The sequence below is a fragment of the Hippopotamus amphibius genome, chromosome 3 (assembly GCF_030028045.1).
Source record: "Hippopotamus amphibius kiboko isolate mHipAmp2 chromosome 3, mHipAmp2.hap2, whole genome shotgun sequence".
Classification (NCBI taxonomy): Eukaryota; Metazoa; Chordata; class Mammalia; order Artiodactyla; family Hippopotamidae; genus Hippopotamus; species Hippopotamus amphibius.
The window spans coordinates 141552010-141696188 of record NC_080188.1 but is presented as its reverse complement, the minus strand read 5'-3'; the positions used below and the strand labels follow the sequence as shown (position 1 = coordinate 141696188).

At 39.3% G+C, this 144179-nt stretch overlaps 1 protein-coding gene across 2 annotated transcripts; it reads right to left on the bottom strand.

Moving 5' to 3' along the window:
• Positions 1-55859: 55859 nt before the first annotated feature.
• PRRX1 (paired related homeobox 1) lies at positions 55860-129185 on the bottom strand. Of its 2 annotated transcripts, XM_057727957.1 has the most exons (5): positions 127786-129181; positions 73789-73964; positions 68992-69173; positions 65021-65092; positions 59062-59198 (listed from the first exon to the last, which is right to left on the bottom strand). In XM_057727957.1, the coding sequence occupies exons 1-4, from the start codon at positions 128024-128026 to the stop codon at positions 65038-65040; spliced, it is 654 nt and encodes a 217-aa protein (XP_057583940.1). In that variant the 5' UTR covers positions 128027-129181; the 3' UTR covers positions 59062-59198; positions 65021-65037. The 2 variants fall into 2 exon arrangements, with proteins under 2 accessions (XP_057583938.1, XP_057583940.1); XM_057727955.1 differs by lacking the exon at positions 65021-65092 and having other exon boundaries at positions 55860-59198; positions 127786-129185.
• Positions 129186-144179: the final 14994 nt, after the last annotated feature.

Genomic DNA, 144179 nt, shown 5'->3' with positions numbered 1-144179 from the left:
AAGCATATCAAAAATAAGGTGCTAACAAGAGACATCTAATATCCCCACGAAATTTAGAGATCCAGGGGCCAAATGGAAGTGGCCATTAAAATATCACCCCAAAGCGTAAGCGGCCAAAAGCCTTAGGCTCCAAAAAAGCTATTCCTCTTCTGGATTCCTTTTACATTCACACACATTCACTCCTAGCTTATGCCTCTCTTGGGGACCTTCCCATGATGAAGCAAAGAAGAACCTATTTCCTCTTTACAGATGTGACCTCCATCAGAGAGGATCTTGTACAGTTACCTTATTTCCTCCTAAACCCAATGACACCCAAGAGTTCAAGTGAATATCAGCCCAACAGTAAATTTGGGCTTCATAGTCATATGCCTGTCATTAGATCATGTGTTAGACACTACGCTCCTATCCTATTATAAAATGTGTTTCACTCAGCTGGTATTAGGCTTAACCTTCCCCATTTCCTCACTCTAGGAGCAGTTTATCTCCCAAATAAAACAAATAATAGTCAGAAAGTTTATCCTAATAATTAGCTTAATTTATTGCTCTGAAAGCACTAAATCTTTTCCCTTCATAGTCATTGGGAACGTTAAAACATTCATACATCGTTACCCACATCCGTCCTGAATTATGGTTTAACCAGGCAGAGATGAATCTCTCATTATTTCCTCACCCCTACTCCTAATCCTTCAGATCACTCCTATACATTTTTCGATACATTCTCCATCAGTCACCAGCATCTCTGTTGCACTGAGGGCCCCAGTGTTTAAACCTCTCAGATGCAGTGCTTTATTGGAAGGGTCTTATTTCTTTCCTAAAACTCGGTAATGCCCTTATTGATATATCATATGTTGACTTGATTTTCCATCTAATGTAGTCCTTGTATGGTTCTCATAACTCAAATTTCTTGCTGGTTAACAAAATAAAGGGAAATCTGCTATACTGTAATGCCTGGGAGAACAAAATTCTTTTGATATGGTCATTTATCTCTTTTTCAATTCTGCTTTGTTCATTTATTCAGTGAGTTTACATCTATTTGTGTCTGTAGCTTTGAAATATTTCTAGCACTCTTTCCTGAGCAATGCAATTAATGTACTTTGTTCACTTTTTTAATCCAACTGCAGGCTGGGTCAATTGTCTTCAAGACTAAGCCATACTGGGCTTCCTAGGTGGCACAGTGGTTAAGAATCCCCCTGCCAATGCAGGGGACACGGGTTCGATCCCTGTTCCAGGAAGATCCCACATGCCGTGGAGCAACTAAGTGCATGCGCCACAACTATTGAGCCTGCGCTTTAGTGCCCATGAGCCACAACTATTGAGCCCACGTGCTGCAACTACTGAAGCCCATGCACCTAGAGCCAATGCTCCACAACAAGAGAAGCCATGTCAATGAGAAGCCCACACACCACAACGGAGTGGCCCCCACTCACCTCAACTAAAAGAAAGCCTGCGCACAGCAAAAAAGACCCAACACAGCCAATAAAATAAATTAATTAATTAATTAAAAGAAAAGACTAAGCCATACTGATTGGGACAGACACTTGACAGTTTATCAATTCACCAATATTCTCTGCATTCTACCAACTGTGACTTTTTCCACTTAAAATGTATCCCTTATTGCTCAGCACTCATTCAATTGATTGGCAACACTCCCCACTGTGACATTATCCATTAGTTTTGCTTTGCTTGGCAGAAGCTCTCACATTATTTGACACTATATAGTCACTAATTTAAAAATTACAGTCAGAGATGACACACAAGAATATGAACTCTGTAGCAGCAACTATCGTCATTAGCTTAGATCTTTGTTTCTTTTGGAATTCATCTAGTTTTAAATATTCTGACCAAAGACTTAAAAGCAAAGAAAAAATATTCTCTGCGGTCTTCTTTGCTTACCAACAGATAAATGTTCATTTAGAAAGTATATGTTAAATAATAGCTACCAAGCCAACAGTGGAATGCAATCTAAACAATCAAGGAAAATAAAACCTGAGTATGATCAGCTTGTAACTTGAGACTATGAGAACCTAGATTGTGCCAAATGTAAGAGTCTTACTAACCCTTACCACATACATGACATCAGAATAAGTCACTCAGAAAGAGTCTAGCCAATACCATGACTTTCTCTAAACATTTCCTCTAAGCGTCCTTTAGTGGAAGTTTATATTTCACATCTTCAGGCTAAAATGAAATTCCTTAAATCTTTCCTTGCATGACATGTTTTGAAACACAATAAGCTCTCTCCTGATTGACCAAACTAATTATGCCTGTATGCAGTTTCCAAGATTTAAATTGGGAATAAATCTTGGCAGAATAAAATGTCTGGCACTGATCTTTTGGTATAAAGAAGTAGGGGTGGGAATGCACTCGTAGGAGATTTTAAAGGGAATTTAATGTTTTGGATACTGACTACCCCACCACCTCCTAATTACCTCTACCATCACTAACTTAAAGTCACTAAAGTTTGTGCAATGCCTGAGCATTCCTGACCCCAGCTAGCAGGGAAATTTCATTGTCTTTCTGATTTAAAAGCCTTTTTTTATTCCCAGATATTTCCCATATTTTCTTGTAAGTTTTTTTTCATGGTTCCTTTTTTTAAAAATAGCTTTTCAATGTATCTGGTTTTTGTTTTTTGCTGTATGATGTAAGGTGGGAATCTAATTTGTTTTTTTTTTCTAGTCAATTTCAACACCATTCTATCTCTGAGTAGTATTTTTACTTTATAGATACAGAGGTTAAAAAAATAAATAGTTCCTAAATGACCTACCTAACTTGTGTCAATCAAAACTTTTACTAATAAAATAATCTAAACAATCACCTATTGGCACAAGAATGTTTGAAGAAATAGTCATTTAAACCCCTTAAAAAGTGTTACATTACTGTGAAATAGTTTTAAAAATAGAAAAGCTCTATTCCTCCCCCCCATTAAATTAATATACTTCTCATCCCCTACTCTTATATCTACAACCCTAAGCTTTCCACCCTCTGCTTTGCATAGCCTAAAACTCTCCTCAGATCTCATTTTCAAGTCCCAAAGCTTTGTTTCCTGGCAAAATTCTCCAAGAAGGACATTTATTTCATGATGTTCTAACCCTTTTGTGATGAAAAGAAAAGAGATGGCTTTAAAGTTGGACAAACTTGGATTCAGACCTTGGCTTGATTACTCAGTCATTAGTGGCTTTGAATAAATTACATGGACACTCTGGATCTCATTTTCCATATCTGTCCATTGGGGATCTATGAGACATAAGATTAGCACTAATGTAAATGCACTGCTCTACAACCGAAGGCCACAATTATTTTTTGCTGTGTGATTTTGCTTGACCCATAGACTACAGAATCCTGAGATAGGCTGATAACAGAGTTAGAGAATAAACATGTTACTCAGAGATCCTGGACTTGGAGGTGAATGCAGTTTGGGGTTATTCATCTTTGGAAAGAAGATTGATGTATTTTTTTTCTTTTTTTAAATTTATTTATTTTTATTTATTTCATTGGCTGTGTTGGGTCTTTTTTGCTGTGCGCAAGCTTTTATTTATTTTTTAGTTGCGGTGAGTGGGGGCTACTCTTTGTTGTGGTGCACGGGCTCCTCATTGCTGTGGCTTCTCTTGTTGCGGAGCACAGGCTCTAGGCGTGTGGGCTTCAGTAGTTGCAGCACATGGACTCAATAGTTGTGGCTCACGGGCTCTAAAGCGCAGGCTCAACAGTTGTGGTACATGCGCTTAGTTGCTCCACGGCACGTGGGATCTTCCTGGAACAGGGATCCAACCCGTGTCCCCTGCATTGCCAGGTGGATTCTTAACCACTGCACCACCTAGGAAGCCCAGATCAATGTATTTTCATTGTGGAATATTTACATTATGTTATGTTCAATAATGCCAAAACATTATTGAAAATTTGTGTATAGAAATAAAACTATTTGGATAGCCAAACCGTGGAGTACATGTAAATTTGTTTTCTCCACGTAGCAACGATCTTTCATCCTTTTCCCAACAAAGCTCTTCTACAGTTTGATGGAACCATGGATAAAGATGCTCTGTACTCTTCTAGCTGGAAGATAAGCAAAGAATCTAAATTAGGCTATTTGAATCTAAACTTTCCAAAATTTGAATCTTGAGGACATTGGAAAAAGCTGAAAACTGAATATTATGCATCAAGGGACCAGGATGCTAGAACCATCCACCCTTTCCTGTTATGTGGATATTTAAAGCTACCCCAGTTTCTGCTGTTCCTAAGTCTGATGCTGTAGCTTTCTGTTTTATTCATGAGCTGTCCCAATTCTCACAATGAGTTCGAGTTAGCCAGAGTCAGTTTCTATACCTTGTAACAAAGAACCTAAATTAATAGAATCCTCACTAGATAGAAGTTGTAACTGAAGCTTCAGAAGCTAAGTAATTTGCACAATGTTTTTACAACTAGCATGTGGCAATGTCATGATATGAACCCAGACAGTTTAATTTTAGGATGTAGCCTCCTTCTGCCGCTGGATCTTGCCAGGCATGTCATTTTTGATCTCCTGAAATCACTGGGCTGTAAGAAAATCCTTTATCCTTCAAGAGTATACTGGTGCCAGGGTTAGAAAAACAACAAGAAGAAACAAGGAAGCAAATGACACTACTTAGAAAATTCTCTCATTGTGTCTGGTTATAGTACATGTTTTTCGTATCTATACACTGTTTCCCACGCCCTTTGAGTTTGAGAAGTTTATGTTTGGTTTTTAGCCACAGTGGGTTCTTTCCTCCTGCTTTAAGGTCCATTTCTGAAGCCTGAAGTAAAAAACCACAACCCAGGTAAACATATTAGTAGCTGTATCTGTTAACTCTATTTTCACATCTGTCAGTGAAAAAAAAAAAACTTCCTCTCTGAACCAATTTATGCACATCCCATCTAAGCTAATTCCTTCTCTTTTATTAGTTAATCCATTCATTCAATAATTATGGAACACCTGCTCTATGCTAGTCATCTTGTTTATTATCCAATTGCCATCTACTTTCTTAAGGATACTGCTTTTTTTCTGTATCTCCCTTTTTACTGAATGTTTTTCTAAAGTTCAAGGTTCTCCTATCTTTAAAACCAGAAACAACCCCCTCAACCTAATGTTCTTTCTTCTCCAGCTAGCGACTTTTCTTTCTTCCCCTTCACAAAAAAATTTTCAACATTTGAGTTCTTACTTTATTTGAAATTGATTCTTGTGTATGGTTTGACTTATGGCTACAATTTCATCATTCTCTTAAATTATATCTGTTTCAGCTCCATTTATTACATTGTCTCTCCTTTCTCATGTAATTTGTCATGCCACTTCTATCATATATTAGCATTCCATATTAGGGTATACAAATTCCATATTTATATACCGTAATTTGTTAATTGTCTAATTTGTTCAGTCAGTCCATCCCTACACCATATTTTAAAAATTTTTCTTTATTGAAGTATATTAAATTATAGTTGATTTATAATATTGTGTAAGATTCAGGTGTACAGCACAGTAATTCAGTTATATATATACACACACACACACACATATGTGTATGTATATATATTTAATATGTATATTTATATTCTTTTTCAGATTCTTTTCTCCTATAGGTTATTACATAATATTGAGTATAGTTCCCTTTGCAATACAGTAGGTCCTTGTTGGATATCTATTTTATATATAATCTTGTGTGTATGTTAATCTCAGCCTCCTAATTTACCCCTCTCCTACCCCCTTTCCCCTTTGGTAACTATAAATTTGTTTTCTGGGCCTGTGAGTCTCTTTCTCTTTTGGAAATAAGTTCATCTGTGTCTTTTTTTTTAAGATTCAACATATAAACAATATCATATGATATTTGTCTTTCACTATCTGGCTTACTTCACTTAGTATGATAATCTCCAGGTCCATCCATGTTGCTGCAAATGGTCTTATCTCATTCTTTTTTATGGCTGAATAATATCCCATTGTATACATATATACAGCATCTTCTGTGCCCATCCATCTGTCGATGGACACTTAGGTTGCTTCCATGTCTTGGCTATTGTAAATGGTGCTGCAATGAACATTGGGGTGCATGTATCTTTTCAAATTATAGTTTTCTCTGTATAGCTACCCAGAGCATGATTAGAGAATCATATGGTAGCAATCTACAGATTCAATGCAATCTCTATCAAATTACTGATGACATTTTTCACAGGACTAGAAGACAAAAATTTAAATTTGTATGGAAACACAAAAGACCCTGAGTAGCCAAAGCAATCTTGAGAAAGAAAACTGGAGCTGGAGGAATCAGGCTCCCTGACTTCAAACTATACTACAAAGCTACAGTCATCAAAACAGTATGGTAGTCACACAAAAACAGAAATATAGATCAATGGAACAGGATAGAAAGCCCAGAAATAAACCCATGCTCTTATGATCAATCTATGATGAAGGAGGCAAGAATATATAATGGAGAAAAGGCAGTCTCTTCAGCAAGTGGTCCTGGGAAAATTTGACAGCTACATGTAGAAGAATGAAATTGGAACATCTTCTAACACTGTATACAAAAATAAACTCAAAATGGATTAAAGACCTAAATATAAGACCAGATACTATAAAACTCCTACAGGAAAACATAGACAGAACACACTTGGACATAAATTGCAACAATATTTTTTTGGGCCTGTCTCCTAAGGCAAAGGATACAAAAGCAAAAATAAACAAATGGGACCTAATTAAGTTTGAAAGCTTTTGCACAACAAAGGAAGCCTTAGATAAAATGAAAAGACAACCTACAGAATAGGAGAAAATATTTGCAAATGATGAGACTGACAAGGGTTTAATTTCCAAAATATATGAACAGCTTATACAGCTCACTATAAAAAACAAACAACCCAATCAAAAAATGGGCAGAAGACCTAAATAGACATTTCTCCAAAGAAGACATACAAATGGCCAACAGGCATATGAAAAGATGCTCAATATCACTAATTATCAGAGAAATGCAAATCAAAAATACAATGAGGTATCATCTCACACTGGTCAGAGTGGCCATCATCAAAAAGTCTACAGATAATAAGTCCTGGAGAGGGTGTGGAGAAAAATGAATTCTCCTACACTGTTGGTGGGAATGTAAATTGGTGCAGCCACTATGGAGAACAGTATGGAGGTTCCTTAAAAAACTACATCATATCTTTTTAACTTTAAAATAGCTTTCTATTCTTTATATTTAGAACCACATGAGTTTTCTCCCCTTCTAGAAACAAATTGACTATTCTTTGCCTTTTGCTGCTCTACATAAATTTTAGTTAATCTGCCAAAAAATCCTGTTGAGGTTATTTTTTCTTTGAGAATACAGAGCTTATTTATCTAGATTTATAATTTTTATAAATTTACATTATTTCATCAAGAAAAATCTGATGAATTTTTTGTCACTATTCATCACTAATTCCTTAGGACATTTTTCTAGACAATAAACTGTTCAGTAGAATATGTTCTCTCCTTTACCAAATGTTATGTTATAAATAATTTTAAATGTACATAAGTTGAAAGAATGATGAAATACATTTCATGTATCAAAATACTAAATAGAACAGCTGTGAACACTTTGTCATTTCAAAGTAAGATGCAGATATGGTGACACTTAAAAATTGATATCCCTACATCTCTTAAAAATAATTTTCCTTTGTAATTATAATACTATTAATGCCCAGGATAAAATGAACCATAACTCTTCAATATAACATAAAACCACTCCATGCTTAAATGTTCGTCAAGTGCTCACAAATTATCTCAATTAGCTTTTTTTCTAATGAAGAGAAATCCAATTGAAATCTACCCATCTTATCTGGTTGTATATATTTTTAGTCTCTCTTAATTGAGAACAGTCCCAATGCCTTTTTTCCTTTTTAATAACATTGAATTTTGAAGAGAATGGGTCAGTTGTCTTGTAAAATTTCTACAATCTGAATTTGCCTGACTGATTACTTCCATCTGGATGTCAATTATCTTGCTTCTTTTATCTCCTATATGTCTATAAACTGGAAGTTTGGTTTAAAGGAATAATTGGCTTCAAGTTAAACATGTTCAATAAGAATGCTTTATAGAGAATGCTGTGTACTTTATTATATTACATCAGGTGAAACATAAAATCAAATTATTTTACTATTGGCAGTGCCAAATTTGAGCACTTGATTAAGATGGTAAGAGTCAAATCTTTCCATGGTAAAGTTGTGTATTTTTATCCTTACAGTTAGAAAGTTAAATGTAGGGAGATAGTTTGGCTCCATGTGAATATATCTTTTTTTCGGGTTTATTGAGGTTTAATTGACAAATAAAATTATAAAATATTTAAAGTGTATGGATGCAGATGTAGAGAAGAGACTTGAGGACACAGGGTGGTGGTGGGGGCGAAGGGTAAGCTGAGATGAAGTGAGAGAGTAGCATTGACATATATACACTACCAAATGTAAAATAGCTAGCTAGTGGGAAGCTGCTGCATATATAGGGAGATCAACTCAATGATGGGTGATGACTTAGAGGGCTGGGATAGGGAGGGTGGGAGGGAGGAGACATGGGGATATATGTATAAAATACAGCTGATTCACTTTGGTGTACAGCAAAAACTGGCACAACAGCGTAAAGCAATTACATTCCAATAAAAAGCTTAAAAAATAAAGTGTATGATGTGATGATTTGGTATAATCACATTGTGAAAGGATTCCCACCATCAAGACACTTAACATATCTACCACCTCATGTATTTTTACTTTTAGTGAAAACACAAGTTCTACTCTCTTAGCAAATTTGAATTAAACCCACAGTATTATCAACTATAGTTGCCACGTTATACACTAGATCCTCAGACCTTATTCATCTTATAACTGAAAACTTATGCTGTTTTGCCAGTTTCTTCCTATTTCCTCCACCTCCTAGTCCCTAGGAACAATCACTCTACTCTGTTTTCTATATGCTTGACTTTTTGTTTTTAGATTCCACATGTAAATGATACCATGCAGTATTTTTTCTTATCTGTTTGTTTATTTCGCTTAATATAATGCCCTTCAGTTCCATCCATCCACAAATATCAGGCTTTCTTTCTTTTTTAAGACTGAATAATATTTCATTGTATACATGTATTCCACATTTTCTTTATTTTTAGTAACTTTTATTTATTAATTCATCATTCAAATGCAATCCAACAAATTTTCAAAACATCACATTTTCTTTATTCACGCATCCATCAATGGACACTGGGTTGTTTCCATATTGTGGCTATTATGAATAATGTTAAAATAGACGTGGGAGTACAGATATCTCCTCCAGATTTTATTTTCTTTAGATATATACCCTGAAGTGGAATTGCTGATTCATATGGTAGTTCTATTTTTAGTTTCTTAAGGACTCTCCATACTGCTTTCCATGGTGGCTCTACCAATTTACATTCCCATTAATAGTCTACCAATGTTCCTTTTCCATGTCCTTTTCAGGGTTCTCTGTATCCTTTCCAGCATTTGTTTTCAATTATTCTTTGATAATAGACATCCTAACAAGTGTAAGGTGATATTTCACTATGGTTTTGATTTGAATTTCCCTGATTATTAGTGATGTTAAGAACTTTGTCATGTACTTGTTGGCTATTTGAATGTCTCCTTTGGAAAAATATTTATTTAGGCCTTTTACCTCTTTTTAAATTGAACTATTTGGTTCTTTTGCTATTAAATTATATGAGTATCATGTATTTTTTTTGGATATTAACCCCATATTAGTTATGTGGTTTGCAATTTTTTTTCTATTCTATAGGTTGTCATTTTTTTTGCTGATTGTTTCTTTTGGTGTGCAGAAATTCTTAAGTTTTATGTAGTCCTACTTGTTGATTTTGCTTTTATTGTCTTTGTTTTTGATGTCAAATCCAAAAAATTATTGTCAGTGTGAATATTAGAGAGATTACTCCCTATGTTTCCTTTTAGGAGTTTTATGGTTTTAAGCCTTATGTTCAAGTCTTTAATTCATTTTGAGTTGATTTTTGAGTATGGTGTAAGATAGGGGTCCAGTTTTATTTTTTGCATGTGGCTGTATAGTTTTACAATCACCATTTATTGAAGAGACTGACTTTCCCCTTGTGTATTCTTGGTTCCTTTGTCAAAAATTAATTGACCATGGGTTTATTTCTGTTCCACTGAGCTCTGTGTCTGTTTTTATGTTAATACCATACTGTTTTCTCTATCATTCTATTAATGTAGTATACCACCTTTATTGATTTGTGAATGTTGAACCATCCTTGTATTCCTGGAATAAATCCCACTTGATCATGGCATATGATCATTTCTATGTACTATTGAGTTCAGTTTTCTAATTTTGTTGAGAATTTTTACCACTATGTTCATCAGGAATATTAGCTTATAATTTTCTTATAGTATCATGTCTGGCTTCAGTATCAGGGTGGTGATAGCCTCCTAAAATGAGTTTGGAAGTTTTCCCTCTATTGTATTTTTGAGAAGAGTTTAAGAAGAATTGGTATTAAGTCTTCTTTAAATATTTGGTAGAATTCACCAGTGAAGCCATCTGGAATTTTATTTTCTGGGAGATTTTTGATTACTGACTTAATCTCCTTAATAGTAATTGGTCTGTTCTGATTTCCTATTTCTTCATGATTTAGTCTTGGTAGGCTATATGTTTCTAGGAATGTATCCAATTCTTCTAAGTTATCTAATTTGTTGGCATATAATTGTTCATAGTAGTCTCTTATGATCCTTGGTGTTTCTGTGGTATCACTTTGTAATATCTCCTCTTTCATTTCAAATTTGATTGATTTGTGACTTCCCTCTTTTTTCACTCTAGCTAATGGTTTATAAATTCTATTTATATTTCTGAAAAAACAACTCTTTTTAAATTGATCTTTTTAGTCACTATTTCATCTGTTTCCTCTGATATTTGTTATTTCCTTCTTGCTACTAACTTTTGACTTTGTCTTTCATTACATTTGGCTTTAAGTCTATTTTGTCTGACATAGTACATGCTTTTGTGTTGTTGTTTTTTGGTTTCCATTTACATGGAACATGTTTTTTTTGATCCTTTTACTTTCAGTTTACACATGTCCTTAAAGTTGAAATGAGTCTCGTGTAGGTAGTATGTAGTTCCGTTTAGTTTTTTTTTATCCATTCAGCCGCTCTGTCTTTTTTTTTTTTTCTTCCTTTTAAAATTGAAATATAGTTGATATACAATATTTTGTTAGTTTTGGGTGTACTACATAGTGATTTAACATTTCCATACATTGTGAAATAATCACCACAATAAGTTTATTGACCATCTGTCCCCATAAAAATTTATTACAATATTATTGACCATACTCTTTGTGCTATATATTACATCCCTGTGGCTTATCTACTTTATAACTATAGGTTTGTATCCATTAATCTCCTTCATCTATTTTGCCTCCACTCCCACTTGCCTCCTCAGGCAATCTCCAGTTGGGTCTCTATATCTGAGTCTGTTTTTGTTTTGTTTTGCTTATTTTTTTGTTTTATTTTTTAGATTCCACATATAAGTAAAATCATACAGTAGTTTCTTTCTCGGCCTGACATTTCATTTATCATAATAACCTCTATAACTATCCATGCTGTCACAAATGGCAAGATTTTTTGTTTTTTTAGTGGCTGAACAATATTCCATTGTACACATACACCATATGTTCTTTATGCAATCATCTATCTATGGACACTTAGATTGCTTCCATAAATTGGCTATTGTAAATAATGCTACAATGAACGTTGGTGTGCATACATCTTTTCAAATTTGTGTTTTTGTTTTCTTCAGGTAAATACCCAGAAGTGAATTTGCCAGATTATGTGGCAGTTCTAGCTTTAATTTTTTGAGATAGCTACCTAAGATCAATGTCAAGCACTGTATTGCCTATGTTTTCTTCTAGGAGTTTTTTGCTTTCAGATCTAACATTTAAGGTTTTAATCCATTTTGAGTTTGTTTTTTTATACAGTGTGAGAAAGTTTCCCCATTTGATTTTTTTGCATGTAGCTGTCAATTTTTCCAACACCATTTATTAAAGAGGTTGTCTTTTCCCTACTGTATATTTTTGTCACTTTTGTTATAGGTTAATTGATCATAAGCACAGGTTTATTTTCTGGCTGTTTATTCTATTCCATTGATCTATGTGTCTGCTTTTGTGCAAGTACCACACCATCTTGATTACTGTAATTTTGTAGTACTGTTTGAAGTCAGGGAGAATGATATCTACAGTTTTATGCTTCTTTCACAACTACTTTGGGTATTTGGGGGTCCTTTGTGTTTCCACACAAATTTTAGAATTATTTAATCCAATTCTGTGAAAAATGCCATTGGTATTTTGATAAGGATTGCACTGAATCAGTAGGCTGCCTTGGGTAGTATGGTTATTTTAACAATATTAATTCTTCCCATCTGTGAACATGGATATCTTTCCATATTTGTCATCTTTAATTTCTTTCATCAATTAAGTTTTCAGAGTAAAAGTCTTTTACCTCTTTGATTAGATTTATTCTTATGTATTTCATTCTTTTTGATACAATTGTAAATTAGGTTGTTTTCTTAATTTCTCTTTGTGATAGTTTATTATCAGTGTGTGGAAATGCAGTATATTTCTGTGTATTAATTTTGTATCCTGCCAATTTGCTGAATTTATTTATTAGTTTTAATGGCTTTTTAGTGGTGTCTTTAGGATTTTCTGTATAAAGTATCATACTCTGCACTGTTTGTTGTCTGCAAGCAGTGACAGTTTTACTTCTTTCTTTCTAATGTGGGTTTCTTTTATTTCTTTTCTTATCTGATTGCTGTAGCTGGGACTTTCAATACTATGTTGAGTAAAAGTGGCATAAGCACGCATCCTTGTCTTGTTCCTGATTTTAGAGGAAATGCTTTGTCTTTCACCATTAAGTATGATGTTAGCTGTAGGCTTGTCATATGGCCTTCATTACGTTGAGGTATGTTCTCTCAGTACTCTCTTTGTTGAGAGTTTTTGTCATAAATGGATGTTGAATTCTGTTTAAATATTTTTCTGCATCTATTGAGATAATCATATGTTTTTTATTCTTTAATTTGTTAATGTGGTGTATCCCATTGACTAATTTGAAGGTACCAAACCATCCTTGCATCTCTGGGACAAATCCCACTTGATTGTGGTGTACAAATCTTTTAATGTATCATTGAATTCCACTTGCTAGTATTCTGTTGAGGATATTTTCATCTATGTTCATCAATGATATTGGCTTGTAATTTCTTTTTTTGTGTATGATGTCTTTGTCTAATTTTGGTATCAGGGTGGTGCTGTTCTCAGAGAATGAGTTCAGAATTTTTCTTCCTCTGCAATTTTTTGGAATAGTTGAGAAAATAAGTGTTATCTCTTCTTTAAATGTTTGGTAGAATTCACCTGTGAAGCTGTCTTGTCCTAGTTTTTTTTTTGTTTTTGTTGGGAGTTTTTAAAATTACTGATTCAATTTCATTTCTGGTAAATGGTCTGTTTATATTTTATGTTTCTTCCTGATTCAGTCTTGGAAGATGGTATATGTCTAGGAATTTATCCATGTCTCCTAAATTGTCCATTTTATTGGCATGTAATTTTTATAGTAATCTCTTATGATTCTTTCTATTTCTGTCATGTCAGTTGTAACTTCTCTTTCACTTCTAATTTTATTTATTTGAACCCTCTTTCTTTCTTTCTTTCTTTCTTTCTTTCTTTCTTTCTTTCTTTCTTTCTTTCTTTCTTTCTTTCTTTCCTTCCTTCCTTCTTTCGAGTTTGGTTAAAGGTTTATCATTTTTTTTAATCTTTAACAAGAACCGATTCTTAGTTTCATTGATCTTATCTACTGTTTTCTTAATCTCTATTTCACTTATTTATCCTCTGATCTTTATAATTTTTTTCTCCTACTAACTTGGGTTTTATTTGTTCTTCTTTTCTAGTTCCTTTAGTGTCAGGTTAGATTGTTTGAGATTTTTCTTATTTCATGAGGTAGGCTTGTATCACTGTAAACTTTCTTCTTAGAATGGATTTTGGTGTGTCCTTAGTTTTTTGGATCAATGTGTCCCTATTTTCATTTGTCTCCAGGTATTTTTTAAATTTTCTCTTTGATTTCAGTGACCCATTAGTTGTTTAATAGCATGATGTTAACTCCACATGTTTGTGTTTTTTGCATTTGTTTCCATAGTTTGTTCCTGGTCTCATACTGTTGTGGTCAGAAGAGATTCTTAATATAATTTCAATCTTCTTATATTTATTCAGACTTGTTTTGTGGCCTGGAATGTGATTTATCCTGGAGAATGTTCCATGTGCATTCAAGAAGAATGTGTTTTCTTCTGATTTTGAATGGAATGTTATATATATGTAAATTTTATCTGAGCTAGTAGGTCATTTTGGACCAGTGTTTCTTATTGATTTTCTGTGTGGATGCTATGCTCTTTGATAGTGAGGTGTTAAAGTCTCCTATTATTATTGTCAATTTCTTCCTTTTTTAAATATTTGATTTAAATATTTATGTGTTCCCATGTGGGTGCATTTACATTTGTTACATCTTCTTGTTGTATTGACCTCTTTATCATTATGTAATGCCCTTCTTTGTCTCTTGTTATAGTCTTTGCTTTAAAGTATATTTTGTCTGATACAAGTATGCTATCTCAGTTTGCTTTTCACTTCCATTTGCATAAAATACTTTTTTTCATCCTCTTAATTTCAGTGTGGGTATTTGTCTTTAGATCTGAATTGAGTCCCTTGAAGGCAGAATATATATGGGTCTTGTTTTTTATCCATTCAGCTACTCTAATTTTTTTGATTGGAACATTTAGCACACCTTCTAATCTGAATGATAACCTTTCTGGGTACAGTATTCTTGGTTTTAGGGGTTTTTTTCTTTTATCACTTTGAATGTATTGTGCCAGCCTGTTCTGCCTGAAAATCTTCTGCTGAAAAGTTAGCTTATAGTCTTATGGGAGTTTCTTGTATGTAACTAGTTGCTTTTCTCTCGCTGCTTTTAAGATTTTCTCTTTATCTTGAAATTTTGCCTTTTAATTATAATGTGTCTTGGTGTGGACCTGTTTGGTTGATTTTATAAGGGACTTTCTGTGATTCCTAGACCTAGATATGAGTTTCCTCTCCCAGGTAAGAAACATTTTTAGCTATTTTTCTTTAAATAAGTTATCTGTCATTTTCTCTCTCTTCTCTTTATGGAACCCCTATAGTGCAAACATTAGTACACTTGACATTGTTCCAGAGGTCTCTTAAACTATCCAAATTTTTAAAAATTCTTCTTTCTCTTTTCTGTTCAGCTTGGGTGATTTTCACTATTCTGTCTTCTAGCTTGCTGACTCATTTCTCTATATCATCTAATCTACTGTTGATTCCTTCTAGTGTACTTTTTATTTTGGTAATTGTATTCTTCATCCCTGTGTGATTTGTCTTTATATTTTCTAACTTTTTGTTGAAATTCTCACCATGTTCATTCATTCTTCTCCCAGTTTGGTGAGCATCTTTATGGTCATTACTTTGAATGCTTTATCAGATAGATTGCTTATCTCCACTTCATTTAGCTCTATTCCCACTAGGCTGACTAGAAAATCTTATGATTAAGGGGCATTGAATATGGTATTTGTAAGGGACCAGTCTCAGTACTGACAGATGATTAGCCTTAGACTGAGCACTTCTCTAGTCCAATATAACAAATATGAAAAGCAATACCCCAAAAGATGAAAACATTTTTATGTAACTTAACTGCATGCCAGAATAAACATCAAGTCTACTTATAGGAATGCAAATTTTTCTGGCCCCCCACAAGTTAAATATCACAGTATCTGGAATCTAATAATAATAATAAAACTTTCAGGCATGTAGAGAAGCAAGAAATAAGTTTAAAGTGAAACTTAAGTCAAAACATATAACAGATACAGATATTTAAATTTCAAAAAAGGTCACTAAAACAGTTTTTATAGCTGCATTTCATATATCCAAAATGTTAAGTAGATATATGGAAGATGTAATAGAAACAGAAGTCAAACTTCTGGAAATGAAAACTATACTACCTGAGATGAAAAATACACTGAATGGGAATAATGGCAGATTAGACCTCACAGAAGAAAAATTATTAAGTTTGAGGACATAACAATAGAAACTCTCTAAAATGAAACACAGACACAAATTTTTTTTAAATAAAAGGATCATTAGTTCACTGTGGGACAAATTTTAAGTGGCCTTTTATATGTATAATTGGAGCCCTAAAAGGAGAAAGGGTCACAGAAAAAGTACATAAAGATATAATGGCCAAATATTCCCAAATTTGATAAATACTATAAATCCACACATCTTACAATCTCAAAAAAACTAGCACAAGAGTCTTGATTAAAATTATAGCAATGCACATCATAATCCAATTGCTCATAATCAGTGATCAAGAGAAAAACCTAAAAGCATCTGAAAAACAAAGACACATTACAAATACAGAAATAAAGGTAAGGATGGCTACAGATTTATTGTCAGAAACAGTGCAAGTGAGAAGGCTGTGGGACAACATCTTTAAACTACTGAGAGAAAAAAAAATTCCAACATAAAATTCTATACTTGGTTAAATCATCCTTCAAAAATAAAGGGCATTTCTTTAAAAAAGAAAGAGATGGAATACTACTCAGCCATAAAAAGAATGAAATAATGCCATTTTCAGCAACATGGATACAACTAGAGATTATCATACTAAGTGAAGTAAGTCAGAAAGAGAAAAACAAATACCATATGATATCACTTATATGTGGAATCTAAAATACGACACAGATGAACATATCTATGAAACAGAAACAGAATCAGGGACGTAGAGAACAGACTGGTGGTTGCTAAGTGGAAGGGTGTGGGAGAAAGATGGATTGGGAGTTTGCAATTAGCAGATGCAAATTGGTATATATAGAATGGATAAACAACAAGGTCCTACTCTATAGCACAGGTGACTATATTTAATATCCCGTGATAAGCCATGATGGAAAAGAATATGGAAAAGGATATGTACATGTATAACTGAATCACTTTGCTGTACAGCAGTAATTAACACAGCATAGTAAATCAACTACACTTTAATAAAAAATTTTAAAAAGAAAGATATTTTCAGATGTATTAAACCTGAGAGAATGCATCACCAGCAGACCCACACTACCAACCCATCAGGCAGAAGGGAAATAACACCAGATGGAAGTATGCATCTATACAAAGGAATGAAAAGCACATTTATTTGTGTATAAACCCATAAGAGTTTTTTTCTTATTGTTTAAATTTCTTTGAAAGATAATTTTAGCTTTAAACAAAATTAAAAATAAAATAATAACAGTATAGGATGAGGTTTATAAATCTGGAAAAGTAAAAGGTATTACAACAATAGCATAAAATCAGTAGAGGACAAAAAGAAGTATACTATTGTAAAGTTGTTATAATACATACGGAGTAGTATCACTTGAAGGTTGACTGTGATAAATTAAAGAGGTATACTATAAACCTTAAAACAATTACTATAACAACAGATATAGCTAATAAGCCAACAAAGAAGATGAAACGGAATCTTTAAAAAGTCCAAAAGAAGATAGAAAAAGAGAAAAAAAAATAGAACAAAGAACAGACGAATAGAATAGACAAATAGAAAATATAGTAAGATAATTCAGTAAAACACTTAGCTTTAAATTCTTTGTGTTTTACACCTGCCACCCCACTTCCAAAGGAATATCCAGCTCCCAGAATGTTTCCCTCCCTTCCAATTCCTGTGTCTGCACATTTTCCAAGTTTGTTCTTTTTGACTCCCAAGAATCCAACACTTTGACTCACAGGGTCTTCTGATCTGCTTTCAGTATTTTGCAGTCAAATTGGGTCCCGCTCCTTAAGTAGATCTTAGTTGGTGTTAACTATGTTCTATCATTGCAAGGACCCTACTATATTGTATTCTCTTCTGTTCAGTCCCTAACTGACTCTCAGCTCTATTGTGAGTTCTGAAACTAACTCTAGTAATCTTGAGTATCCATTTCTCCACTTACATGTTAATTGGACCTTGCATCTTCTCTGTTTCCTTATTATGTGGTTGGCATAGGACATGGGTGATTTTATTTTCTTTTAAATTTTCCATTGTTCTCAGTAGAATGTATGAATAGATTCCACTGTAGGCAGCCACCATTAATGACAGGAATTCTTCCTGTCTTCTTCCTCACTTTCCATTCATTCTTCAGTGATATATAAGGTGGCTTCAAAATCCACTGCATCTTTCTTTCCAAGACCAGCAGTGCCCTTGTTGTAGACATTAATGGATATATCTCAATCTTTACCTTACTTGATACTTTTGTAATTTTTAGCTACTCCCCACTTCTTAAAATACTTTCTTTCCTTACATTCTTTGATACAACACTCCCCTGGTTTTTCTTCTATCTTCTTGCCTGTTTCTTGGTGTTGTAAATTCTTTTTCTTCTATCTGCCTCTGTTTGACTCAGCGTTCTTTCGTAGATCCTAATCTCTTCTCACTTTAAACATGTTCCCTCCCTTTCATAGCTTCACTTTTCATCTTTATGCTAATGATTTTCAAATAATTGCCTAAGCCAAAATCTCTTACCCAAATCTCAAACTACATGCCTAACCACCTGTTGAACATTTCTATTTTATGTTTCAAGGATGCCTCAAACTCATCACATCCCAAATTAAGTGAATTACTATCTAGGCCATCACCCTTCCCAAACCTACTCATCCTCTTAAACACTGCTCTCAATGATTTATCACCAACCGTACAATTCCCCAAGCCCAAAACTTTGTGATCGCTTCTGCCTCTTCCCCTTTCTCTTCCTCAGTGTCCTAATGGTTCCATCTCTGTTATCTGTTAACTGTGTCCACATATTACAACTGCCATTACCATTACCTTAGTTCAATTCTTTATCATCTCTCACCTGGATTATATCACAGCCTTCTATCTACCTGCCAACAATAATTTCCGCTTCTAATCTATTACTCATACTATAGTTAGAGTAAATTTTCTAAACTGTAACTTAATCATGTCCCTCAACTGCTTAAAATTTTAATGACTCAACTCGCCCTCAGGATAAGGTCTAACTTAACAAGGCTTACAAAGTCAGTAGTTCAGCCCCTCTCTAATTCAGCCTCTTATCTCACTACTCTTCTGCCTTATACTCTACATTCTAATCATACTGAAACTTGTGTAATTTTTATGAACAATTCTAGGACTTTGTGTATGCTTCTCCTTTTTTGCATAGTTAAGTCCCTATGACATTTCAGGTCTCATCTTAGATTTTGTTTCCTATGTCAAGCCCTTCCTGACTCCCTACTGCCTCAAGAATGAATTACGGACACTTCTCTTTGATTCCATTATACTTGGTATTTATCCCTCTTGTAGATCTTTTCATACTCTAGTTGTAATTTTTTGATTGCAGGTGTGTATCTTCTATTAGATGATAAGTTGAGAGAAGTGACATTTTCATCAACTTATCAGTAGCATCTGATCCAGAACCTAGCATATAACAAATGCTCAGTGATTAACTGTTAAATACATACATACATATACAAGTGAATGACTCACACTTAAATGTTTATTCCCAATTATTAAGCTACCTATTGATACTTCCCTTTGTATGTTAAAAAAGAATGGACATTATTCTCAGGTGGGTATGACATAAATCTCACAATGTCAATAAAATTCAGTTATTTTTATTATTTTTCATTGAAAGTTTTTCTAATTCCTTGAAATAGCAGGTGTATATTATATCCAAGTGAAAGTGAAACTTGTCTAAGTTTGCTGTGTAGATAATAATAATAGGTAATACTTTTGAACACTCACTCTGTCAATCGCTGTTCTTAGCACTTTACATGTAATAAGTTATTAACACCTCACAATAACCCAATGAGATTGCAACTATCCAATTTCATAGATGATAATCTGAATTAGCAAGTTCCCCAAAGTTATACAGCTGGTAAGCAGAGCTGGGATTTGAACGCAGGCAGTCTAGCTAAAAATGCTTTTGGTTTGAGAGCTTTTGTATATGAATGTTCCTGCCATCCTTTGACTTATCTTCCAATCTTTGCTATGTTTACATATGTAAATATGGAATCTATTCCACTTAGACTCTACAAAACCAACCCAGAATTAACTTTATCTTTTGAAGCCAAACACATAAATGCTAATATCTCTTCTTATTTTAGAGTAGAGTAATGCCTCCACATATGTGCATTCTTTTTCATAAATGTGAGCAAGCATGCATATAGCATTGAATTTCCTTCTTAAGTCTCAGGACTCACTATGTATTTTGCAGGGACCAGTGCAAAATGAGAATGTAGGGCCCCTGTTAAAAAATTATTAAGAATTTCAAGGTGTCGACAGCAGAGCATTAAACCAAGCATGAGGCCCTTCTAAGCACAGGGCTCTTTGCAACTGCACAGGAAGAACACCCATGAAGCCAGCCTTGCTAATTCTCCTCCCTAAAAGGCAATAGAAAACCAATCCCTTGTCTACGGTTGACAATCGCTTAACAGCAAGGCTGCTTCACTTTTCTGTGTGTGAGACTTAAAATACTATTCTTAACCTTAAAGCAACACATTTAAGTTTGTTTATAATAGTAGTCCTCACTACCACTATCATGGCACAGGACTTGGGGATCTAGCACATATAAAGTATCTGTGTGCTTTACCCACCAAACCACCTACTTCACAACTCTGTGTGAGAGAAATGTGTCCCTATTTTGCAGATGAATAAACAGACCAAGAGAGATTAAGTAACTTCTTTAAGGTCACCTAGCTAGTAAATTCGAGGAGCTACTAGTTAAGCCCAGAGCCACCTGCCTCCAAAGCCCACAGTTTTTTCATAATACCATGCTACCTCTTTTGTGGCAATGAGATAAAAACATGATGAATCGTGGACTAAGAAATTGAACTGTGAGGTACTTAGTTTTTGCCCTAAGCAAATAAAACCTTACTCTTGTTTTCTCTGTGTGTCTCCACTGTTGATCCCAGATTCTTCAATCACGAGCATGTGTGCACAAGACAATATATGAATTTTTAAAAGAACAAGCCTCTTCTGAGGCTTGGTGAGGTCCCTACCGAGAGTGCTGTCATGGTCACTCTCAAACATCAGAGACAGATGCAGTTTATTAGAAATTACAAGGCCAGCTTTGTTTTATATCATTAGACTTTTGAAACCAACTGGGAAAAATCTACTTCTGCCAAGAAGCAAGTCTCCAGGCTCTGCAGCAAATATCAATTCCAATTTGGTTGAAATCGTGCAGTGTTATTTTTTTCTATGTTTCTCAAGGTTCCAGAAGTGATTCTCTGCACATTGGTTGGAGCTTAACCTGCAATATGTCATATTTTCCATCTAGATTGAAGAAGATGTGCATTTACTCATTCATGCCCTCTACAACAGAGGTGGGCTGCACATTTCCACCTACATTGAAGAAGATGTGCATTTATTCATGCCCTCTAAACCAGAACTGGGACATAAAACTTGGGACTTTGAGCTGAGAAGAGTGAATAACTTGAGACCCAGTCATCTTGCCTTAGATAATGGGAAAAAAAATTATAATTTGTTATTCTTATATTGTCTAGTAAAGTTGACTAGCAACCCAGAAATTCATAAGTGACTCTCCTTGGCAAAACTTGATTTTGAGTTTGACAGCAATCTGATGATTTCATAGCATTTTAGAATCATGAAGTATTAACATTGGAAAGGACCTTGGAGGTCACATAATCTAAATACTTCATTTTCAGATGAGGACATTGATGTTCAGAGATGTTTCAAGGTGGCTGAAGTCATAAAGCTAGCATATGAACTGGTATTGGAAATTAGAGCTTCTGATCCCAGTTTAGTTCTCTTTCCATTACTCCACAGCTGCCTTGACTTCCTTAGTTGACATGTCAGACTCCATTTGCTCTTACTCTGCCAGCAGTTTTCCAGTTCAGCAGGGAAGCTCTTTGAAATTGGAGCACTTGTATGAATCAAATTTTGTTGAGCATATACTTATTTTTCCTTTTTAAAACATTCAACACAGCATTCAGCATGGTCCTTTGTAAGTAGGGGGCCTTCATCATTCTTCCGTTCATTTATTCAGCTGACAAATATTTATTGAGCATGAAAAAACATAGAAGGTGTTTATGAGCGTGGAATTCATTGCTCATTTCTACTAAGATAAATAAGGTGTGATCCCTGCCCTAAAGGAGCTTACAGGCCAGTGGGACAGATACATAAGCAATTAATAATTGTTTGATTAATAATTACATGAATATATATATTCAATAATAAAGACACAAAAAAGAGAAAGATGAACTTTGGTAAAAGGCTCTATTGAGTAGGTGGCATATGGAATCAACTAGAATCAGATGTGAGGAAGAGCAGGAAGCGTGAAGAGTCATGTGGTATTCCAAGTTCCTGGAGCAGATTAGGCTGCACAGCAGACCAGCAGGCTATGGAGGCAGAAAGGCAACTTTACATCAGATCTTGGAGGCTATTGGCTACCAGGCAAAGGAATGTAGATGTTATCATGTAAACAATGAGAATATTAAGGTGATATTAAAAAACTGAGATGGTCCAATCTGTGTGCTTGGGAATAGTGTAAAATTTTTACAAGAAAAAGAATGAGAAGAGAGATAACTAGTAAATAATTACAAATTTATTTATTTGTTAATAAATAAATATTTATTTATTACTCTAGCCAGTGTAAATGAGATAATCCTACTGACTGTGTTTGACTATGTCACTTTCTGGCTTAGGATCCTAAAATAGCTCCCTATTACTAATCCTTTAAAATCTAAAATCTTCAGCCCTTCACCAAATTTCTGCCCCATCTATGCAGCTGTGAACAAAAACAAATGTAACAAAATCTTCATGCTTGTACATTGGTACATTATTTTATAGATGATGAAATAAAGGCTCAGAAAGATTAAGATCAATTTATGGAGGGCCTCTTAAGCATGTTATTCTACTCCTGAACCTCTCTAAGCTCATACATCTAGTAAATGACAATGACCTCTCAGGTCCTTGACTTCTCTTCCCAATAATTTTATCCTTCATGATTTCAGCCACACCCTCCCATGATCATTCCCTGGACTTTGTCACTACCAATGACTGCAACATCTCCAATTTTTTTCATTCTTATTCTATTTTCCCCACTCACTCCCTTTGTCAATAGAATCCCAATAATCAATCCTTCAACCTCACCACAATTAATAATCCTACCACCTTCCCACTGGATCTTACTCCTTTGGTGTTCTTTTCCCCTTTCCTTACACAGTTAAATTTCTAGCTAATCATTAGAATCACACCATTGTTTACACTCTCAATAACCTTGCCCTTTCTCACTTCATCAAAGCTACAGCCCATAAACCCAACTATCCCATCTATTCCATGCCTCTCTCTATTCCATGCCTGCACTCACACAGCTGAACATGGCTGGAAAAAAACCCTTAACTTTGTAACCACAAACCTCGCATTCACCTTAATGCTGGCAGCAAATCAAGGCATCCACACCTTTACTCTCCCACTGTCCTAGGTGAATATTTAACCCCTTTTCTTTTCTCTTCAAATGTTCAACATCTCCTCCCTCATCCCCACTTTCAGCTGATGACCTTGTTCCCTGCTTTACTGAGAAAACTGAAGCAAACAGAAGAGAATTTTTAGATTCCCATCATCACATCAACTTACCTGTCAGCATATGCAGGCATATACTCCACCTTACTGCCTATTATTAAACATATACTCTGTCTTGGCCTCCTACATAAGGGCAGGTTATCTACTTATACAGACAGCACCCCTATTCATTTGTTCAAGGACATTACTCCAGTTCTCCCCCCACTCATACAGAGTCAATTTCTTCCCTTTCTACTGGAAAATTCCAATAGGCATATAAATATCTTGTTATCTCTTCCGTCTTAAGACTAAAAACAAAAATATTTCTTCACCTATCAACACTAGCCCCATTCCTTTGCTTCCCTCTGCAGCAAAGAGTTGTCTATAGTTGGTGTTTCTGATTCCTCTCATTTCTTAAAGTCATTTTGGTCAAGCTATTACCTCCACCCTGATCAAACCAAATGTAAAATAGATAGCTAGTGGGAAGCTGCTGTGTAACACAGGGAGATCAACTTGATGACGAGTGATGACTTAGAGGTCTGGAATAGGGAAGGTGGGAAGGAGTCATGGGAGGGAGGGGGTATGGGAATATATGTATAAATACAGCTGATTCACTTTGTTGTACAGCAGAAACTGGCACAACAGTGTAAAGCAATTATACTCCAATAAAGAGCTTGATAAAAAAACAAACAAACAAAAACTACTCTTGACATGGTCGTTAATAGCTTTCCCATTGCTAAACCCAAATGGTCGCTTCTCAGACTTTACCTTACTTGAACCATTAGCAATATTTGAGACTTCTCCTTGGCATATCTTCTTGTTTTGGCTTCCATAACATCAACTTTCTTGTATTTTCATCTGTTATTGCTCTTTCTCAACTTCCTTTTGTTGGTCTCACCTGATCTCCTTACCTCTCAAAGTTGCAGTGTTACAGAGTTCCCTGTCTCAAACTAAACTCCTGATTTTCTTTGCTGTTCTTCCTAAACCCGTTTCTACCGGAGCATTACATATTTCCATTAATGGTAATTCCATCCTTCCATTTGTTCAGGCCAAGATTTTTGACCCATTCTCAAAGTGTGTTTTCTCTTTTTTGACTCTTCTCTTCTTCTCACATCTTACATTCAATCCACTAGTAATTCTATATGTCTTTACCTTCAAAATCTATCCAGAATCTAACCACTGCTTATCACGTCTTCTGCTACCATCCTGCTCTGAGCTACCATGATCTCTAGTCTGGATTATTATAGTAGCTCCCTGAAATATCTTCCTATTTCTATTCTTGCCCCTCAATAGTCTATCCAAGTGGCTTTCAACTGAGGACAATTTTGTGCCCCACCAAAGGACATTTGGTAATATCTGGAGACCATTTCTGCTTGTCAAACTGGGGAGATGGTGCCACTGGCATCTAGTGAGTAGAAATCAAAGATGCTTTAAATACTGTAAATGCACAGGGCAGCACCCACAACAAATAATCATCTGACTTGAAATGTCAGTAGTGCTGAGGTAGAAAAATCCTTATTTATCCACATCATAGCTGCTAGAGTGATCCTTTTTTAAAAACAAAGTTAAATCAGGGCACTCCTCTATTAAAAATGCTGCAGAGCTTCTCCAGGTAACCAAAGTTTCTACAGTGACCTATGGGCCTTGTACAATCTGGCTCCCCATTAGCTCTGATATCATCTTCCACCAGCCTCTATCATGCTTCTTCTGCTCTGAAGGCAGACGCAACATGAGCATTACAACCTGCTTCCTTCCCTGGCATTTCTGACTCTCCTCTGTTTTCTCTTTCCTATTTTCCATAGCAATTATTACCTTTTAACACACTATAAAATTTATTTCATTATGTACATTGTTTACCGTCTGTCTCTGGAACAAGCTCCATCAAGTTACCCAAGCATCTAGAAGCATGCTTGCATACAAGAAGCACTGAATAAATATTTTTTAACTGAAAGAAGAAGATTGTCTGAAGGCAAGAAGCTCAACAGGAAAAAGCTGAATGTGCTGGCATAAGTATACAGACCAAGTCATTCTCACAACAAATTTAAAAGGAAGATGTTCTTAATCCTATTCTCCAGGTGGGTAAGAAGTTTCAGTGACTTGCCCAAAGTCACTCAGTAAGTAGGACAGCCAGGATTCAAACCTGGGTCTATCAGCCTCCAAACCCTCTGCTCTTTAAACAGAGTTAAACTAAACCTCAATAATCAATATGAGATTAACATAGGCTAGAGGAGAGGAATCTTATATGACTTTATTCATCGATAAACTGAGTAAAATAAAGGTGGCAAAAAAACAGGTAAATAAACAAGGTTGGCAAAATTCTTATCTGAAAGAATAGGAGTACTGAGAGTAGAAGAGAGAAGAACAAGAAAAGTATAGTAATCTCAGAGAATCACAGATCTGGCAGGAACTTAAGAGGCTATACAGCCTTCATTTACATAGATGAAGATACTGAAGCCCAAGGGGCAGGACAATTTAATCTAGTTTAAAAATAGTTCTGCTATGACAGAGTCAGGATGGAAACTTGGACATCCTATTCTAATCTAGTGCTCCCCCCCCTTTTTTTTTTTTATCATATCTCTCTCATCTTTGTGTAAAAAATAAAGCTGCTCTTCAAAAATAAAACTAGCCACTGTGATAAGACATAGTAAAAATTTGAACAATTTGATTTAACTCAAGGGTGAAGGAAGTGACCACTCAAAATAATGAACTTTTTTAACAGATTGTTTTATAATTCAGATAATAAAAATTAAGCCTAAAAATTATTAAGTACTGATGTTTCATTGCTAAAGCACACTATTGTTAATGTGCATTATTGATACAAATACATAAATAACATGTTTTTAATATATAACTATTCTTTCTAAAGTAACTGAAAACTGTTTTCTCTCTTAATTTCTAATACATTTCTGCAGGCTATGATCCACCCCTCTAATCTAGCAGATAGGCATTTATTTATGTATGTATATGTATTATGTACGTGTAAGTATCCCTTGTCTCTGAGTATGGCTAGAATCTATAATTTCCCAGATTTTGGCACTGTCCTACCCACATATATTTATAGCTATCAGAGCTGTGTAGAGGATGGGCAGGTTCCCCAAGCCTCAGCATGAAACAGCTTTCCTAGAACACCAGATTCTCTAGCATTAGGGATTCCATTCTGGTTGAGTGACAGCCATGACAGCTACAAAACAGAAGTAAGGGGGTAGGAACTGGATTCCACAGGACCCTTCCCTGGAGTCAAGTCTGCCAGGTTAAACTATAACAATCTACTAAGAAATACTAGTCTTCCTTCAATTAATTTTTATATAGTAAATCAGAAAGTGTTTTCTTCTGCTTAAATTAAAATGCTAATGTACCATAAAAAGTCACACTTACGCTACAGCTGTAAGGAATGTTTCATTACTCCCAAAGTAATTCTACCAGAATATTTGCTTCCCTGGAACTGGACATCTGGCCTCTTATATAGCACATGAATGTCTTCAGGCTCACTTGGAATTATATAGTGATGTAGTTGTATCACAATTAAATAGTGATGTAACTTTCCTGTATTTTGCGCCTACTTGCTCATGGGAGACCTCTGGCTTCCAGTCTCTCCCTATTATGTCTAAGAATCTATAATCGGTGATCTTTAGGCTCACAAATCAGTCTCTCCACTAAAGCCACCATCACGCAGCTGCTGGGTTTTTCCTCCCTAAAAACCTCCTTTCTTTCCCCAGCCCCACCCCCAGCAGTGGATGTCTTCTCACAAAGCCATGGATGGCACAGTTCTTAGCTGCTACCCCTGCTAACCATGGTGCTGTCACCTGATGCTCCTCAATCTGCCAGTCTTCAGGGTTCCAGGGCTGGTGTGTTCTAAGTAACATGAGTGGAATACCTTTCTCCTCTATCTGAGTCTGCCTAGCATGTGAAAGTCTACTATCGTAATAGCTGGCACCAGATTTTCTCTTACAGAAAGAATTTGCTTTGTTTAAGAAAATATTCTAATAAGTAACCTAGAGTTCAAGGTAAGACCTTACAGGAATGGGGGTTGACTGGACAGAGGCCTGGGAACAAAGTGGCTAATTTCTTCTGCTTGAGACTGTTTTATTTTGGAGAAAAATAATATTGGCATGATTGATATTTGGGGCAGGATTATTCTTTGTTGTGTGGGAATGTCCTGTGCATTGTAAGATGTGTAGCAGCATCTGTGACATCTACCCTCTAGATGTCTGTGGCATTCCACCAACGGTGACAACCAACAATGTCTCCAGACTTTACCAAATGTCTCCTGGGGTAAAATCAGCCCTAGTTAAGAACAACTGTCAAAGCAGATGATTGAACTTGGTGTACCCCCCAAAAAAAATAATAAATAAATTAAAAAAAAAAGAACAACTGTCCTAGAGGAAGTTAAAAGAAAGATGAGTTATTATTAAAATATAACTTGGGGAAGGCTAAGGAAGTCCAACAAACAAGTGTCCTTATGCCATTCTAGAATTTTATTTGTAAGAAATGAGCACAATGCAATAATGGTATATGTTCTCTGAACTATGCTCTTGCCTAGTTTTCCAGAATCTTCACCTTCTACTGCACCACATATATCCTACAGGGCTATTTGCCTGGAATCACCTTCCCACCTTTGTTCTTATCCATCTTTAAGATTCTACTCAAAGATCTGTTCTCTGTATCAATATTATTCCTTCATCCACTCCAACAGTAATCAATTGCCCACTCCTTATCCACCCCAACCTAGTCACTCCATTCTAGGTTTTCCAAAAAAACTTTTATACTGGCTCTTTTGGCACTCATTTGTCTATTTCTAAATTATCTCGCATAGGTCTTCCTTCCTTCCTGCTCTGGGTCTTTCAGAGCAGGATCTGTTTCTAATTCATCTTGTGTCCCTGATAACAGTAATAAGAGCAATAATTCTTTTCTTTTTAATTTTATTGAAGTATAGTTGATTTACAATGTTGTGTCAATTTCTGCTGTGCAGCAAAGTGATTCAGTTCCATACACACATGTGTATGTGTGTGTTATATACATATATATATTCAGTTATATATATATATATTCAGCCATATATGTGTGTGTATATACACACATATGTATATATTCTTTTCCATTATGGTTTATCACAGGATATTGAATATAGCTTCCTGTACTATACATAAGAACTTGTTGTTTATCCATCCTATATACAATAGTTTGTCTCTGCTAATCCCAAACTCCCAATGCTTTCCTCCCCACCCTCCTTTTCCCCTTGGCAACCACGAGTCTGTTCTCTATGTCTGTGAGTCTATTTCTGTTTCATAGATATGTTCATTTTTGTCTATTTTAGATTCCACGTGTAAGTGAAATCTATGGTGTTTGTCTTTCTCTTTCTGACATTTTACTTAGTAGGATAATCTCTAGGTCCAATCATGTTGCTGCAAATGGCACTATTTTATTCTTTTTTATGGCTGAGTAATATTCCATTGTGTACACATCTTCTTTACCCATTCAGCAATAATTCTTAATATGAGTACAAGACTCCACAATTTTCAAAGAACTTTCATATGTCCTGTCTCACTTTATTCTCACAACTTGGTAAAGTATATATATTTAGAAGTTGAGGTCCAAAGGCCTTTAAGGAGACTCACTTGATAACATAAAACTAATAAACTGTGGCTCTGCATCTAGAGCATAGAATTTTTATTCTTAAAAAAGGAATTTATTTAAAAATTAAGTTATAATAAGATTCTAAAGTCCATAAAATTTAGTGATTAAAAAATCATTGGAGATGTTCAGGAATATATTTGCTTTCTGTAGAGTAGTGGGTAATAAATCAGTTTTGAAAGTTTGTAGTATGTCTTCACAGTGAAGCATTAGAAGGAGAAAGTTAATTTTGATAGAAAAATTGAGAAAGATAAGAGATTAGGTTGATGGAGTTGCAGGACAAGGGAGTATTTTCAAGTCATAAATCTATTAACATACTGATATGTGTAGTAAGAGGAGAGATTAAAGAGACAGTCTGAAAAAATTATGCAAGTACAATGCAAGGAGTGTCTTCCTGAAGAGGTGATATAAGATCAAAAGAAAGAATAGGAAGCATATACAAAGAGAAAGTTTTATTTTATTACTTCTTTTTAAATGACATTTTTAAAAAAATACTGAAGACATAGGTTTCAAAACGGAAAATACAATAGCAGATATTTTGCAGATGCATCTTAAATTCACTCAACAAATGTTGATTAAGTATCTACTGTATACTGGGCAGTGTTCACCCATGAACTTATCTTCTGGCGATGACTCTTTGAAAGTAGTTATTTTGATCTTTACTTTTTCAATCGGGAAACTAAGTGTGGTACACCAGTCTGCCTTTCAGATGATAGACACTGCCCCATTCTCAAGGGATTTACCACCTCCTGGGTGACAGGTAAAGTGGGCTATTACCACATACCCAGTGCTGTGAGGCTTCTACCCATCTGGGGACTATCAGAGAAGGTTTCATAAAATAGAATAGTTTAAAATACTTCTTTGAAATATTTAGGAAGCCATTTCTGATGTTCAGCAAACTTCCTATTTTTAATTGCACCTGTTTCATGGACTGCTCCCAATGCCTCGGAGAAAGAGGCTACTAGGCGGAAAACGGGTTTTAGACATTTTTTCTTCTCAGTGCAGTTCTTTCCAGAGCCACTATGTGGTATCGTTGTGCAATTAAAACAATTGCTGCTTTTAGCAATCTGGCCTTTCCCTGGACTAGTTCTAATCGAAAGAGTATCTTTCCTGAATCTTATCTGTCAATTCTATAATAAGCGCTTATATTCTCCCCCTGATGTAGGACTTTTTAAATATCTGTGTTCTCAAATTTCTCTAGAAGCTGAGGGAAATGGCTGGCCAAATGTGTTTGTTCAGAAAAACCTGCCAGGCACGTTTGCCCATGTCATTGCTTCAAGGGAGAGGGACAATTCTATATTTGTTGGCTGCCAGCTTTTATCACAGCACCACATGGAATAATAGCAGTGCTTGGCCCGTGGGCCCCCATCGTGAGAGACCCCATGTCCCGTCGCAGAGAGCAGCACCACTTGGACACACTGTCTGGAGCTGGTTCTTTGATGCTCTCCAGCTCTTCCATCATGAGAGCCACATAAAAGCACATGAAAAATTAGGTCTCCCTTGATAACTCCCTAAGGGAGAACTATTGCTGGGGGAGGACAGTGCAGTAGAAGGGGCACACTGAGCTTTGGAATTTGCATCAGAAGTCATGGAATCTCTTTGGAAACCTCTGGAAAATTCCAGGCCTTGAATTTCCCATCTGTGCTTAAAAGATTATCCTTCCAACCCATCACAATCACCATCATTACTGTTTATTATGCTTTATTTGACTTTTTTTGCTGTTATATCTAGACACCCTCGAGGACCATTGCTCACACAGCATCTAAGCTTGTTTTTGAAGAGGCAAAACCTCAAATCAGATAGAAAGGTGCACTTAAGTCAACTAATAATACCCTGAATACTTTTGTATTACTTAGGAATTTCCAAAGTGCTTTCTCATAGATTATTTCATTCACCCTCACAGCAACTCTGTGAGGCAGGTATTGCTAACTACAAATCAGGAAACTGAACTTCTGAGAGGTTTAGTGATTTTCCTCGAATCTCCAAGTGACAGAGGTAAGGTGGAAGTCGGGCTTCTGATTCTAAGTACGTTGCATTTCCACTGTACCTCAGCTACCCAAGCTAAGAGGCAGAATATAACAAACAAATGCATGCTCAATGATTAGAGTCTGGGATAAAAGATGAGGATGAGGGCATAACAAGGGGCAGGGGATTAGGGAAACAGAGGACTTCCATGAAATGAGTGCAATTTTAATAATCAAAATGTAGTATACTCTCTGAATCCTTTAGGTAGAATTCTTATCAAATAGCTTGGTAGGCAGCAGGAAAGTTGAATCTGTGGCTTAAGAAAAAAAAAAACTCTCATCAGCTAATGTTTGTCATGATGTCTTTCATTTGAAAATGTGCTTTGCACATGTGACTGCCTAATAAATGCTAGTTGCTAATGACAATGAGGACTGATGAACTGAAATCACCTTTGGCACCAAACTTGTCAGCTTTCATGTGAGTAGCGCATGATGAAGAACGCTGCATCCCATTAATAGCTTGCTGAGCCTTTGTGTCTGTAATAGTAACTTTTTGAATCCACTGTGGTGGGAGTACATCGGCTGATAACACAAGGTCCTATATACACAATGCCAATCATTCCGATGAAAACTGAAAAATTCCATCAATCATCTGGGGATTTATCCACATGACACCTAACATCTGGATGACCGAGTGTTTCCAGTTTTCACCAGGATCATGCCATGTAGATGCCTAAGTCTACTCTTAGAGCCTGGTAATGCTCCAAGATAAACAAACTTTTACATAGAATGGCACATTTGGGGCCACAAGAGTATATTTCATTCATTTGTTCTCTTAGTGCATATGTTTGTATGAGAGAGTGCTGTGTGTCACCTGTCCCTCTTTTGGTACAAGAGACCAGGCATGCACAAGGCACTCACAGTCCAGTGGAGGAAGATAGTGATTACAATGCAAGCTAATAAAGGCCATCCCAGAGGCACGGATAAAATGTTAAGGGACCACAAAGCAGAAAGGAACTATCTGTGCCTAACAGAGTCTGCAGAGCTTTAAAGATGAGGTGGCATATGAACACGTTCTTACGGTACGCAACAGAGTGGGTGTGGGTATTCTTGGTGAACAAGGAAGGCAGAGTGCTACATATAAAGACAAAGAGATACTTAAAAACACTTTTTAGGGAAAAGGGGAAATTAGGAAATGGGTAGCACATAGGGTATGTTGGCTGTACCTTCCTAAGGTTCTGTGTATTGCAGGACCAGGCTTCAGTCCTCCTCAACTACACACCTTCCATGAAACAAGTCCATGAGCAAGAAGATATGCCCACCCATAGCACAGGCCCACTCCTTATAACCCTCTTCCCCACCCCACTCTGGTTTCCTGGGATCCAGAATTCCTTGCCTGCTTGGAATGGCCCCAGGCAGCCCCAAACCTGCTTGAGGGCCTGCCCAGACCTTCTCCCAAATTCATCTTCCCAAGACAGATCATGCTGCAGACGGGAACTCACTTGCACTGAGGTGGAGATGATAGGCAGGTATTTGGGGGTGTGTGGATGAGTTTAGGTGAGTTCACATGGTATGTATGAGGCCCCACACACCATGAGCTGGAGTGGGATACAGGAGCAGAAGGGGAGCAGGCTGCAAGCCTGAGGCTGGCAGCCAGCTATTCCTACCTCACCGGGCTCAAGAGTACAGCTCCCAGGAGTCCAGGAAATCTAAATTAGAGCCTAGCCTTCCAGATTGTTACAAAGATAGGATAATCAGTGTAGGATACTATGACAGGTATTATTTAAAGCAAGTTTAGGGCTTCCCTGGTGGCACAGTTGTTAAGAATCCGCCTGCCAATGCAGGGGACATGGGTTCGAGCCCTGGTCCGGGAAGATCGCACATGCTGCGGAGCAACTAAACCCGTGCACCACAACTACTGAGCCTGCGCTCTAGAGCCCATGAGCCATAACTACTGAGCCCACATGCCACGACTATGAAGCCCACATGCCTAGAGCCCGTGTTCGGCAACAAGAGAAGCCACCACAATGAGACACTGGTGCACCTCAATGAAGAGTAGCCCCTGCTCTAGAGAAAGCCCGTGTGCAGCAACAAAAGCAACAGCCAATAGTAAAATAAATACATACATACATACATACATTTAAAAAGAATTACACACACACGTCTTAAAAAAATAAAATAAAATAAAAGCAAGTTTACTACGTAGATTTATAACTTTTAAACATCTAAATACATAGTATGTGAGCCTCCATTGATACTTTTGACCTGCATTTTTTAAGTTTTAGGGACAGATCTGTATCTGGAGAAACTGGTTAGAGAAGCAGCTGGAAAGAAATGTTGGGACTAGACTGTCGAGAATTTTATAGGACAGTTTAGCATAGACATTTCTAAAAATAGATATTGAGATGATAAGAGGCTCAAATCTTTCCCTTTCACATCTTCTCCAACTGTTCCTACTTTGAGATGCCTTTCTTTTCTAAACTACTATTACAATTATTATCCACAATATACAACTTACTCTTAAGTATGGAGTAGCTAATTGATTAATGAATACCACCTTAACTCCCCAACCTCACTACAAGCTCTACTAGAAGGTAACAGATATCTTGCTTTTTTTTAAAATCTTCCGTGGATGTCTTGCATAATTTTAGGATGATATTTTCTAATAAATACTTAATGATTCGTTGCAAAAAGTTTATGAAAAACAAATTTCAGTGTCACATTTGAGCTATGTTCTAATGCCAATCCTTATATTCCTCTATCCCTTTGGGACTGACTATATAATTTGCAGCACCTGGTGCAAAATTAAAATGTGTTTAAAAATTATTAAGAAGTTTAGAAAGATGACAAGCAGAGTATTAAACCAGGCATGAGCATGGAGTCCCGTGTGACTTCACAGGTCTGCTTCCATTTACTCACTTAAGACAAAATGCCTTTCCTTGGGCTTTGTTAGTAAACTCAGTGAAAATGGTCTTTAGAACTCTTTCTCAAAGTGTGGTCCAGTGGTAGACAGTATGATCTGAAATGGTACACAGATGGACATTTGTTTACTGTAATAGTTATGTACCAATGTGTTATGATATATGTAATAGTTATGCAAATGTGTTTCAGGGAAATAAAATTTGCATATCAATCAATAATTTCATGTTTATTATTCTTTGGGACAAGAATAAGTTAAAAATGGACAAAATTAAAGAAAAATATTAAAGAAATGAGTATGGATGGTATGCAGATGTTGTAGAAAGTATAACACAGTACTTAAAAGATTGAAGTTGGAAACTGGAAAGACTGGTTGATTTAGGTGTCCTAATGACCTTAAATATTTGGGTAGCATTCTTGGGTCACATTATTTTTCTTTATTTTTAACCATTATTACAGAATATTGAGCAGAGTTCCCTGTGCTATACCATACATCCTTGTTGGTTATCTATTTTGAATGTAGCAGTGTGTACATGTCAGTCTCTTGGGTCACATTTGATCTTTGACTTTTTGTTCTAGCTGATTCCTTTTACATGTTTTCCATTAGGCTAGTAAAAGATTTTCTAATACTGAAAAAGAAAGACCACTAAATCTGGAGCCTTACTGGAGGCAGTCAGCAGAAATCTTCAGGATCTCGAAGTCCATCAGCCATTTACAGCACCCATTCCTGATCCTATTTTGCAGATGGAGAAGACTCTTTATTAGAGGTAGAATACTTGGAACTAGCTACAAAGCTCTTTCTACCAATTTCCCAGTCAGTCTCCCACCACAGTTTTGGCTCTTCCCAATTTTATAGTGGGCACGCAAAATTTGGCAAAATTATTTGAGATAATTGCCTGAATGTATATAAAGTGCCTAAAAGGGTACGAAGTGAAATTCTTAATCGTATTTAAGCTCATCAACAACCCAGTAAAGTATTAGTATTTCCATATTGCCAGTGGCTTGTCCAAGGCTTCTAGAGGGCAAGTCTCTGAAAGAAGGGTTTTAATCTAGTTCTTCCAATTCCCAAGTTTAAAACATTTTCATCACTCTTTGCTTAGTCACTGAATACTGGAAACCCGGTGTTCTATTGTACAAATGATGTTTCCTCCTAAGTTCACCAAGGACTAGTGCTTCAAATTCCCAACAACTATAAATTTTAGGATTTGGGAACAAGAAATTAGAATTCCTGGGAATTCCTGAGAATTCCCAAAGTCCTAAGTTATTCTTTTAAAACTCTGTACTCTCTTTACTTCCTATTATGGATATCTAAAACACGTTTGTTTATAAGTACATTTATTATTAATTATTACTTTATTAATGTTCATTATTCACAAATCATAGGTAGTAAGTTTAATAGTACTAAAAAACCTATAATCTACAGCAAATATGCAGACACTGGAAAACACTGGAAAACATTCTTGGATGGGATTTAAATAATGTAACATTTAGATCTCCTAACAAGGTTAATGGCAGTATACAAAATCATGTCAACATTATCAATTTAAGGACTTATTTTGTTTCAAAAACCTGTTATTTCTAGAAACACTACTCATAGCCGTTGTATAAAATATTCCATGTGATGAAACTTACTATGTTTATTTTACTTACAAGAAAGACTCACTCCTAGCACACAGGGCCATGAGCACACATTTATGCCATGGTAAGATCTACAAGGAAGACTAATCAGACTGTGATCCCTCCTATGTGTTTCTGTCCTGGTACCAAAAATGCCAAATTTAAACTTCCACTCCACATGTCACCATCTCCTGAGAGTCCTTTTGTTCGACAACTTCTCTGTGTTGTTTACTCAGTGTAATTCTCTCAGGAAATAAATTTTCCTTCGCATTTCCCAGACTGTGTTTGGGATTCAGAATTTAGAAAAGAATATAAAGGTAAAAGAGAGGCTGGTAAGAAATATCCACATGGAAACCCTACATAGGACAGGCAGCGATCTGGGGTCATGAGCATTTGGGTGGAACAGTTAGGTCAAATTATTTGCCTTCCAAGAGAGAGAAGGGCAACAAGTAAGTAAGATTTTTAACAGCACTTCCTTCTTTTTGAAATAAAGAGCCTTTTAAACCTTATATTAGGTACTGAGTGTTCTACATGGATTTAAAATCCACTATCTTCCCAGGAAGAACTATTATTTAGGAGTTAATTGCTAGTTGCTTGTTTAGTCTTTCTGTGGCTGTCAGATTATTGCTGAGTGGGGGCCTCGTAAACAAGAAGCTCCTAGCATGTCCTCTCCAGACCAAACGGACATGTGTTTCCTATTTAAACATTTCTTTGCCCCAACTAAAAACAAATCAGCTGTGTCTTTGGGATGTTAAGGGGAGAAGATTGGGATTTATTCCTGGACAAGGCTGAGGAAAACATTACCCTAATGGATGAAATATGTTTGTACTAAAGACTTCTTAAAAGTGTTGAATTTGTCTTTCCCAGCTTGATCTCCTCTTCCCTGAGAAGAGAGAAAAGTCCATCAGTATTATCCTAGCTTTGTCATTAAATGAGGAGTAATGGATAAACTTTACTTTGGTTTAGATAAGCATCAAAAGGAATAGTCATTGCCTCTAGAGATTATTCACACACCTTTGACAATGTGGTCTAGAAGTCCTTCTCTCTTGGCCTTATACAGTAATAGAAACCCACTTCCTGTTTTCTAAAGCCAAATTCCTTCTGCAATTCAATTTTTCCCAAGAAGGCGCTCACTGATTTCTCCCTGCTCAGTGTGGTCAGCAAGAAAATTGGTTCTGGAAAAAATATTTGACTTTCTGCATTGAAAATAATGGTCTCCTTAAGACTGCAAGCCCACTGTGGAGGAATTTTGGCTTGTTCTCTGTTTTGTACCCTGATGGAGCACAGGAAATAGGAAAATAGATTATTTTCCTTGGCAAGCCTGGGGCGTGTTTGGTTTAGCAATTGAACAATTTTTTGGAGTTCAAGCTGGGCAGTGCAACATGAACCAACTCTCGAAACTGTGTGTCAGGTCCTCAAGCATAATTAGGAAAATTCAACAACACTAATGATTTTATTCTGAAATCTATGTGATAGGACTGCCCAGCAAGCAAAATAGGTGAGGGTTGTTTTTTTCTCCTTTTTGAGTTCAACTTTGCCACAAAAGGTTTGGAAATTCAAACAAACTTGAGAGCTGGCATACTTCACAGTGTACCCAGAGAACAGCTAGCTAACCAGAAGCTGGCATCTTGCTGGCATCTTACTCATGTTTGTGCCATGCCACTCAAGCATTGAAAATACATCATAATACTATAAAAAGTGTATTTTAATATTATCCTCCTATAGATACCTAGTTCAAAATTAGAATGAAATGTAGAAGTCACTTTTCCATCACTCAAATTGGTGAGCTTCCATCTGGAAGGAGTACAATATATAACTCTTCTTGATTTAGGCTTGTTCCTACAACCAACCCAACTTCGTCTCAGCAGAGAAAATTTTAGCCTTAAGGATCAGTCTGTGGCTTTACCTAAATTACCATCGGGCTTTCATATTCATAGTTTGATGTTCATCTTCGAATTTCAATTTTTTAAAGTAACATCCCAGGTTTTCCTCATTGTCCTTCTGTGATTTACAACATGATTCACCCTATCTCATATTGGAAAATCATGTTCAGTTTGTATTTGGTACCAATATTACTATCTTCCAATAATAGATTGTGTTTAAATTTCAGGAAACTTTCATGTGAACGTAAAGATATATTATTCACCAAGGAAAGTACAAATATAATCAAAAATAATAATTAAGATCATGATAATGGTTGTCATTTCTTGTTTGCAGACCCTAGTCCTTTAGGCTTTCAGAGCAATTCTGAATATATAATATTCTCTGAAGTCACAATGGGAATTTTTTTTTTTGGCTATGGATAGCCAATTAATTGAATTAACCAACACATACCAAACTTTGTTCATTGCTTTGCAGCTCAAGCCATTGGTTAACAACTGTTCTTAGATTCCCCCTTACTACAACCTAAACCTTTTGTCACAGGGTCATTCAAGGAGCTTCTGTTTCTACTACTACATGATTTATTGGTATCGCCAACATTTTCTCAGAGTTCTACAATCATACTATCTTCTAATCTTTATTGAAGCATAATTTACATAGAAATACATAGTTTATGACTATGGTTTGATGAGTTTTAACAAATGTGTGCCGTCAAGGAGCCATCACCCTGGTCAGGGTGGAGGACTGTTGCATCCCTCAGGAAGATCCCTTGTAACCTTTGCAATTAGTCCTTCCAACCCCAGCCCTAGGAAACCCATTGAACTTCTATTCCTGTAGATTAGATTTGTCTTTTCTAGAATGTCATGTAATGGAATCAAACATATATACTTTGTCTCTATCTTCGTGCAATCAACATAACTTTGATATTCATCCATGTTGTTGCATGAATCAATAGTTTGTTTCTTCTCATCACTGAGAAGTATTTAGTTGTGTAAATATACTACACATATGTTTGTTCTTTTTTTTTTTGTGAGCATTTAAGTTATTTCCATTTGGGGTGATTATGAACAAAAGAGTTATAAACATTTGTATGTAGGTCTTTATGTAGACAACTATTTCTCTTCTGAATAAATATCTAGGAGTGGAATTTTTAGTCTTCTGATAATTATATTTTCATCTTGACAAGAAACTGACAATCTGTTCTCTAAAGTGATTATATCATTTTTCAGTTCCACCAGAAATGTGTAAGATTTCCGGTTGCTCCACATCCTCACCAGCAGTTGATACTGACAATCTCTTTAACTTTAGCCATTTTAGAGGGTGTATAATAGAAATTAAAGAAAGATGTTGCTTTCGGTAGGGTTTTTTCCTTGAAATTAAGAACCCACTAATCCATTATCTAATATTGAAATGAATTCATCTTGAAATTAATCCTGTGACTCAAGTGTATTAGCAATTCTTTCAAGGCTTAGATCCTTTGAAATTTTGATAAGCATAACGTTTTTCTTACCTTTGTAGTACTAGTAATTGGTTAATATATTGAGCAAAGGTGGACCCCCAACAAATTCCTGAAGTGTGCTAATGAAAAAACACAATCTTTGGATACAATTATTCAAAAATTAAACCTAACTGTACTATATCATTATCTAGCTCATATTTTTCTGTTGAAAAATGAGAAACTTACTCAAAAATTCTCCGGGACATTTTCAACTTTCTAGCTCCCAGTCTGAGGATAAAGTCATCAGGTAAAAAGTATAGAAGCCCTGCCATAGTAAGTTTCCTAATTTTTAAAAGACTTCCGGAAATGAAGATGGACAAGTACTTTGGAATATCCCAAACTACCAGTCTACAAATCCTGCCAATTTAAAGAAGTATAAAGCACATGACTACATCTTATCCTCTTGTGCCATACAATCTATCTCTCTCTCTCTTTTTTTTTTTTCTTTTTCTCAAAAAGCATTGACTCAATAGTTTTCTGGAAAGCAAAGTCAAGCAGGACTTAATACATTTCAATAGGGGGCTTAAACTGATGAAAGACCAAACCCAGACATTGCTTTAGGAAATCAAGCTATATTCATTTTTCTAAAGGAATCTTGAGGAAGTTAGTTATGTGAGGATTTACAGCACATTTTCCAGGACAGATGTAAGGGCAAATTTCCACACCCTGAGATCCTGCAGTTACGGATTATAATGTCCAAGTGAATGAGGGGAATATCACTTTTCAGGAAACCCAGCATTCTCAGTCTTTTACAGGCCAGAGGAGGCCTGAGCATAGGCTAATCAGAACATATGCCTGAGATCATCAACCTTATTGCTATGTGATATATTATTACTGAGAGCAGTTCAATACAGTACATTCAGGCATCTCCATCAACCCTTATAGGCCAACATGAGTTTAGTCCAGATATGTTCCTGAATTCAGTTCAGTGGGATAAGGACAATTGCTCTGATGTCTCCAGGAGCCAGATTAACAGGGCCTTTGACTGGTTGTAGGGCTTATCCCTATACCCATATACATATAATACCTATCTCCCTTCCTTAAAATATTAAAATATCTTCCTGAATCTACTCTTTTGGAATACACTGTCTGCTGTCTATGAATTTCAAACAAGGCCTGTAATGTTTTCCCCATCATATTTCTTCTGCTAATAATATTGCATTTAATTAATTTACAATAAAAAGTTTATATGAGTTCTTTGATATTTAAAATGTATTGTATATTACCTATATGTATAAAGATGAAGGTTGTGAATTGTCTTGTACAGTTCTTCTATAAGCTTCCTAATTTTTAGTGTTTATCATTTACTGAGAGAAGTATATTAAAATTTTCAATTGGTGTTGTAAATTTCTAAATTTCTTTTTGAAATTCTGTCAATGTATGGATTATAAATTTTAAGGTTGTGTCATTAAATTTTAAATTGTTATCGTTTCATGTTGTTCTTTTTACCATCGTGTGATGATTCTCCCTAACCCTAATTGTGCTCTTGGCCTTGAAGTTTGTATTATCTGTCATTAATATCAATAGACCAGGTTTCTTTGGCCTAGTATTCAACTGATTTAGATTTTCTTCAAAATCCCAACCTTGTGTTTTGTGCATCTTTTGTCAGCAGCATAATTTGCAGTATACATATATTTTTATAAATTTACTTATTTATTTTTGGCTGTGTTGGCTCTTTGTTGCTGTGTAAGGGTTTTCTCTAGTTGTGGTGAGCAGGGGCTGCTCATCCTTGTGGTGCACAGGCTTCTCATTGCGGTGCCTTCTCTTGTTGCAGAGCACAGGCTCTAGGCACGCGGGCTTCAGTAGTTGTGGCACGCGGGCTCAGTAGTTGTGGTGCACAGGCTTAGTTGCTCCATGGCATGTGGAATCTTCCCAGACCAGGGCTCAAACTCGTGTCCCCTGCATTGACAGATGGATTCTTAAGCACTGCGCCACCAGGAAGTCCTGCAGTATATTTTTAATTCCACCTAACCATCAACAATTTATTTGGTGTTGGGGTGAGATGGGGAAGGAGGTTCATTCTTTCCCTGGGAGGGCTGGGGCAGAGTTAGGTACCTAGCAATAGAGACAGCAGAGCAGGTGGGAAACAGCCCCCGACTTCATTTTTTTGAAGCTTGGAGAAGGACAATTTTGTAATCATTCTCAGGCATCCATGGTGACTGCTATTTTCCTCACTGACACGAAAACAGTTAACTTCAAGAAAACTGTTTGAAAACTCATCCAGAGACAAGAATGGAAAGTTTGGGGGTCAGGAGGAATATGGAGTGCTGTCCAGGATGAGGCAATTTCTCCACAGCTAATTGGCATCAAACACTCCATCCCTGACAAGAAGGGGCATTTCACAGACAAAAAACAATAGGGAAAGGGGATTGAAGTAAAATACTTTGAGGACTTTGTCTTCACTCAAAAATTAGCTCTGTGCCCTACTACTTTGGGGCTGGGCTATTTTGTGTTACAAAAGAGAAAAAAGAAATTCACCAGAACTCTCCTCACTCACTGTTCTGTACAATTTTCAAAGGGGTGGGGAAAAGAGTCTTCTAAATGCTACAAAAGTTCCATTTTTGTACCCAAAGGAGGTGGGGGAAGCCAACTTCAATTTTAAGAGTAGCTAGGCAACAGGAGAAACATCTTGCATACACTTCTGGGGAATGTAGGGCAGTCACACACATTCTATACCCTCCCTCTTTTCCTTTCCACGTTTTCCCTTCTCCTCTCATTGGTTGCCACACTTCTCTCAACTTTGAATTCCTTCTGCTGTGTTGCCATGCAGAGAGTCCGAACCTCCTAACCTGCAGCTCCATTGTACCTGAGCTGTCCTTTGGAAGTATGGAAAGAAAAGGAAATCTGCAATGTGATTCAAGTAGTATGTTAATCCTTCATGTAAGTTGCCTTGTTTTATCCCTCCACCAACTTATGGGGTAGGTATCACTTTGCAAAAGAAGAAAAAAGGCTCATAGGGAATTACAAGATTACACTGCAAATAAGTTAGCAGAGACTGGAAACAAGGTCCATGCTTTTCTCATTACATCATGTTATCCCCTAAAATTCCCCTCTGTAGAATTCCCATCAATGTTTGCTATTCTGCAACAGGACTCCCATACCCCACACACATACTTCTCCTCTGCCCTGATTACATGCATCAAAGCTATGCCGTATGCCTTCAAAACCATGTAGGAGTGATAATGGCTAATAGTAACTTCAATGCATGGGTTTCTTTATACAGCCCAGATCATGGGATGCTCCTGAAAACCCAAACTGTGAAGGCAGAAATTTAGGTTTACAGTAGTAAACCAAGGAAAATATTTTTGATATAAATCTTTAAGGGGCATTGCCTCTCCCATGCCTAGAAGCTAGATTGGGTGAATTAAGTCATATGTAGGATTTTTTTTTTAAGTCTTCTTAAAAATGTATTCTCACATCTTTCCTCCTTTCTTGGCTAGAGCAAAGTGTAGGATTACACAAACAAACCCACCACAATCTTGCATGTCCCCCTGCTGAGGCTATAAGATATACATACCCAGGAGGAAAAAAGATGGCGGCGAAGTAGAGAGACGTGGAGTGCATCCCTCTCCACAGATGCATTGGGAATGCATGGAAGGACGCAGTCATCCCAACAGAGAACCAGCTGAACACCAGCAGACGGCCTCGGACACCAGAAAGGGCTGCGGGGAGCCCGACATAGCCGGTAGGGAGGCATCTACGAGGGCTCAAAGAGGGTGAAGCGGCGGAGCTGTGGCAGATGGGAGGGAGTGAGAAACATACGGAGGGTCCGCAGCGCAGCTCAGCGTTCCCGGACCGAGACATCGATCCGCGGCTGAACGGAGGGTCCAGGAGCGGGAGCGTGGGAACCGGAGAGCTGGTTCAGGGTGAGAAACATTGTTGCCGGTAGGGTGACGGACCGAGAGGACAGGAGGGAGGAGGTCCGCGGAGAGGAGTGCCGGTCCCTGAGAGCTGCCCGGCCATGATGGCGGCTGGAGGCTGCAGGCTCCCGGCGGGGGGGGGGGGGGGGGGGGGGGGCGGGGAGGAGTCGTGCGCATAGCCTCTCCCTCTCTTTCGGTGCCTCTGCAACAGGCAGTGGAGAGATGCCCTGCGGGCCACCTAAGGCGCTCAGGGATAACAAGCACCCTCAGGCGCTCGGGCGGGGCTAGATTAAAACTCCTTGCAACGCCAGCAGCAGGGAGGCTGCCGAGAGAAAAAAAAAAACCAGCATCAAAAAGAAAAAACCCCGAGATAGGCCCAACTCTAAGACTTTCTGTGTACGCCTGAGCCACCAGCGCCCTCTGCAACAGGCACCTCCAAGCCTGACTGAAACAACAGTGCGCCACTGCTCACTCACTCCCAGGAGAAGGAGCCACTATTGTACCCTCTCCCTCCCCACACACTGAGGCTTACAGACAAACAATAAAGGAACCTCTGCTGGTCACAGAATAACGCAAAAAAAAAAAAAAACCCAAGGCAAGGAGAAGGACACTTACAGCTGAGATGCTAAGGAAACAGAAATAGTAGTATAAATACCTATTGAACTGGTCCATTCTGGGATCAGTTCTGGATTTTCTTTTTGGATTTATTAAATACAATCTTAGCCCTAAGGGATCTACAAGTTTTATAACAATTTTTTAATGATATTTTTTATTCTTTTTTTTTTTGATTTATTAAATACGATCTTAGCCCTAAGGGATCTGCAAGTTTTATAACATAATTTTTTAATGATATTTTTTATTCTTTTTTTTTTTTTTTGCCTTTTTATATACTTCTATATCTAGCTAAGTTTTTGGTAGTACGGACAAAATATCTCTCATACTTTCCTTTCATCCCATTCTTTTATACACTTCTATTCCTTTCTTTTTCTTTGCATATTTCCAACCACATTACGCTCTTCTGTTCCCCTTTCTTCCAGCCTTTTTAAGTGTATTTTATCTTAACATACTTATAAGCAACACTATCCGTCTGCTCAGACTCCTTGCTCTATTCTCCAGATGATGCACTGCCTTGGTATTAATATTAGGCTGTTGTCTTTATCTTAGTTCTTAGTACAGTTGTCTAATTACATTCTGAGAATCTCCATTCTCTCTGGTGGTACTCCAGCTCATTTCTATATTTGATCCTAGCTTACAAAATCTCCCTGGATTGATGTTTGTATGTGTAGCGTGTTATTTGTTGTTTGTTTGCTTTTGCTTTTGTCTCTGATTTGTTCTGTTTCAGTTGTCAATTTCTGCTGGGTTTCTCTTTGAATATCTGATAGCACACTGGGGTTCTGTCAGGTCTTTCTAGAGCCTTATGTCCTAACGGATTCAATAATTGTGTGTCTTATACATGTATGTGTTTCCTAGACTGAATATTCGTTTAATCCAATACTAGGACATTAGTCTGAGGCTTGGACAGTCTTCTATAAACACCTCTATCACCAGGACAAGCAACCCCAAAAGCTTGGACAACCATGAGGAAACAAAGAAACCCCATGCAGGCAAAGGAGCAGGAAAAAAACCCACAAGACCAAATAAATGAGGAGGAAATAGGAAAAATGCCTGAAAAAGAATTTAGAGTAATGATAGTAAAAATGATACAAAATCTCGATAACAAAATAGAGAAAGTACAAGAAACAGTTCATAAGAACTCAGAAAAACAAACAGCAATGGATAACAAAATAACTGAAATTAAAAATACTCTAGATGCTATAACCAGCAGAATGACTGAGGCAGAAGAACGAATAAGTGAGTTGGAAGATAGAATGGGGGAAATAAACGCCACAGAGCAGGAAAAAGAAAAAAAAATAAAAAGACTAGAAGACAGCCTCAGAGACCTCAGTGATAACCTTAAACGTACCAACATTCGAATTATAGGCATCCCAGAAGAAGAAGAAAACAAGAAAGGGTCTGAGAAAATATTTGAAGAGGTTCTAGTGGAAAACTTCCCCAACATGGGAAAGGAAATAATTCACCAAGTCCAAGAAGCACAGAGAGTCCCATACAGAATAAACCCAAGGAGAAATACACCAAGACACATATTAATCAAACTAATGACAATTAAACACAAAGAAAAAATATTAAAAGCAGCAAGAGAAAAGCAACAAACAACATATAAGGGAAAACCCATCAGGATAACAGCTGACCTTTCTACAGAAACTCTGCAGGCCAGAAGGGAATGGCAGGATATACTGAAAGTCCTGAAAGAGAGAAACCTACAGCCAAGAATACTCTACCCAGCAAGAATCTCATTCAGATTTGAGGGAGAAATCAAAAGCTTTCCAGACAAGCAAAAGTTAAGAGAATTCAGCACCACCAAACCAGCCTTACAACAAGTGCTAAAGGAACTTCTCTAAGTAGGAAACACAAGAAAAGGAAAACACCTACAAATACAAACCCAAAACAATTAAGAAAATGGTCATTGGAACACACATGTCAATAATCACTTTAAATGTCAATGGATTAAATGCTCCAACCAAAAGACACAGACTGGCTGAATGGATACAAAAACAATACCCTTCCATACACTGCCTACAGGAAACCCACTTCAGACCAAGGGATACATATAGACTGAAAGTGAAGGGATGGAAAAAGATATTCCATGCAAATGGAAGTCAAAAGAAAGCTGGATTAGCAATACTCATATCAGACAAATTAGACTTGAAAGTAAAGACTATTAAAAGAGACAAGGAAGGGCACTACATAATGATCAAGGGATCCATTCAAGAAGAACATATCACAATGGTAAATATCTATGCCCCCAATATAGGAGCACCTCAATACATAAGGCAAATGCTAACAGCTATAAAAGGGGACATCGACAGTAACACAATAATAGTGGGAGACTTGAACACCCCACTTACATCAATGGACAGATCATCCAAACAGAAAATAAATAAAGACACACAAGCTTTAAATGACACATTAGACCATCTCAACTTCATTGATATTTATAGGACATTCCATCCAAAAACGACAGAATATACTTTCTTCTCAAGTGCACATGGAACATTTTCCAGGATAGATCACATCTTGGGTCACAAATCAAACCTCAGCAAATTCAAGAAAATTGAAATCATATCAAGCATCTTCTCAGACCACAACGCCATGAGACTAGATATCAATTACAGGAAAAAAACTGCAAAAAATACAAACACATGGAGGCTAAACAATTCACTCTTAAACAACCAAGGAATCACTAAAGAAATCAAAGAGGAAATCAAAAAATATCTAGAAACAAATGACAATGAAAACACAACAACCCAAAACCTATGGGACGCAGCAAAAGCAGTTCTAAGAGGGAAGTTTATAGCAATACAGTCCTACCTAAGAAACAAGAAAATGATCGAATAAACAACTTAACCTTACACCTAAAACAACTAGAGAAAGAAGAACAAAGAAACCCCAAAGGGAGCAGAAGGAAAGAAATCATAAAGATCAGAGCAGAAATAAATGAAAAAGAAAGGAAAGAAACCATAAGAAAAATAAATGAAACTAAAAGCTGGTTCTTTGAGAAGATTAACAAAATTGATAAACCATTAGCCAGACTCATCAAGAAAAAAAGGGAGAAGATGCAAATCAACAGAATTAGAAATGAAAAAGGAGAAGTCACAACAGACACCTCAGAAATACAAAACATCATGAGAGACTACTACAAGCAACTATATGCCAATCAATTGGATAACCTGGAAGAAATGGATACATTCTTAGAAAAATACAATCTTCCAAGACTGAACCAGGAAGAAATAGAAACCATGAACAGAGCAATCACAAGTACAGAAATTGAGTCAGTGATTAAAAATCTCCCAACACACAAAAGCCCAGGACCAGATGGATTCACAGGCGAATTCTATCAAACATTTCAAGAAGAGTTAACACCTATCCTTCTCAAACTCTTCCAAAATATTGCAGAAGGCGGAGCACTCCCAAACTCATTCTACGAGGCTACCATCACCCTGATACCAAAACCAGGCAAAGATGTCACAAAAAAAGAAAACTACAGACCAATATCACTGATGAATATAGATGCAAAAATCCTCAACAAAATACTAGCTAACAGACTGCAACAGCACATTAAAAAAACCATACACCACGATCAAGTGGGGTTTATCCCTGGGATGCAAGGATTCTTCAATATACACAAATCAATCAACGTGATACATCATATCAACAAATTGAAGGATAAAAACCATATGATCATCTCAATAGATGCAGAAAAAGCTTTTGACAAAGTTCAACATCCATTTATGATAAAAGCTCTCCAGAAAATGGGCATAGAAGGAAATTACCTCAACATAATAAAAGCCATATATGAAAAACCAAAAGCCAACATTGTCCTCAATGGAGAAAAACTGGAAGAATTCCCTCTAAGAACAGGAACAAGACAAGGGTGTCCACTCTCACCACTATTATTCAACATAGTTTTGGAAGTGTTAGCCACAGCAATCAGAGAAGAAAAAGAAATTAAAGGAATCCAAATTGGAAAAGAAGAAGTCAAATTGTCACTCTTTGCAGATGACATGATATTATATATAGAAAACCCTAAAGACTCTACCAGAAAACTGCTAGCACTAATTGATGAGTTTAGTAAAGTAGCAGGATACAAAATTAATGCACAGAAATCTCTTGCATTCCTATACACTAACAACGGAAGAGCAGAAAGAGAAATTAAGGAAACTCTCCCATTCACCATTGCAACAAAAAGAATAAAATACCTAGGAATAAACCTGCCTAAGGAGGCAAAAGATCTGTATGCAGAAAACTTTAAGACATTGATGAAAGAAATCAAAGATGACACAAACAGATGGAGGGACATACCATGTTCCTGGATTGGAAGAATCAACATCGTGAAAATGACTGTACTACCCAAAGCAATTTACAGATTCAATGCAATCCCGATCAAATTAGCAATGGCATTTTTCACAGAACTAGAGCAAGAAATCTTACGATTTGTATGGAAACGCAAAAGACCCCGAATAGCCAAAGCAATCTTGAGAAGGAAAAATGGAGTTGGTGGAATCAGGCTTCCTGACTTCAAACTATACTACAAGGCCATAGTGATCAAGACAGTATGGTACTGGCACAAAAATGGAAAGGAAGATCAATGGAATAGAATAGAGAACTCAGAAGTAAGCCCAAACACATATGGGCACCTTATCTTTGACAAAGGAGGCACAAACATACAATGGAAAAAAGACAGCCTCTTCAATAAGTGGTGCTGGGAAAATTGGACAGCAACATGTAAAAGAATGAAATTAGAACAATTCCTAACACCATACACAAAAATAAACTCCAAATGGATTAAAGACCTACATGTAAGGCCAGACACTATCAAACTCCTAGAGGAAAACATAGGCAGAACACTCTATGACATCCATCAAAGCAAGATCCTTTTTGACCCACCTCCTAGAATCATGGAAATAAAATCAAGAATCAACGAATGGGACCTCATGAAACTTAAAAGCTTTTGCACAGCAAAAGAAACCATAAACAAGACTAAAAGGCAACCCTTAGAATGGGAAAAAATAATTGCCTATGAAACAACAGACAAAGGATTAACCTCCAAAATATACAAGCAGCTCATGCAGCTTCATACCAAAAAAGCAAATAGCCCAATCCACAAATGGGCAGAAGACCTAAATAGGCATTTCTCCAAAGAAGACATACAGATGGCCAACACACACATGAAAAGATGCTCAACATCACTCATCATCAGAGAAATGCAAGTCAAAGCCACAATGAGGTATCACCTCACACCAATCAGAATGGCCATCACAAAGTCTGGAAACAACAAATGTTGGAGAGGGTGTGGAGAAAAGGGAACTCTCCTACACTGTTGGTGGGACTGTAAGTTGGTACAGCCACTATGGAGAACAATTTGGAGGTTCCTTAAAAAACTACAAATAGAACTACCATATGATCCAGTAATCCCACTCCTGGGCATATACCCAAAGAAAACCATAATCCCAAAAGAAACTTGTACCATAATGTTTATTGCAGCACTATTCACAATAGCCAGGACATGGAAGCAACCTAAATGCCCATCAACAAATGAATGGATACAGAAGATGTGGCATATATATACAATGGAATATTACTCAGCTATAAAAAGGGATGAGATGGAGCTATATGTAATGAGGTGGATAGAACTACAATCTGTCATACATAGTGAAGTAAGTCAGAAAGAGAAGGACAAATATTGTATACTAACTCACATATACGGAATCTAAAAATGGCACTGATGAACTCAGTGACAAGAACAAGGAAGCAGATACAGAGAATGGACTGGAGAACTGGAGGTATGGGAGGGGGTGGGGGGTGAAGGGGAAACTGAGACGAAGCGAGAGAGTAGCACAGACATATATATACTACCAACTGTAAAATAGTCAGTGGGAAGTTGTTGTATAACAAAGGGAGTCCAACTCGAGGATGGAAGATGCCTTAGAGGACTGGGGCAGGGAGGGTGGGGGGGACTCGAGGGGGGGGCGTCAAGGAAGGGAGGGAATACGGGGATATGTGTATAAAAACAGTTGATCGAACCTGGTGTACCCCCCAAAAAAAAAAAAAAAAAAAAAAAGATATACATACCCATTCTTTTTTCCCACATTTAACAAATTTTGAAATATAATAAGCACAGAAAAGTGCAGAGATCATATCTTGAACATAACATGCTTGCCACCCAGCTTTTGTCAAACTTTAATATTTGTCATATTTGCATCTCATATTTTTTTAAGAAATGAAATAGTTCAGATTTATTTGAAGCACCCAGTGTGCCTCTTCCAATCCTATCCCCTACCTCCTCACTCAGAAATTGCTTTTCCCTAAATTAGTATTCTGAAATTGTTTTTCATTTCATCTTTTTATTTATTTATATGTATGTGTATTTTTACCACATGCATGTGTGTTTATAAACAATATGATTTTAGTGTGCATTTTTAAACTTTATATAAATAGTGTCATATAGCCTTCTGCAACTTTATTTTTTTCTTCTCAAAGTTATGTTTCTGAGAGATCCTGAAGTAGATATGCACAGCCATTTCTCATTTATTCATTTTTTATTTCTGAATAGTATTCCATTGTATGAATAGATCACAGTTTGTTTATTCTCTCTTTGGTGGATATTTTATTTGTTTCCAGAATTTCATTATTGCAAACCATGCTATAATGAACACTTCTGTTCACATATTCCTGTGCACATGTGTGAGTTTCTCTAGCTGCCCAGGATTGCTAGCCTTATTTTACCTCTGAGTAATTGAGTGACACTAAGCAAATAAATATGCGACTCTAAGAAATAGTTTTCAGATGTCTTCAATTTATAGATAACCTGGCCATCTTACTTTCAGGAATGCTGCCTTTTTGTAACTAGAATAATATTTTGAGATATTTTCCAGGAACTCCAGAGTGTCAGGCACTAATTTATTGAAAGTGTTGTTTAGTGTATTCATTTACTACAACATTCAATTAATTAGGTATTATCCAAAGGCACAAGATGCTACAAAACTATATTTTATAATATTCAAATGTCCAGTATGGGAGAATAAGAATGTGTGCTCATGGAGATCAGTGAATCAATGAGTTAGAAGGATCTTGAAATGCATGTGATATTGAAGGAAGGAAGGATGGAAAGGAAGGAGAAAGGGGAAGGAGGTATTAGGTTGGGCTGAGTTGCAGTTAACAAATAGACCTTGTCATGTAATGGACTGACAGAAGAGAATTTTATTTCCCTGCCGTATAACACTCCAGAATGTTTCCAGGTCAGCGAGAGTTACTGCTTTGCTTCCTGAAGTCACTTTTCCAGGTCCTAGGTTGACTGTTACTTTACCATCCCTAACGTGTGGCTCCCAAAGCTGATCAGTGGCTGTCTTATCAGTCAGCCAGAGGCAAGAAAGAGCGAGGGAGAATACAGGTGGGAGCTATAAGCCAGGATTGAAATTGTCAAATACCACTTCTGCTCAGGTTCCATTGTCTGGAAGTTAGTCACAAGACCACACCTAACTGCAAAGGATGCTGGGGAAGGAAACCTACCCATGTGCCCAGAAAGAAGAGTAAATGGACTTTGCTGAAATGCTAGCTGTGTCTTCTACACGAATGAGGAAGGGAATTGGTACAGTTTTGGTTTTTTTGTTTTTTTTGTTTTTTTTAGAAAAACACACTTCAGCACTTTTCTGTATTTAAATTGTGCTATTTGGCATGTTGATTTCTAAGAGGAAGTGAGATATTTTTTAATTAATTAATTTATTTTATTTATTTATTGGCTGTGTTGGGTCTTCATTGCTGCACACGGGCTTTCACTAGTTGCTGCCAGCGGGGGCTACTCTTCATTGTGGTGCACAGGCTCCTCATTGTAGTGGCTTCTCTTGTTGTGGAGCATGGGCCCTAGGTGCATGGGCTTCAATAGTTGCAGCACATGGGCTCAGTAGTTGTGGCTCACGGGCTTAGTTGCTTCGTGGCATGTGGAATCTTCCCAGGGCAGGGCTCGAACCTGTGTCCCCTGCATTGTCAGGCAGATTCTTTACCACTGCGCCACCTAGGAAGTCCGGTACAGTTTTAATTGAAGCATTTGCAGCAAACATTTGCCCACATTAGTGAGAAGAAAGAGTTAATACCAACTGAGATGGAAAACAATTTCCAGTCAAAAGTGTTTCTCTCTCCTTCCTTGCTGTGGAGAACCTGTGTTATTTTTATCTGCCTACATTTCATTTCATTCTCTTTCTTCTGGTAACAACAGGTCCCCAATACTCAATCCACATAGTTTTGGTGAGGAAACCCCTAGCAGAAGAGAATAGAGCTTCATGTTAGAACCCTCCCCCCACCCTCCCCCCAAAAGAGCACAGATGGAGCTAATGGCTTTATGTGGAGGATGATCTCAGGGAGCAGGATTGAGGGGCTTAGGGAATAAAAAGGAGAAACCAACACAAGGATCCATTACCAAGTGGCCACCACCGCTATGGGGACTGATGCCCAATGATTGTATGCCTGAAAATGAAAGTGGGGAGCATTTATACATTGGTTTAATTGATGTTCTGTCTGCAAGACTCTGGAAATATGCTGGGGACTGTTTCAGTAGTGACTAGAGGTAGAGGTGAGGACAAGAAGAGTAGCACCAGTGCTCAAGTGGTGGCTGAAAAAGGCAGACACCCCTGGTCGGGATGCTCAGTACACCTCCACCGCCAGGGCATAGTGATTGGGTCATGATGTGTATAAACCAAGCCAGCACATTAAAGTCCTCTCCCAAGATATTTATAACAGGAGTTGGTTTCTCAGATCTTTCTTCTAAAGCTGAAGGGATGTAAGTCTGCCTCCGCCAGCAGCCACTTTCCTTACTCCACAGAGAAAATTTGCCTGCAGAGATGAGAGACAGACAGAGAGCTCTGGGAATGTCAAGTCTCAGTTCCGGTAGCTGAGCTTCTCAGAGCTACCCTGATTCCCACAGCTCCTCTTTTCTTCCTCTGACCTACCTTCCACCCAGCTAATAAGTACCCTAATTAAACCACCTCAACCTGATTTTGGTTGGGTTTCTGCCTCTTGCAGCTGAAATGTTATCTGACAATGTAGAAATAGGTAGGTGAAAGAGAAGTATCATTTATTACAGGCCTTCAAATCTAGAACTACATGACCTGAGATATTCTGTGCAACAGGGAGGATCTCCACCCAATGCCAGATCGCCAAGGCTCCCAAGGGTCAGACCATAGCAAACTCCGTGAACTGTAACAGAAATTCCCCCTTTTTAAGCAAAGTCAGGAAATTTGAAACACAATGGAAAGTACTGGGGCTTATGAGGAGCTAAAGCAATAACTGAAATCTCCCTTCTTGGCCCCTTCTCAAACCTCTCTGCTGTTCTCTCTCCCCATAGGCCTGATGTAAGGTATCAAACCCCCAACCCATGTAAATCACAACAAATTGGGGTGCTGGCAGATAGGGAGCAGAGGAGCTCTTTTTAAAACTCTCCTGTCACCCTGTCCCAAGGGAGAAGATTTGAAAGAGGCCTTCAAGCTGAGGTCCTACAGAAGCACAGAGGTCTGAGTCCTATTTCTAAGAGAAAAACAAAATGGGACCAGAATGGGTTCAGATTCAAGATTTATGACTCAGAAAGCTTTCTGGCACTGATTTCTAGGTAATGGACTCTCCAGAAATTAAATCAAAAGGCAGCCAAGCCAGGTTGCTCAACCATGGGGCTGCTAGAGCCATACCCAGGCAAGACTCCAAATGAAGGTCCATATATTCACATCCACACACTTATGTTCTAAATCGAGCTAACAAGCTGTTAAACAGATTGTGTTCCACCCTCCTCCATTAATGAATCCCTCCATAATGACCGGAAAAGCCAGGTTCACATTCAGAATTCTCAGACTGTTTGCTTTGTAGTTCCTTTCCAGAACATGGCAGTGTAGGAGGACCAGGCCCTAGCCCCAGCCTGGGGCCCACTCACTTCCTTTCTCACCTCAGCCCCATCCTGAACCAAAAGCAGACGTGAATATACAGGTGGCAGCTGCAGCACGCTTATCCTAGGACCATCTACATACCCCGACCCCCACAAAGAGTAGCCCCAGGTAAAGAGGCTTATGGAGACCCTGAAAGTGGGTTTCAGATCATTCAAAAAGGAAATTCCAAATCCCAAGTGCCTGAAGGATGGTCTACAATGAGTGGTGCAGATTACAGGTGGGCATATCCATCTGGCCCCATGGACTCTTTGCACAGTCAGTGGAGTGCTGATAAGACCCAGGGCAGGATGTATGGACTTTGCCACACCTAAGGGTATGGGCCTCACCCCAGTGTCTAAGATCCCAAGAGCTACTCAGGCTCCAGCAGCATTTTCCTGGGTTCAGTGGGCAACCCGTGTCCTTTAAGTAAAACTCTTTGTAATTTGAACTAGTTAATAGGTTTCTGCCACCTGCTACTGAAAGGATCCTTATTAATACACTTTCAATGCCAAAATTCTCAAGCAAGTGGTCTATAGCCACTGCTTCCATTTTTTCAAAGCATTTATTCTTACCATAACTTGCCAAAATATACCTTCTTCTTCTAGCATTCTAGTACACTGCACTCTAGAAAATCACTAATCCAATGGCCTTTTCTCCATCCCCAATCAGCTGGTCTGCTCTACAGCATTTGAGTATATTAAACATTCCCTTCTTTTTGAAAACTTCTCTTTTCTTAACTCTGGGGTAGCATACAAGCTGACCTCTCGCCTATTTCTCAAAAAGCTCCTTGTAAACTGCTTTCAGTAGCCCTCTCCCTAATTGGGGATGTTCTTCAAAGTCCTGTCTTTCTCCTTGGGCTAAACTACTTCCAAAAGCCACTAACTGAAATAATTATTTGAGTCACAATGACACTCCATCTTTTTGAAGAACTTATTCACTCTTGTGCCTCAAGGTGTCACCTCCATAAAGATGACTCCCAAACTTCTATCTCCATCTGTGATCTTGGTTCCAAGCCCTACTTCTTCACTTACTGGACACTTACATTTCAGGCTTTTTTTTTTATTTTCATTTTTTTTTTTTTTTTTTTTGGCCATGGCACGCAGCATGCGGGATCTTAGTTCTCTGACTAGGGATCAAACCTGTGGCCCCCTGCAGTGAAAGCTTGGAGTCTTAACCACTGGACTGCCAGGGAAGTCCCTACATTTCAGTTTTCAAATGGTATAATACACCTAAAACTGCAATTATCTTCTCCTATAATTGAGTCTCTCCCATTTTTGTTGATTTTTGTCCGTTTTGTCAGTGATTCATCCCCCTACTCCCCAAGTTTCAAATCAGTGTTATCTTTGCCTCCATTCTTTTCTCCCATCATAAAGTCCTATTGATTCTTTCCTTGCAAGATGTTTCCTACTCATCCTTTGTTTTTTGTTCCCCTTCTATCTGTTCTGCTTCCAATTTCTGTTCTACTCTAGTTTATCTTCACTCTTTTACCACAACAATCCTGCTAAAGTAGTATTTTTTTGCATGGTACTTTTTCTTCCTGTTTGATAACTTTCAATGAATCTCTATGGCCTGAGGAAAAGTCCGCACTCCTTTGTCTGACACATAATACCTTGAAAGATGAAGACTCAGCTTCAATCTTCAGTGATTTCTTCTACTCCACTTGAAAATAAACTCTCCATGCCATCTAGGCCCATCTTGCCGTGGTCCTGGAACACGAATTCCTCATTCTTGTATCCCTACCTTCATCCTCTTTTCTGCATACCACTCCCCCCACCTGAAAGCCGTCACTTCCCCTTCTCCTGCCCAGATCCTTGCTGACGAAACTCAAGTCCCAGTTCCTCCACGAAACCCTCTCCCATTCCAGCTCACAGTCTTTTCTTGCTTCCTCTTCTGAGCTCCCATCTGCTCTGTTTCTTTGACACATTAATTTATTGTCTTGAACTAGCATAAATTTGTTCATACTGCAGTTGCCTTCTAAATCAGATTTTAATTTGTATGAAAAAGAACTCGATTCCCTATTTAGTTTTTCTACCACCCCTCCCCCAATTATACACACCCAATGCTATAATAGGTGCTTAAGGAATTTTACTTTGTTACTTCTTTTTTCTAAAAGAAAAGGCTGTGCTTTATATAAGATCTGTTTTGTCTAATGATATCTGTTATTGTGGATACTAAAGATGTGGGTGAAAAAATAGCAAAACTCTCCTAAAAGATCCGCTCTACACTTACCCATTATACTAAAAAAGTCCCCTCCTTCTCCCACCATTGTCTTCATTTGTCTCTTGTTCATAAATCCCTCTCACCTTCACTCTTTTTTGAATACAATCTTAGATCTTAGCAGATCTGTTTTTGAAGCTCAAAGAGAAAAGAACCAGCAGACTCAGCAAACTTAGTAGTATCCTTCTTTCTTTTTATTGAAAAGGAATCATTTCTATTCTAGCGCAATGTATATTTTACATCATAAAGCAAGATATAATTTACATATTACATTTCTTATGAGATCTTTATACCCTAAATGTCATTCCCTTTTTTATCCTGTCACCTCTTCTGGCTTGATTTAACCTGCCAAGTACCCTACAAATCGGTGTCTCATTTGGGGAGGTAATGGGGACACTGACAGATAGTTTGTATGTATTCATCTGTTATCTGGGTATCAGTGATAATGAACAGGGATACGCCTTTGAACTTTGTGGACCTGAGGCCCCCTGTTGACACTGGTTTAGGAGCCAGAAGGCTACTCCTCCAAATCACAAATCAAACTTCTATTTTTTAAATCAATAACGAATGAACAAAATTGAGTGCTTGTACACTGTGTACATTTCTCCATCAGATGGTTACATAATAGATGTCTGTGGTATTGATTCACTATAATAAAGCCTCCTAAGGCTGACAGCATTGGTTACTTACTCTATGATATTCCTGGACAGCACTTGCCCAGGCACTGGGTAAAATTGCCTACTTTCATCCAGCACTGGGATTATGGGTTCAGGCTTTTCTCTTCACCACTGAAAATAAATGTCAGGATGAAAGTTTCAAATGACTTTGTTTTACATGATCTTCTTTCTCTTTACTCCCTCTTCTAAGATTTCCCCCCTTTTGAGCAAAATCTTTTCATGTATGATAGCTCTTCCCTGCACTATATAACCCAAATCCTCTTTTAGCTGTTCTCCCCAAACTCCAAAAGTTCATCAATTTCCTTGACTGCACTCATGTCACAAAAAATGATTTAATCTGTTAGGATACACTGTTTCTTTGAAACTTGATAGTCTGCAGTAGCTAATGGGACAAAAGAATTAGTTGAGGAATACTTTAGGAAGCAGTAATGTGTGTTGTTCAGCCAGCCTATATAAACCATTCAGTAAGAAATGTTTTAATAGTACGTTGAAAGAAGAGGGAATCAGTTGATGAAAGCAAAATGCATAAGATGGGCTTCCTGCTTATTAAAAGAAGTTCAGAATCAACATTGGAAATACATTTTCAGATCGGTGGCTGTTTGACTGGAAAAATACCACCGTTAACTCAATCTGATATGCCAGGGAAAATATCAAATGTGTACTGAAAGTGCATCTTAAATCCCAAATCCTTGCCTGTCAGTCAGAGTTGGCATATTTGGCCAGAATCAATCTAAACCTTTTCAATTACTGCTAAAGATTATTAGAAATCCAAATTGGTCAGGATGAAAATACAATTCAAAGATATGTCTCTTCTGTGTGTCTTAAATTATTCTTTGGTCAAATGACATGATTTTTGAGAGGTCTGCAAATAAAAACCTATTTCTCATTTCCAAATACAAGTTTATAAGTATTTACAGCAAGGTAGTACTTCCTTGCTAGAAAACAAGGCTTCTGGGTACCATAGCCTTTTACTAACACTGTATACTTTTATAGTCCCTTTCCTCCCATGGCTGCAAAGTGCTGGACATACAGGGAATACAGGAAAGAAGGAAGGAGCAAATGATTAGAGCCTCACAACACCCCTGTGAGGTAGGTAAGTATTGTTCAACCCATTTTACAGAAACAGGTAAACCAAGGCACAGCATGGTAACGTGGTTTGGTCAAGCCTACCTGACAAGTTACAAAAGCACAGGTGTAAACAGAGAAAGAAACAAAGAAAAGGTCAATCTTGGCTCCTAGCCCTAGATACTAAACTTTATTTCAATATATTAGAAGATAAAAATAGCCCACAATTGCCATTTACATTTTTGAATTTAGTGAAACCTTTAAGTATTCCACTGAAACATGTATCTTTCAAATTCTTATTGAGTGGGGAAAGGACAGGTGACTAAACAGCTTTCCCTCTTCTAAGTGTAATTCCCAATATAGATCAGGAGGTATCAGCATTCCACCAGAATTTAGGTGCCAAATTCAAGGACATTGCCATAACCTCAAATAGTTTCTAATTTATTTAAAACCCTAATGTGAAAGTTAGACCTGTTCTCAAACAGCTGCCCTATCAATTGCTCTGCGGCCGTAATGAGAAATTTGTGTAGAGAAAGAAAGGAAATGAGATCCCTAATAAGAAGTCTTATCACTGTAGAAATAAGGACACTGGTAATGGTGTGAAGTTTGCTCTTTGTAGTGTTTGAGAAACTGCAAACTCAAGCTTGCAAGAATATTTTTTATATATATATAATATATAAATATATACAGTATATATATAAGTGTGCATCTGACTACCCTTAAGGCACCAAAGAGATGTAGGCCATGCCTTTCACAACTTAGTCTCTGTTTTCCAGGAGAAATGTCTCTCTCTCAAGTGAAAAATATGTCTTCTATCAAATAGCCTATGACAGTAAATCATTCAGGAAACAACAAATATCTTTAACTTAAGATGGCTGATTGCTTGGATAGGGGTGAGGGGTGGTAGTGATGGTGATATTATCCTCTATAGCTTAGAGCTTAAATCTAGAGCGTAGACCTAGAGCTTAGAGCTTAGAATTAGCCAGACATAGCCAATCACACTGGATCAGACAGGCCAGTGACCGGATGTTATATACAATTGCTTTTTTTTTTTTTTCCAGTAGCTGATGCAACAACTTTATCATGACCAACAGAGATGGAGGCAATGAGAAAGGGAATTATGTCTGGCACAGGCTTTTCAGAAAGACTTTGGCTTTTCAGAAGTTCCTAGAGCTTCTGTACATAGAACTGGGAAGAAGGATAGAGTAAGGCACTGAGGTTCAAACAGATGCATGAGGAGACTATAGGCAGTTATTCTGAATATATATACATATATGGTTTCTTTGGCTGCTGTAGATTCTTTTAAAAACCATACAATCATGGGGGTGGGTGGGCCGAACTTAACTGAAGAAGCTCAGAGTATATGAAGCAAAGCATATGAATAGAAGGAAAAACAAAATGAACACACGCAGAAACGAGTGGTGGTGGTATCCCAGAGGGAGGAGGAACATTTGTTAACTAATTTTCATTTTGCTCCTCTCCTGCTTTTCTCTGCCATGGTCCCAATAGTTTAGTTCTGTTTTTTGTTTGTTTGTTTGTTTGTTTGTATTTTTTTCCAGCAGATGTAGAAATGACAGAGCAGGATAGGTGTCTTATGGTTTTTGATTTCTTCTTAGGCCTGTTTAATTATTTTTTTTCCTCAGTTGACTGTTGGCACCTGGTTCCTCTGTAAACTATATTCCTTGGCCTTCAGTCTCAGGTTGGCAATGCTGTTGGCCATGTTGATGCCCTGTGCAGGGCTATTGTTGGCACATGTGGCAGAATAAGTAGCCATGGCGCTGTAGGGACAAAGGAGAGAGCGGGGAGAATAACAGGCATTAGTTTCATAAAGCTGTAAGTCTGTGCCCCAGATGGGTGCAACTCTCAGGATGGGGGCAGGCAGGGGCAGGCGGGTTGGACTACATGACCTCTGAGGTCCCTTACAGCCCCAGATTTCCATTAGTCTAAGGCCCTTGGAAAAGGGTGGCAGTGTTTTGAAGGGCAGGGCAAAGCAGTGGAGAGTGGAACAAGGCGAGGGGAGAAGTATTTTCTGTGTTGGACACAGTGAGTAATGATTTATTTCTGGGGTGAGAGAAGAAAGCTGCCTATGGTGGATAGCAGGTGTTTCATCAGCTGACCAATTAAAACAGTATTTAATCTCGTCCTGCCTACCTCACCAGCTTGTGGGAGCGAGGAGGAAGAGAAGGAGGCATCTGCAAAGAAACTAAAGGGCATTTTGCCTTCCTCACTCTAGGCAGCTGACTTTAATTCTAACACATTTTAGATAATCACTGAATACCATATTAAACAGCGTACTTGGAGAACCAGTTAAACAACCTAAGATGACTTCTTTGCCTTTCTTGATCCTTGGTTGATAGTACCAAGCATTGTCGAATCAAGAGATTTCCATCCTGACTGGCCTTGATTTTATAACTTTAACTCAAAAGTACTTGAGCAGCTTACAATGCCTTTTGGGTCAATTATTTTGGAAATGTTTAAATCTCCTTGATAAACTAGCAAATTATCCAATTTCAGTATTCCTGACCTCAGAGGTAACTGTTTCTGACTGTTCTTTTTGCTGAGAAAAACTCAAAGTTGTTTTTCATCGTCAGAGACTGAAATTAAGCCCTAGGAATACCACTGGGCAGAAATTTGCAGTTGGTGGTTTTCTGTTAATTGCATCCATGGATTTATTTCTCTTAAAGGAAAAGTAAAGGTTTCTTAGACTTGGATGCAAATTATCCATTACCTGATACAAAACAGCTATAAGGGGACTCATTTTAATCAAATGAAAATGTTTCTAGTTGCTTCTAAGATTAGCAAAATACCTTTCAACTGAGGGCTGGAATGAGATAGACTTATAAATGGAACGACATGTGCTCTTCTGGTGCCTGCATTCTTGTGCAATTTTGTCAGCCACACAGGAGTTTGTGGTTCTGGGGATCAAGTGACAGACCAGAAAGAGAAAAAACTAAAGCTACTCTACAAATAGAGAGGCTGTATCATTAATACTTATTTGGGACACCACATAGTCAAGACTTCCAGTCAAGACTTACAATAGCCTACTTCAGCTCAGTTACTAGCAATAAACCCAGGAAAATTGGGTTTAAAAGTATAATTATGTCTTTCCAGAAAAATGCATCCTTACTTTAAGATCCTTACAACACTGGTATGTGTGTGAGTGTGTGTATGTGTGTCCTATGGCAGGAGGAAGACTTAGAAGGGTTCCAAAATAATCCTACACTCTTCTATTTCATTTTTGTGTGTTTCACTCTTAACTCATTTCTGAGTACATGATCTTAACCATATACACAAAGTTAGGTAGCACCCTGTACTTTTCCTTTTAGCACTTATTTTAATTCCTCAACTGTAAGTTCCATAGATGAAATACCACATCTGCCCTGTTTACCACTGTGTCCAGCACATATTTAGCATTCAAGAAAATATTTAATGAATAGATAAGTCACTGAGAAATACCTTGGTATTGTATGATTAAACTGATTCCTGTTCAATATCAGTGATCTCGGCCACCCTGCTGTGAGCAATGAGTTCTAAAAATATTTTACCAACAGGCTTTTATTTTAAGGAAGCCATCCTTCCCATGAATTTTGCTATCTTAATAGAATGAGCAAAATCAGAAGGGACATGACAAAAGCAGGAACCGATGATTGCATATTCTTAATCCACCACAAATAGTGTTTAACAGAAAAAAATGAAAAAATATTGGTGCAGATTAGACTTATGGAACAGACTATTACTTCTACCACTCTCTACCAAAAGACAAAGGCAGAAAAAGAATCCCAGTTCAGGTAGGTTTTAATCAGGAGTGAGAAAAATCATCAGAACAACCTGTGAAAATGGGACAAGCTTTTTTTTTTTTTTTTTTTACTATATGCCAAGACATCTCACTTATTTTCAAAATCCATATACATATTATCATTTAAGTTCTATATGAATTACATGCTTCCATTCAAGACCCTACCAGAAATAAAGGCAAATCCGTAAATCCCATACTCAAGAAATTTCTAGGGTATACTGAAATCTAAGATTTTAAAGAAATCAAAGATCTAAGTATCTAAGAAAAGAGACGATTGGACTTGGGAAATGTACCTAAGTTATAGATTATGAAATCAACCAAATCAGCCTTTCTCAGCCAGATTTCTACGAGAGACTTAAGTGCTAAAGATGGTACCATTTTAAATGCATAGGAGAGAAACTGGGATTTTGAATTATCTGTATTACTTGTTAAATATTGAGAATAAAATTGAATGGCTTCTAAAAACAGGAGGCTAAAACTTCATGAGAGAGTGAAAGGAAAAAAAATTTCTCTAATGGCAAACTGTAGATTGTCATGGAATATTGCGCTTTTGAGTATTTGGCCCAATTTCTTGAGGGATATGTCTTCCATCCTTTGAGATTCTGGACAAGCAAAGTCCCATCTAATAGAGATTCTCTGTCTTTTTTTTTTTTTTTTTTGATAATCAAAGGTGTGGTCCATTTTCCTTAGCAGACACAGGGAATTAGAACCATGGGGGATTATTATAGTTTACTGAAGATGCTGTTAATGTTTTCTAGAAATGTCTACTGTACTGGTGATTTCAATTTTATCTATTATATAACCATTTTGCTGTAGTTACTTCATAATTCACTAGTATCATCTGGGTTTCCAGTCTGAAGACTTAATATGGTAAAACATTTCTTAGAAATACTGAGATTCTCTCTCTAATGCAAGCCAAATATTAATATCCCAAATGAGATGAATGTCAATCCACTTCCCATCTCAAACCCAAATTAATGAAATTGGAGTTCTACTTTGCACAGGAGATTGGATTTTCACTGAAACATTTTTCTTAAACAGCAGCCTGCATTTGCAGAGTTGAGAATAGCACCCTTGTCTAATTGTACTGTGGTGCTGTTATTAAGGACACCACTGTGTTAGTGAGACCATGACAATGCATTATAGGTAGCTCTCAAGTTAGAGGGTGTGAGAATAAAAAAGCAGTTGATATTAATGATTGAGTTTTGCAATATCCTAGATGCTTGATAAGTAATAAGGTTTTCACTCGATAACTGTTTAGGAAAGTTACAAACTTTCAAAAATTGGTCTAACATTTCAGTATCGTGTAGCCATAGGGAATAGGATAAAAAAACAGAGACCATCTTAATTCACAGCCTCTAAAACGTTTAGAATACATAACTCTGCAGGTAGAGACCTCAGTGATATTTTGTGTACATACTAAAGAAAATGAGTCTGTTTTCCCTCCAGTAGTTTGACATGAGTCTAGTTTCTCAACTTAAACTAAAAGTGCCATTTAGGCAAATAGGGACCAGTCTTTTGACATACCAGTGACAAGCAGATGTGTTACAGGTCAGAAAAGACAGAATTAATCTAAGAGCAGCTTAGTCATGCTTTAAAAAGGCATTAGAAATATGATGGAGAGGACACACTTCCAAAAGTGACAAAAGATGCAAGAGAGCCTTGAGTGGCTGCCAATCTGAAAGATTGTTCATGACCACCTGTTTTCCACATCATCAAAACTTCTAAAACTCTGTGTTAGGAAAAGAAAGAGAACCCTGAAATGTTTTCTCACAATACAGAAACCAATGAGGTTAAAAAGCTGTTTTCAACCAAATTTAGAGGGCCATTCAAACCATGTAAAATGGCCAGGCCTTCCTAAACAGGATTAAGCTTCCTGGGATAAAAAGGTGAGGTTGAAACTAAGTAATTTATTAAGCACATGATAACACAGAGAGCCTGTTCACCATGACCGAGAGATTCTGCCCTTTCATCTAGCCTTCTGTCTATTCCTCTAACAGGATGTAGACATGAAATGAGTACTAAGACTGGGCTTATAGGGTTTGGCCAAAGTAACATTTCTATTCCTTCAAATTCTACACTTTGTACACTTTAAATATATGCAGTTTATTGTATGTCAATTGTATCTCAATAAAAGTTCTTAAAGAAAAAAAATAAAATAAAAATAAAATAAAATATATGGTAGTTGCACAAGGAAAAAAAAAAGTAAAGTTCTTTGTGTCTGTGACCAAGAAATGACATTGCTGAAGAAAGGATGTTGAGGAATTAGAGATGAAAAAGAAATACTTGTATCCCATCTGTTGATTGAGCAAATCTGCTCTGGGACTTGCACAGAGCTGACACATTTAAGTAAGCTTGAAATTTTTCCATCTCCTTATTTGGAAATTCCCAACAGATGGAGCTCAGCCGTAAACAGCAGAACGCTAACCACTGGCAGGGTTAGAGTTCTATTTTCATTTGGGACAAATCAGTTTTGATCATCTCAACCTACCTTGAGAGGTTGTTGTGAGGAATAATGTGTTAAAATGACTGCCAAACACCAAGGAAGTGTGGAAAACACTACACGTGGTATGGTTTTAAAGCCAGGAAACTTATGAATATCTCCCGCTCTGCTTTCTAATCACCCAGAGTACAAATCCCACAAATCACAAAACAGTTGAGAGCTGAGGGGAAGATAATATCTGACTCAGTTTTCAACTCTAACTTCATTTTCTATTTGGCCCTTTTGGACAAATGACTGCAAGCTATGGAAAATTTCACCCCAAAGACACATCTGTCAGCCCAAGAAGTCTATGTGTCTTCCTGAGATCCTAGAGCTTCCCAGCTTGGGATTTTTCCAAAGGCTGTAGAGCTTGAGGTTTTCATGACTCTGTGATGTGTAGAGGTTGGAGACCATCTCTTTGGTTTGTTCTTTTGTTAGTGCAAGAACAACAGAGGTATACTTGCTTCATCTAAGAAAATTCAATATGAGTTTTCCAAGGGAAAATTCACTTTTAAGGACAGACCCGATAAATCCTTTGGAAGTGATTTTTGTGATTTAAATAATCATTTCCAACTTCTGTTTTTAAAACTCAGAAGTTGATTTTTTTTAATGTACATTTAACTCTTAAAGTGGACACATTTGGGCCCTATTTCATTACTGAGCCTTCAGTGTGCACTGCATGTTCAGTGATCCATCTGCCATTTTAAACTTTTCTTTCTAGAAACGTTTTATATATGAAGACTTGCATCTTTCTGTTGTCTCAGTGATTTTTGTTTCTCTTTTTGAAATGCGTGTTGCTTAACCATAGGTTCCAAACGCCCCTGTGTGATGTAAAATAGGGAAACTATTACTAGCTCAATCTTAGATACATGGCTGCATGAGAGATTCATGACCCAACTGGCCTGAAGAGCAACAAGAGCCAGGACAAGAACATAGTTCTTCTGACCTCCATTCCATATCCTCTAAAGCCTCACTATTCAAAGTATGTGCCAAGTGTCAACAGCATGGAAATCACATGGGAGCGTGTTAGAGGGACGATTCCCAGATCCTGCCCCAGACTTACTGATTGTGAGTCTGCATCGTAACAAGATCCCAGGTGATCCACATGCCCGATAATCTTTGAAGGGCCCCGCTCTAGGCTCTCAGACTGCCCTTAACTCCATGGATGTATTTTCTTGCAGCTCGGTTTCCAATAGTGTTCCCCACCTGAGGACCTCACTGCTTTCATTTCTAGGACTGTAAGCTCCACTTTCTTGAACACACTTAATTCCCACTTAAACCCTACCCCCAGCAGCCACCCTCTTCCCCCTCTGACAAGTTACCTTTTCAGTGTCTTCCGTTAGAATCCGTTATGAAGCCCCTCGTGTAAACAACATCTTGGGAGGGACGAGGATCTATTTTTGAAAGTGTGAAAGGGAGAAATGAGCCAAATGCGTTCAGCAGATGTCAGGCAGCACCGTGACCACGATCAATGAGGGGAGGAGGAGGAGGAGGAGGAGAAGGTTGGGGGGAGGGAAATTGTGGATAAGGATCACTGCCTCTCTTTCACTTGTCATTAGTTTTCTTTGAAGCCCAGCCCCCCTCTGGAAATGGCAGTCCAGACCAATACTGCAGAGCCAGGCCATTCGTTATCTATCTTTCAGAGGAAGGGGTGTCTCTGCAGAAAGGGTTCTTGGCTACTTCATCTAAAACAACAGTCAAAATTCCAGGACTTGGTAAATTGCTGCTACCCAAAAGGCCAAAGCAGTACAAGGTAAAGAGTCTTAATAACTCTGGTGCTTGTGTGTGTTTTCACTTGCCTAAGGAAACAGTTCTGAGCTTAGCAGTGAGTGTGTGTGCCAAAGACAAGCTTCTTTCAACTGGCTACGAGTAGATAAAGAAGACACCTGCCAGGACAGTCGTGTCCTGTCAGGGAATGCTTTGCTCCTTCTGGTGACTCAGTTGCCTGCCTGACATCACCACCTCTAACACCCTCGAGGGAATGAAGGAGGTCAGGACATGCTATAAATAGAGTGAACCATACGTCTCAGTTTGCCAGGAACAATCCCAGTGTGTGCCTGTTGTCCTCATGTCATTATTAATAGCACTCCCCTTTTACTCTCAAAAGTGTCCCAGTTTGGAAGATAAATTATACAGCCACCACTCTGGATACAAAAGACACCCAGAAAAAAATGTGCTGGCTGTTTCCCATCCCATAATTCTGACCACATGCACACTATTTGCTTTGAGTCTTGGTTTCCTCCTCTCTTCTTCCAGGGGAGAGCTGTGGAAGTCAGAAAAACTGTCCTCTCTGGCAAAATTGTATGCTCATTGTCCCTGGGTTGCATGAACAAGCTGCCTCACTCATCCCAGGGGACACCCGCACACCCCAGAACGTGGACCTCAGGTGCAGGCCTGCTTCAGGAACCTGAGACAAACCCTGAATCAAACAAGCATGTTTACATAGTTTCCCAGTCTTATACTTTTTACTGTTTTCAATATCATGTAAGATTTCCTTTTTAGAAACAGGGATCATGAGCCCTGGCTCTAATTCTGCTTGCTGAAGGCTTAAACTTGGGCAAGTGTTCAGTCTCTTCTTTGGAACCAGATCAAGGACAGAGCTGCCACACAGGAGCATCCAAGGATTAACCAAGAGAAATGCCTTTTAATGAATGTCACATGTGAGATAACTAATTTGACATAATAGTACCAACAGAAATAGCGAGTTACTTTTTCATAACACAAAAGGTCTATCATTTCCTTTGCTTTTCATTACTTGGTTTTCTTTTATATTTCCTTAACAAGACTTATATTTCCTACCAAGCTTCAAAATATGAAATCATAACGTATTTTGGTTCTAAACATTTCAGAAAAATCTCCAAGGAACAAAACAGCTTTTTGCCACTTTTAGGAATTAATCAGAGTATAAACGCTTCAGTCAACATTGGGTCAAAAACATTATTATTGATTAAATTACTGCTTAAACCATCACTTTCTACTTAAATCTGGAGATTAATTTATTCTTCATATAGAATATGAACAATCAGGTTCTATGAAATTTTTAATTATTTTTTACAAACTCTGTGTCTAAGAGAGAAATTATATTAAAATATAGCATGAATTGAGTAAGAATTACTAGGTTATATGATTTTAAGTGAAAGGAGCAGATTACAAAATAGTATTTACACTAAGTCTATACTATATATAATACTGAACTCTAATTGCAAAAATAAACACTAATTATCTCAAGATGGTAGTATTATGTGTGTTTTTTAAAGTGTATCTAGCATTTCTACATAATCTTTCAAATAAAAAGAGAACACTGGGCTTCCTAGGTGGCGCAGTGGTTAAGAATCCGCCTGCCAATGCAGAGGACATGGGTTCGATCACTGCTCCAGGAAGATCCCACATGCCACGGAGCAACTAAGCCTGTGTGCCGCCCCCCCAAAAAAAAAAAAAAAAAGAGAGAACACATCCCCAAAAAGCATGCATAAATTGCATGTTAATAATTTCAGTTAGATGCCCATATACAAAGTATGTATAATGCAGGCACAGGATTTGAACTTCTGCTGAGGTCCGGGTAACCTAACCCAATATTAACTCTGAGAGGATTTCATCCCCACTTATGTAGTGTACTGCCTTCCGCCTCTCACTGGTAAGGACCACATGACAGTCCTCTGGGTTATTACAGCTGGTGTGAAAAGTACCTCACTAGGATCCAGGAAGAAAAAGGAGCTAAACTTCCTGGTTGTGACCAAATTCAAACCAGAGACTTTGAAACATCAAACTCTGATCCACATCCATTTCCCAAGCCATTTAATGAGTCTATGAACTATTAATATCTATCAGAAAAACAAAGCAGTCTTCCACTTATTTAAATATTGAAGAATATGTGATTTCACAATGATCTCCAAAATATGTTTTTAGTAAATCCTATGGGAGAGGAGTCTAAATTTTAAATAGGACACACATATATGACTAACCTTTTGAAATCAGCAAAGCATCCTATGTCTGAGAGCAATGGAAATTTCCAGTTTCCTATGCATAGAATCTCCATGTACTAAGTCCAAAGCCATTCAGGCTAATTTCATAATGGGGAATTTAAAAGAAGTTTTCAAATGCATTTACAGTGTTTCTTTCAAGGAACTTATTTGGAACAGAAAGAATATTTAGGTGAGGTTTTTTGCTTTGATTAGCGCAATCAACTTTTGAAAGTATTTGCATTTCATTAATGTTGCATTTCACACCAGGAGCTCAGCATCAACTGGGAGATAATCTCTTACAATTAGTTTAAAACCTCTCTTTAAACTCTTAATTAACCTTAACAATAAAAAGGTAAACAGAAGCATAATAAATGAATTTGTAAATACGTCTTCCTCCACTGCAATTGGCCAGAGAACACATAACCTTGATCTGGTTTCTAAGAGTACTCAGGTTTAGGTCCAAATAAAGACACTTTAGACTGATGACAATGCATTAGGCACATGTGTCTCAGCTTCCCTCTGACATTAATCTGTATTTTCTGAACAGCATAATAAATGAAAGTTAAAAGCCTTTCCAAGCGATTGAAATAATATTCTGTTATTTGCTTTCTTAATATTTTTCACCTTTTAAATATAAAAATTTAGTGTAAATTATACATTGCTTTTATATTTTTTTTAAAAACCCACACAAATAAACTAACCCCCGAAGAACTTCAGATAAGTAGACAAGAATTAGCAATAGATTAGGAAGGCATCTTGGATCATAAGATATCCCCACCTACTAACAAAAACTATGGCCATGAAAGTGATCTGAATGATCTTGGATTTTTTTTTCCCTTCTCTCTCTCTCTCCTTCTTTTTTCCCTTCCTTACATCTTTTCTTTTCATTCAAAATCAGTTTTATCATGAACTTTGCCTTTGGTCCTACACTTAAGAGTCTGACATGTTAAATTCCTACTCGAGCAGTCAAACCAATCTATCAGATTTAGAAATGGAGTAAAGTTTTGTTCCAGAATGATTGCAAGAGGGACTCTGGGCAGAGCTTAAGGATCTTTTCTTTTAGATTCTTCCCCATCTTTGAAAACTTTGCAAGAGTTCCTGAGTCCAAGAGGAGATGGCTGATGGCCTGCCCCTCTCTCTTCTGCCCCAAACCCTGCTCCTGGGGCAACTAGTAATCTCCTGTGAAAATCTGGGGATGTCAGCAAGTTGAATGTCTCTGAAGAGGTTAACCCAGTAAGAAATGTCAGCCAGCTGCACAAGCAGCTTTGACCAGGACCGACCGCTGAGAAACGTGTGGAAGTGGAGCAAGGGAGAGTGGGCCAGGCATTCACCTGTACGGAGAGGCCGTCCCCCAGGAGAGATAGTCAGTGGGTCTTGGAGCAGGACGAGGTACGATGGGCTGCTCGACAGCAGTCACGTCTCCTGAGTAGGATTTGAGGAGGGAAGCGTTTTTATTGGCCAGCATGGCTCTCTCATTCCTGCGGAATTTGGCTCTTCGGTTCTGAAACCACACCTGGAAGATTGTCAGGAGGAGAGAAGGACATGAGGAAGGAGAGGAAAAACAAAGGAATAGGTGCCATGAACAAAGTCCTGGTTGATTTTTACCATGGAATACCTTCCCAAGGAAGATATAGGCTAAGTATGCAATTCTTCTTAGAACCACAGAAAACACGCCATCATCCTCCCCCATGGGCCATGTTCCACAGCTATTCTGGACAAAGGCGGTTAGAACACGACCAGGAGGTGCTCCCAGTAATCAAGCCACCAGAGATGGGATCCATGAGTAACCCACATGACAGCAAAATATGGATTAAAATCCCTGTTGTAATTGTAACAAAAAGAGGAAAATCTCATTAGACTTTTGCCATAGACACAATAACATTTTTAAGGTATTTTTCAAAATTCTTCAAAAGGCAAAAACTTCATCTGCTTTCAGAATACTTATTGGATATTTAAAGAAAATTCTCCATCATCCCCAAAAGTAGACCCTGTGACAAGGATTGAAGAAGCAAATAGTTAATCTGGGAGGTGCAAGAAACACCAGTAGGAGAGGGAGGAAGGAACACAAGAAAAGCAGACTCTAACTTGTGTGCTACTGAACCAGCTCCCTCCGTAAGGAACTCTACAGAAGGAGGAACGCAGGGCACACACCTCCCACCCAGAGGGGTGAGAGAGCTGCGGATTTGCACATTGGCTCCTGTCGGTCATTGGTTATTAATGTTCCAACACTACTGGCATGTCTCCAGAAGTTCTCGAAAGAAACTCGGGAAACAGAAATGCAGATAGTGAAAGTTGGAAGTTTGCTGGAGTATATTTAATTGTAAAGTTCCAAGGAAATGGGCAGCACTGATATCATCGACTACAGCTAATAATAAACGTACCATTTATTAAGTGCTGCTAGGGCTAGGAACTTATAGAAGCACATTTCCTACATTATTGCTAGTTATCATGACAATTCCACAATTGGGTGTTATTATTTTATTTCAGAGTTGAGGAAACTGTTTCAATAAGAATCAGTAATCTGTTGACATTCTCACAAGTAATAAATGGCTGAGTTTTGAGCTCAAGGACATCTGACTCATGATCATACAACTCTTGTGGACTGCCGTGGAATTTTATTCATTCATTTACTCAGTTGAACAAGCCTTTATGGAGATTGTGTTCTAGACCCTGGCCTAAATACTGGGAACAGAGAGCTGAGACTTATTCTCTGCTCGTAAGCAGATCACAATCTATTGAAAGAAGATAGACATGTAAATTTGAAAAATGGCAATACAAGAACTTTAGGTGCAGTTATGGAAATGCATGACAAGGTGTGGGAGAAAACTCCTACGGCACGGAGTAGGACGATTTCACCGCTCTAGTTGGCAATATTCACATAAAATACTACGTGATTGGAAGGCCAGGGTGCAAATCAGTAAAGGCAGAATCTCTTCTGGCTTCAGCTCTTTTGTTTCCAGTGTGTCCTTCACAGTGCTATTAGAGTTATCAATTTAAATGCAAATATAATTGTATTAGTGCTTTGCTTTAGCTTTATAGTGTCCACTGACCCTCTGTCACCCACAGAATAAAATCAAAATGTCTTACCACAGAACAAAGACTGTGCAGGAATTAGCTCATTGTCCACCAGGTCAGCTACATCCTGTATCACTTGGACTTCATGCACTGACCCTTCATCATTTCAAATCCTACCCTGAGCTTAAGACTCCCAAATGTATTTGGTTATTTTCCCACCTACATGTATTCCCACCAAATGCTCTGCGATATTCTCCCCCTTTGTCCAGGTGCCAAAGACATGTTTTTTAAGATTTAACTTTAATATCACTTTCTTTGTAAAATGTTGTAGTGGAAAGAACATGACTTTAAAATCTAACAGAGTTGGATAAAAATATTGGCTCCATGACTTTAAAGATTTGTCCTTGGATAGTTATTTAATTTCTCTGATCCTTTGTCTCCCAATCAAATGAAGAGAATAATACCTGCTCACAGATTATTGTGAGACTTGGCACAGAATTGTTGCTTAATGTCCATGTATTCTCTTTCTCCCCAGGCAGATTTAATCATTCCCTCCTCTGGTCTATCACTAATTCTTGAACATTCCTTTAGTGTAGGAATCATCGCACTCTATGATAACAGTATGATATGCACATCTGTCTTTCCTGCCACCAGTCTGTAACATCTTTAAGGAGAGAACCAGTGTATTATTTATCCCCAGCAAATCAAAACCAGTTCCAAGAGAATAACAGATGCTCGATAAATACTTGAGGGGAAAAAAGGGAGAGGGGAAAAAATGAATTTTGCAAAGATGATAAGATATGGCTTCCATCCAAGAGACCTTCACAGTCTAGTTGGGGAAGTTGGCCCACATACAACTCAATATAATACATGTCATGCTGTGATAAAGGCCATAAATATAAAGAAGGCCAGAGTCAGAGGGAGTGGTTCAGACTGACAAAGGGCAAGACTTCATGGAGGAGGAATAAAGTCACGGAGGGAGGATTCCGTCCTGCTCAAGTAGGAAATGTTCACAACCCTAAAAGACATTAGAACATAATAGGATGGGAAAGGTGGAAGGTAAAATAGTTTCAACACACAAGAAAGTCATTTACTCATTGTCGTGATGGGGTCAAAACAACTCCCAATCCAAACTTGCTCTTTCACTTTTTTTTTTTTAAATTTCCAGCACTGCCCTGTCCAAGTTTCCTTATTTAAAATTCAGACTGCCATAGCAGAAGTAGTACTTTCAGGCATTGTAGGTTATTGGCCTAAAATTATTTATTATGCCACTGTGGGCCAAGCCTGGAGCATAAAAAATATGGGGTTTTGAAGGAGAGAGGAAGGGATTTAAGAGTAGAAACAGAAAGCGTGTTTGGAAAGCTGTGGTGAGCAGCATGGGGGAGGAGGATGTGGGAAGGCAGACCTCAGAGTTCTGCTTCGGATGGCAGGATGGAGAGAGCAGAACTGAATTTGTGCCTGTGGACCACTCTCATCTGAGCCCTGAGAGGCTGCCGTGCAGTAACAGCCACCTCCTCACGTATGCCTTCTCCTAACCTACCCTCGGGGGTACCACAATGCCCAGGCAACTTTCCCCTTTTGTCAATGACATTTTTTTTGTCCTGGGGAGCACTTCTAAGTGAAGTCCCCATTTCCCATGGGGAAAACTCTTGCACACTCTCTTCAGGCAGAAGGGACCCTCTCTAGGACCCTCCCCCTCAACCCAACAAACATGTCTCACAGTATAGGGTACTAGATACAGTTCCTACCCTCCATACCCTAGCTCAAGTCCCAATCAAGAGGGTTATGATTTGCCAAAAGAAATCCTTCAAGCCCAGACTGAATACAGATATACAAACAACAATTTATTTGGGAAGACAAGACAGATTTGGCCCAACCCCCATTATCAAAAGAACAGTCTACCACTGGCAATATGGAAAATGATAATATCTTGACTCTCAGCAGAGATAGCAAAGCACTGTTTGAAAAAGCATTTAGCCAGAAGACTCTTATTTATTTAAAATTTACTGTCGTGCTTAAAAGCATGAACTCTATGTCTGCATCTCTGTCTTCAAATCCTAGGTCAGCCACTTCCTAGCTGTGTGACCTGGGGAAAATAACCTCTGAGTCTCCGTTTCCTCATCTACAAGATGAATAATATTACCCACCTCAGTGAATTGGTGAGAGGATTAGACAGGCTAGTTTATGTAACTAAGAACACTAGTTGGCATGCAAGGGCTCAACAAGTGTTAATTATTATTATCTTCATTATTATTCCTAATCTCAGGTTGTATTATTTCTAGATGTCTGGCTTCATATTAGAAAGAATTGCTATCCTCTCTTTACCCTGTCTTACATGTCCTTACCCTTCTTTACTTCACAGAAACACAAAATCACCTATTTGAATGTGCTCTTAACACAGTTTCCCAGCGCAAGGTCTTTGATATGCTCATTTCCCACTCCCATCCATGCCCATAATTGTGTGTATTTATAATACTTTTCCTGAAGATTTGGGTATTCCCAAAGTCTGGGAAGGAAAACTGAGATAGGGGACAGGAGTTCATCTCTCTGGCCATCCTATAGCTCAAGTTGCAAGCTGGGGCAGGGAGAGGGGCGGGCGCAGAGTCAAATGCTCTGATGGACAATGTTTATAACATGAATCTAGGAGGATGGGAAACAATGCGAGGAGTGAGACCTCTTGCAAGGCATATTCTGCCCTACTGAGAGGCTTTTTTGACATATATACACTACCAAATATAAAATAGATGGCTAGCGGGAAGCTGCTGCATAACACAGGGAGATCAACTAGATGACTGGTGATGACTTAGAGGGGTGGGATAGGGACGGTGGGAAGGAGTCATGGGAGGCAGGGGATATGGGGATATATGTATAAATACAGCTGATTCACTTTGATGTACAGCAGAAACTGACACAACAGCGTAAAGCAATCATACTCCAATAAACAGCTAAAAAAAAATACTCTGCTGACAAAAGAAACACAATTAGAAACGGATTCTGTTCTCATGCTGCCCATTATAATCCCTTTTAGTATCAGCTCTGAACTGAAACCTACAAGTTGTGTTTTTCAGCAGTCTTCAGAGATGTGCCTCTAAGGAGGGGAATACTCTGGTTACCTGCACTCTGGCCTCGGTGAGGTTCACCCGGCGGGCAAGGTCTTCTCGCACAAAAGCATCCGGGTAGTGTGTCCGCTCAAAGACACGCTCCAAAGCCTGCAGCTGGCTGCTATTGAAGGTTGTCCTGTTCCTCCGCTGCTTTCTCTTCTTCTTTTCCTCTGAGTTCAGTTGATCATCTGGAATAGAAGAAATTGACGATAAGGAGCTAAAGTCACGTTGGAGGTCCCGGTTTACACTTCTTTACTGTGTACCTACAGTGAGATTGTTTCTTTGGCTCACATGCTTATCAAAGTGCTATGGCCAAATGCCACTTGCAGTGTGCAAACATGGGCATTGGTGCTATCAAGTTCATATGCCAAGAACTCGAAGCAGTTCTGATGTTTGGTGGTTGCTTCTAAATCTGGCACCAAACCTGAACTGTCAGAGGGATATTTTTTATATGCTCCTTGAAGCCTGTTTTGTCAAAGAGGGCTAAAGGAAAAGTTTACTCCTCTCCATGTTCTCTGGACCTCTCTAGAGATGGTGGAAGGAGAGTAGATTGCTTTGGACCTCATTTGTCTTAGACAATATTATATTGTTTCATATAGTTTCATAACCAAGGAGACCAACTATTCCCTGGTTGCTTTGCCTTAACATATCCACATAAACACAAATGCAGTTATAGAGAAAAATCATGTTCAAACTGATTAGAATAATTTCTGTTTTACCACGCATTTTCCTGGAAACAGCAAGTAACACCTAACTGTACTTGCTCAAGGCTCCAAGCTGTTGCTGAGGCAGGCTTCAAGGGCCTCAGCCTAGATTCAGGGCTCGTGTTACAATACCATCAACCCAAGCTGACGCTGACCTGGGACTCACCCTCTAAGAACTCAAGAACAGTCTCAAGAAAGATCTCTGAAACAGTTTCACCCCAAATATGAGTTCTAGAGCTTTGAGATCTTAGGAATCTTTGGAGAATCATGTCCCCAAGTTTTTTCCTGTCAAGATTCCTCCTTACTGGTCATATACCCAGAGAAAACCATAATTCAAAAAGACACATGCACCCCAATGTTCACTGCAGCACTATTTACAACAGCCAGGTCATGGAAGCAACTTAAATGTCCCTCATCAGATGAATGGATAAAGAAGAGGTACATATATACAATGGAATATTACTCAGCCATAAAAAGGAATGAAATTGGGACATTTGTAGAGACATGGATGAACACTCTAGAGACTGTCATACAGAGTGAAGTAAGTCAGAAAGAGAAAAACAAATATCATACAGTAATCTAGAAAAATGGTACAGATCAACCGGTTTGCAAGGCAGAAACGGAGACACAGATGTAAAGAACAAACATATGGACACCAAGTGGGGAAAGTAGGTGGGGTTGGGGTGGGGTGAATTGGGATATTGGGATTGCCATATATATATTACTAATAAGAAAAACAATATCAAATTGTACACTTTAAATACATGCAGTTTATTGCATGTCAAAAAATAGATTCCTCCTTGGTTTTTTCTGGGTTCCCCCAAAGGCACCTTAGCAAGCTGATGAGCCAGCCTGCCCACGGCAGTCAGAGAGTAGTATGCTGCTGTCCCACTGCTCCCCCTCAGCCCAGGCAGGAATGATGGATGCGCGAAGCTGAGCGGAATACCAGCTGTGCTAACACCACCTTCAAGCCCTCATCCTGACACCCAAGCCACCACAGAGCCTGTGCAGCACTCAGAGATTTACAGCTCGAGCTGCTCAGCCCAAGTCACATGCTCATCCTGATGAACTGGACTCACACTTCCAATCGCTTTCCCCACTCAGCTCAAAGAAAAATACAAGGAGAGTGAGGATGGAGAGAAAGAAGAGCGTGGCCACTCATCCACATTCAACAGAAAGTAGCTCTCAGCCGTTTTTTTCAACATGGAAACTCTCCTGATCCTCTCTGACTATAAACACACAAAGCACTCAAGAAAACTACTAGCATGGATCCTAATGTCCCAAGGAGAGTGACCCACATTTGAGCTGGAGTATTATTGTTACAAATTGAAGCCATGTTCCAGATGTGGTGGGGATTCAAAGTGTAGCTTAAATCTAGGAGCTCCTAGCCCATATCTCTCAGTGCCTAACTGAGGCCTCCGAGACTTTTTGATGAGAGACTCCTTCTTCACGAGTGCTGCGTCACCAGTGATGCCCTTAGAGCTCAGCATAGAGACTGCTCATTCCCTCCTGATAGTTAAAGCACCTAGATATAGTAAGTGCTTGCTCAATTTGTGTCCAGGGAAAATGTGAAACTTTGCCTGTCTTTAGAAAACTGTTTCTATAGAAAGAAAGAAAGAAAAAAAGCCATAAAATCTCAACCACATTCCCCCTGCTAAGAAGTTGCTGATACCCATTCCCTCAGCTTTACGGCTGCATTCAGAGTTGACCGCCACTCTAGTTTTTTCCACTGTGGTACCTCAACCAGGAGCCCCGCTTTGAAGGCACTTTTGTGACGCTCTCAATAAGAAGCTCAGATCAGTGGCATCTTGAGAATGGAGTCAATTTAATTATCATGATTTCTGGGATCTGTCAATGCCTGGAATATTCCAACCAACATCCTGATTTTACCACTATTTAGCTATTAGCAAAATTAGTTTACAATAATGTCAACACTAGAGTTCAAACACCGAGGATCATACACCTTTCGGCTGTTGCCTTGCACTTGTATTCTCCTTCCTATTTGACTATTTGGAGGCATTCCTGTTGCTCCCACTCTCTTTCCAAATCTTTTTATGGTTCTATATGTCTTGCACTTCACGTCCCTCTTGGTCATTCAGGCCTGCACAACAGCACCACACCTGTGTTTCAAGCGCCTGCTAAACAGAAGTCTGCAGAAAATCTTTAGCTTCCATACCAACCCCAGACTGAGACCAATTAGACAGACCCTAGGCTATTTTAATCATATAAAGGAAATCTCTTATTAAGCCAATCCCATGATTTGCTTTCTTTCCTCAAAGAAAATGCTTTCTCAGGTATAACCACAAATTCTAAATCTTTTATGCTGTTTGCTAAGCCCATTTCTTCCTGTACTGCCAAACTGTGATGGAGAACAAGAATGTTTTATGTTTTGTTCTTAGTACTACAACCTGTTACATAGTCTCTCGGTAGTTCTCTGAAATCTTCCACTGTTCGCTCAAATTCCACTGACTGTCCACCATAAACCACCAAGTCCCCCGACGTGGGAGTAAGGGAAATGGAGAATTACAGTTTATGACAGAGAATAAATAGCTATGATGGCCTGAAATGATTCCAGCAAAAGTTTCCCAGTGAATGTTCTTGTTGTTTTTAACAAATGAAAACACCAGTCCAGATCATGTTGAAGGTGAGAAAAGACACACAAATAACAGGGGTCCAAGGAGTGTGGATCTGGCAAATGTCCTTCAGCGCACAAGTGTAATGGGAAGAGACAGTGAGCAGGCAACAGAGGCAGCGTGAGCGGCAGCCCTTCGGCTCGTCTGTCTCTGCTCACTGATCACGAGCTGTGAGCTCCCTGTTTTCCCCCAAGAACACAGAGCAGGATCCAGTACAGTCTCATCCGCAGCATGAGAGGAAATGTGAACATTGCGGAGGTTTACAAATGTGGGGCATCTGAAACACCTGGGAGAAGGACTTCTATCAGATTCTGAACTTTGGTTGAACAGAGGGTAGAGGAAGTAGTGTACTTTTACCATTGCTAGAATATCATCTTACTTGCAAAAACGGCTACTGGAAAGGTTGATTTTGAAAGATGCTGTCTGAGGATGCTGACAGCCAATGGGATGTCAGGAAATAGTTAATTCTTTGGAATTCTGAAATGGGAAGGATTCACCAAACTGCAGAATGACCACAGAGTATGTGGATACATTTTTATCAAAATCATGTCTCAAATCCAAGGTGTTTCCAGATTTCATGGACAGTTATGTATGTTATGAATGATTGAGTAAATTGCAAGTATGCAGTTATCGCTACGCTTTCTAATAGAAATAAGCAACGTGATCTTATTAACAGGTTAATTTTCATTTGGATGCATGAGTCATAAAATATTGGCACCGCATGAAACCAGAGAAATTATCTAATTCAACCCTTTTATTTTACAGATGAGGTAAATGAGGCCTAGAAGAATGAAGTGATTTGCCTCAAATCACAAGTTGTGACTGAGCCAGAGCTAGAAGCCAGGACTTCTTTTTTTTTAATTTAAGTATAGTTGATTTACAATGTTGTGTTAGTTTCAGGTGTACAGCAAAGTGATTCAGATATATATAATATATATATAAAAGACTATATATACATATTTTCAGGTTCTTTTGCCTTATACAAAATATTGAGCATAGTTCCCTGTGCTATACAGTAGGTCTTTATTGGTCATCTATTTTATATATAGTAGTGTGGAAGCCAGGACTTCTAATTCCACTCTACTTTTAAGTACCAATGATAATATACACCCTGTGCAGGAGGGGGACAATGACATATCAGAGATGTAAATAAAAAAACCACTACCCCAGGAAAATTTTTTATGGGAAAGACAGGTTTATCCAAACTAGCTGTATAAAGAGGGTCCCAGGAAGAGGGTCCATGCGTATCACATGTTGTTACTCCTGTCAGAAGAGCCATTAAAAAAATGCAACCATTCTCACCTAGGACAGCTACTTTGATCCAGATGTTCTTGGAGTTCCCTTTTCAAAGGCCTCTGTAAGTCCTTGCTTCATCAGTTAAGTATGAGCAGGGTTGCTTTAGCACAGGAGTAAACCCTCACCTTCCGTCTTCTCCCCACATTCATATTAGTACTTCCCTTTCTTTCATCTGAGAACACAGTTCAAAATCTCTGTTTCCTATGACACATCTTAATCCTACTTTCTCCATAAAACTTTGCTGATGATGCCAGTCTGTCTTGACTTCTCCATATCTAAGTTCCTATACATATTTCAGTACATAGTCAAATACTTGTTAAAAACTATGGTTCATTTCTTTTTATGTAAATGATTTGTCACCTCCCTGCACTCAAGTATTCCTATATAAAAGACATAAGGTCTTTTGATAGATTAAATGACAGTAAAATTTGAAATAGTTACAGTAGTATTGTGGTATAGAAGTAGTCCCAGAAAATTAGAACCTTGGTGATTTACCTAAAGTTTTAGAGGGCTGAAGAAGTTCTGAATTCCAATTATTCATTTTAAGAGTGCATAGCAAATAATTAGGTTAACATTATCTTTTGTCCCTGGATAATTTTACCTGTAGAGAAAAAAAATCTTTTTACCATGTTTCTTTTTCAAATAGGTTCACCATCAGACTTAGAGATGGGAGAAAGCTGGGCGGTTCTGACTCTTCTGTATATGAAGGGACAAATCCTTCATTTTTATTCCCTACAAGAAAAGCAGATCTAAGATAAATGAATGATTTAAACAAACAGGAACACACAGCAGGAAGAGCTGCTAAACGGAGTGGTGTTTCCAGTGGAACAGGCTGTTAGAATACTTATCAAGCACCTCTTTAGGAAAGAAAGCCTTAAGTTCTAGGGAGGAGACCCCTCATGCTTTCAAGTAGAAGTTAAAGAGAACAATAGCTCTGTCCTTGGCTCTAGCTTGAAATTCACTCTGAAGTTCACTTGTGGCTGCTCAAGTTGCACTCAAGGGAGGGTGGAGAAGACAGGGAGGAGTGAGGAGGAGGCAGTACCCTGGATCCCTACTCACTAAGGCTTTGCACTCACCATGCAGGCTCCAGTTAACTCCCAAAGACCCTGACCCTCTCCCGCTCTGTGTCTTATGGGAGACTTCAGATTCCAAAATCGGTCAGCCAAATGTAATTTAAAGGTACATCAAAAACATATTTTAGGAATAAAATCTGAAGAAAAAAATGTGTTTCATATGCCTGAGTCACATCAATTTGAGAAGAAATCTGATGCAAGAAGATAAAACGTCAGCTTCAGTAGCAGAAACCAACCACCACATCAAAGCCTGTCATCTGCCTTTTGGTTGAAAACATGGCAGGCAAGCGGATCTAAAGAGCAGCCTGCTGATCATTTTATGGGCATGGAAGAATGTTTTCAAAGGAACTTATATTGCACAACAACTACTTACTTTAATGGGATTTGTGTGGTTCAGGCCCTGTAACCTTTGGAAAATTGAAGGGAAGTATAATTGTAAAAGCCACTAAAAACTGTTTAGCTTTTATTGCAAGGCTTATGAAAAGCAGTGAGATACAGCTGTGGCATTCATTTGCGTTTCTTTGGTTACATTAAGCTCCAGTTGTAATTAGGACAGCATCCTTTTAGTAAGTGTTCCAATAAGTGGCACATAGGTTCTCACTGGGTTGAGTGTAGACTGAGTTTAGCACATCCCAGTGACCAAAGCCAAATTCAGCCGCACATTCACATCTTCTCAGCAGCATTCCTGGTATCCTCCACCGCTGAATCCCACCAGCTGTTGCGAGTGACCAGGTTTCAGCCAATCAAATGCCCAACTACACAGCTATTATTCGCCTTAGGGTGCATTATCATGTCATGGCTGCCAGAACCTGACCTTTGCATGATGGCCTTTGATGAGTACATTTTTTCCTTTACAGTCAACTTGGCATAGACATGGTTTACTTTTAGTCTAGTATGAGTCCTAATCCTTAGAAAATAACATTAAATCACCTTAAACATCTGCGGGATATATGTTCTTTGGAGAATAAAATGCTCTAAAAAGTGTGAAATAACATTATTTTGAAGGGCTTTTGCCTAAAAGATGGATCAGTGGCTCTGTGTAAAGCTTCAATGGCTTCATGCAGATACAGCTCAAAGTGGAGCTCTCTGAGTACTATAGCCAACTCTCATTTGAAATAGAAAACATTGGAGAATATGAGGTTTCATAATACAATTTGTACTGTTTTTCAGTCCTTCATCTCACATGTTTGCTTTCACCTCTGTAGGGCCAATTATTTCCATAGAGTCAAAAATATCAACACAATTCATATCGCCTTATCTACTTTAACTCTCTTAAGACACTTCTTCTGAAAGGATTCCTGACCAGAACCTTGAGGATATCCAATACAAAGCAAGCCCCATATTGGAACCCTAGCTTTCTTCTGGGACTATGTTGATAATTTTCCCCATGCTGTCGTTTTTCCATGGGACTCTGGTCTATTTTAGACTATAACCTCAGAGTACAACATTTACATGTGTATTTAATTGAAGCTATCAATGCTCAGTGGAATACAAACTAATATTGAAATTATTATCATAGGAGTTCAGTTTCTGCACAAAATAGTTTCTCTCTGATAAAGACATAAAATTCCATCTTCAGATACGTAAACTACTCCCAATTTTTTTACAGATGAATCACTTATATACTCACACTTTTCAATTCATTTCTGGATGTTGAAAAAAAGTGGAAGATGAGAATGTTTTAATCAGGGCCAACTACACTAAAATCAGGAGGGAGTGCAGAGGAGTACAGAGGAAAGTTCACTGGCTTGGCAATCAGAATGACCTGTGTTCTCCTATAGGCCCTGCTACTCTACTAGCTGTGTGGCCTTGAGTAAGACACTTCACTTCTCTGAGCCTCAATTTTCAAAACAATAAAATGGAAGTAAGACGACTGCTTCCCAGGGGCATTTGAAAATTTAATGAACACAGAGCAGGCAGATAGCCTGGCACATATTAGTGGTGGATTTTACAGCGACCACTGCTGCTGCAATTTCTCCTTAGAGATGAACTAGTCAAAACCACTGCTGTTCTTCCTTTTTTCTCTTGTTCACTGTTCACTGGTATCTAACTATTCACTAAGATCTCCATCACAGCATAACTGGGGAGATAGAAAAACATTCAAATATGTTGATATGACTTGGTTAGGACTGATGATAGTTGAGATCTAGGGAGCATGAAAAATGAGTAAAAACTTCATAAATTAAAAGAACTGAAATATGACAATAGACCCAAAATTGCACATGGAAATCATGCATTGAAGTTTGTCCCAAAAGCCCCATTTGGGTCACTTTTCTTTTCTTTTTTTTTTTTTTTTTTTAAATAATAATCATGATAAATTTTTTTTGACATACAATAAAGTGCATATATTTAAAGTGTACAATGGATTTTTTTTCTTATTAGTAATGTATATATGGCAATCCCAATCTCCCAATTCATCCCACCCCAACCTCCCCGATGGGTCACTTTTCTACTGCTAGTCAATTCCTGGCTTTCTAACAAGGCAATTTTCCTTTATCAATTCAAATTTTGAAAAGAAACATTCAGAAAGCAGGTAGATTCTAACACTCAAAGACAGGTAAGCAACCTGTTCCTTTAACAAGTAATCTCACTAGAAACGAGTTTAAGAAAAAAAAAAAAGACAGGAAAAAGGAAGACAGCCAAGGGCTAAACCCAGGCTATGAAAATGCAATGATTTCGCAGCCTGTTTGCCTTGGGTTGACTAATTTGGTTGCCACATGTCTAAAAACACAAAAGTTGGGTCGTGTTACTCAATATTTATTCAGTGACTTTTTTTTTTTCTAAATGTCTGAGCGCTTTGGTGAATTCCAAAGGGATAAAAAGAAACCAAGGAAAGCAAAGTTCTGGGAAAAGGGTGAGTACTGACTGCGATTTTAAAACCTTTCGAAACTTGACATATTCCAGGTGTGTGGTCCCCTTGGAAGCGCCGGGTATTTGAGTAGGATTACAAACAAAGCTCTAGAGGAGTCATAATCTCCTGCCTTCTTTGGGTAGCATTTTTCCTTTGTAGTAAGACTTGTTGTCATTTTGTAAAAGACACAACATCTGTCTTGACATTAGCAGTAGAAATCGGTGTCTTCATGGGAGGCAACTGCCATAAGTCATTATTTTTAATGATCCACTTTTTGGGTAATAAATTTTAATGTCCTCAAGAAAAATATGGTAAAAAATAGGTTTTTGCTTTAAAAAAAAAAATAGCTGGAAGCAGATAGTAATGAAGGAGATGTGCATAATTAACGTCAGCTCAGCTCTTGAAAGGACAGTAGTAGTGGAACAAGACTCTTTTACTTGCATAAAAAGACAATTATGAGGCATTTGAACACTTAAGAATAGAAGCATACTTATATTACCTCATGCGTTTTCATCTCAAGTTAAAAGGACAGATGCCTATAGCAGAGAAAGCCACAGAGAACAGAGAATTAGCTTTTCATCACAATTAAGATGGAGCCAAGGATAACTCTGTAACACTGTATAGAGTAAATGAGGAAGGCTAAAGAGGAAATTAAAGCGCTTCTCAGGTGTTACGCTGGCCTCTGATATCAAACTAATATAAAGACTAAAATATGCCAAAATGGTCAACATAAGAAGCCTGGTATTTTTAAACAATTTTTAAGTGAAAGGAAGTGAAAATTCTCTTTCAAGAATTACAAAAACCAAAGTGTAAACAGTGGCTTAAAGCTTGACATTTTCTGAGAAATGTATCACACTGTAACATCTCTGGGTTTCAACTTTCTTGCGTATAAAATGGGTTGCTTTAAGATATAAACAATTCATGCTTTTTAAAATTAAAACAACTAGGTATATACATTTCCTTCTATTTTGCTTTAAGTTCTGTTATGGAGCAATTGTGGAAATTGGCAATTAGGGCTTTCAGTTGTCAGTCAGGAGGCTCAGATCCTAATTCAGCAGGATTACTGACTAAATCTGTGATGTCAGGCTTCAGTGTCCTTACTGGAAAAACTATAGGATAAACTAGGAAACTAAGATCTTTTTCAGATTCAGCACTGTGGGATTTTAGGATTGTTTTTATATTTTCATTATGTAGCCTAATTGAAAACTTTTAATAATTGTTTGTTTCAGGCAATGACCAAATCTTGTCCTTTTGCTTTTGTGATGATTTTGGTTCTGCTTTGTTTCGTTCTTGTCTTTGTTTTGGAAAACCTTTCCCTAGATGACATACTGGATGAAGACTGTTGTGTAATTGCTTATGTCTTGAGGAAGCTGAGGGGATTGTCCTGTTCCTCCTTGCCCAGAATACTCTGCAGAGATGTCTCTGCATTGAAATTAATGTGAATTTTTATTTTAAAAGAAATCAGTTCACCTATTAGCATGGTCTAGAGAAAGAGGAAACGTGAGAGGTTTCTAGGAAACAGTTATTCTAACGTTTAAATTTACTAAAAAGAAATGAGAATAACTGCTATTTCTATTATTACTTCCGCTCGCTTTGACCACCTAATCATGGGTTGGGTGACAGTAGACGTGCTGAGGGCACTGTCTCTGTTACCCACTTTAGACTAATACCCAAATTAGTGCCACTAACAACGATCACACTTACTCTTGACCTTCACTTTGTATAATTCATTTGAACAAATATTACGTGAGCATCTACTACACACCAGGCAAGTAGGTGCTCTGAGAAATAGACAAATACTACACTTGTAATATTTGTAGTCCAACTTTAAGGAATTTTATAACTTATTTGGGAAATAAAGCACTTGTAACAACAGAGAAATGATATTCCAGTAGATGTGGTGGCCATCAGAGCTGGTAATGGGTGAGGGAGGAGGACAGGGCCACCAAAGTGGGTGATGAGAAGACAGTCAGTATGAGCCTCCTTCTGTCACATGTGAAGTTCCACATCCCTTTCTCAGCTGCATTATGACTTGTCACTCCATTCACCCCACTCCAGTTGTGCAGCTAATGATGGTGACAAATTATGCCTTTCTCATTTTTCATTCTTATTCTTCTTTGACTTTGTCTGTCTTTGCCTAACCATACATCCTCGGCCTTTCCACTATCCACTGACTTTACACTGATGGCGCCTTCTCCTCCTCCAAATCTCAGTTAACCTGTCAGCTCTTCATAAGGACCTTCTCAAACAGAAGTAGTCTTCCTGTAACTATTCCCCTTCCAGCATTTAAAGAACCATCTGCTTTGTAACTTATGACAATCTAATTATTGAGGTTGATCGGTTCACACACTAAAATACAAGCTTCATAGGAGCAGGAGCCTTTTCTGACTTGTAAATGTAGTATCCCAGCCTCTAGCATTCGTGCCTGGCATACTTTAGGCTCTTTCTTTGAATGACTGACTATGTTAACTGTGCTTGGTGAAAATGCCTCTTCTGTACCCCTGGCTGATTTACACTCAGACACCAAATCTGACAGTCCTTTCAGGGATGAGTTTCTATAAAGTCTTGGCACACAAACTTTCCTGTTATGAAGGGTTACTGCATTCTCTGCAAGGCACATAAATTCCAGGAGCACGTGTTATCCAGGTATTTCATGCACTTTCTTTGTACCTGACTTTGCATCAGTAATTATCTCCCCAGTTAGAAGAAAGCCTTGAGGCAGGTAAATAAGTGTATAGAACGAAGCCGTATACATCTCAGTAGCATTCATTAAATGTTTGACTTTGGTAATGATGACCGACTATGGAATTTTCGAACATTTTAGTTGTGACCTGATACAGTTATTTCTGTTCCAAAAATATATATGTTTAGCTTTAGGTTGTATTCTCTTCTAGTTAGTCATTTCTAGTCACTGTATTTTCTGTTCCTTTTCACTGGTAAAGGAGCTTGGGCAAAAGCGTGACTAATTCATTCTCCAACATACAAGAACATTATTGTCTGTCAATCGCACCTAAACCTTAATTATATAGTGATTTCCTCTCCAGGGATATGTGACTTTCAACTAGTAAGGAAGCTGATGCACTAAAGTCAAATGAGAAAAAAAAAAAAAGGTTTGGGCAAAGCACTCAAAAATCCATGTGGAATAATCCTATTCCACTGAATCACGTCCCCTGCCGTGGAACAGCCCTAAAGAACTTCTTGTTAATAGGTGACTCTGTCTGCCTGGAGTGGAAACCTATGAGTAATCTGTGTGTCACCGTGACTCATGTCATGGCCGCCACTTCCAACTCCCCATCATCTGAAAGTTGGCAAAAAGACTTTATACTACTCAACTCATAACAGGAAGAAGCCAGGATAGAGGAAAGATCTCATAACAAGTTTTATTGATTAAAAAGAAGATAACTAGAAAAGGAGGGTAACCAAGGGTAAGAACAATGGCTTTGTAGTCACCACCTAAATCATTTTCTTCCTTTACATCTGTTTTCAATAAGCATCCAATGCCAATACAGCCATTCTTCCTACCACATCCTTGGGTCTTTTTTACAGATTTTCCCTACCTTTAGATTTTTTTCCAATCTTTAAGTTACTTTCAAGAAAGGACTTTGAGAGCAACATGCTGAACAAAGAGGAAGGACAAACTAGTGTTTAATTCCACTACAAAACCATTCTTCAACCACTGACAGAACTTTCATTTACTGGCTTTCTTATTTCTTCTCTATTCCTCTGCACTTCCGATCAAAATTGTATAGGGTTTGACAATGTGGTTAGCTTACTGGGAAGGCAGCACATTTAAAATAAAGTATCTTAGGAATAAACTGCAAGATTTTATGAACTCAGGTGACTCACAAAAAAACATACTATGCATTAGGTGTGTAGGTGGGAAAAGAGATTTTAGAAAATAAAATTTTATAAACATAATGTTTGCCATAAATTGGTTGAAGGAAGGATGGCAAGTGAGACCATCCTAAGCTGCAATTGTACCTTTTTTTATCTAGCCCCCGAGGGAGTTACCTACAGGAGAATCAACCCCCTTCTTGCTTTTCAGTTGTGTTTTGCAGACCCCTGCTGGGCTCCTTCACTTTGTTCTGTTTGGTTGTTTTCATAGTAGGATTTTCCAGTAGTGGTCACACCTCTACTGGAATTAAAACTTCTTTCTTTAATACAGAACTGTCAGTTTGGGAGTAAGGCTCCTTGGCTAGAGGATTATCATGATTTTTTTTTCCTGGAGACTTACAGTTTTAGCACCAGTCTCAGCTCTTCCCAAAAGCCAAAAGGGCACTAACTTTGTTTGCCACTAAGCCTAGGTGGTCACCGAGTAACATCAGTATAGTTAACTTCTTGACTTGAGAAAGTCTAGTTTTATATCAAAGTTTATCTGTAATTAGTCATAGCCCCAGATCAGATTTTCACAGCAGTGATTTTATACCTTTTCCTAGCAATCCAATATTTATGTCTTTTCACAGAATTTTATTATAAAGACAATTTTATATAATTGGTGGGGGCAGGGGTAGGGGAGGTACCCCAGTGGATTAAAAGTCAGATAACCTGGGTTCTTGACCTGTCTGGTACTAAAAAGTCATGTAGTTTTACTTCTCAGTTGTGTGATCTTAAGCGTGTAACTTTGCCAAGCTGGGTTTCCATTTCTATTGTTATCAAATAGGGCATGTTATTAGAGTTTTTAATATCTTTTCCTGATTTTAAATTATAAATTCTTCTTCAAATACTTGACCAATGAATAAATCTGTGCCCTCAAAGAGGTATATAGTAAAGAATAACATGTTTATTTACTAATTATTTCCAATTTTGGAATCTATGATTAACTAGATATTATATAACTTCATGGATATACATTTTTGTAGTCAAATCTGCTGTGTTCTTGATGTTTTAAATAACATTACTGATGAACTTTGAGGATATCAGAGTTATTTCAACATTGCATAGATGCTTATTTTCTTTTAGATAAATGTTAAAGAAAATATTCAGATTTAGCAGGTATTCAAACAACTGAGACAAGAATAAAGATGAAAAAGCATTTTATAAAGTTCTGGAATTTTAAAATAATCTAACATTTAGAGGTGAGGGACATAGTTTTTACAAAAAGTCTGTGTGTGTGTGTGTGTGTGTGTGTGCGCGCGCGCGCGTGCATGGGTGTGTGTGTCTGTATGAGTGTGTGTGTGACTCAGCTCAGAGAATCCTGAGTTGAACTGCAACAGTGCTATAAACATGAGAACCAGGAGCAGATCCAATTGCTCACAGTGGAAAGGACCAACCTTTGGCATTGTGAAAGATTTTACTTGTTTGGGCTCTCTGTGTAGCCCACTAAAACTGCTAAGACCTATCATCATTACCTAGTCTCCTGCCAGCTATATCTGGTAACTCACTTTGACGTATTAGTTTCTAGGTAGGAACTCCCAGACAACAGCTCATGTGATACCAGTGCCAGCTGGACTCAGCTGTAAACAACAACAACAAAAATCTTAAGTAGATATTTCAGACATTTAAAATTTAAATAAACCAAGGCAGAGTGTGTAAGGTTCCAAGTAAGTCAGTTGCCAAGTTGTGCTGGTTGGTGCAACCAAGTGCTATATCAATGGGGTCTTAAATTGCTGCATAATGCAGACATAGAGGAGGGAAAGTAGCATAAAAGGAGTAGGAGTGCATTAAAGAGGAATCACTAAGGATGCTCTTCCATTAAACTGTGAGTGTTTATACATTAACACCATCCCACTAGGACCCAAGCAATATGCAAGCCTCCGGAACCATTTGCAGTATATGTTTCAAAATCCAGACCAAAACCACTATGTAGGTTTTATGGGCCCCTCTACAAAAGCAGTTTCTTCTCAGGGCTGGAAAAATAATGTTACAAAGGATCCAGTAACAACAGAATTTAGACCTGTTAGTTAGATTCCAAGTTGATGCCTCTTCCAAAAGGAAAGCACCCAGAAAAACAATTTATCCCCCAGGCTAAGAGACCAACTCCGACATTTAGGATTAAGAAAAGTTTGGTGTATAGTCTATTATACACAGGGTGCAGATCTACTGGGGGCAAATCTGTCTACCACTTTTTTCATTTCAACAAAGACTATCATGATAGTGAGTTTCTCCAAGATCATCTCTTGTGGGAGTTCAGGACAGGAGACAGGAAGGTGTATGTCACTGGCTTTCCCAAGTCTAGCTTCTCAAGGTTCCTTTAAGAATATAGTACAGCTGAGAAGGCAAGTTTGCATACAGTCCTATACAATGACTGCAGTGACCAATGGCCAATAAATCAATTACATCTTTGTACCCTACTTAACCTTTGGATATGATGAATATTTGCAGTGTGTTTTTTGTGGTCTCAAGCCAAAAGTTAACCACAGCCTAGAGATTTTTAAACCTCAGGAAAAGAACTAGAAATCTATGTTCCCCACTTTATTCTCAGTGCAGTTGGAGAGAACAGAATTCCATTAGAGAGAGACAATGTAATTGTACTCCTAACTTCTGAGGGTTGAGAGGTTACATTTATATGATGCCTTTCTTCCAAAGACCATAAAACACCTCACATATGCTATTTCATTTATATTCCAAATGTCTTTACAGTATAAGAAAAAAGCACTTCATACAATTTTAAGTAAAAAATATGTTAATAATTTAATACAGTTTAGCAAAACTAAGTAATGTTTATTTAATTTAATGTACAAGAGAAACCAATGTTTAGTAACATTCAGAATTAAAATGGTTAGTGGGTGAGTTCATTATTTTATCTTTAATTAAAAATTTCATTTTACTTTTCCCAACTTCTCAAGATCTATTAATTGTTCTCTTTTCTTAACTCTAATTGCACTGAGTGCTTGATTCACACAATTTAGCACATTGTTATACACTATTACATTGTCTTCTTTGTTTTCTATGTATTTTCCTCTCAATAGCTACTCAAAGGGAGAGACTGGTGTTTATTGAAAATGACAGTAACTAGAAGACAGAGACTTGAGTGCCAGTCCTGTATTTGCCACTCACTATCATTCGGCAAATTCACAGCCTTACTGTGCTCCAGGTTCTTTACCAACAAATGAAAAAAAAAATCTTAAAGGATTGCTGTGAAATTCAAATAAGATTTTTTTTTCTAAAAAACACTATGCATACAAATAAGACATTATTATCGTAAACTCTGTGAAGGCAAAGACCATGTTTTGTAACTTTCTCACCTACTTTCCAGGATGTAATATGATGTTGTGTTAGTATGATTTCCCAAGTAAGTACTTAATAACAAACAATTACTGACTACTATCTTCCAAGAGTCAGTGTTAAGTACTTTACATGGAATATTTTATATTTCACTACCTTAAGAGGTCATGTTATTATTATCCTTATGTTGCAGAGGAAGAAACCAAGGCTGACAGGGATTTGAGCAGCCTGACCAGGGGCACATAGTTGACACTTGACTCTTGGTAGTTTGGCTACAGAGCCCAACTTCTGAAACTCTTCACTAGGCTTGTCTTTCATAGAACCAGCATTCTTTCCTGAAAGAATGCAGAGGTTATAAAATGGCCTTCCTAAAACTATTAAAAAATGAAAGAACTTTTACAAAGCGCATAGGAATTTGTGAGTGTGTGCTGGGTAGAATTTTAACTCAGAATTTGAAATAGATAAATACACCAACTTCTTGATATATATGATTGGGTTGCAATCATATGATTTGTATAAGAGGTGTTTCATTCAGAGAAACACGTCTGTGTATTTGATTTGGCAAAATATTAAACACTGAAGTTACAGCCTACAAGATATTTCTGTGCTTCTCCTGATCAACTAGTTACAAATTCTTCCCAGAATCATAGGAGCATAAATCCGATTATGCACAAGGCCGATGGGAACAAGATAATTGCATAGATCTAGTACCCACCCATTACATTCAGCAGCATCAATCACTGAACTGCCACAACCTCAGCATTCTGGAATCCCCACGTTGCTTGAAATACTCTAATATTACCATTTATGGAAGAACCTTATTATACTGTCTTTCTCTTAAGTGCTATCAAAATAAAATTAAAAGTTTAAGTGTTTATACTTCAGAGGGTGCTCATGTGATAGAACAATGGAAAAGGTGACAAAAAAAAATCAAACTTCAATATCATCTGACATGAACATAGATAAGCATGTCAATTTAAGGCTCTGGTTAGCCCCACCTAGAAATTAAGTTGGGTAATTCTCTTTTTAGTTCTTTGTGATAGAAATTACACTTGTTAGCAGACATGTGCTTCTGCTTTTCCCTCACATGCACCTCAACACATGCCAGCTCCACAGGGGAGTCTGACCAATGTGCAATTCTTAAACAAAGCAAGCAAAGCAGTTGGCCTGAGTAGAGATGGAATGATCAGTAGCCAACAAATTAAACTGAGTTCATATCCAAGGTTTATATGAGTCTTTAAACCATGGAATTGAAGTAAAGTTGCAATGATGAATCAATTCAGGTTTCCTATCTTGTGTTTTCTTTCTATTCAATATAACATATGCATATTGAACACCTGCTGGCTGGGGGGTGTGAAAGGTCAACAGCCTCCACTCCCACAAGGAGCTCACAGTTTAGGGAGAAAAACAGATACATAAATAAGTAACTTCAGGGACTTCCCTGGTGGTGCAGTAGTTAAGAATCCGCCTGCCAATGCAGGAGACATGGGTTCGATCCCTGGGCCAGGAAGATCCCACATGCTTCGGAGCAACTAAGCCCATGTACCACAACTACTGAGCCTGTGCTTTAGAGCCCGCGAGCCACAGCTACTGAGCCCGCGTGCTGCAACTATTGAAGCCTGCACACCTAGAGCTATTGCTGTGCAACAAGAGAAGCCACTGCAATGAGAAGCCTGTGCACCACAACAAAGGGTAGCCCCCACTCACCACAACGAGAGAAAGCCCGTACACAGCAATGAAGACCCAACGCAGCCAATAAATAAATAAATAATAAAATAAATCTTTAAAAAAAGTTAAAAAAAAAGTAACTTCAGAAAAATGAGCTAAGTAAAATAATGGAGGCATATATAAAGTTGTGGAACAAAGGAGGGATCAGTTGTATCTTAATAGATGAAAAAAAGAGTCACAGGAAAGGAGAAACTGATTGCACTGGATTTTGAAGGAAAAAGTACACGTTTTGACCAGCGGGGATGACGGCTTGTGATGGATGGAGCAGAGTAATAGAGAGCAGTATTACTGATTCCTAGTAGAGGATTTTCACTTCATTTATTCTTCGCTCTAGCCCCATGAAGGATCACATCATCATCCTAATTTTAGAGGTTCAGAAAAGTAGACATCTCAAGAACGCAGGGCTGGTAAGTGATATGATCTTGACTTTCCTGTGCTGCTGATGCTGAGCATTGGGAGCTCTGAGAAGAAGAGAAAGATGAAGCTCTAGGGAAAGCAGGGCCAGATGGTGGAAACCCTCTTACAACATGCATATATGGACTTCATCCATTAGTGCCGAGGAGTCAGTAATGAATTTTTCAGCAAGGGAGTGGGTGACAGGAGCAGTTTTGCCTTTAGAGATAGATAGATCTAATCTAATTGCATAGAGCAGGGTTTTGGCTGGGCAGGAGGCAAACATCGACACTTTGTGTATTCCAAAGGTGGGCCCATCCTGCTACTTTTAATGCTCGGGATGCTTTAGGCATCTCTGATTCTTAAATTTCCACCATAATATCTCTGTCCATCATCTCTCACTATCTCTCCTGAATAGACCTGTTTTAACTCCCCTGCTCATCTTTCTTTCAATTTATGAAGTATATATGTATCTGAGTTACAAAAGATGTAAAGTACAAATTCAGGACATGAAGAAGAGCAATTTTTTAATGTATGGCAGAGCTTTGAAGGACTTTCCAAATGGTCCAAATATATATCCAAAAACTCCATGTACCCCTCCATTAGGAACCTGCAGTAACACAACCCATCAAAGGCTCTATATTGCCTGGAATTGCCTCCATCCTCCAACATTCCACCTGAGACCTACTGAACTTCCCAGGCTCCTGAGGAGTCTCAAGTTAAGCGACTTGTATTAAAAAAAAAAAAAAAAAAAAAAAAAAGGAAAAGAAAGAAAGAAAGAAAAAGAAATAAGAAAGAGAAAAATATTTCCAAAAACATAATGCCAGATGTGACAAAAAACTGACCACAGGATATTTTAAAATTGCTAACTCTCTTGGTACATTTAAAATATAATTATATATAAAATTATATATATATATATATATATATATATATATATATATATGAAAACCTCAGAAATGCATGCATTTGTACTTTGAGGCAAACTGGTATTTCTCATTGTATTTTTGTGTTGCTTTGTCTAATTCAAATCCAAGCAAGCCTGTCTCCTTCTGAGGTCCTAAGAACACTTATTTCTCTTCTCTTTGCCATTCTCCAGCCCTTTTTACTATAACTTTCCCTTCAGTCTTGAAATGGGCAGATCCCTCAAGATCCTCATCCCCAATCCCACTGCGAATAATTCAGTTTTCTGTGAATTGAGAAAGTTGCCTTCTTGCCATTTATCTGGAGGAGCTATGTGCAAAGCACAGCTCCAGAATAGACCTGAAAAAGAAGTGAGACACATTCAGAAACCCAAAGGATCCCTCTCTTTTCAAGGAACCAAACATTTACCCCTCTGAGTTTAATACAAGAATAAAAATTAAAAGTAAAAAAATAAATAAATAAATAAACAAGCCTTATTAATGTTTGCTAGAGAAACAGAAAAGCTTTTTCCACAAGAAAAGTCTCTTCTGTACTGAAATTGGCAGCCAGACGGCCTGAGCATTTATCTCCTGCATAGAAAGTGCTCTGTCAGGCAAGCTGTGATTAACAATAAGCTGAAAAACACACCCCAGACTTCCACTGTATTTTATTTGGCAGAGAGGAATTATTCCTCAGCACACAGTATTTGCAACTGGCATCAGTTAAACAAGAAATTACAGCCTTTAAAAGCCCTATTTATCATTAGCTGCAAAAGTGCAGACTTCACCGTCAATTACTCTGACAAAGGATTACAGACCATCAACACCGCACACAGGATAACACCAGCCTCGGGCGGCCAGCGAGCCACTCTGAAGGGAGGATTAGAACATTAACCACTCAGAGACCCCCCTCGACCCTTCCTCGCCCACCCTCTTCCCCTTTAAAAGCTGACTCTCCCTTCTCTCACACTCCCTCTCCCTTCTCCAGCAAGCTTTCAGCAGAAAGATGTGATGGTTGTGAAAGGCCTTGCTTAAGAATCTTTGGCCAAATCAAGTCAGCAGCAACTTTGCTCCAGTTCTGCTCTGAATGAGTTCTGTTGATAAAAATGGAAATGACAAGATCGGTTTCTGAAAACTAAAGAAATAATATGGTCTTATTTCTCTCAGCTGCTTCATTTAGAGGCTAACTGGTCAGAAAAATAGTGAATTTTAACAAGCAAAAGGCCTCTACTGTGATTTTAAAACACCCTCCCCAACCCTGAATGGTGCTTATGTATTCTTGGAAGAAGCCGTTTTGCATTTCACTGAGGCATTAAACCATCTTTAAATGATTTCATTCCTTAGGAACAGAAAAACAAAGAGATGCTCTGTTTTCCAGGCTTTAAATTTTTTTTAAAAAATTATTCTCTAGTGCGTATATAAGTGGTACAACATCTTTCTCAAGAAACATATGTGTATATCTTTATTTAGATTTAACTTTCCAAAGAAGTATGAGGTCATCATCAGTCACCTTGTTGCCAGGTAATTTAACTTAAATGGTCCTAGAGTTTCTCTCAGAGGCCTACAGATTAATGTTATTATTCCCTTCAATATTTTGCTTTTATTGACTATATTTGAATCAGTATACAAACACAAGTATTTTATGAGAATGAAGTAAAATAACAGAATATACGTAAACCACTTATTTTTTGTTTGGTATGTAGTAATGGAGAAATGATGATATTGATGCTGTGGGCAATAATGTTGATAAAGATGAGGAGGAGGGGGAATATGCAGTATGAAAATCTGTGTTTACAAAGGCTTTTTTAACATTGTGAAAGAACCCTTGTGAACATATATATCCATATGTATAAATGCGAGTTATACAAGGGTGAGTCAAAAACTATCCGCACTCTGACTGTAGTTTTAATATAATCGGCGTGTGGATAATTCTGACTCACCCTTGTACATAAGGTATATTCTTAACTATGTGAAACAACGTGCAGCAAAATAAGACTTGAAGGAGATAAAATGTTAAGAGTATTTACCTCTGAGTGATGCAATAATAGATATTTTTCTCGTATTGCCTTTTCTATACTCTTCTCTAATTTTCTATGATGAGCTTGCCTTACATTTATTATGAGAAAAAGAAACAGAAAAGGTACAGGCAAGGAAACAATCAAAACTAAAATGTTAGACTTGTAAGGTGATTGTGAATGTATGTACTTTTCACATCCAATATGATAACACTTGAAGCATTCCCATGTTTATAATAAAGTAACTGAGATTTAAAGAGATTGAGTTGCCCAATGGAAACCATCTACTCAGTTTAGGTACCACAGCCAAAACTGAGACACAGCTTATTCTACTTCTAGGCCTATATGTGCTTTTCCTTGCTCCTTACTGCCTCCTGCACTGATGTGTGTGTGTGTGTGTGTGTGTGTGTGTGTGTGTGTGTACACACTCAGGCACACTTGCACATTCACATTACATATCTTTTCCAGTTAATGTGGGTTTAAGAAGTGGGTCTATTCACATATGAGGCTCCTAATCTCTCCAGGTTAGAGCATCTTCCTTCACACTTGGTCTGCTATGTTCATAAAAACTAACACAGGGTTATCACTTTTGGGTGACCTCCTCCAAAAATTACTAAATTTATTTAGTTCTATTAGGTTCAAAGAATGTGCCAGGCAGATTCTCAGTCCAAAAATAATCTCCTTTTATTAGTGCTCTAAATTAGCTCATGGAGGAGTGAGCCGAGCTAAATTAAAGCTTTCATACAGCGAGGCCCCAGGATTTTTACTGAGTGGTGAACGTTTTCTCTTTCTGTGAGAACTTTACTATTTCCTTCCCCTAAGAGAAGCTGTGCTTAGGTGCAAAGAAAGTAGCTCAAAGCAGATCTTGGGGAATTCATTTTATTTGACAAAGACTCTTAGTTTGAGTCCCCAGTGTGGAATATTTAAGATTTTATAGGTTTTCCTAGCTTTTAAAGTAATTTGCGTGTAAATAAAGAGATACTAATCTCTAGCACAAATGGCAAAATGTATTCTTTGCCCTTTTTTAACTGGAAAATTGAATCATAGGAGCCACTGAGTGAGGTATTTTTACTTATAAAGAACTTCAAGTGGCTTAACAAAGCTTAGCCACATGCCTTCTGGACTGCCAGCTGTACTTAGGTCATCGTTTCCTAACTGTTAGAATACTAAGGCACATTCCTCTCTGAGAACTGCACACCAGGGAATAGGCAACGTAAGACCAAAAATATGGTATTGAGACTCAAAGTTGCCTCTTTTTCTCTAATACAGACATGTCACCGCCGGTCGTGACTAATAATTTAGCACCCTTCCTGCAGTGTGCGAGTAATACCCACTGAGCTCCCAAATAGCTCTAGAAAAGCATGCCAGGCTCCTCTAACTGTCATGTGGCCCTAGGACTTTTCATGTGTCACTCTCTCCTTTGCTGCTGCCTACCTGACCAGTGCATGAGTGCCCAGTGCAGATGTGAGGTGTGGATCCTCTCTGTCTCCCTTTTGTGCTGGATTTTGGACACACACACACCACTATATGGAGAGGAAACTGAAAGCACAAACCTTTTACGTTGAAGTCTAGAGGGAAGCATGCCTATATTTTATTTCTCCACACTGAACATCTGGAAGGTCCCAGAAAAATCATCCTAAATTACTCTAAGCCTGTGCTACATTACATCAATTGGGGTTCCAGAAAAGGTCCCAGAGAATAGAGCAAAAAAGAGTACATCCAGGAAAAGAAGTGAAAAGAGAAGACATGGTTAGGATAATTGGGGGAAAAGATGTGATTTCATACCTCTTATAGATTTCTTGTTGACTGGAGACGTGACTTTCTAACAGGAAATATGAAGTGATTTTTTTTTTTACTTTAAATATATACACATTTTATTTTTAAAACAATAAAAGATCAAATAAATAAAATAAATTGTTTCAGGACCTCAAATACATCATTTTATATTTTCTTTTTATTATTTATCACTATTAGGCTTATAATATCTAATGCCAATATGAGGTATAAGTTCACGTATAATATAAAGACTTTAAAAATGATTACTCACTGAACAGAGCAAAAAAGCACACCCGTAATTATTAGTCACTATTAATTATTAATCAAATCATTGATTATGTGTTGCAGATTTAATATTTTAAAATAATGAACCAGCACTACTTCAGCTGCTCTCTTATTTTAGCACAATCCAAATATAAAAGATTTGCAGCAAAATTTCTTTGATGTTTGACTCTCTTGCCAGGATACCAATTCAAAAATGTTAGTGGCGATAGTCTCTACTTTCCTTTTTGAGTTTTTTATTTTTATTTTTATTTATTTTTAAATTGAAGTATAGTCGGTTTACAATATTATGACAGGAAGTGATTTGAAGTAACAGGAAATATAATTGACCAGGAGTTGATATGTCCAGGTGAAAAGAATTCAAGCACAGCTGGCAGTGTATAGGCTCCTGATCCTGACTCCTCTAACTGTGGCTGAGATTCCCATGTGTGTACATATTCCCAGCATGGAAGAATAACCTTTCTGCCTGAAGACATGTACCCCTTCACCAAGCACATGTGAACAGACACATGACGCTAGCATCGAATATATTTCAGAAAGGTTTTGCTCGGGGAGGGGGGGAACAATTGATTGAATGTGTAGGTATGTAGTATTTATATCGCATTTTATGTCGAGTGGTTACAACCAGAAGGCAGCTTTGGAAAAGCCATTGGTAGAACATAATGGGCATTAAACAGGCGCTCCAGTCGCAGGCACAGTTCTGCCACCTGATCTTGTGTAAATCACCTCAGATTCCTCATTCTGCAAATAAGAGGTTTGGAAGGACACCCTCTCCAGCCCCTTCTAGCTCTAACAGTCCATGTGTATAGAGTTACTGCATTTAGCCATTCTAATATCAGATATCTTGTAAATCAGGCCTCCAAAGACACTTCAGTGGGTGAACTAGACTCTTTCATTCCAAGTTCTTGCAACTACATGCAAGGTCAGAGAGCCTCGGCCTCTCTCCCAATGCATTGGATTGTTAGACTCTGCCAGTTCCTGATTTAATTCGTGAAGAGGCTGAATGACAAATTAGAAGAACTGATGCCTTTAGCCACCTCTTAGTTCCTGCATCTATTGTTATCCTAACAACAACAACAAATCTTTAGATGTTATCGTACTTCAAATTTTTTATCTTTAGAAACACTTCAAGCACAGCTGTTACTCTTTAGACTCCAGTGGCTGAAAGCATTTGGTTACTACAGGAGAAGGACAAAAGAAAATCAATAACGTTTTATTTACAGTCTGCTTTCATTGTGAAATAGTGGAAGTTCCTGAGTCAATAAAAAGATGTGCTTGGTACTAAAAGCCTAAATATGCTTTCTTAAAAGAGTGGTAAATACTGTGGGCACATTTCCCAGATTTTAAGCACTATTCCAATTCTCTTATTTTCCACATAAGTATGCTCACACTTTTTAGCCCATGTGACTAGCCTTTGAATAAGAAAATGAAGTTCCATAGGGAATATGCCTCTTCTAAATGGGCGTATATATTATACATGCACACAAGCATACACATGTACGAAATTTTCATACAAATTTTAAATTTCCACCCTACAAAGAAAACAGCTGTTCTGTGAGATAGTATACGCCTTAGCTGTGAAAACCTTTAAGCAAGCCCAGGAAGAATCCCGTCTGCCGGGAATACCAGAGAAGGAATTCCAGATCCCAGAATAGGTTTGATTCAGTCACTTATAAGCTCTCTTTCAGAGGTTCCATAAGTTACGGTTTTCTCCTAAATTCGTTTTAAAAATTGATCCAACCTTTCTACTGTGTTTCATGTGTTGGCAGGGACTATACCAAACACAAGTGAGAAACTAAAACCTTGTGGTGCTGAAATCTGGGTACATTTGCACCTGGGATTTTGGACATACTTGCACCTAGAAACCAAACTATGTGGTCATAAAATCCTTTGTGGCAGCAACCTTCCTCCAAAAAAACTGCAAAGTGCTGTAGAAAACTGAAACTCTATGATATCTATGTGTGGTGAACAATACTATTCCCACTTCTCACAGGCAGAAAACATGGAAATTAGGAATCAAATGTTTGAAATAAAATGGAATCATTGCGCCCAACCATTATATTCTGTAGGCAAACACTCGCCTACAATTCATGTTATGTAGACTTGTCACTTTTCTACTGATACATCTCACTTTCCTCCAATCAGATCAGATTTCTGAGAGAATAGATTTTTCTTGATCCCTCGTCTCATCTCAAAATTTAGTCCGATTCAAGATCTGATCTTCTCATCTTTTTAATTCAATTTCCGAGAAATTTCAAGTAATAAATGGCCCCATCAACCTCATTACGCACCCTCCATCATACCAACCATACTACTAAACATCTCATTCCTAAATGTTCTCCTTTTAAGAGTCTGGCTGGGCAAGTTTGACCTGGCAATGCCAATTTTCAAATTATTTACTATGGTGATTGTTGAGTTTAGTGGGGGTAGGAGGTAGGAGAAGAGGGGAATCACAGCCCAGCCAGAAAGTCCAGTGTTGCTCTTTCCTGGTCCCCTTCATAATAAGTAAGGCAGTGCTGCTGTATCAAATATTCTGTTTCCTGAAAACATGACTCTGAGATTGGTATGTGCAGGAAATCACATCATAGCAGAATTCAGTCACGTTGACCCTAAGTGCACCCATATTCCAGCTTTTGCCCTCTGACCTCACCTCCTTAATCACATTTGCATGCTGTCTCCACTCCTTATAGTAATATTTAGAACCTTTCTATAGCATATTTTATTTTGCAAGTCATTTATCAATGCTAATTCATCTTTTCTCACTCTCGTTCCTTTGAGGTAGAGCCCTGTGATTAATAATAATAACAAAACCATGCTATTTGGTTTTATGCAGCTTCTGTCTCCTGAGAACTCTACAAATATTAACAGCATGCACAGCGTTCTCCCAGAATGGCTTAGGTCACAGAAGGAGCAGGGAAGAATGCTATGACTAACCTAAGTGGAATAAATTGAAGGTTGGGTTGGAAATGAATCAAGATGCTGGTGTTAATATGCCCAACTATTTAGGAAAAGTTCCAGGATCACTTAATGATGAAAAGCAATAAGGCTGTCAAAATTCTCCTGGAATATATATAGGATTAGGCAAGCTCCTAAAGTTTCCCAAGGTACCTCAAGGTCAAGGGCTTTCTGCAGAAGGTAAGCCTTTTTGATGATATACAAATTCCAAAAGCCCCAGATGCAGAAAAGTGTAAGAGAGGTAGGGGGGTGGGCGTGTGTGTGTGTGTGGGGGGGGGGGATTAATTAGTTAAAGATCTCTTTAACTTATTTCCATGAAGGTTCTCTACTAGACCCATTTAAATCCTCAATACTTGTCATAGACTATCATTTTTTATCTTGAAAGACAACAATTCCACAACTAAGACAAATCTAGTTCTTTTTTTTTAATTTTTATTTTTTAAGCTCTTTATTAGAGTATAATTGCTTTACACTGCTATGCCAGCTTCCTAATAAGAGAATACTAGCGACCTGAAACAAAAACAGCTTTGATTTTTCATCATATACATGTAATGTGGAACTTAATAATATAACATTAATTATATTAATAATAATAATGTTATAATGCTCATTATAATGTAGGGTTATAATAATAATGTAAGGTTATCTTTTAACTACATTCTAAAAAGTTAGCTACATTCTAATATATAATTCAACAGTGAATCAAGGAAGAATATTCCAACAGTCTTACTAACCCCATATATTGGGATTTCTAAGGCTCTTCGCTTGAGTTAAACCTTTCAAATTAAGAATTTAATCAAAAATGTTGAAGCTATGGGAAAATAATTAGATTTTTAACCATTAAGGATTGTCAGCTATTAGGAAGAACTTCCTGATGCTGGACAGCTGTCAATATAAATGCATATTCTTTCCCAGAAGTATAAATCCTACTCCAATTTTGGACCTCCAAGATAATAACTCCTGTATCAAATAATTTGTTCATCTCTTGTAACATCACTGTCCATTTAATATTATATTTATTTTGTGTTTATCTAATCTAGAGTCTAGATTCTAGACCCATCCATCAACTCAAGTTTCTTGAGGGACAAAGAACTTTGCTTAACACACTACTGTGTACACATGGTGGTGCATTAAACATCTCTTGAATTAATGTTGCAGTAAGGTAGGTTTACATGTTGTAATAGGGCATTGCTCCCCTCATCTCAACAGAAAGTCAAGTAGTCCCCTGAAACCTGCTGCTAGAACTCTGTCAGCCACCAGAGCACAGGAGTTAAAATATTCCCACTTTACATTAAACCTTTGGAACTGTGCTCCTACAGTTTATTTTCAATTCTATATTTGTCACTCACACAAGAATAGGGGAGGAAAAAGAGGGAGAGGAAAGAGAAAGGGGAAGGAGGAAGGGGAGGAGGAGAAAAGGAAGAGTGGGGGAGAAAATGCAAAAGATGGGGGGAGAAAAAGAAGAAAAGGGAGGGAAAAAGTAGGAGAGGAGGAAGAAAAGATGCAAACTGGGGAAAACAACATAATTCAATGTATCTGAAATAATAGCAAAAACATGAGAAAGAAAAAAAAGAAGGAAGGAAGGGAAGGAGGGAGGGGAAAAGGGAAGGAGGCAAGAAGAAAGAAGGAAAAAATGAATGTAATTTCTTCTCAAAGTCAGAATTCATTTGAGTGGCAACTCTATAAAAACAAATTGGTTCTCACTACCTGGGTGAAGTTTGACCTGATTAAATCCATCAGCAGCGTCTAAGACATTGCTTTATATTTCACCCCTAGGTTGGCTAATAAACACTTTTTAACCCCATCTGAGTTTGCTTGCTGGCACCCAACCCATCTGTTTTATTTCATTCATTCAACAAACACTTTTTGAGAAACAATTTCCAGGTCTGGGATTGGCACTGGAAAAATAGTGGCGAACAAAACATGTCTCTCACTTGAAAGGATTACCCTACTCTCTCCACAGCCATCTGAAACCCAAACGAGTGCTATTATCCATCCCCAAATTTTGTCAGGCAAGCATCTTTTTTTTTTTAATCACATTATCCTCTCTCAATTCTTTTTGTCTGCTCAGACAAAACCATTAGTACCTCCTCCCTGCAATCAAGCCTTTTCTAGTAGACTATCTCCAATCAGTCCCTGCAGTCTCTGGTTCTGACCCCAACGGCAGTGCTTGCTTCAAGCCAACTTACTCTTCTCTCTCCAGGATCTTACATCTTCTGAAATCTCTCTGAATAGTTTCTAACTTTTTTTTTATTCAAACTCTTCCCAGAATCATATTTCCAGACCTTTCTGACACAAAATCCAGGTGGCCCATGTCTAATCCATCCTGACCCTATAAAAACATTTGAATGTTTAAAGCCCAATTTATATTACAATTACTCCTGTCACACAAATTCTCATAGATAGGAGGAGGTGGGGAGTTTTGCCAAATGTGTATTCTCTCACATTTTCAATTTAAAAAACTAGGCTACTAATGGTAAGTACCAATTTAGCTTTTGGGTATGACTATGACTAAATGCTAAGACCCAACTAACTTTTCTCGTAAACACCACACATACTTGAACTGTTCATGGTGGCAAAATGGCCTATTATGTATCACAATGTCTTTCCCCCAATCTGTTCTAAGTGATTAACATCTATTCATCTTTCATTATTCAGCCCAAAGTTGGCATTTTCCATGTAGTTCTTCCTTAGCCATTCAGCTGACAGCTTCATCCTTTGTGACTCTTCTTTATCCTCCCCTGATCCTGACTGCATCCTAGAATCCATGACATGTTGCTGACGTAGGGTTCATATGTCTGCCTCTCCTAAACTATGAGGTCCTAGGGGGCAGGGACCAGACCTCATACAACACAATATTTCCAGTGCTTATAACAGTTCCTGCAACATTGTAGGTACTCTGTAAATGTTGAATGAATGAGAGAGATGGGAGGAGGGCGGGTCTTGTATATTATGAAATACTAATCAAAAATGGCTAGCAGGAGCTACAGACCTTCTGGAATCTCCTGAATTTTCCAAGTGAAATATTGTCTGAAATCTGGTGAGAAAAGTGTTTCATACAGGTGATGAATGCCAACCTAATCTTTTTCAGCCAAAATACAGCCAAATCGTTAAGACGTCTTCCCTTTTTTAATTTATCTGTCTTCCAAACACACACACAGTATTAAATCTGATCAGTTTGCTCTCCAGATCTCTACCTGCTTCCTCTTTCACTGTGACATAATCCAACCTCAGGGCCCCAAGCTCCCCACATCTCACCTCATATCGCCACCTGGTGTCCAAAAGCAAGAAAAATACCTAAGGAATGAAAAGGATTTTTTTTTTTTTCATAAATATCAGGACCCTAGAATCATATACTAAAAATTTTAAAAACTGCATGCTTCTTGGCATCGACTTCTGGTCACAAACATAAAGATTAAGTGCAGAAAACTCCCTCAAAGCACAGCCTTGTTTCCACTCACATCTTCATACAAAAACAGAACGCTGTCAATCTTTTCAGTTCCGTGGACTACCTGCCCCCCCACCATAGATTCCATTTTAAACATATTGTCAGAAAACAAACCACAATTTGTTATTTGCATTAAGTAAACTCAAAATTGTTAGTCTATGATGTCGTTTAGCCTGTGATAGCCAGGAATATCATCATTCATTATACATTCAAAAAGCTCTTTAATGAGTCCCTACTGTATTCTAAGAGCTATACAAGGCTCTACAGAGTAACAGTAAATTAATATCAATCCAATCAAGAAATCTTAAGGTTTTTCTTTGTCTGTAGAGAGCAAACATATATTTTAATTAGGTGTTTTGAAATAACTGAAAATTAGTAAAGCTTTCCTATCACTGCCCCTAAGAAGTTGGAGAATCTGAACTTGGGTACCAGTGGATAAGGAAAAAAGTATATTCTGATGGGTTCGGTACAACTTCAAATCAATAACTCCTGAAGAAAAAGTCTCAGATGTCTACTTTTAACTCAGATTATCATTCATCTGGTTTTAAATATGTAATTGGTTGTTAATGCTTATTGATGATAATTTTATTGTCACAGAACGAGGAACTGAAAATGCATAGCTAAAGAATAATATGAACTTTACTTGAACTTGGGTCACCGCAAAATCATCAAATGAGTTTCAATAACAAAATCAGCAATTATATAGTGAAGATAATAGGGGGCAAAAAAAATACCTAGATCAGAGATTCCCAGTCAACAGTCCTCAGAACAAAGACAAAGCTTGAAAGGTTGCAATACAGGGAGAAGAAATCAGTACAAAGCAGTGAGTTTCTTCATAAGTTCAATGAAGAGATTATATTCTGAGATTATGAATATGAAACAATACAGTCAGAAAAGAGTAGGAGGTTTATAAATAAACCTTATTTGGCTAAATAAGTAAGACTGCCCAGGATTTAAAATAAAATTTTACAAGTAAATAAATTTCCAAAGTCTAGATTATCCTAAGCATGAATCTGAAATCAATTTTCAAGGGCTAAAAGTTGGAAACCCTCAAAACATACCTGACTTTGTATTATCTTTAACAGCAAAATTTTAAAATCCAATTACTTTTTCAAACGGATCAGTTAGAAAAGTGGCAATGTCGAAGAAAAATAGAAAAAATCAAATACCTCCATTTTTGCAAGCATAGTCCAATTCCACAGATATCTCAACACTATGTAACATTACATGTTTCTGATCCACATTGTACTCTGAGTTCTAATGTTTCCCTTCAGTGATTTTACACTGCTTAGGAGGTCCGAATTCAGCAGGCACTTCTAGGCTTTATCCCCCAAGATCTCTAGGTTAACAGATTTAATAATAATAATAACAATAATAAATTTTAGAGAGGTACTGCACTGGTTTAGAGGTCACTCAGCAAATAAATAAATATATAGCCTAGATGCTTTGACTTTTAAACCATAGAGTAAGCAACATGTTGCTTCTGAAACAAAATATACTTGATGCTTAGCTTTAAGCAAAATCTATTTCTCTCCCACCCATTCTCTCTCTCCTTCTTTTTCCCTCTCTCTCACCGCAAAGCTTTCTGGATTGTGTAGAAGTATTTGGTCACTTGCTCTCTGACCCCAGAGTCTCCAGAGACTATATATTCATTTTAAGAATGAGTCCCTTTAGTTACCTAAAATGTCCTTGGACTAAATTGTTTCCAGATGTTTACAAATATTTCAAGGAAATATTCACACAGTTTTTATGGCTGAGTGATAAAGGACTCCAGAGTGTCTGCTCAATTGTAAAATGACGATCAAACGCTTATTATAAAATAACATCCATTCTACAAGTATTTGCTACATGTCAGGCACAGCACTAATCACTCTCAACACATTATCCCACTGGATGTTCACAATAGCGCTATATGGGAGATTTTGTGCTCCTCGATTCAGAGAAAAGGAAGGTGAGGTTCGGAGAGTAACCACAGAACGTGAAGTGAGCAAATGGGCTGCTATGTTAAGTCCACATTCTTAGCCAGCAGGCCCTGCCTCTCTCTCAGAGCAAAGCGCTCCTCCTGTTGACTTAGCACAGGATAGAGAAGAAAGAATTCACAAAAGTTGTAGAGCATCCCTGAATATCCAAATAAATTTCCTTTAAGAGGCAAGAGAGGAAGGTTTGTGACCAAGAGTCCTTGTTTAATCTCCATGAGTACCGCCCACAGACTTGTTCACCAAATATAACATCAACAGACTGTAAATGTATGATGCCAACATTTTCTTATTACTTATAAAACAGCTTTCACATATGGGGTTTGAAATTTCCCTGTTTAGTGTTTATATTGTTCTTCACTCATAATATTCTGACCTGTAAAAAAAAAAAATTCCTAAGTGGTCAAGGTGACCCTTTTTAAAAAAAAAAAAAAAGCTCTTAGTATCATAGAAACTATGCTTTTTGTTTAACTCTGTGTTACTCTGGAAAAAGCCTAGTATTAATTTTAAAAAAACCAAAACTTAAATGACTTGCATTTGGGGTGGTGATGAAAAAGTGTCCAATCAATTTTTTTTGTCCAATCACTTCTTGATTGTTCTAACTAATGGAGAGAAGCGAGGCATGACCATTTACAAGGTACTCAATGAATGTTAGTTCCACTCCCCAAGACAAAGGTAGTCCTGAAGCTTTCTGTATTTACACTTGAAAAACATTACATAGTTTCTTTGTTTTCATTGACATAGGAGGTATACATTTCTAAGGAGTTTTGCCTAGGTTTCATTTGCAGATGAGTTTGGGTTCTCAACTTGCAGTCTCTGGGATAATGAAATGAAGTACCTCTGGAGTGTGCAAGTTAGAGACAGCAACCATCGACTTTAAAAGAATCCACTGAGTGGGAAATCCATATGCAGGCAATTAAGGGGTGACTCTGTTTGTTCGGGAAATGTCTCTCCTGGAATTGAGTGCACAAGCTGCTTCAGCCGCCTGTCTCCTCCCGATGTTAAATGTCATCTATTCATGCCACCTCTTCCTCTGTTCTCATCAAGCAACTACCCCCCAAGGCTAGAATTTGAATGAGTGTCAGAAATTGCTGACCTTGCCAAGTCACATTTTCCTTAGTCCCACTCCCCAAGGCACCACAGAACTCTCAGACTTTTGACCTTGCTGAAAACCATGGGATTATTTGAACGAGAAATTCTCTTCCCCGCTTCTCTCCTTCCCCTCTGCTTCCCTCCTTTCTGGGGTCGCCAATAGCTCTTTTTAAAGAAAAGTTGGGTTATAAAACACAGAGCTGCCCGCTTTTGCCCTCTTAGGTTTCCTGGTCCTCTAAGCCAGCGTTTTTTCCAAGCTGCCATTCTCCACTCACCAGACCATATTTTTTAAAAAATACATGGACCACAAACAGCAACTTGTTTTTTGTACCCTTGACTAAAAATCTACCAGACTTTTTCTTTTTTAATGTAATGTTGTTTCAAATCATTTTTAAGTGAGTTTAATGCTGGTGAAAGGTGCCTAGATTGACAGCCTGGAAGCGGAGGGTCTATATTTTTAACTACAACAGAGTGAAGCAATGTCAGCTACTGCCAAGCAAAATTCACAGGCCTCACCCTACTGCTTGGACGCGTCCTTGTGGGATTGAACAGGTACATGTCCATTTGAAATTTACTTGCTTAGTGTTTATATTGTTCTTAACTCACAATATTCTCACTTGTAAAAAAATTCTACTATACCCAAGTCCCATTCAAATGTTGCCTCTTCCAGGAAGCCTTTCTCTGCTAGTTCGAAAAACCCAGCCTCTGATTCCCTAGCTGTTGGTTACCTTTCTGTTATACTAGAGTTTTATAGTAGTGTTGATCAGACATCAAACCATGTACATCTTTCTTGCATGTTGTGCCCCCTTCAAGAATCCATGATTAAAAAAAAAAAAAAAAGACAAACTGAGCAGGTATTATCATTCCATTTTACAGATGGGTAATAGAGGCCAAGCATGGCACACACAGGCAGAACTGAAATCTAGAGTTTCTGATTTCAAATTCCAAATTCGTCTATTCTTTACCTACTAAAACAAATATTTTTTAAACTTCCTAGTCTGGATAAAAGCACTGTAATTCCCAAATCATCTTCCCTATAAATGTGTCTTACAGATTGCCTCCATAAATCCCCTGGCTTGGAGTCAGCCTTCTGAGAACTGCTGAGTTTTTCCCTAGTCAGCTACTAGTCAGGACTTGAATCACCCTTTGACCAGCCTTCCCAGGCCTCAGCTGATTATGACTGGCCTTCTCAGGCTGTAGGCCTTCCCCACCTCACACTGTCCTCTGTGTCCCCCTGCATCAGGAGATGTGCAGGGCTGGTTGTTTCAGCTACCACTGGTGTAAAGTGATTTAGCTGACCCAATTTCCTCTGCTCCTTTTTGCAGATCATTAGTAAAGACATTAGTGGAAGATCAGTAGAAGTGAGAAGCCTAATAAAACCTCAAATAAGCCCTGTTGCAAAGACAATATTTTGGCCTCAGAAAAAAAATATTGTCTAAATTCCCTGTGCTAAGAAATTAACAAACTGTCTCCGAATTCGAGTCTCAAAGTCAGCAGACTGTCATCTTGTTCCAAGGTTCAGTTTATATGAAGCCCAGTTTTTCTTTCCAAATACTGAATCAATTGCATACTTGCATGTTTATGCTGACTATAACTTATCGTTTGCCAAGTAACTTGAAACATCATGAGAAGCGTTAGAAGGTTTAGGATGCTGAGCAAGATGAGATTATGAGGCATTCTTAACGCTCACGATGCTACAAGCTGCAAAATGCTTAAAGTAACAGGGGTTCAAAATCTTCTTTAAAAGCAAGATGAGATGTAGAAAACAAACTTGTGGTTACCAAGGGCTAAGGGGGGGAGGGATAAATTGGGAGATTGGGATTGACATATACCTGCTACTATATATAAAATAGATAAGTAATAGCACAGCAAACTCTACATAATACTCTGTAATGGTCTATATGGGAAAAGAATCTAAGAAACAGTGTATATATGTATACGTATAACAGATTCACTTTGCTGTACACCTGAAAGTGACACAGCATTGTAAATCAACTATACTCCAATAAAAATTTTAAAAAATAAAATAAAAGCAAGATGTATCTATTCGAAGTTTCTTCTTTCCAACTAGTGATTACTTACAGGTTTGAAATGCTTCCTCCAGTTTAGAATCACTTCCAGGTCATAGAAAATTCCATCTGTAAAGAGCTATAAGGGAAGATCTGATCAAGCCCCTGGGCAGACAAAACGTCTGCTCCGAGAAACAGGCATGTAGAATGGAAGACAGGAAGTGGTTGCACTGTTTGAGCCAGTTCCACCTGGTAGCCTGAGGCTCCCTTGAGTGACTGGGGAAAAGAGGAGGAACGGGTATGAAGCATTGGTGAACTCAGGCTTGGACGTATTAAAATTACACTGCAGGTGAGCTATATGAGGGCCAGTATTAGATTCATCTCACCAATGAGATGAGTGACTTTTTTGGCAAAAGCCCATGTCAGATGTATCTTCAGTATCCTCCAAAGTGCTTGACATGGTGCCGAATATAATAAATACTGAATGACCGGTGGTAGGTAAAGTGTTCTGATTTCAGCTCATCCGAACTCTGCGTACTATTTCATTGTTTGGAGAAAACCTCACTGACTTCTGACTGCACTCATGCAGACACACTGAAGGGGAGGTACTCCGACCTCGGAAATACAGATAACGTCTTAAGGCATTTCAGTTAGCACATATCTGAACTGAGGTCGTTAGCAATCCCGCCTTCTGATGTTTTGCTAAATTACAAAGAGGCTGCTTTCGAAGAACTTAAAACAGAGCCCTTCCTTTCTGGGAAAATTACAGGCAGTACCTGAATTACAGGCTCAAACTTTTCAAATCACAAACTCCAGAAAAAATGACTCTCATTTCACACCTCGCTGCACCCAACCACTCCCTCTTCTTTGTGGACTGACTGCAGGGAGCCCGCTGAGGAAAGACTTGCAAGTTTGAGAGAAAACCTGGGTAAGGAAATAGAGAAAAGAAGAGGCTAAGAAAAGTAAGCACCTGGGGTCAGTCCCCAGGCAAGGCCTCTTTTATCTACTAAGCCAGCTGGCTCCCATCAGCCTCTGGAGTCCCTACAGCGAGCACAGTCTGGGTGCCTGCCACGGATGCTCGAGCAGCTTTTCATCCACACGGCTGGTTCAAAATGCCATCATCCCCCACCTGGCCTGTTGTAATAACCTCCTAAGTGCATCCCCTTTCCCCTCTAATATCTATTTTCCATATAGCAGCCATATTGTTCTTCCAAATGCATCAACAAGATTACAAAACTCCCCAGCTGAAATCTCTCCACTGGCTTCCCACTGCCATCACACTTAGAATGTAAGCCCAGCTCCTCACCGTGACTGACAAGGTCACTATCACCTGGCCCCTACCTATATCTATGATCTCATCTGCCAGACTCCCATCACTTGCTATCTTCCAGTCACACTGACCTTCTTTCTGTTCCTTGGACCTATCAAGTTTGTTCCTGCCACAGGCCCTTTGCACTTGCTGTTCATTCCCACTGCCTGAGAGGCTCTTTACTCTCATCTCCTCCTGGTTAGCTCCTTCTTTTCATTTATATCCTTGCTCATATATTCCTGTTCATTTCCTTTACAGGGCTTATCATCATGTGCAACTGAATCATTTATCTAGTTGTTCATTTATTTATATATTTATCACCTTTCTTTCTCAGGAGAATGTAAGGTTTATGAGAAGAAACAATTTATCCTTTTCACTGCTGTATTCCCAAAACCTGGAATAGTGACTGGCACACAGCAGGTACTCAGAACATAGCTGTCAAACATGAGAAGATGAGTGAGAGGACAAGAAAGACAGTGGAATGGGAGTCTGTTCCACAATCATGCCAGACTTAAACCGAGGCCTCCAACTTTGTTTCATCAGCAAATCTCAGAAGATGGGGCCTTGGGCTGCCCAGGGTTTACTGAGCCTTTGCTCAGATGATGACAATTCAGTATATTATTTCCCATTAAACTACTGTTCTATGTGTTTATCCTTCTCCCTGGAAACTGAGATAAGAAGGGTGAGCAGGATGATTGAGGCACCAGAACCTCAATGGCATTCTTAAAGAAACCGGGCAATGTGACCACACCATAAATGACATGAGAGCACCAGGAGAGGAGGGCTGAATTCAGACATTGGTGGTCGGGGGTAGGTGCTAAAGAAGGCTTCCCAGGGATAAGATTCATCCAGTTCTAAATTTTCCCAGCACTGGTCTTATACCAAAGACCAGAGGAAAAGACACCCCTTTCCTCCTCACTATGGAGCCACTAAGACACTTCCCTCCAGGACGCAGCCCTCTGGATGCTTCCATCGTCTTACTGTTCAGCTATGTCATATGTTTACTAGTCTGTTGGAGGCTTCCCGGGATGCTAATCACCACCTATAACATTGCATCTGGAAAAATAAATTTCCAATTCCAAACAACCGCATAAGACTGACTCTTTCAAATAAAACCCTGTTTTTCACTATAAAAAAATCATTTCTGTAGCAGGAAAGAATATAACCAGAAATTGGTGACCTGTCATTTTGTTTCTGTATTTTAATCCAGTACTTAATCTAGTATTAGACCTGACACAATTTAAAAAGCATTGTACCACTTGTGAGATAAGGTAAGGAAGAGCCACATATACCTGAAATCTTCAATAGACTTGTAAGAAATATACTGGTATGCTTTCCATTGGAGTGGATTATAGCTCAGAGGGACTGGGTGGCATGTTCAAGGTCAGAGCCATGATCAACATCAACTCCTTATCTTGAGGAATGCTCTCTGGCTCCCCTAATCTCTTCTCTAGTACCATCTTCCAACACAGCCCCTTCAGTCAAGTTCACTGGGCCCTGTAATGAACCTCAGTGTTGCTGCTTAACTGGCATTGAAGTAACCAGTGCCATGAGGGTTTTCTTTGCAAAAATATAATTTTCTAAAGGACCATTTGCATTTTTTTACTTGTAATCCCACTACACAGTCCAGTATGACAGTTACAGGAGTCCTGTGTTCCACAGATTAAATGTCACAGAAAAGCCACTCAACTCAACCATCTTCTTCCACTTTTCCAGCCACTAGAAGATAACTGATAGAATAACAGAATACGGGGTACCAGAGGAGTCAAAACAGCTTCTAGTTTTGTCAGGATTAACTTTGAGGCTTCAGGCAAGCTGCTCAGCCCTGGGTCTCAAAGCCCTATTTGTAAATTGGGCATGACACTACCTACCACACAGCACCGCTGTGAAAATGTAAACAACAGAAGTGGTGTAAATCACCCAGCACAGTACCTGGTCATGATGAGTGCTCAATAAATCTTAATTTCTTTCCCTTCGCTCCCTTCCTACATGGAAAGATCCAAGGGTATTAGATAAGTGGGATCATCTCTGAGCCACAGAACCAAACACAGAGAAATAGAGAGGCTCATCCAAATTCCCTTGCTGACTCAAGAACCTCCTTTGTTATCTTGTTGATACATTTTACATTCTTTTGGGTTAATAGGAATAGAACCACATTTTACAGTTACATTATAGAAGGTAATATCACATGGAGGATTATCTTTCCATGGACGCATTATGCTTGCTACGTAGAAAAACTGTATTTAAAAGGAGAAGCCCAGCTGTCTTTGGTAACTGTTCAGCCCAAAGAAAAACTCATTGAGGAGGTGAGTCAGCAGGGATAATTTTTCGGACAATGACAACCAAGGCCAGCATCTGCAAGACCTGAAATATGGGCTGTTATGACACGTGGTGCATTACTTCTGACGTACTTAATTATGTAACAACAAGATCTGCAGAAGCATAACCACATAGTTCCCCTGAGTATCCTGCCAGTATGCTCCACAAATGATTAAATATAAAATAAACAGCTAACTGTGAATTATGAAGTTGTAATTCCACTAAGGGGGTTCCAGTGATGTCATAAACCACTAGAGCAAAGTTTATGTCACCAAAGGATCCCAGATGGGCTTAGAGGCCTGTAACTCAGCAGTGGTCTCTGCTGCAGATATGACTCCAGGAAAGCCTTTCCCCTTGATTTTTGCCCCTTCTCATCTCTGCGAAGGCCCTCCTTTCTTGTTCTCTTCCTCTGAGCTTTCTAAAATCCCACTAACCCTGCTTTTTTTAAATGCAGTTCCTTTTTAACTGAATGGTCTGTCATTTAAGAAGCTATCCACATCTCCCCACACACTCTTTGGACAGCATCTATGAATTAGATATACTTCATTAGGAAAAAAGCAAAGCCTGATATCTTACAGAAAAATCCATTTAGGGCAACAGCCCTGGTGCACACCTTAAAAGGAGACATTTGAGATGTAACTTTAGTATGTGCCAAGCTAATGTATGTGCTCACTAATGGGATAAATGCATCTCTAAACATGGCAAACTTGGAAAAGTTATGCTGAAATTTCAAAATACAACCTTCCCACAGTCAATGTTTGAAAAAAGGGTAAATTAAAACTTGGCTTTCTCAGACCATGTAGAAGATAAGTACACAAAATTGCATAAATATTAGAAAAACTGCTTTATCAACCATCAGAAAGGAAGGAAGGACTTTAAAAAATAAAAGAAGATACAAAGTACTGAACTGTAAGCTTGTAAATGTGGCATGCTTTCATCTGAAAACTTACTTAAAACTAAAAAGAATAATGTAAAGCAATTATATTCCAATAAATAGCTTAAAAAAAACTACAGAGAAATTGTAAATATTAGGATCTGGGTGAGAGCTTGCCTCTTCTTTAACAAATGCTTTTTCTTCTAGAAGAAGAGCGGAGATAAACATCACTGAAAATTCATCATGGTTAGGATTTTTACAGCCCCCAATAATTGCCTCAAACCGTTTTTCTTTGTTTTATGTGAAGCATTTAAAACAGTGTCAGGCGCCTAGTGAGTGCTTTATGTGGACTCTTTTTTATTTCCCACTTTGTCTGTGCTTTCATTTATTTAAGAACTGCTTTTTATTAAGCCATCTACAACATGAAAAGCACCGTGATAGGCACTCTGAAGTTATTAAATACCTGCCTCTGCCCTTGTCTTCAAAACTTTATACACCTGGTGGAAAAAATAAGCTTGACACTTAGGGAGAGTTAAATAACAATGGAACACACATAACACAGTGGATGCCACAAGGAAACACATCATTCCATACCAATTACTATGAGAGACAGTGGTGTACCTCAGTATTTTCAAACGTTGCGGTATATAAAAATCATCTGGGATATTTAAAATGCACATGTTTGGGAGATTCTGATTCACTGGGTGTGGGTGGGGCCTTAGAATCTACATTTTAAGACACTGCCATTTCTTCTTATGCATGCAGGCGAGTTAGGCATCACACTTTAAGATATACAGGATTAGATTGCAAGTGCATTAGAGAAGGAATCAGATTATCTGTTATTTCTCTTTATCCTTTTTCTGTAAATCATTAGAAATGAACTGCACATGGGAGAGACGTATATAGGAGAAAGAAAGGAAGAATATAAGGACCAAAGGCTAATTTTCCTGGATGAGGAAGGACCCCATGTTCCCTAAAGGAAAGCAGTAACCCAGTTATCTACACCCCCAGTTAGAGACTACATAATATTGTAAAGCACACAAAGCCTTTTTAGCAAACACACAAACATTTTTCCACATGTCAGAACTGATATTCCCGACAGAGCTGTGCTCCTAATCTCTGACTAATACCCACTGAGCATGTTTAGGAGATGACCTGCCTCTCATTTATCATGTGCAGAAGGTACATGGTACCCTGTTTCTCTAGACAGTGAGCACACAAGTCTTGCAATAAATAAACTGTCGTCCAAGTGCCTCACCCACAGTGACCCATTTTCTCCACATGCACCACAAGCATTAGCCACGCTGTTCTATTATGGAAGAATGCTGAGGAGATTTAATCGTTAATTGCTTGGCAAAAAAATAAAGAGCCCTGGATGCTTCATGATATAGAAATGCAGTCTGTATGTCTTCCAGGTTTATCAGATTTCAAAGCCGTACATACGAAAGCAGGCCACATATCAAACTGAGAACAGAATGTTTATCTTACTCAACTGGTTAGGAAATCTAAGTTGGCAAAAGAATGGCAACTTTATGTATAATCACAGTTAACATGGTATTATTCATGTATAAAAAAAATTCAATAAACCTCAAGGAAATCTCAGAGGAGTGGTAAGACAGTGCTATGTTAGAGATATACTGCAGAGAAAATTTGACAGGATTGGTCTCCTGGAAACTCACTGGCTGTGTCAGGTCTGGGATAAGAAGTCTTGATACCTGGTATCCTCAGCATATGTCATATATTCTCCATTAAATTCAGTGTCTAGATAGGGGGGCAGGTGTTTGTCTTCAGTCACTAAAAAGTCTGCCGCGATGGATGAAGCACGTGGAAATATGAAAGGTGGGTGCCATCTCAAATTTTAAAAAGATGTGCAACACTGATTTATGCTCAAGAAGGGGAGAGTGGCCTGAAGGAGATGACCATAGTCAGGAACATCTGAGCCAGATTCCTGGCTGGCAGGCACTGACGGTGTGGTCCTAGGAGTGTCACTAAAAATTGTAAGGCATCAGCTCCAAACTGTAGGTCAAAAACGGATGTCTCCCTAGTCACTCGGTAAGTGACATGCTGTAATACTGTGACTTTTGGAGGATGGCAATATTCCTAATTTCAGTGACATTAAATGGCCTCCAACATGGATTGGGAAATCACACTGAATACATAACTGAGCCTGAATTTGTCAGAGATGTTGTAGAAATGGAGAACAGGGAAAGGGCACACATGCAGGGGCAAGCGGTCCTTGTTTACATCATCTCATCATTCCAAACAATAAACCCCTGTGATAGATATTAATGTGCCAGTTTTTTTAGATGAGAAAATCAAGACCCAAAGATTCATCTAAAGTCAACCAGTAAGAAATTACAGAACCATCATTTAACATGGATTTGTCTAAAAACAAAGTAAGATGCTTTGAACTGCCTAGTGTCCCTAAATCTAAATTAAGTATTCCAGCTTTTGAGAACTGGGTATAAATGTATTGAAATGCATTCTTGTGTGTGATCTTTATTTGATAACTTAATTTAGGAAATCCTCCATTTGACTCCTTATGGTATACTCATGTAGATAAATTTAGTCCTTTATTTCTCATATGTTTTCACAAATGCAATACATTTTTGGCCTGCTATATTCCCGTGAGAAAGATACGCACAGTTTATAATGAAGTTATATGCCCAGTTTATAATGAAGAATAAGAGCCAGAGGAATTAAAAGAGATTTGTGCAGCATGGCAGTGTGTCATGAAGTGGCATGCTGGTGTCCCTCTTCCTAACTCAGTGTTGTTTCACTAGATAATAATGTATCTAAAAGAATCTGGTTGACATCAAAGGTGGTGGGATACAATGAAAAAAATTAAAATGGGATCAGGAGAGAAAGAGTCAAGTCACTCAACAGTAGCTCACTAAAATTCTCCAAGCCGCAGTTTTCGTACCTCTGAAACAAAAATAATTATGCTACCCCTACCTACGTCTTAGAATTGCCTTTATAAAACATAATAGCATTGGCATATGTTCTTAGAGTTTGTGAAGCAGTTTCATATTTTATCTTACTTTATCATTCCTATTATTCATGTTATTAATCCTTTAAGACAAAGTAAGTCATCAGTTTATGCAAGTAATAAGGGAAAAGAATTAAGCAAACCAGCAGTCTGAGTATATTAACTCGGTTTAAACGATTGTACTTTTAAGGCCTACCCAAACACAGCTGGAATTTCCTGGCTGTTCAAGGTAGTCCTGAATCTTCAAAAAAAAAAAAAAATCCAAAACAATGCAGACAACAGATATTCTCATCACCCGGAGAAAGGAGAATGCTAAGGGTAAAGGAAACAACGATATACATTTAAATAGCACCTCATGTATGCTGAGTAAAAAGGATCACACGTGGAAAAATCTCTTCTTCCCTGAGGAAAGCTGAGAACAGACTCATAACAGTTAAATGCGCAGTGATGTTATTTTCTGTTTCTCTTGTCAGGAGGGATTCAGTCTTTGAAATATGTGTAGCAAAACTGCACGTTTCAGTTTCGTGATTAATGAACCAAATTACGTTTTATTTCTTAAATGTGTTGAGGATTCACCCTGTGGTCTTCCCTGGAACTTGAGGATTAGAGCAGCTGAACAGCACATCTGGTTGTAGGCAAGGAGCTCTCTGGGTGGTTCTCCGTCTTTCCTCCTTTAGAACTAGGCAATGTGGGAAACTGCAGAAACTTTTATTGGGCAAGGGTGGTTTTTAATCCTCAAAAATGGTGATTACTCTCCCTGTTCCCCCTTTCTCATGAGGAGAAAGATTCACTATTTAGCTATATCTAATTCATAATTTTAAAATTTCGTTCTGCATGATGTTATATCACTTGCTAATACCTTTCCTAAAGAAAATATTTGCATTCATCAGGCAAATGTTTCAACATCAACTTGCTTGGAAATGATTTTTACATAGACTTAAAATATAACAATTTACATCTTCTCTACAATTATCACTTTAAATAAGGGCTGGGGGGCTGTGGACTTTCATATCTGGATAAACGCATTATTTTTTATTTTTCTAAGTGCTTCTTCTTCTGTCAAAACACACTACTGTGTCCTGGAATATGTCGCTATCCAACCTGATCGTCATTCTACAGGGTACAAAGAAATACATACCATTTTCCTCCTCCTTTTTCTACAAAAGCATGTATGAGTCTTACAACATTTAATAAAAGAAAATTCAAGATCCAGGGATTTACAATAATAGAAAATTTTCGGTCCCTTAAGATATGTTCTCCTCAACTTGCTTTGTGGCACTTTTCGTTACTAAATCACGTAAAAACGAGTTTTTTTGAGCAGTAGTTCTCCAACTGTGGTCTCAGAATGTCCTTTAGGTATTATGCAGGCTTTTCCAATTTCAAAAGGAGACATGTGCTCATGTCTAGGGAAGTTTCCCAGCTAGAACAAGCAGAAAAGAAAAAGAAACTGTTTACTCTGAAGGTCTTTACTGCTGGAAATGTACCCACTGGAACTTGAGAACACTGGGAAATAACTGTGATGTCACAGTTCTCAGCATCCTTGGAGAACTTTTGTTTGTTGTTTGTGTGTTTGTTTAACTTTTCTGATGAGAGCAAGTGGGTTCACAGTGTGTGTGTGTTTTCTTAATTTGGAGGAAACACAATTTTTGAAAAATTAAGAAAAATCAGCCATCAAGAATGTTAATACAAGCATTGTGTAAAAAAAAAAAGAAAAGTGAATAAATACTTTATCATCAAACTATTACCTGTGTCTACCTCAGGGTGGTGAAATATAGGTGACTTGAGTTTCCCACTTCACCTTTTAATGCAAAATAATACATTTTTTAAAATGAGCATGTAATGCACTTCGGTATTACTCATATTTAAAATATTACCTGCACTAGAGATTGCATAAACAGAAGAACCACACAATACTCCCCTAATATTATCTATTTGACTTATTTACTTACTGCAACTGTGGAATAAAACTCTCCCCCCCAAAAAAAGTCTCTAATCTTAAGAAAATTCTCAAGGTAAGCTAACAATTTTAAATATTAAGAAAAAAGTTAAGCAGTACTTGTAGAGGAACTGATTATTTCTACAGTAAGCATTGAGAAAAAGGATTTGCTTGGTCTGAAAGAAGCAGTCAAAGAAGGTGTCACAAGGAGGTGACAGGAACAGAACCTTGCAAGGAGGCATGGGTGGGTCTGCAAAAAAAGAGGCATGGAGCAAGGACATTTCAGATCAGAAGTCAAAGAAGCAGATACAGGAAAGGTCAAAAGGAGAGAGGAGATGCCAGTCCACATATCCTCCCAACCTCCCAGAATCCTCCTCACTGGAATCCATCTTGGCTGAGCGGTTGCGTGCGCCACCAGAAAGGACCCTGAGTTAGAATGATTGGCCAGAGACACCCCAGAAACTAATCCCATCATCATAACACCCGAGACTGTGAGCCACGTGGCAGAGCAGTCCTCCAGGCTTCCCCACCCTCCTGGTCTCCTCCCAGGCATCCCTTCCCAATGAAGTCTCTTGCTTTGTCAAAAAAGAAAAAGAAAAGTGAAAGAACCAAAAAAGAGACTAGAGCACATGTCCCAGCCTAACTAGCACGCTAGGGAAAAATAAGGGAACGGTTTGAATCTGCATGTGTGTGTGAATGCACAGGCTGCTGGGGGCAGAGATAAAAATACAGATTGTAAAGGGTGATTTAAAAAAAAGAACAGGACAAAAGTTTGGTCCTGAGGTAGAAAAGAATGAAAAACAACTGTGAATTCTAAAGAAGGGGAAAACCATGATTTTTTTTAAAAAAAAAAAGCTTGTAAATCATGCACTAGCATTCACTCATTCATTCAGCCAGTATTCTTTGAAGATCTATTATATCCACTCTGCCATCATCTACACATAGAGGAGGACAAGCATGGATGCAGCCTCCAATTAGTTAGGAGGCTGGCTTAGCAGTGCAGGTGAGATCTCACAGAGATTGTAAAAGGAGATGAATTCAAGTGATTTTAGAAGGTAAACGGGTTAGGATTTGGAGTTGGATTGGACAGGGGCATAAAGGAAGGAGTGGAGGATGCGTCTGAAGTTTCTGAGTCTTGCACCCACGTGTTTTGATAGAGGAAAGTAGAAAAGGCTATGAGAGGATCAGACTGGGAACAGGAGCTCATTAGTGCCATGTTTTGGTTGTTTTTGAGGCTGAAGCATTTTGTGCTGTTCAAATGGAAATGTCCAATAGGCAGGTGTACACACAGATCTGCAGCTCCAAGGCGGGGCCTTGAAGCTACATTCTGGGAGTCATTAGTATATAGATGGTTCCTAACAGGGTAAGCCTACAGGAGATCTCCAAGGCAAAGGGTTTAGAATGGGAAGAGGATGGGAGGGGGCCTAGTACTTATGCTAGGTTGGAATGGGGATCCACTGAACTTGGGGAGCTCATTCTATCACTTAATAAGCATTTACTGAGCACAGGCAGCAGATCGGCACCTGTCCCAGTGGTATGTGACTGATGTAATCCAGACCAGTATTTACGGAAGTAGCATTGGTAGAAAATGGAAAGAAAAGTCACAATATACATAATTATTTAGTGTCACCTCCCTGTCTGGATTAATGGTGATGTATGTCAGTGCCTGGGTATAAAGATTTGGATTCAATGCCTATTTCACTTGGAACTTTCAACTTCATATATTTATGAGTTACATGAAAAAGAAACAGAATAGTAACCAGTTCCCCAAACCTCAATCCCCAAGAAGTCTCTAACTGGGTTATTATAAAATGAATCATCAGAGAGGACAAATACATGAAAATACCTAGTATTTTGATCAAAAGTCCTCTCCTTTTCTGAGGATGCTAGAACAGCATTTAAGAAGCTTCTGCGGCCTCTAGGCATCAGTTTTCTCCTTAGCACACAGATCTTGGACAGCCAGTTGGGGCACAGGGAATGAATGCAAAGAAGAAAAGGATGGTGGACAAAATCAGGAGGCCAGGACACTGCCTCCCTATCTCCCACCAGGCGCAAGCCGATTCTACCAAGCCCTTTGCAGGTTGGCATGAATTTGTGTGGATAAATACAATGGAAACTTGAGAAAACGTGTTCTCTGTATATATTCGAAGTGCTGGCTAGGCCTTTCTCTTTGCCCATAGTCAAGCTGATTGAACTTAGCATATCCTGGCTCAAATTTTGATTGAGTTGGGCCCCTTGGCCTTTAAGTTGTACATCTCAATCGTCTTTGAAAAGATTTGGCCTCCCCATATATATTCAGAGTACTGGAAGAGCACCCATCTGTTTTTATGCTTATTTATAACTACACCACCTTCCAGCACTGTGAGGTCCTTTAAAATATAATGACATGACTGATGATGAGAAATTAAGTGAACGGGGTGAATGTTCTTACTCTCAGACAAACGTTTGTGGGAAAGCGATTTCCCTTCCAGTTCTGGCCGCATGCTTCTGCTTCTAGTGAGCACCTAAGCTCAAGAATATCTTGGAAGGCATGTATTCACCGCCATCAGTGCTAAGAAGACACAATATTTATTCTGCCAGTCTGTTGTTCCCAGCATTGCTTTGTCCCGTTGACCCTCCAATGCCAGGGTGAGAAATAGACCAAAAGAGAAGTAGAAAATCCCAAGATTTACAAGCGTGTATCCTCATCTGTCCTGTAAGTGTCTTGAAACTCTTGCCCCAAAAGGGAGGGTCAGTGGCGGCCAGGAGTCAGATTCAGGGCTTGGCAATGGCTGTGGCTGCCCGAGTTGCAGGCACACACGAGACGGTGGGGGCTGCTATTGTTCTTCCTTTGAGCGAAAGCGGCTTACTCTAACCCTAGGGCCTAACTCTAAGGTGGCCGATGTTCTGCCCTATCCAAGGACTTCGGATACTATGAGCGCTTCCGTGGCAGTTCTGCAGCACCTCACTACCACTGCCAGCCCTCCATCTCTCAGATCTGCTCCTCTTTCTTTAAATACGTGGAGTTCATCTACAGAAATGTCTCACCCACCTCCACAGGGACAAATCTTCTCCTTCCTTGTGGAACCCAGGCATCAGCCCTAGCACCCACTTATGGAGGGTTATCTAATCCCACTCTCCTCCTGTCCCTTCCTGCTAACCCTGGAATCGTAGCCAGCCTCATTTCAAAGTAAAGGAAGGCACAAAGCCTACCAGCTATTTCCATGTTTCCCTTAAAAAGCACATGTAGCGTATATTTACGCAGTCCCTGGAGGGACTTCACGCTATTGAAATTTACCATCTTTTGCTACTTGTGCAGAAGTGCCTTCCAGCACGCCTCCCTGTCCTGCTGGAGTCCGAGAGTTTTTGAAGGCCGGGGATGAGTTCCAGCCCCGACCTGGGAGGAATGCGCCCCCTTTCGGCGAGAGAAAGCAAGGCGAGGCACATCTGGCAAAGCTCGCAAGTCCGTTCCACCTCGCCGAGAGCAGCGTGCCAGCGCCCTTGGACCCAGGAGGACAAGTGGAGAGGTAGGGTGGGGGGTGTTTGCATCTTTATCCCGGCTTGCAGAGATGGGGAACATTAAAATCTAAGATACTGTGGCTCTATTTTACAAGTTAAAATTCTTCACTGAATTACTGAATTAACTCTCCCTCCCCCACGTCTCCCGCCTCACTTCCCCCAAAGAGATGAGAGAAGAGAGCCTGCAGTTCTGGCCGGGTGCGATCGCCATCCCTGCAGGAGAGTTTTGGTATAGTTTCTCCTCACCCGCCCGTTAAGAGCATTTCCAATCGCTTGCAAATAACTCCATGAAAGTAGACAAAATAGGAACTAGAGGACCTGTCCTTGTCCTTTCTCATAACTCGGTCTTGGGGATTCAAATTAATACGTATTTTCCAAATGTATTCCTCATTTGGAGCTGAGTCTCGGGAAATCAATAATGGCAAAAATGAAGCCCAAAGTTCTTGGGAATTAGAGCTCCCTCATTACACAGTGCAGCAAAGCGACTGGGCCATCCAGTGCCTGAGGACTGCATTCTGGTCCTAACTCAGACTTATATAAATTCCTGTATTTGAGAACTGTGGGAACAGCAGAATTCTTGATTCTGTTGTCCTCAGACTCTTCTGAGAAGTCACTTGTGTTTGTGATTGATTTGTTCTGACATGTTTTCTTTATTTTCTTTCATAAAATTTCCCTAACCCCACCACCATTTGTGCATTTGTTCCCCTCCCCTCCCCTAAAGTGGCTAATGCCCCTGTAATCGGCTTCCCAGATATTTTTTCATCAAGAAAAGTGGTTCCAGGACAAGTGAAATGTAGTGATTTTTTTGGTCTTAAACCTAAAATTGATAGCCCATAATTCTCTGTATGACCACTTCCTTGAGGCTGCCTCACTAAATTAGACAGAAGACGACACAAAGAATCTACTAATATTCAGACCACGGTGGAGACTCCTTACTCAAAAACTTACATACGTGGAAAACAAACCCACTGACCCCGAAACACCGGTGACTGTCCCTCCTCAGACATCTCGGCAATGTATCTCCGCATTTATTGATTTAATAACAAACAGCATTTAGAGAAAAGGAGGTCGTGGCAGTTTTATATTATTACTGTTTGAGACAGTTGGTTTTTAATTGAGCATTGTTAGCCTGCTCACCAAACTATTTGATTTTACAAGAATCCAAATTCTTGTGGATAAATAATAATTCTGTTGACATACGCATCTTCTTTGAATTGTTGAAAAGAAAGTTAAAGTGTACCAAAACTATGGGAGTGGCAACTCGCGCCGCATCAAATTAAAACCCAGAATTCGACCAAGAGCGCGCAAACCGGATGACAACGGCGCGCAATCACAGGTACTTTCTGTAAATGCTTGGACACGAAGTGGCAACGGGGAGTCGGCCCCTTATCCAAATATTTCCTGTTAACAGTCGGGTCTCTAGCTCGGAGGAATACTTCCAGGATCCCGTCTGTTGAACTTACGAACGGCGTGTATCGAGGATGCTAAACCAACCCTCTTGTTTGTTCTTCGGAAGGATCACTCCCCTCAAAGCTCTTCCACCCTCAGCGAGGGAAAAAAAAAAAAAGCCTTATCTCCTTTTCTACAAATACACTCTCCCGATTCCTAAAAACTGCACTTCTTAGGGCTTTTGCTGACTCCGTCTCTCCTAAAGGGTAAAAACTAAATACATATTCTCAGAGCCACTGAAAGTCGGCCCCGCCAGGAGCGGGAGGCACGCGGGGTTTGCAGCGCACGCACACGAGCGCGCGGATTTGCAACTTCCTCGCACCCGAGACCCTGGCGCCCCCAACGAAGGAGAGGGGTTCTCCAGGCGGCAGAGGTCTGCTTTGGCGGTTTCCCCTGCTGAAGGAAGGAGCAGGTAAACAGGATATGGGAGAGGAACTGAAAAAGAAACACATCTTTTAAAAGAAAAAATCAAATTGGTCTAGGGATCCTCATGGCAGAAAATCTATAAATGTTATTTAAAAGTGAAAAAGGTTCCCGGAGGTGGCTACTGGCCAGAGCGATGTTCAAAATTCGGATCTGAGCGGATCTGAGCCAGTGGAGTAGGAAGTTATCCTTGGCTCTGAAACTGCTGGGGGGGGGGGGGGGGGGGTTCGCAGGGGGCTGGAGGGGGTGACATCTTGGTTTGGAGATGATTTATTTACCCGTGTTGTAAAATCTAAAATGACGACCCTGGGAAGGCGAAGAAACTTCAGGGACCCCTGTGAACTACTGCTGCCCGCCTGACGCCCCTACGCTCTGACCTGAGCTTGCCGGAGGAAGGTTAAGGTCGCCGAGCAAAAATGCAGAGTTACGCGACGCCCAAGGCGCGGGAAAGTCGCTCCCGAGTCTTGGGAAGGGCCTTCTGCGGGAAATGAACGGTGGAGCCAGTGACTCTCTGTCTTCTAGAATTGGGGGATCTGGAGACCTAGGGAGTATTGGCAGCCGGAGCCTGGACCTTTAGAGGCTCACCTCCCCGACGCTTCAAACTGCACGCGCCCTTCGCTCCAAAGCGGGAGGGAGTCACTAAACTCAATTTCTACGAAATATTAAGAGGAGGCCATTCAGCCCCTTGCTTCTGCATGTAAGGTAAACAGGATGCACAACCTCTTTTCTGGACTTGACATTCGACCTTGGGGACTTAGTGACCTCCCTTGATCCTGGATTTCACTGCCTCCTCTAAAGAGAGAAAAAAAAAAAAAAAATCCAGGCTACGCTTAAAACGGTGTGTTTCGTTGGCTCCCCCTTGAATCGAGATAATTGAGGCCCAAATTCAGAGTGGCGGCACCGGTTCCAGGGCCCCAGGGTGGTGCCGCATAAGAAAATTTCTGGCGCTGTAGGTGTTGCAAACACTGAGACTCCAGGGGAATTGATGTTCCGATATGAATTCCAACCGGGGAGCGCCCAAGAGAACATTCCTGCTCTCCGGGGCGTTTCTCTGGCCTAGAAGAGTCGCTAGAGATGGGCCCCCCGGGAGTGTGGCAGGCGGATTGGGCGGGTGATTCCTTCGCGCCGCGTTTACACCTCTCCCTTTGTGACAAATCGATTTCCCAGGGCCGCTGTTCTGCATTTGCATCCCGCCCGGCTCCAGGCCCAGCTGCGCCCGGTGCACACTTAGCACCGCCTTGTGAATGTGTGCGTGTGTGCTCGCGTGTCTAATTGACTTTCCGTCTACCTTTTTATGACTACATGTGTTTCCAACAAAAGGTCTTATTAGGACAATCTGGTTTCACTAATTTAGAGGTTGGGAACGTGGAAGGCAGGAGCTTTTTTTTTTTTTTTTAAGAGTATGCAGAAGTTCAGATTAAGAAATGACAGCGGGATGCACTGTCCTCCTAGGAGTAGGTCTGCCTATTTTTATGACCTGTTTCTTTTTCCTCTCCCTAACTACCCCTGTTCTACCACTACCCCCCTTCACACTCCACACTCCCCCATTAGCCACTGGATTTCTAGCGGTATTAAAGAACTGTTTCTTCAAACATTTAAGGTATTTGAACGCTGAAGTTTGAGAAATTTACTAGGCTGTGAGTATCAGTAAAAGGAGAAAGAAATCCTTCAACAGAGAGGAAAATGGAGTGAATAAAAAACAAGGAGGAAACAGAATTGTGGTGTGGAGTACAGGAGATCAGCGGGAAGCCTTCACTTTGGACAGTACTTGGCTCCTCTTAGCTAAGATGGGTCCAGTTTGTAATTAAAAAATTGGCAATATTAGTGATCTAATATTGCAAGTGTCAATAGGATCTGTTTTACTTATTTCAGCTGAACAGAAGATTTAGGAAGGACCTGTTCTGTATAGCTCTAAGAGGAAAAGGTGTCTTTTAAATGTTCCTCATCTCTCCAAAGGAGATTATGGTTTCTCACACTGGAGTAGACTCCCAGCAGGCTGCAAAAAGCACCTGACTCTTGGTGCCCTCCTCTGTCCCTCGCAGCTAGCAGCCTAGCTCTAGCCCTCTACCTGAGACTCCTCTCTTCTCTGATTCAGTCTGAGCCTCACTGTCCAAGGTGGACTGGAGGCCCAGCAGCGCTCCACCGATCCTGACTTCTAGGCAGCTTATGACAGCTTCCTTGGCATCTCCTGGTTGGGGTCCAAGACTAAGGACAAGGGTCCTCCTGGACACTTGCTATCACTCAACTTAACAGACCCTCTTATTCTCATCCCAGAGATGGGGAAGGAGGTTGAGGAAACATTGCTCCTAAAAGCAACTACTATTTGTTAGTAGGATAGGCCCTGTCATCTCCAGAAAGCAAGGCCTGTGGCGTGTGTGGGTGTGTTTGGGTGTGTGTGCGTTTTCTCAGCTACTTTCTCAGCCCCAGGTGTCCGTCAGCTAGTCCCCATCACCCCGCTCTGCATTCTGCCACCTCCTTCTGGAACTGTTTGTCTACCATTCTTCCTCAAGCATCCTCTCCCCTAGAATCTCTGCTTCCTTTCCCGGGTCCCTCCCCACCAGGCATCCTTACTACTAGAAACTCTGTGATGTGCTCAAGTATCAAGCGGGCGGGTTCCCACAGATCTCATCTGTTTCCCTGGACAAATGGTGCCCAACTCCTCCTGCTGCCCTTTGCCTGTTCCCTAGCGCCTGAGGTTGCCACGTGCTCAACACAGCCCCAGGCTTGGGGCTTGAAGGAGCCATCCCTGGGCCGACTCCCCACCACCAGGGCCTTGTCTCAGCCTGGGGGCACTTCCCAGATGGCCTCCTCGGCCCAGACTTGCTCTGTACCCACCAGGAGGCCATCATGAATCCTAACTCCCCTCTCTTTGTGTCCACTTAAAGTCAAACAACTGGACTCCTCACCATCTCTCCAGCCCGTGGGCCCTGGGCTTGCTGCGGCAACCAACCCTGGGCCTGCTTTACACAGCCCTCTGCTTGCTTTTGGGGCAACCCCGGCTGGCTTCCCTTGCCACACCCTGATTTTCCATGCAGACGTTTCTTCACGACCTTGTTTTCTGTTGTGGCTCCAGCCTTCAGTTCTCCCAATAGTAATAAATATTGCTGTAAATAATTAGCCACGACAAAACAAAAAATGGCAGAATTTGCAGAATTAGTGAAGCTTGGTGATAGGCACATGGAAATTCAGAATTTCCCTACTCTCCTTACCCTTTGTATGTTTAAATATTCCCTAGTAGAGTGTTTTAAAGTAATATCATTTCGCAGTGCATTTTCTTGAGTTACAAGAGCCTACACCTTCGATTAACTGATGCTGCTTGACTGTGCTGTGAGGCAGGAGCAGCTGCCCAGAATGCACCAACAAGGACGCCTCTGTGCCCAGCCATTACCTGGGACTTGGAGACACAGGGTCTTCATTCCTCAGAGTTTCCCGGTTTTTCCCTGCTGTCAGGCCAGGTCAGACTCCCCATCACCCTCTGCCTCTGCGCAGTAGTAGGGGGGATCGGCCCCAGCTTGCCTTTGGCTAAAAACTTTGAGGGGAGCCCAGGCCTGGACCAAGGATGCAGGGCAAGCGGCAGGCGGCCTGCAGTAGAGATGGGCTCTCCCTGCGGCCTGTTTCAGTGTGGCCCTTCCACCACTTTGCACAGGCCTTGCTTCCAGTTGTTTCTAAGTCCCGTTTGCTTTGTTATCTGCTTTCTAAGAGTCTGACTTTGGCACTATTTTTTGAAAATCACAGAATGCCAGTGAGCCCCCTGGTTCTACAGGTTCCAAGGTCCAAGATGAAATAGTCTGCAAATAATGGCCTGGAAAGGGATCGGCCTCATTTAAAAACTTCCAGCCAAGTTCTGACTCTTACAGCCTTGAAGAGGAAGTATCCAATCCCGTGTCATCTGGGATGAGCCAAGTGACAGGTCTGTTATAGACTCCGGGACGTATGGATACACTTGGAATCACGTTTTTTAAGGCACTGCTAATAACACGAGGCGAGATTTCCTTGGGGGAGCGATACTAATCAGGGAGGGTGCGGAAGGGAGACTACACATGGACTTTTCTGGAAATCTTGGGGCCAATAGGGAGAGCTCCTCCAATGTGACACCGGGCTCGGCATTGGAGCCGGAGCCTCCGCAGCGCATCTCTCCAGCGCGGGCTCATGCGGGGCGGCAGCTCGGGTTTCACCCCTAAGGGACACTCCCTTTGCTTTGCCTGCGTCTTCCCGTGTCATTCAGGCCTTTCATTCTATCGGGGGTCTCAAACCCCGTGCAGGTGTCGGCAACTGTCCGGGGACAGAGAGTGGGACCGAGGACAGAGAGCGGATCCGGCTTTCGAGCCGGGCGCTCCAGCGCCGCCCCTCCGGCGCGCCCGGCCTTCGGAGCCCGTGCGCCATGCGCTGCCCGAGCAGCGCGAGTCTAGCTCGCTTGCCGCGGTGCCCTCCGCCTCCTCTGTCCCGCCTGCGCTCCGACCCGCTCACTCCACGCGGGAGAAGCCCTCCGGACCCGACTCAGCATCTTTAACCCAATGCCTTCCCAAACAGGGGGGACTCCCCGAGTTGGCTCCGCTCTGGGTCCCTTTTCCAGCGCAGCCCTGTCGCCCCGCAAGCGGGAAGACCTGGCAGCCGCGCTCGTCCGGGACCGAGAAGCAGCGCGGTCGGCTTCGGCGAGAGTCCGCGGCGGGCAGTTTCCGAGCCCAACCGCAGGGCCTCCCTCCAGCGGCCGCCCTTGGCTCCGTCCTCCGCGGAGCCCTCCTTTTCTCATCCTTTTCCCTCTGTCTGGGACCGGTCCTTCCTCCGGCCACTGCCACCAACCTCTCCGGGTCCCTGACTTTCTCCCTCTGGCCCCAGGCGGGCTCCAGCCGCCCAGCCCGGACCCCCGCCCTCGGTCCGGGACACACAGCCCCGCGGGCATGCGCCCCTCACTCACTGTCCTGTTGCGGGGTGTCGCTGCCGCTGGTGAGTCCCGGCGACTCCAGTAGGCTCCGGCCGGCCTCGCCCACGCTCTCGTCCGCCTGCGCCGCCACCATGTCCCCGGCTTCCTCCAGGTCTAGCAGGTGACTGACCGAGAAGTTCTTTTTCGCCTGCAGGGTGTCGAGGTTGCCCGGGCTGTCCAAGCGGCCGCCCAGCGCCGGTTGCCGCTCCAGAACGTGCCCGTAGCTGGAGGTCATGGTCTCCCCCTCCGATCCCACCCACCCCCCTCTTCCCGCTCGAATCAACACCAAACGCTGTGGGCGCGAGGGGGGAGAGGAGCCGAGTGGGGAAGAGAGAGGGGGGGAGTGAGAGAGAGAGGGAGAGAGAGGGAGAGAGAGAGAGAGAGAAGGAGGGGAAGAACAACAACAAAAAAAGTGTAAAGAGGGCGGGGGACCCCCTTCTGTAGAGTAGAGCGTTCTGCACCAGCAGCCTTCGACAACCTCGGTTGCTTTCCTGAGGCCAAGTCCGGCGCGGTCCAAAGAGATAATCCACACCAAAAAAATAAAATTGAAAGTCACCCCGTGTTCAAGTCAGGAGAAAAAAAATCCCTTCCAGCTCTCCAAAAGCGTCCACACGCACACACTAAAAATAATAATAAGGGGGAGAGAGGAAAGGGGAGGCCAGCAGGGCGGGGGAGTTAGGCAAACAGAAGAAGAGAGAAGAAGGGGTGGGAGAGAAGAATCAAAGTGGTTTTTTTTTTTTAAGGTTAAAAAAGTTATTCCCAGGCAAGAGTTCAAGCACCAACAGAAGAAGGCTTGTTCCAGCTTTAAAACATCTTCAAGAAAACGTGTTCCCCCTCTCTGCACTCCTGTGGATTCTCAGGAGTGACTAAAGTTTCAGGAGGAGAGGGTGATGTCTTGCAGATGTATTGGAGAGCAGGATTCTCACTTTACTTTTCGTAAGGAGGAAAAAAAAAAAAAAGGGCTTCAAGAGTCCGAAGGAGGGTGGTGGTGGGTTTCCCCCGTTCCCTTCTCTCTCTCCCCCTCTTCTTGCTCAGCGCCTTTTTCCTTCTCAGTTGGATCAAGAAGCTCTCTGGCACTTCAAAAGGCACAAACTGGCATGCAGAGGAGGCTTTGTAGGGAATACAAGAAAATTGGAGACCCCTGGGAGGGCAGATCTCGACTTAATAGGAGCCTGTAATTACGTGGCAAAGCCTTTGTGCGGTGCCTGACGTTTTACAGACCCCCTTTCTCCATCACAATCTCCTTCTTCCTCCTTTCCCTCGGACCAAAAAACAGTCTGATTAAGAAAACCCCCTTTGCCAACTTCTGAGCAAGAGAGAAAGGGAGAGGGAGGGAGGGAGAGAGGGAGAGAGGGAGGAGGGGGAGAAAGGGAGGGAAAAGAAAGCGAGAGGGCCCCTTTGGATTTTTAAAGTAAAGGTCTAATTATCATTCCCCTGCAATAGTATCACGGGGAGAAAAGACAAACTGAAACCCACAGTCACTTCAAACGGGCTGATTATTTTGCTTCGGCATTAACTCCTCCAGATTTGTTTAAGATCCTGTTGGAAAATCTCATTTGCATGTTTTGATAACAGCTGCGGGGAAACTTGTTGGAAAAAATCCACAAGTATCTCAATCAAATTTTCTTCTCTGCCTTTTTTTTTCTTTTTTTTAACGTTTCCTGCTGTTCTAACAGTTTTGGGGTAGTGGGGGTGGAAGAGCGTCTGAAAATGAGGGAGAGGGCAAGCATATTAAGGCTACATTTGGCTCTGTGGAGACAGCCTATTAAATAATGTAACAAAATGACAGGAATGATCATAATGGAAGGCTCTCCCACGCTTCCTCCGTGGACTAAAGGCAGGTTGGGGGAAATCGAGAAGGCGCTGAATCGATTCGAGTCTCTCCGCGCAGCTGGGAATCCCGGGGCCAGGCAGTAGGAAATTTACATACTTATTTAGCTGGAAGAAAGGACTCTCGGAGTTTGTCATAATTGCTCCCCTTCCCCCCACCCTGGCCAATTTCGCAACCTCTTTGGTGCGGCCAAGGTCGCTTCCCCAGGCTACGACGCTAAGCCGAGAGGGTCGCGCTGCCCAGATGCGGAGGAAGTAGGGGCAGTCCAAGAGCAAGCTGCGGGTGGAGGCTCCAGCTAAGGTTCGGGGTCCAGTCCGGCTGCGGTGGGGGTGGGGGAGGGGAGGAAGGACGTAGCGGGGTGGAGGAACCCCCATCCAAGTCTACGCATAATGCTTTGTCGTCGGATTGCTGAGCCCTAACTTGACAGAGGACAGAGAGGTGCTGAGCGATTTTTTCATGACCTGTTGGAATTTGGTAACAGCTTTAATAGTCTCATTAGAAATGAGTTACTATATGACGAGTAAGTAAAATATTAAGTGCTTATTTGTGGCGTTTTATGTTCTTTAAACACACACGTACATTCCCTCACTCTCTTGATTACTAAACTTTTTTTCCCCTTTTTCCTCCTATAGCCCAGAGGCTCGACTGGACAGAAAGAAGGGTCCGAGTGTGCGTAAGTGGTTTCTGGGCTCCAAACGGCCATAGTTAGCCCAGAACTTCCAGCCCTGATCTAGGAAAAGAGCATTTGATGCCATCAAAGGGCTGCAGATTGAAACCAGATGTGCTCGCCTCGGTTCTTTCCATGCATTTAATTAAGGAGCCGGGATGGAGGAGACTTTTTCATCATTAGTCCACCCACTCCCCCCTCCTCTTTCCATCCCTTCGCCCTCCCCCTGGCCCGCTCGCACCCCCGACCGGGAGCCCCCAGAGCCCCGCCAGCGCCGCGCGGTGCCCTGAGCCCGTCGCTCCGTCTCCCCAGTGGTCGGGGCTCTAAGGAGTAAACATCTGTCCGCTTCTGGGCCGGGGCGAACTGTGCGCCAGGGGTAGCGGGATGCTGGTGGGAGACCGACGAGCTCCCGGGTGGGCCCGCCCGAGTGGGAGCGTTGGAGGCGGGTGTCTTGCGCGGAGATTTCCAAAACCGCTGCTTGCGCGCGCTTAAGCCGAGCGCCACGTGTGTCAGTGCCACCGGCTGGAATGGAGGCGACTCAACCGCATAGAAAGGTTTTCACCCGGCATCCCGCTGCATGAGCTTAGGTGAAAGGGCCGAGGGGCCGTTTCTCCCTTCTCTCTACGCCCCGCGAGGCACGGCTGGGTTTGTCCCTGCAGCCGAGTCAGCCTCCTCGAAACTTCCCAGAAAGGGAGCAGGCCCTAGACTTTCCCTCCTTCTCACCCTCATTACACAGTTGCATTTTAATGTTTCTTTTCGTCCTTGATACCGACCGAATTGCCCTTTGTGACAAAGGTCTGGATAAAGGGCCAGGGGCTTCTGACACCCCCCCCCCCGCCCCCCGGGAACTTGCCGGTTCCCCTTAAAACCCATTGATCTCCGTCATTTGAGGGGAGATCGCCCTTCGGAGGAAGTTGCCTTGTCCCGGGTGTGCTGTCGGCCTGGTTGGTGACCAAGAAGTAGCGACAGGGAAGATATGGGCAGTTGGAAACATAATCGGACGTCTCCACATGTGTTCCGCCGTGTTTTCCAGGAGAATCAGGCTCTCCTTTAACAGCATCCACTTGTCATACTCTAAAAATATCAACCAATCATACCAATACCAACTAAGATGCTAACGGTTTCAACAAAAACACCAGACACTTGCTTAGCATTTGTCGACCAAATACATACATGTATACATATATAAATTTCTATGCACAATATTATCCCAAAATGTCTTCCGGCTTGAGAGCTCAAATACCAGCCGACTGTGCAGGGATCGTCCAGCTGCCGCACCGCAACTCTCCGCGCTGCGCTAGAGTCCTGAGGCCCGGGAGGCCCGCTCCAGGAATTGGGGTGGCATTTAAGGACTACGTGGGAGGGAAGAAGCGCTGACAGAGTGTCCTCCAAGCCCAGAAGAAGTTGGAACTAGGGGAGAGACTCCCGGGGTGTCCAAGGGAAGGGAGATGCCAGCTTGGGACAGGGTCTGGGGGCAGGCGGCAGGATCCCTCTTGCAGTCTCGGCATGCTTTTCTTTTTTTTTTTTTTTTTTTTGAATCCTGCGGGAAAGGCTCTAAGGACTCTTCACTCCTTCCCAGGATATCCATGTGCCTCAACTGCAGGGACCAAGCCCCAAAGTTCTCACCGCAGGGAGCTGGGGCAGCAGGGTGAGCTGGGAGGACGCTCTGGGAGGGGCCCCAAGAAAGCAAATCTTCGAGGCATAGACCCTGCAGAATTGATACTTTTTTCTCTTGTTTAGGTCTTCGTGGGTTTTTAGTTTTTTTTTACTTTTTATTTTTTTGTATTAACAATTACTAGTGGATTGGATCCACACCCTTATTATGTTTACACAAAGCATTTGTAATTTGTTGAGATTCTGGATTGTAATTAAAAACCATTGAGATAACCCTACAGAGAGATTCATGAGCAAGGAGCGCATTCAGCCGGTAAAGGGTGAAAGGCGTTGGTTCCTGCTGCCAGCTGGCCAGGCGGGAGAAGGCTGGCTCGGAACTCTCGGAGTCAGCGCCGACGCTGTACCTGGGGCACAGAGAGGCAAGCCGCTGGAGCTCCTTTTCAGAGCGCCAAGGGTCGCTGCGCCTGGCCTCTCCCTGCGTCCAGGCGCCAGGCCCTGCTTGCCAGAGGGGTGGAGGGAGGGGAAAATTGGTGGATCAAAGTTCTCTCGGCTCAGGTTGCAGGAACCAGGAGGGCCAAGCACCTCTAGAATTTGAGAGTGACCATCTGGCAGAAAGATGTCAGGAGAGGAGAAGCTGTGGCTGGGAGCACATGCTCATCTCCCAAGAAGGCAGCAGGCCTGGCCTGGGGACTTAGAAGACCTCAGAGAACGCTGTGGCCTGTTCAGTTCCCTAATCACTACTCTGTTTTCACCATGTGACTTCCTTTTGGGAAGAGTTAGAAGGAGAGCATTTCTAACTCAGAATCTCTAAACACGTGTAGATCTTTCGCTGGCTTTTGTTATGACTTCCATCCATCAATCGATGATTATTAAGATGTGAAGCCCTGGACCATGTAATTAACCAGACATCTCTTCCTCATGATCCCTCCAATACCTGAGGGTGGCTTTCCAACCCTTCCTTCTGCCCTATCCTTTTGTAAATAACTCCTGTTTCTAGATTCCTCCCCAAATAAGTGCGAGCAAAGCTAGGACTAGTAAGGAAACTTGCCAAGAGATCAGACCAAGGTAGGAAGGAGGTTTGGTTCCCAGCCATGTGCCTTTGGGTGGTCCTATTCATAGTTAGGTTTGGTATTGATTATTGTGCAGGGTTTCCCTGGCACTGGAAGCTGGCAGCACTCTGCCTCATCTGGCTAGCAGAATGCCCCCACCCCCCACCCTAAGCAGTTTCCCCTCTGAGGTGGAAGCCAGGAGTTGCACTCTCTGACATATTCATAAGCTGACATGATAATCATATGTGACAGGTCACAGGTTCCATGACACATAAACAAGACAATACCACCCTCATGCAAATAACATGCTGTAGGGGTGGAAATGCTTTCCTGCTCATGGTTGACATTCTAGTGTATATTCATTAACAATGAAACAAGGAAAAAGAGTAAAATGCAAGATAGAGTCTGGAAGATTCCCATTTTTTAATGTTTCTGAGAAGCAGACTTTATGCCAGACTTGAAAAATACTCTCCTTTGCCCTCCCAGTCCTGGTTCTTCTAATCAAAAGTGACATTCCAGGAACATTTCTCCTATGCATGGGTGAATGCGCTGTACCCTCCTTCACCTCCATCCAGTAGCCCTACTGGATTACTTTGGAATTTTGCAGTAATCAAAAGAAGTAGGATTAAAAACACATTTCCAGGTAGCAAGCTGGTAATAGGTTCATTTTGTTACAGTTTGCGAGGCCCAACATATCCACTTGGGACCTAGGACAGTTTCACTGGAGCTATCTGCTTCTCAAACCACTGGACACTGACTTTGCACGTGCCACTGAAGACACCAGGGGCCTGCACATTGGCAAATACAATGAGTACTCTCAGACTGTCTTTTGCCAAATATCTTTGCTATAACTGACAGTACTGAGCACTCTGTTTTTGAAATTTCTTCTCCTGGTTCTCTATTTCTCTTACCTCTCCTTCTTGGCCTTCATAAAAAGTTCCTTTTCCTCAACTTACTCCTTAGATATTGATATTATCCAGAGTTCTGTCCCTCATCTTCACTGTCCTTTCCAATAAACGGGTTGTTACTAGATCTCATATACTTTCATGGGTCAACTACCACTTGTTCGTCAATGAGTCTAATATCTAAATCTTAAGCTTTGCCACCTACTCACTGTCACCTTGGGCAAACTGGGCAAGTTACTTACCTCTCTACGCCTCAGCTTACTCATCTTTCCAATAAGACAAACCATGGCTCCTACCACATATATTCATGAAAATTAAATGAGAATGAATGCGAGCAATTTAACACAGTGCTTACTATATAGTAAACCTTGAAAAAAAAACAAAACCCAGCTATTTTCTTGATGGACGTGCACTTCATTAATGAACTTTAAACTCAGCATATCCAAAGCTGAACTCAGCCTAATCTTCCCATGCTCCTCTTCTTTTTCCAGTAGGAAACCTAGGAGTTCCCCCAAATTCCTCCCTCTTTGACCCCACCTGCAGCTTATCCAGGTAACCACTAAATTTTGACTATTTTATCTAACTAGCATCAATCCTATCACTAAGTAGTCAATAAGTGCTTGTTGAATTGCAACTGAAGATTAAGTAACTGGAGCAAATGAATAGGCAACATTGCATGTGAATGTGTAGCTATAATATTATAGTGTGTTCACATTATATAAACATAACAGTTAGTAGTCAGGATGACTTGCCAAATGCCCTCAGAATAAATATGCCATGCCTTCTCTATGCTGAGAAACAGAAGCCTCACTCACCAGGCAGAGTCAGATGAACCACATAATGGCTGTTGGAAAGTATGGATGGCGGGTGGGTGGGGGGGGGACGAATTAGGAGACTGAGATTGACATATATACACTATTGATACTATATATAAAATAGATAACTAATGAGAACCTACTGTGTAGCACTGGGAACTCTACTCAATGCTCTGTGGTGACCTAAATGGGAAGGAAATCCAAAACAGAGGGGGGTATATGTATGCTTATAGCTGATTCACTTTGCTGTACAGTAGAAACTAACACAACATTGTAGAGCAACTGTACTCCAATAAAAATTTTTTTTTAAATGGCTGTTGGGAGGATTAAGAAAGAAAAAAACAAAAACAAAAATAATTGCCTTATCATAGTCATCATTTAACAAATATTAATTCCCTTCCTCTGCTCTGTTAATTCCCTTCCTCAGATGACCCAGGTTTACAGCTTCCTTTGGGCTCCATGGAAAAATAGGAGGCTACATTCTTGCTATCTTCCTATTTTAGAAAAATCCTGGGCAAATGCATGTGACTAAAAAGCTTAAAACTGAGAATGGTTCTAGGCAGGCAGCAGCACACAGCACTGTTAGGGAAACCATAGCGGACCCTTCAGTCCTGTGCTGGAAAGGCTCAAGCCTGGTGGATTTTTTTTTTTTATCACACTCTGGTAATTAGAGAATCTGCATGCTCACTGGATTCTTGGCCTTACTTAAGACAACTGAGTTGAGGTCCCAGGCTGGCTTGCTGCCTCTGCAAGCTCCCAAGCATTGGGCCCCCAGAGCTCTGTTTCTAAGCCAAGCAAAAGTGGGGTGGAATCTTACAGGGTAGGTACAAAACGCCTTGGACCTGGGTAAATTTGGCCATTTTAAAACTTACAAGACTCTTCAGCTGACTTCAGTGCTTATTTATAGCATACCCAGTGGGTGTGCCACTTTGGATAACCTTCTTAGGCTTGCTGCTCTCATAAATCTGGAGCCAATCACAACCCACTCTCCACCTGCTTTCCTCTCCTGAGTCTTTCCATAAATTTCTAATTTTCTAAACAGGTCTCTCACTTCTCGTCCCCCCAGTTCCCCACTTTTCCTACTGTACTAGCTCATAGGTCAACAACCAAGCTGGTTGCACCTTCTATTGTCCATTTACACTAGTTTGGTTAGTTGTATATATATATATTTCTACACTTCTTTAAAAATTTTTGTCTATCATATTAAACACATCCAAATATGCCTTACTTCAAGTTTTACTCCACAGTAAATAGTGGTAACAAATTTTAGTGACTTTTTTTCTTGCCTGCCTCAAAAGGATGCTGTGAGATAATGTGTATATTTAATACCAGTTGCAGTGATTATTACCTCCAGTTGTCATTTTCCTGCCATTCTTTTGCTGCTTTTCATCACTACAGATAAGATGGAAGAATTTACATGATGGAATTTAGAAACCTGATTTTTTAAAAGTCTAAAATAAGGTATTATTTCAACACATTGCAGATCATGAACCTATTACTTCAACACTTTGTTAAGTCGCTATTCACCTTTTTTTACAAATGTACCTTTGCTTTTCATAAACCTGGTGTCCAGCTCTGCATTTAAAACACCAGAACCAATTCTTCCCAACACACAGGATTTAAAAGAAAAAAAAAAACCTCCTTTTGCCACTCATCTTTTTATCTTTTCCCCTCTCTGCAATTTTTCTTTTGAGCATTTTCTGCTCCTTTAAGCCAGAAGTCTGAATTATTTCCTTCAAAATTTGAAGGTTAAGATTTAGTGATCTCTTTAATTTTCATTACTGTTGGGTGTCTCAGTTTCCTTTTTAAAATTACAATACAGGATTTCAGATATCCAATTTTATGTTATTTTGGACCAAAGGGCATAAAGTAGGAGTTTACCATTACCAGATAGTCTATTATATTCCATGTTGATGGAAAGAGTTGTAGCTTTAAAAACCTTGGAAGTATATTTCTTGATTCTGCCTCTTAAAAACTTTGAGCAAGTTATGCAGTTCCTTTGAGTCTCAATATCTGAGTCTCAGCATCTCAAGGTACTGCTGAAAACAAAATGTAGCATAACATGGTAAGGACCTAACAGAGTGTCTGGCAAATAGTACTCAATAAAAGTTCAAAATTTCCACTTTTGTCTATTGTGTAGTAGCTTGTAGCAGACCAACAACGCTCCCTCCAAGAGCAACTAAAAAATCTGAAATATTTATGTCCTCCTCATCCCAAATATCAAAGGGCTTCCAAGGCAACCAGGATTTGAAAATCATGTTCTAGAGAAGAATGCTTTTTTGAAAACCACACTTTCTCCATTCCTCCTATATTGTTGGGTTGTCTGCCACTTTTCTGCCACATTTTGGAATAGAACGAGAGACAAGAAAAGAAAGAAGAAAAGAAAAAAAAAAAAGAGAGAGAAGAAAGGAAAAAGAGTACCTAAGAAGCAGATAATCCAGCAGAGCTTTAGGCATTTGTATGGCCATGGAGTAAGACAAGTTAGAGTTTGTGGTTGCTGAGATTTCAGAGAAGTGAGGCTGAGATTAATAAGACCAACATTAACACCACTTTCCCCTCAAGGTGTCTGCTAATTAAGCTGCACAAGGCAAAAAGCTCAGTATAACATAATATGAATAAAAAGCAGATCAGCAATTTTGACAACCCAAAAGGTCCAGGAAGTTCATGACATACTAAGGAGAAGAATCCACAAGAAAAACTTCACGTGCTCTGTTAGGAAATATAGAAAGCTATACTCTAAGAATGCAAGAAACTTAGACGAAGACTGAACCTTACCAAGACTGAGTTCAGTCCTAGATTAAATTGAGCTGATTTGCCTCTTTCTTGCCTTTTAAAATAGGTTGAATCCTCTATGGAGGAATATAACATCCAGAGTCACTATAATTTTCATACACAATGCCCAGGACTTGAGGGGAAAAAAACAGACATATTAAGAAATGAGATCAAGAGAAACAATACACAATAGAAATAGGTGTCCCAGGTTTTTGAGGTAGCAGACATAGACTTCAAAATAAAAATAATCAATATAATCAAAGTAATTATATATTAATAGGATGGAAATTCCATCACTGAAACTATAAGAGTCAAATGGAATTTATAGAACTAAAATATATAACAGGTGAACTTAAAAATGCAACAGATGAGTTTAACTGGATATCTGACACAGTTTAAGAGAGAATTAGTGAGCTGAAAAACAGATTAGAAGAAAATATCCAGACTGAAGTATGGAGGGAAAATAATAAGTAGAGAGAATTCTGGGAAAATGGAGGAATAGAAAGCACCAGGAAACTGTCTCTCCACCTTGACAAAAATTTTGCTGGCAGAATCTGTCTAACATAATTCACTTAAAACTCTGGAGTATATCGAAGGCTTGCAAGTTTCAGAGGAAGGCTTGGACAGTAAATTGAGGTTAATTTCAGTCAATTTTAGCTCTTAGCACAGTAGCAACTACCTATCCTCTATCCTCAGCCCTGTGGCAGGCAGCTGTGAACACATTGCTAGAGCAGCTGTACACAGCTTGTGGAAGCCAAGATAGGCAAAAAGGACTCTACCCAAATATCAGGAATCAGTGCTCTAATTGCTGATCACTGATTCTGATCACAGAGCTGCAAAAAGGAGGGTGGCAATTGTTATTACATTTCCCCCATTATTCAAGCTTCTCCCCTCAAGCTGAAGTGATATCTAAGGGACTTAAATGGCCAGTGCCCTTTCTTCCCACTTCATTTTTCTCTTTTTTTTCCCTTTTAGGAGACAGATACTAAAGTCTAAGACATTCAAAAGCAACTGTGCATACAGGGAAAATCAGAGAGTGAGCATGCATGGGAAAGGTGAAGGCTCAGAAAAGACCTGAGAAGAATTTAAGTTTCCACCTCGGGCTGATCCTTGGAACAGAGATTGCCCACAAGAAAGAAAGAGAAAGAAAGAAAGAAGAAGGAAGGAAGGAAGGAAGGAAGGAAGGAAGGAAGGAAGGAAGGAAGGGAGGGAGGGAGGGAGGAAGGAAGGAAGGAAAGAAAGAAAGAAAGAAAGAAAGAAAGAAAGAAAGAGAGAGAGAGAGAGAGAGAGAGAGAGAGAGAAAGAAAGAAAGAAAGAAAGAAAGAAAGAAAGAAAGAAAGAAAGAAAGAAAGAGAAAGGAAGGAAGGAAGGAAGGAAGGAAGAAGGAAGAAAGGAAGGGATAAAGGAAGAAAGAAAGGGAGAAAGAAAATCATCAAAACCTGAGGAAAGGGGAGAATCTGATTTCCAGACTTTTCACATTATTAGATTCAAACATCAAGTTTTCAAGAAAAAGTCATAAGGCAAACAAAGAAACAAGAAAGTATTGCCTATTCAAAGTAAAAGATAAATAAATAGAAAATGTTCCTTTAAAATACCTGATGGAAGGTTTACTGGGTAAAAAAATTAAAACAACTGTCTTAAGTATGCTCAAGAAAATGATGTATAAACAAAATAAAAATACCAATAAAGAGATAGATAGAAAACATAAAAAGAAATCCTGGAGCTGAAAAGTATAATAACTGAAATGAAAAATTTACTAGAGGGATTCAAAAGCATATGTGAGCAAGTAGAAGAAAGAACCAGCAAACTTGAAAATAGGGCAATGGAAGTTACTAAATGTGAGGAATAGAAAGAAAAAAGATTGAAGAAAACTGAACAGAGCTTAAGTGAAACTATCAGGCAGAGTATTTATTCAGTGTGAGAGTCCCAGAAAGAGAAGAGAAAGAAAATGGGCAGAAAGAATACTTGAAGAAATAATGGCAGACAGCTTCTCAAATTTACTGAAACACATGAATGTAAGTATCCAAGAAGTTCAACAAACTCCAAGTTAGATGAACTCAAAGAGATCCACACCAAGACACATTATAATCAAACTTTTGAAAACCAAAGATAAACAGAGAATCTTGAAAGCAGCAGGAAGAAGAGATTCATCACACATGAGGGATACTCAATAAGATGATCAGAAGATTTTCTCAAAAGAAACTTTGGGGGCCAGAAGACAATATATTCAAAATACTCAAAGGAAAAATTAACTGTCAACCAAGAATCCTATATCCAGCAAAACTGTCCTTCACAGTGATGGACAAATGGACATTCCCAGATAAATAAAAATTGAGAGACACAATTACCACTGGAACTTCCCTGTGAGAAATACTCAGAGGAAAGGTGAAATGAAAGGAAATTAGACAATAAATTGGAGCCATGTGAAGAAATAAAGATCTCAGTAAAGTTAAATACATGGCAATTATAAAAGGTAGTATTATCATAACAATGTTTTGCAACTCCACTCTTTATTCCACATGATTTGAGACTAACATATTTCTAATTATTGTCTAAAAGTTAGTATGATTGTAACTTTGGTTTGTAAATCTACATGTTGTCTTATCCATAATTTAAGAGACTAATGCATTTGAAAGAATTAAGAGTTTAGGTTTTGGGGCACACAATATGAAAGAGGTGATTTTGTGACATCAACAACTGGAACAGGTACTGGCAGAGCTGTAAAGAGCAGAATTTTTGTATGTTATCAAAGTTAAACTGGTATAAATTCAAATTAAGGTGTTATGACTTTAGGATGTTAAATACAATCTCCGTGGTTGCCATAAAGAAAATAGCTATATAATATACACAAAAGGACATGAGAAAGAAATTTAAATGTTTCACTACAAAAAAATCAACTAAACACAAAAGAAGACAGTAATGTAGGAAATGACTAACAAAAAAGCTGTAAGGAATATAGAAAACCAATAGCAAAGTGACAGAAATAAGCCCCTCCTTATCAGCAACTACTCTAAATATAAATGTGTTAAACACTCTAATCAAAAGACAGAGATTGACAGAAATGATAAAACTGCATGATCCAACTATATGCCATCTATAAGAGACTCACTTTCCGAAGACACAAATAGATTGAAAGTGAAAGAATGCAAAAAGATATTCCATGCAAATAGTAACCAAAAGACAGCAAGGCAGCTATACTAATATCAGAAAAAAATAGACTTTAAATCAAAATAGGTTAAAAGAAACAAAGAAGAACACTATACATTAATAAAAGTTTCAGTACATCAAGAATATGTAACAATTGTAAACATTTACATGCCTAATTGCAGACCTGCAAAATATATGCGGTAAAAACAGACAGAATTGAATGGAGAAACAGGGAGCTCTACAATAATAGTAAGAACCTTCAATACTCCACTCTCAATGATAGATAGAACAACCAGACAGAAGGTAAGAAAAGAAAGAGGACTTACCACAATAAACCAACAATATCTGATAAACATATACAGAATACTCTACTTGACTATAACAGCATATGCACTCTCCTCAAGTGCACCTGGGGCATTTTTCAGGTTATTCTCAATAGATTTAAAAAGACAAATATGATTCAAAATATATTCTTTCACTACTACAGGATGAAATCAACAGCAGAAATAAAACTTGAAAATCCACAAACTTGTGGAAATTAAACAACACACTGTTAAACAAACAGTGGATCAAAGACAAAATCACAAGGGAAATTAGAAAATTGAGATGAGTGAAAATGAAAACACAACACACCAAAAGCCACACAAAGATACTACAAGAAGGGAAAACTACAGACCAATATATCTTATGAACATGAATAAACTTCTCAGTAAAATAATACCAAATCTAATTCGACAGCATATCAAAAGGATTGTAGATGAGGACCAAGTGGGATCTATTCCTGGAATGCGAGGATGGTTCAATATACGAAATATGTACCCAAAGAAATGTTTTAAAAAATTATAACAGTACTATTTATGACAGACTCAAAGAACAAATAACCAAAAACTCAACAACAATATAATGGATAAATAAATTGTGTTATATTTATGTAATTAAATACTATCTGCTGCTTCCTGAAACAATATGGATGGTCTCACAAAGATAATGTTGATTGAAAAATGCCAGAGACAAAGAACACATTTTGTTTGTCCCATTTGTTTTTTTAAGAAGTTAGTTCCCTCCATGTTCCACTTCACAAGCTAAAGACATCTCATATTATGTTCTTTGCAGAAACTATAATTCAAGCAGGAAATTAGAGGCCCATTTCTTGCCACTCATTTACCATTTGTCTTCCAGAGAGGATTTCTGTAAGAATAAATAGGAGCATGAGAAAAAAATGCTTAAAATATCACTTGGTCTAAGAAGCATCAAGTATTTTCACAAATTACCTTCTGATATTTAGCAAAATCTTAACTATGATTTTACATGTTCAATTAAATGACATACCAAGTATACAGCACTGAAAACAGATGACTGAAATGTATAAGGACATGACAGTTTTCTCCTAGATATACAGGTGTTCAAGATGATCTCTATTTTGTAACCTTGGAACTGTAATAATAGTAACAATCGCTGCTATTTCATGAGTATTTATGATGTGTCAAACATTGTGCTAAGTGTTTTATACCCATTATCTCATTTAATTTTTACAATAATCCTTGAAGGTAGGTTTTACTTTCCCCTTTTACAGCTAAGGAAACCAAAAGTAAGTAATTTTCCCAGGTGAGTCACCCAGCCATGATTAGTATTTTGTTCTCTCTGACAACCTGGCATGTGCTCTTAACTACCTCGCTAAAAGGTGTGTTGCGATGGTGTGCATCAGTGATGTGAAGAAATGCCAGTGCAATGGTCTGAAACTGTAAATATAAGATTTAGTATAAATTTAGCTCCAAGACTCCCTCTGTTTCCCTACTTTTAGCCTCCAGTTTACCATCATTTGATCCTCTTGAGTCACCCTACACTACACTACAGCGGCAATTGAAAAACTAGAAATATCACGAGGAAGAAGTGAATGTTAATCTCTTTTCTTGTCTCACTAATGAATTTATATCCCCAAATAGGGTACTGATGAATGTTTGGGACCCTGTCTTAGCTTTCTTCTTCTGGGGATGGAGTAAAAAGGGAAGTTGTATCATACTATTCAGACTTACTTTTTTTCTTGGTAGATAAATGGAAAAGAAAGGATTATAAAGTGTATGCTTAGATATCCTATAACTTAGAGGATACTTCTACTTAGATTATTTTTTCTCTATATTGACAACCACACCATTTTTGAAAGTTGCCATTTTTTGTTTGCAATGAAAGATTCCTTTGCCATGTCACATCAGGATGCATACTGTCATCAGTATGTTCTTCAGCTACCAGGAGCCCGATTCTTGTCAGGAACAGATTCCTGTTCTTAGACAATAAGGAAGATATGTTATCATGACTCTGCCCTTGGATTGTGTTGGCAAAATATGTTCTTTCTAGAGATAACAGCCTCAATTTAAAAATGAATCTGGGACGTCCCTGGTGGCACAGTGGTTAAGAATCCGCCTGCCAATGCAGGGGACACAGGTTCAATTCCTGGTTCGAGAAGATCCCACATGATGGGAGCAGCTAAGCCAGTGCCCAGAAACTACTGAAGCCCAAGCACCTAGAGCCCATGCTCTGCAACAGGAGAAGCCAGCACACTGCAGCAAAGAGTAGCCCCAGCTCGCTGCAACTAGAGAAAGCCTGCATGAGAAGAATCAAGATGGTGGAGTAGGAAGGCATGCGCTCACTCCCTCTTGCAAGAGCACCAGAATTACAACTAACTGCTGAACAACCATTGACAGAAAGACCCTGGAACTCACCAAAAAAAAACCCACCCCACATCCAGAGACAAAGGAAAAATCTCAATGAGACGGTAGGAGGGGCGCAATCGCATTAAAATCAAATCCCATAAATGCTGGGTGGGTGACTCACAAGCTGGAGAACAGTTATACCACAGAAGTCCTGAGGGTTCTGAGCCCCACGTCAGGCTTCTTAACCTGGGGGTCCAGCAACGAGAGGAGGAATCCCCAGAGAATCAGACTCTGAAAGCCAGCAGGATTTGATTGCAGGACCTCCACAGGACTGGGGGAAACGGAGACTCCACTCTTGGAGGGCATATAAAAAAGCATGCTCACCAGGACCCAGGGGGAAGGAGCAGTGACCCCATAGGAGACTGAACCAGACCTACCTGCTGCTGTTGGAGGGTTGCCTGCAGAGGTGGGGGGCAGCTGTGGTTCACCGAGGAGACAGGGGCACTGGCGGCAGGGGTTCTGAGAAGTGCTCATTGGTGTGAGCCCTCCCAGAGTCCACCATTAGCACCACCAAAGAGCCTGCAAGCTCCAGTGCTGGGTCGCCTCAGGCCAAACTACCACCAGGGTGGGAACATAGCCCCACCCATTGGCAGACAAGCAGATTAAAGTGTCACTGAGCTCCACCCACCAAATCGGATTAAAGTTTTACTGAGCTCCGCCCACCCAGCCCAACCAACCATCAGTCCCTCCCATCAGGAAGCACCCAAGAGCCTCCTAGACAGCATCCTCCACAAGAGGGCAGACAACAGAATCAAGCAGTATCAGCACTATTTCATCTTGTGGAAATGAAAATCACAGCCACAGAAAGACACAGAAAATGAAAAGGCAAAAGACTTTATATCAGATGAAGAGACAAGATAAAACCCCAGAAAAACAACTA

Bases quoted from the DNA above. Each gene is read 5' to 3' on its own strand.
- PRRX1 (XM_057727955.1), bottom strand. From the start codon at position 128,026: ATGACCTCCAGCTACGGGCACGTTCTGGAGCGGCAACCGGCGCTGGGC. The intron at 73,965-127,785 runs GTGAGTGAGGGG...CTTCTATTCCAG, and splicing joins CGACACCCCGCAACAGGACA to ATGATCAACTGAACTCAGAG. The intron at 69,174-73,788 runs GTAACCAGAGTA...ACAATCTTCCAG, and splicing joins TCACCGAGGCCAGAGTGCAG to GTGTGGTTTCAGAACCGAAG.